We start from the raw sequence: 144179 nt of genomic DNA on the forward strand, positions 1-144179 counted from the left end.
ATTTAATTCATTCAATTTAATGAAAAAAACTGCATTCATTGAAGCATTTGCATCAATCTACAATCATTGATTCAATGAATCAAACCGTAGTCCTTGTTTTAATCGAACAAACCTATCCCTCTTTTTTCGTTAAAAAAACTGCATACATTCATTCAGTGAAAGAAGCTTCACTCCTCTACTCAATGAGTAGAGATACTCTCATTCTTTTAATGGCACAAGTTTCACGCATTCTATCGATCAATCTACACATGTTTACTACATGAATCAAACTGTCGTTATTAATTCAATGTTTAAGTTTAATTCATTTAATTTAATGAAACAAACTGCATTCATTGAATCATTTTCATGAAACTACAATCATTGATTCAATGAAGCAAACCTTATTCATTGTTTCAATCGAACAAACCTAACTCACTTATTTAGTGAATCCTACGACACTCGTACATTGAAGGAAACAGTTTGCTCAAGATACTTCAATGAGTAGAGGTACTTTTAACGCATTGATTCAATCAAACTAATTGCACACATTCAGTTCTGAAGCAATCTGCATTTGTCAATTCGATGAATACAGCTACTCTTTCTTTCAATCTCACAATTTCACATTGTCTCAATCAAACTGCACACATTCACTCCGTGCACCAAACTGCACGTGTTAATTCAATGAGGAGAGCTTCTCCCATTGAATCAATGTGTCAAGCTAAACGCTTCTTTTCAATGAAACAAAACTGCATACTTGAATCATTGAATCAAACTTTAATGATTGATTCAGTGAATTAAACGTTATTCAATGCTTCAATGAAACAAACTGAACAAGCTGATGAATTGTATGAAACTGCACAAGTTCATACAATGCAAAAGGCTGCACTAATCAATTCAATGAGCAGAGCGATTCTCATTCAGTCAACGTGTCAAGCTTAACGCTGTCATTCAATGAAACAAACTGCATTCATTGAATCATTGAATCAAACTACAATCATTGATTCTATGAAACAAACCTTATTCCTTGTTTCAATCGAAGAAAGCTATATCTCTTTTAGGAGAAATGAGGAAAAAAGCGGAAATAAGAGGACAAAATATGAGGAGTGAGTAAAAAAGAGGAAGAAAGGAAAAAGAGGAGAAAGGAGGAGGAAAGAGGAAAAATGAGGAAAAAAGAGGAGAAATAAGGAAAAAAGTGGAAAAAAGAGGAAAAAATAGGAAAAAAGAGGAGTAAAGAGGAAAAAAGATGCAAAAAGCGGAGAAAAGAGGAAAAAGGAGGGAAAAAAGAGGGAAAAAAGTGGAAGAAGGAGAAAAAAGAAGAAAAAAGAGGAGAAATGAGGAGAAAAGAGGGATAAAGACGATATAATAGGAGCAAGGAGGAGGAAAGAGGAAAAAGGTTGAAAAAGTGGAAAAAAGAGGAAAAAAGAGGTGAAAAGAGGAAAAATGACGAGGAATGAGGAAAAAAGTGGAAAAAAGTGGAGAAATGAGGAGAAAGAGGTAGATAGAGGAAAAAGGAGGAAACATAGGAGAAAGAAGGAGAAATGAGGAAAAAAGAGAAAAAAAGATGTAAAAGTCGAAAAAAGAGGAGAAAAGAGGAAAAAAGAGGAAAAATGAGGAGAAATGAGGAAAAAAGAGGAAAAAAGGAAAAAAGAGGAGACAGGAGGAGAAAAGAGGAAAAACGAGGTAAAACGAAGAAAAAAGAGGAAGAAAGTGGAAAATAGGGAAAAAGAGTAGAAAGGATGAAAAAAGAGGAGAAAAGTCGGAATAAGAGGAAAAAAGAGGAGAAAAGAGGAAAAAAGTGGCGAAATTAGGGAAAAAGAGGAAAAAAGAGGAGAAAGGAGCGATGAAGGGGAAAAAAGAAGAAACAAGTGGAGAAATGAGGAAAAAAGAGTCGAAATAAGGAACGAAGAGGAAAAAAGGGGGAGGAAAGAGGAAAAAAGAGGAAAAAGAGGAAAAAAGGAAAAAAGAGGAGAAAGGAGGAGGAAAGAGGAAAAAAGAGGAAAAAAGAGGAGAAATGAGGTAAAAAGTGGAAAAAAGGAAAAAATAGGAGAAATGAGGAAAAAAGAGGAAAAAAGTGGAGAAACAAACTGCATTCATTGAATCATTGAATCAAACTACAATCATTGATTCAATATATCAAATCTTATTCCTTGTTTCAATCGAAAAAAACTATCTCTATTTTTTAGTGAACTGTATACGTTCATTCAATGAAAGAGGCTTCACTTGTCTATTCAATGAGTAGAGCTACTCTCATTCTTTCAATGGCACAAGTTTCACGCATTGTATCTTTCAATCTATACATGTTCATTACATGAACCAAACTGTCGTTATTAATTCAATGTGTCAGTTTAATTGATTCAATTTAAACAAACTGCACTCCTTGAATCATTGAATCAAACTACAATCACTGATTCAATGAAGCAAACCTTATTCATTGTTTCAATCGAACAAACATAATTCACTTATTCAGTGAAAACTACTACACTCGTTCATTCAAGGAAACAGTTTGCTCATGATAATTCAATGAGTAGAGCTACTCTTAATGCATTGATTCAATCACACAAATTGCACAAATTTACTTCATGAAGCAATCTGTATTTGTCATTTCCATGAATACAGCTACTCATTCATTCAATGTCACAAGTTTCACGCATTGTCTAGATCAAACTACACACTGCATGAACCAAACTGCCCCTATTAATTCAATGTGTCTATTTAATTCATTCAATTTAATTTTAAAAAATGCATTCATTGAAGCATTTGCATCAATCTACAATCATTGATTCAATGAATCAAACCGTAGTCCTTGTTTTAATCGAACAAACCTATCCCTCTTTTTTCGTTAAAAAAAACTGCATACAGTGAAAGAAGCTTCACTCCTCTCCTCAATGAGTAGAGATACTCTCATTCTATCTATCAATCTACACATGTTCACTACATGAATCAAACTGTCGTTATTAATTCAATGTTTAAGTTTAATTCATTTAATTTAATGAAACAAACTGCATTCATTGAATCATTTGCATGAAACTACAATCATTGATTCAATGAAGCAAACCTTATTCATTGTTTCAATCGAACAAACCTAACTCACTTATTTAGTGAATCCTACTACACTCGTTCATTGAAGGAAACAGTTTGCTCATGATACTTCAATGAGTAGAGGTACTTTTAACGCATTGATTCAATCAAACTAATTGCACACATTTAGTTCTGAGGCAATCTGCATTCGTCAATTCCATGAATACAGCTACTCATTCTTTCAATCTCACAATTTCACATTGTCTCAATCAAACTGCACACATTCACTCCGTGCACCAAACTGCACGTGTTAATTCAATGAGTAGAGCTTCTCCCATTCAATCAATGTGTCAAGCTAAACGCTTCTTTTCAATGAAACAAAACTGCATACTTGAATCATTGAATCAAACTTTAATGATTGATTCAGTGAATTAAACGTTATTCAATGCTTCAATGAAACAAACTGCACACGTTCATACAATGCAAAAGGCTGCACTAATCAATTCAATGAGCAGAGCGATTCTCATTCAGTCAACGTGTCAAGCTTAACGCTGTCATTCAATGAAACAAACTGCATTCATTGAATCATTGAATCAAACTACAATCATTGATTCTATGAAACAAACCTTATTCCTTGTTTCAATCGAAGAAAGCTATATCTCTTTTAGGAGAAATGAGGAAAAAAGCGGAAATAATAGGACAAAATATGAGGAGTGAGGAAAAAAGAGGAAGAAAGGAAAAAGAGGAGAAAGGAGGAGGAAAGAGGAAAAATGAGGAAACAAGAGGGGAAATAAGGAAAAAAGTGGAGAAAAGAGGAAAAAATAGGAAAAAAGAGGAGTAAAGAGGTAAAAAGATGCAAAAAGAGGAGAAAAGAGGAAAAAGGAGGGAAAAAAGAGGGAAAAAAGTGGAAGAATGAGAAAAAAGAAGAAAAAAGAGGAGAAATGAGGAGAAAAGAGGGATACAGACGATAAAATAGGAGCAAGGAGGAGGAAAGAGGAAAAAGGTTGAAAAAGTGGAAAAAAGAGGAAAAAAGAGGTGAAAAGAGGGAAAATGACGAGGAATGAGGAAAAAAGTGGAAAAAAGTGGAGAAATGAGGAGAAAGAGGGAGAAAGAGGAAAAAGGAGGAAACATAGGAGAAAGAAGGAGAAATGAGGAAAAAAGAGAAAAAAAGATGTAAAAGTGGAAAAAAGAGGAGAAAAGAGGAAAAAAGAGGAAAATGAGGAGAAATGAGGAAAAAAGAGGAAAAAAGGAAAAAAGAGGAGACAGGAGGAGAAAAGAGGAAAAACGACGTAAAATGAAGAAAAAGAGGAAGAAAGAGGAAAATAGGGAAAAAGAGTAGAAAGGAGGAAAGAAGAGGAGAAAAGTCGGAATAAGAGGAAAAAAGAGGAGAAAAGAGGAAAAATGTGGCAAAATTAGGAAAAAAGAGGAAAAAAGAGGAGAAAGGAGGGATGAAGAGGAAAAAAGAAGAAACAAGTGGAGAAATGAGGAAAAAAGAGTCGAAATAAGGAACGAAGAGGAAAAAAGGGGGAGGAAAGAGGAAAAAAGAGGAAAAAGAGGAAAAAAGGAAAAAAGAGGAGAAAGGCGGAGGAAAGAGGAAAAAAGAGGAAAAAAGAAGAGGAATGAGGTAAAAAGTGGAAAAAAGAGGAAAAAAATAGGAGAAATGAGGAAAAAAGAGGAAAAAAGTGGAGAAACAAACTGCATTCATTGAATCATTGAATCAAACTACAATCATTCATTCAATATATCAAATCTTATTCCTTGTTTCAATCGAACAAAACTATCTCTATTTTTTAGTGAACTGTATACGTTCATTCAATGAAAGAGGCTTCACTTGTCTATTCAATGAGGAGAGCTACTCTCATTCTTTCAATGGCACAAGTTTCACGCATTTTATCTTTCAATCTATACATGTTCATTACATGAACCAAACTGTCGTTATTAATTCAATGTGTAAGTTTAATTGATTCAATTTAAACAAACTGCACTCCTTGAATCATTGAATCAAACTACAATCACTGATTCAATGAAGCAAACCTTATTCATTGTTTCAATCGAACAAACATAATTCACTTATTCAGTGAAAACTACTAGACTCGTTCATTCAAGGAAACAGTTTGCTCATGATAATTCAATGAGTAGAGGTACTCTTAACGCATTGATTCAATCACACAAATTGCACACATTTACTTCATGAAGCAATCTCGATTTGTCATTTCCATGAATAAAGCTACTCATTCATTCAATGTCACAGGTTTCACGCATTGTCTAGATCAAACTACACACTGCATGAACCAAACTGCCCCTATTAATTCAATGTGTCTATTTAATTCATTCAATTTAATGAAAAAAACTGCATTCATTGAAGCATTTGCATCAATCTACAATCATTGATTCAATGAATCAAACCGTAGTCCTTGTTTTAATCGAGCAAACCTATCCCTCTTTTTTCGTTAAAAAAACTGCATACATTCATTCAGTGAAAGAAGCTTCACTCCTCTACTCAATGAGTAGAGATAGTCTCATTCTTTTAATGGCACAAGTTTCACGCATTCTATCGATCAATCTACACATGTTTACTACATGAATCAAACTGTCGTTATTAATTCAATGTTTAAGTTTAATTCATTTAATTTAATGAAACAAACTGCATTCATTGAATCATTTTCATGAAACTACAATCATTGATTCAATCGAACAAACCTAACTCACTTATTTAGTGAATCCTACGACACTCGTACATTGAAGGAAACAGTTTGCTCAAGATACTTCAATGAGTAGAGGTACTTTTAACGCATTGATTCAATCAAACTAATTGCACACATTCAGTTCTGAAGCAATCTGCATTTGTCAATTCGATGAATACAGCTACTCTTTCTTTCAATCTCACAATTTCACATTGTCTCAATCAAACTGCACACATTCACTCCGTGCACCAAACTGCACGTGTTAATTCAATGAGTAGAGCTTCTCCCATTCAATCAATGTGTCAAGCTAAACGCTTCTTTTCAATGAAACAAAACTGCATACTTGAATCATTGAATCAAACTTTAATGATTGATTCAGTGAATTAAACGTTATTCAATGCTTCAATGAAACAAACTGAACAAGCTGATGAATTGTATGAAACTGCACAAGTTCATACAATGCAAAAGGCTGCACTAATCAATTCAATGAGCAGAGCGATTCTCATTCAGTCAACGTGTCAAGCTTAACGCTGTCATTCAATGAAACAAACTGCATTCATTGAATCATTGAATCAAACTACAATCATTGATTCTATGAAACAAACCTTATTCCTTGTTTCAATCGAAGAAAGCTATATCTCTTTTAGGAGAAATGAGGAAAAAAGCGGAAATAAGAGGACAAAATATGAGGAGTGAGTAAAAAAGAGGAAGAAAGGAAAAAGAGGAGAAAGGAGGAGGAAAGAGGAAAAATGAGGAAAAAAGAGGAGAAATAAGGAAAAAAGTGGAAAAAAGAGGAAAAAATAGGAAAAAAGAGGAGTAAAGAGGAAAAAAGATGCAAAAAGCGGAGAAAAGAGGAAAAAGGAGGGAAAAAAGAGGGAAAAAAGTGGAAGAAGGAGAAAAAAGAAGAAAAAAGAGGAGAAATGAGGAGAAAAGAGGGATAAAGACGATATAATAGGAGCAAGGAGGAGGAAAGAGGAAAAAGGTTGAAAAAGTGGAAAAAAGAGGAAAAAAGAGGTGAAAAGAGGAAAAATGACGAGGAATGAGGAAAAAAGTGGAAAAAAGTGGAGAAATGAGGAGAAAGAGGTAGATAGAGGAAAAAGGAGGAAACATAGGAGAAAGAAGGAGAAATGAGGAAAAAAGAGAAAAAAAGATGTAAAAGTCGAAAAAAGAGGAGAAAAGAGGAAAAAAGAGGAAAAATGAGGAGAAATGAGGAAAAAAGAGGAAAAAAGGAAAAAAGAGGAGACAGGAGGAGAAAAGAGGAAAAACGAGGTAAAAAGAAGAAAAAAGAGGAAGAAAGTGGAAAATAGGGAAAAAGAGTAGAAAGGATGAAAGAAGAGGAGAAAAGTCGGAATAAGAGGAAAAAAGAGGAGAAAAGAGGAAAAAAGTGGCGAAATTAGGGAAAAAGAGGAAAAAAGAGGAGAAAGGAGCGATGAAGGGGAAAAAAGAAGAAACAAGTGGAGAAATGAGGAAAAAAGAGTCGAAATAAGGAACGAAGAGGAAAAAAGGGGGAGGAAAGAGGAAAAAAGAGGAAAAAGAGGAAAAAAGGAAAAAAGAGGAGAAAGGAGGAGGAAAGAGGAAAAAAGAGGAAAAAAGAGGAGAAATGAGGTAAAAAGTGGAAAAAAGAGGAAAAAAGTGGAGAAACAAACTGCATTCATTGAATCATTGAATCAAACTACAATCATTCATTCAATATATCAAATCTTATTCCTTGTTTCAATCGAAAAAAACTATCTCTATTTTTTAGTGAACTGTATACGTTCATTCAATGAAAGAGGCTTCACTTGTCTATTCAATGAGTAGAGCTACTCTCATTCTTTCAATGGCACAAGTTTCACGCATTGTATCTTTCAATCTATACATGTTCATTACATGAACCAAACTGTCGTTATTAATTCAATGTGTAAGTTTAATTGATTCAATTTAAACAAACTGCACTCCTTGAATCATTGAATCAAACTACAATCACTGATTCAATGAAGCAAACCTTATTCATTGTTTCAATCGAACAAACATAATTCACTTATTCAGTGAAAACTACTACACTCGTTCATTCAAGGAAACAGTTTGCTCATGATAATTCAATGAGTAGAGCTACTCTTAATGCATTGATTCAATCACACAAATTGCACAAATTTACTTCATGAAGCAATCTGTATTTGTCATTTCCATGAATACAGCTACTCATTCATTCAATGTCACAAGTTTCACGCATTGTCTAGATCAAACTACACACTGCATGAACCAAACTGCCCCTATTAATTCAATGTGTCTATTTAATTCATTCAATTTAATTTTAAAAACTGCATTCATTGAAGCATTTGCATCAATCTACAATCATTGATTCAATGAATCAAACCGTAGTCCTTGTTTTAATCGAACAAACCTATCCCTCTTTTTTCGTTAAAAAAAACTGCATACAGTGAAAGAAGCTTCACTCCTCTCCTCAATGAGTAGAGATACTCTCATTCTATCTATCAATCTACACATGTTCACTACATGAATCAAACTGTCGTTATTAATTCAATGTTTAAGTTTAATTCATTTAATTTAATGAAACAAACTGCATTCATTGAATCATTTGCATGAAACTACAATCATTGATTCAATGAAGCAAACCTTATTCATTGTTTCAATCGAACAAACCTAACTCACTTATTTAGTGAATCCTACTACACTCGTTCATTGAAGGAAACAGTTTGCTCATGATACTTCAATGAGTAGAGGTACTTTTAACGCATTGATTCAATCAAACTAATTGCACACATTTAGTTCTGAGGCAATCTGCATTCGTCAATTCCATGAATACAGCTACTCATTCTTTCAATCTCACAATTTCACATTGTCTCAATCAAACTGCACACATTCACTCCGTGCACCAAACTGCACGTGTTAATTCAATGAGTAGAGCTTCTCCCATTCAATCAATGTGTCAAGCTAAACGCTTCTTTTCAATGAAACAAAACTGCATACTTGAATCATTGAATCAAACTTTAATGATTGATTCAGTGAATTAAACGTTATTCAATGCTTCAATGAAACAAACTGCACACGTTCATACAATGCAAAAGGCTGCACTAATCAATTCAATGAGCAGAGCGATTCTCATTCAGTCAACGTGTCAAGCTTAACGCTGTCATTCAATGAAACAAACTGCATTCATTGAATCATTGAATCAAACTACAATCATTGATTCTATGAAACAAACCTTATTCCTTGTTTCAATCGAAGAAAGCTATATCTCTTTTAGGAGAAATGAGGAAAAAAGCGGAAATAATAGGACAAAATATGAGGAGTGAGGAAAAAAGAGGAAGAAAGGAAAAAGAGGAGAAAGGAGGAGGAAAGAGGAAAAATGAGGAAACAAGAGGGGAAATAAGGAAAAAAGTGGAGAAAAGAGGAAAAAATAGGAAAAAAGAGGAGTAAAGAGGTAAAAAGATGCAAAAAGAGGAGAAAAGAGGAAAAAGGAGGGAAAAAAGAGGGAAAAAAGTGGAAGAATGAGAAAAAAGAAGAAAAAAGAGGAGAAATGAGGAGAAAAGAGGGATACAGACGATAAAATAGGAGCAAGGAGGAGGAAAGAGGAAAAAGGTTGAAAAAGTGGAAAAAAGAGGAAAAAAGAGGTGAAAAGAGGGAAAATGACGAGGAATGAGGAAAAAAGTGGAAAAAAGTGGAGAAATGAGGAGAAAGAGGGAGAAAGAGGAAAAAGGAGGAAACATAGGAGAAAGAAGGAGAAATGAGGAAAAAAGAGAAAAAAAGATGTAAAAGTGGAAAAAAGAGGAGAAAAGAGGAAAAAAGAGGAAAATGAGGAGAAATGAGGAAAAAAGAGGAAAAAAGGAAAAAAGAGGAGACAGGAGGAGAAAAGAGGAAAAACGACGTAAAATGAAGAAAAAGAGGAAGAAAGAGGAAAATAGGGAAAAAGAGTAGAAAGGAGGAAAGAAGAGGAGAAAAGTCGGAATAAGAGGAAAAAAGAGGAGAAAAGAGGAAAAATGTGGCAAAATTAGGAAAAAAGAGGAAAAAAGAGGAGAAAGGAGGGATGAAGAGGAAAAAAGAAGAAACAAGTGGAGAAATGAGGAAAAAAGAGTCGAAATAAGGAACGAAGAGGAAAAAAGGGGGAGGAAAGAGGAAAAAAGAGGAAAAAGAGGAAAAAAGGAAAAAAGAGGAGAAAGGCGGAGGAAAGAGGAAAAAAGAGGAAAAAAGAAGAGGAATGAGGTAAAAAGTGGAAAAAAGAGGAAAAAAATAGGAGAAATGAGGAAAAAAGAGGAAAAAAGTGGAGAAACAAACTGCATTCATTGAATCATTGAATCAAACTACAATCATTCATTCAATATATCAAATCTTATTCCTTGTTTCAATCGAACAAAACTATCTCTATTTTTTAGTGAACTGTATACGTTCATTCAATGAAAGAGGCTTCACTTGTCTATTCAATGAGGAGAGCTACTCTCATTCTTTCAATGGCACAAGTTTCACGCATTTTATCTTTCAATCTATACATGTTCATTACATGAACCAAACTGTCGTTATTAATTCAATGTGTAAGTTTAATTGATTCAATTTAAACAAACTGCACTCCTTGAATCATTGAATCAAACTAAAATCACTGATTCAATGAAGCAAACCTTATTCATTGTTTCAATCGAACAAACATAATTCACTTATTCAGTGAAAACTACTAGACTCGTTCATTCAAGGAAACAGTTTGCTCATGATAATTCAATGAGTAGAGGTACTCTTAACGCATTGATTCAATCACACAAATTGCACACATTTACTTCATGAAGCAATCTCGATTTGTCATTTCCATGAATAAAGCTACTCATTCATTCAATGTCACAGGTTTCACGCATTGTCTAGATCAAACTACACACTGCATGAACCAAACTGCCCCTATTAATTCAATGTGTCTATTTAATTCATTCAATTTAATGAAAAAAACTGCATTCATTGAAGCATTTGCATCAATCTACAATCATTGATTCAATGAATCAAACCGTAGTCCTTGTTTTAATCGAGCAAACCTATCCCTCTTTTTTCGTTAAAAAAACTGCATACATTCATTCAGTGAAAGAAGCTTCACTCCTCTACTCAATGAGTAGAGATAGTCTCATTCTTTTAATGGCACAAGTTTCACGCATTCTATCGATCAATCTACACATGTTTACTACATGAATCAAACTGTCGTTATTAATTCAATGTTTAAGTTTAATTCATTTAATTTAATGAAAAAAACTGCAATCATTGAATCATTTTCATGAAACTACAATCATTGATTCAATCGAACAAACCTAACTCACTTATTTAGTGAATCCTACGACACTCGTACATTGAAGGAAACAGTTTGCTCAAGATACTTCAATGAGTAGAGGTACTTTTAACGCATTGATTCAATCAAACAAATTGCACACATTCAGTTCTGAAGCAATCTGCATTTGTCAATTCGATGAATACAGCTACTCTTTCTTTCAATCTCACAATTTCACATTGTCTCAATCAAACTGCACACATTCACTCCGTGCACCAAACTGCACGTGTTAATTCAATGAGTAGAGCTTCTCCCATTCAATCAATGTGTCAAGCTAAACGCTTCTTTTCAATGAAACAAAACTGCATACTTGAATCATTGAATCAAACTTTAATGATTGATTCAGTGAATTAAACGTTATTCAATGCTTCAATGAAACAAACTGAACAAGCTGATGAATTGTATGAAACTGCACAAGTTCATACAATGCAAAAGGCTGCACTAATCAATTCAATGAGCAGAGCGATTCTCATTCAGTCAACGTGTCAAGCTTAACGCTGTCATTCAATGAAACAAACTGCATTCATTGAATCATTGAATCAAACTACAATCATTGATTCGATGAAACAAACCTTATTCCTTGTTTCAATCGAAGAAAGCTATATCTCTTTTAGGAGAAATGAGGAAAAAAGCGGAAATAAGAGGACAAAATATGAGGAGTGAGGAAAAAAGAGGAAGAAAGGAAAAAGAGGAGAAAGGAGGAGGAAAGAGGAAAAATGAGGAAAAAAGAGGAGAAATAAGGAAAAAAGTGGAAAAAAGAGGAAAAAATAGGAAAAAAGAGGAGTAAAGAGGAAAAAAGATGCAAAAAGCGGAGAAAAGAGGAAAAAGGAGGGAAAAAAGAGGGAAAAAAGTGGAAGAATGAGAAAAAAGAAGAAAATAGAGGAGAAATGAGGAGAAAAGAGGGATAAAGACGATATAATAGGAGCAAGGAGGAGGAAAGAGGAAAAAGGTTGAAAAAGTGGAAAAAAGAGGAAAAAAGAGGTGAAAAGAGGAAAAATTACGAGGAATGAGGAAAAAAGTGGAAAAAAAGTGGAGAAATGAGGAGAAAGAGGTAGATAGAGGAAAAAGGAGGAAACATAGGAGAAAGAAGGAGAAATGAGGAAAAAAGAGAAAAAAAGATGAAAAAGTGGAAAAAAGAGGAGAAAAGAGGAAAAAAGAGGAAAAATGAGGAGAAATGAGGAAAAAAGAGGAAAAAAGGAAAAAAAGAGGAGACAGGAGGAGAAAAGAGGAAAAACGAGGTAAAATGAAGAAAAAGAGGAAGAAAGAGGAAAATAGGGAAAAAGAGTAGAAAGGAGGAAAGAAGAGGAGAAAAGTCGGAATAAGAGGAAAAAAGAGGAGAAAAGAGGAAAAAAGTGGCGATATTAGGAAAAAAGAGGAAAAAAGAGGAGAAAGGAGGGATGAAGAGGAAAAAAGAAGAAACAAGTGGAGAAATGAGGAAAAAAGAGTCGAAATAAGGAACGAAGAGGAAAAAAGGGGGAGGAAAGAGGAATAAAGAGGAAAAAGAGGAAAAAAGGAAAAAAGAGGAGAAAGGCGGAGGAAAGAGGAAAAAAGAGGAAAAAAGAGGAGAAATGAGGTAAAAAGTGGAAAAAAGAGGAAAAAAGTGGAGAAACAAACTGCATTCATTGAATCATTGAATCAAACTACAATCATTCATTCAATATATCAAATCTTATTCCTTGTTTCAATCGAACAAAACTATCTCTATTTTTTAGTGAACTGTATACGTTCATTCAATGAAAGAGGCTTCACTTGTCTATTCAATGAGGAGAGCTACTCTCATTCTTTCAATGGCACAAGTTTCACGCATTTTATCTTTCAATCTATACATGTTCATTACATGAACCAAACTGTCGTTATTAATTCAATGTGTAAGTTTAATTGATTCAATTTAAACAAACTGCACTCCTTGAATCATTGAATCAAACTACAATCACTGATTCAATGAAGCAAACCTTATTCATTGTTTCAATCGAACAAACATAATTCACTTATTCAGTGAAAACTACTAGACTCGTTCATTCAAGGAAACAGTTTGCTCATGATAATTCAATGAGTAGAGGTACTCTTAACGCATTGATTCAATCACACAAATTGCACACATTTACTTCATGAAGCAATCTCGATTTGTCATTTCCATGAATAAAGGTACTCATTCATTCAATGTCACAGGTTTCACGCATTGTCTAGATCAAACTACACACTGCATGAACCAAACTGCCCCTATTAATTCAATGTGTCTGTTTAATTCATTCAATTTAATGAAAAAAACTGCATTCATTGAAGCATTTGCATCAATCTACAATCATTGATTCAATGAATCAAACCGTAGTCCTTGTTTTAATCGAACAAACCTATCCCTCTTTTTTCGTTAAAAAAACTGCATACATTCATTCAGTGAAAGAAGCTTCACTCCTCTACTCAATGAGTAGAGATACTCTCATTCTTTTAATGGCACAAGTTTCACGCATTCTATCGATCAATCTACACATGTTTACTACATGAATCAAACTGTCGTTATTAATTCAATGTTTAAGTTTAATTCATTTAATTTAATGAAACAAACTGCATTCATTGAATCATTTTCATGAAACTACAATCATTGATTCAATGAAGCAAACCTTATTCATTGTTTCAATCGAACAAACCTAACTCACTTATTTAGTGAATCCTACGACACTCGTACATTGAAGGAAACAGTTTGCTCAAGATACTTCAATGAGTAGAGGTACTTTTAACGCATTGATTCAATCAAACAAATTGCACACATTTAGTTCTGAAGCAATCTGCATTTGTCAATTCCATGAATACAGCTAGTCTTTCTTTCAATCTCACAATTTCACATTGTCTCAATCAAACTGCACACATTCACTCCGTGCACCAAACTGCACGTGTTAATTCAATGAGTAGAGCTTCTCCCATTCAATCAATGTATCAAGCTAAACGCTTCTTTTCAATGAAACAAAACTGCATACTTGAATCATTGAATCAAACTTTAATGATTGATTCAGTGAATTAAACGTTATTCAATGCTTCAATGAAACAAACTGAACAAGCTGATGAATTGTATGAAACTGCACAAGTTCATACAATGCAAAAGGCTGCACTAATCAATTCAATGAGCAGAGCGATTCTCATTCAGTCAACGTGTCAAGCTTAACGCTGTCATTCAATGAAACAAACTGCATTCATTGAATCATTGAATCAAACTACAATCATTGATTCGATGAAACAAACCTTATTCCTTGTTTCAATCGAAGAAAGCTATATCTCTTTTAGGAGAAATGAGGAAAAAAGCGGAAATAAGAGGACAAAATATGAGGAGTGAGGAAAAAAGAGGAAGAAAGGAAAAAGAGGAGAAAGGAGGAGGAAAGAGGAAAAATGAGGAAAAAAGAGGAGAAATAAGGAAAAAAGTGGAAAAAAGAGGAAAAAATAGGAAAAAAGAGGAGTAAAGAGGAAAAAAGATGCAAAAAGCGGAGAAAAGAGGAAAAAGGAGGGAAAAAAGAGGGAAAAAAGTGGAAGAATGAGAAAAAAGAAGAAAATAGAGGAGAAATGAGGAGAAAAGAGGGATAAAGACGATATAATAGGAGCAAGGAGGAGGAAAGAGGAAAAAGGTTGAAAAAGTGGAAAAAAGAGGAAAAAAGAGGTGAAAAGAGGAAAAATTACGAGGAATGAGGAAAAAAGTGGAAAAAAAGTGGAGAAATGAGGAGAAAGAGGTAGATAGAGGAAAAAGGAGGAAACATAGGAGAAAGAAGGAGAAATGAGGAAAAAAGAGAAAAAAAGATGAAAAAGTGGAAAAAAGAGGAGAAAAGAGGAAAAAAGAGGAAAAATGAGGAGAAATGAGGAAAAAAGAGGAAAAAAGGAAAAAAAGAGGAGACAGGAGGAGAAAAGAGGAAAAACGAGGTAAAATGAAGAAAAAGAGGAAGAAAGAGGAAAATAGGGAAAAAGAGTAGAAAGGAGGAAAGAAGAGGAGAAAAGTCGGAATAAGAGGAAAAAAGAGGAGAAAAGAGGAAAAAAGTGGCGATATTAGGAAAAAAGAGGAAAAAAGAGGAGAAAGGAGGGATGAAGAGGAAAAAAGAAGAAACAAGTGGAGAAATGAGGAAAAAAGAGTCGAAATAAGGAACGAAGAGGAAAAAAGGGGGAGGAAAGAGGAATAAAGAGGAAAAAGAGGAAAAAAGGAAAAAAGAGGAGAAAGGCGGAGGAAAGAGGAAAAAAGAGGAAAAAAGAGGAGAAATGAGGTAAAAAGTGGAAAAAAGAGGAAAAAAGTGGAGAAACAAACTGCATTCATTGAATCATTGAATCAAACTACAATCATTCATTCAATATATCAAATCTTATTCCTTGTTTCAATCGAACAAAACTATCTCTATTTTTTAGTGAACTGTATACGTTCATTCAATGAAAGAGGCTTCACTTGTCTATTCAATGAGGAGAGCTACTCTCATTCTTTCAATGGCACAAGTTTCACGCATTTTATCTTTCAATCTATACATGTTCATTACATGAACCAAACTGTCGTTATTAATTCAATGTGTAAGTTTAATTGATTCAATTTAAACAAACTGCACTCCTTGAATCATTGAATCAAACTACAATCACTGATTCAATGAAGCAAACCTTATTCATTGTTTCAATCGAACAAACATAATTCACTTATTCAGTGAAAACTACTAGACTCGTTCATTCAAGGAAACAGTTTGCTCATGATAATTCAATGAGTAGAGGTACTCTTAACGCATTGATTCAATCACACAAATTGCACACATTTACTTCATGAAGCAATCTCGATTTGTCATTTCCATGAATAAAGGTACTCATTCATTCAATGTCACAGGTTTCACGCATTGTCTAGATCAAACTACACACTGCATGAACCAAACTGCCCCTATTAATTCAATGTGTCTGTTTAATTCATTCAATTTAATGAAAAAAACTGCATTCATTGAAGCATTTGCATCAATCTACAATCATTGATTCAATGAATCAAACCGTAGTCCTTGTTTTAATCGAACAAACCTATCCCTCTTTTTTCGTTAAAAAAACTGCATACATTCATTCAGTGAAAGAAGCTTCACTCCTCTACTCAATGAGTAGAGATACTCTCATTCTTTTAATGGCACAAGTTTCACGCATTCTATCGATCAATCTACACATGTTTACTACATGAATCAAACTGTCGTTATTAATTCAATGTTTAAGTTTAATTCATTTAATTTAATGAAACAAACTGCATTCATTGAATCATTTTCATGAAACTACAATCATTGATTCAATGAAGCAAACCTTATTCATTGTTTCAATCGAACAAACCTAACTCACTTATTTAGTGAATCCTACGACACTCGTACATTGAAGGAAACAGTTTGCTCAAGATACTTCAATGAGTAGAGGTACTTTTAACGCATTGATTCAATCAAACAAATTGCACACATTTAGTTCTGAAGCAATCTGCATTTGTCAATTCCATGAATACAGCTAGTCTTTCTTTCAATCTCACAATTTCACATTGTCTCAATCAAACTGCACACATTCACTCCGTGCACCAAACTGCACGTGTTAATTCAATGAGTAGAGCTTCTCCCATTCAATCAATGTATCAAGCTAAACGCTTCTTTTCAATGAAACAAAACTGCATACTTGAATCATTGAATCAAACTTTAATGATTGATTCAGTGAATTAAACGTTATTCAAGGCTTAAATGAAACAAACTGAACAAGCTGATGAATTGTATGAAACTGCACAAATTCATACAATGCAAAGGGCTGCACTAATCAATTCAATGAGCAGAGCGATTCTCATTCAGTCAACGTGTCAAGCTTAACGCTGTCATTCAATGAAACAAACTGCATTCATTGAATCATTGAATCAAACTAGAATCATTGATTCTGTGAAAAAAACCTTATTCCTTGTTTCAATCGAAGGAAGCTATATCTCTTTTAGGAGAAGTGATGAAAAAAGCGGAAATAAGAGGACAAAATATGAGGAGTGAGTAAAAAAGAGGAAAAAAGGAAAACGAGGAGAAAGGAGGAGGAAAGAGGAAAAATGAGGAAAAAAGAGGAGAAATAAGAAAAGAAGCGGAAAAAATAGGAAAAAAGAGGAGTAAAGAGGAAAAAAGATGAAAAAACAGGAGAAAAAAGGAAAAAGGAGGGAAAAAAGAGGAGAAAGAGGAAAAAAGTGGAAGAATGAGAAAAAAGAAGAAAAAAGTGGAGAAATGAGGAGAAAAGAGGGATAAAGACGATAAAATAGGAGAAAGGAGGAGGAAAGAGGAAAAAGGTTGAAAAAGTGGAAAAAAGAGGAAAAAAGAGGTGAAAAGAGGAAAAATGACGAGGAATGAGGAAAAAAGTGGAAAAAAGTGGAGAAATGAGGAGAAAAGAGGAAAAAAGAGGAAAAATGAGGAGAAATGAGGAAAAAAGTGGAAAAAAGGAAAAAAGAGGAGTCAGGAGGAGAAAAGAGGCAAAACGAGGTAAAAAGAAGAAAAAAGAGGAAGAAAGAGGAAAATAGGGAAAAAGAGTAGAAAGGAGGAAAAAAGAGGAGAAAACAGGGAATAAGAGGAATAAAGAGGAGAAAAGAGGAAAAAAGTGGCGAAATTGAGAAAAAAGAGGAAAAAAGAGGAGAAAGGAGGGATGAAGAGGAAAAAAGAAGAAACAAGTGGAGAAATGAGGAAAAAAGAGGAAAAAAGAGTAGAAATAAGGAACGAAGAGGAAAAAAGGGGGAGGAAAGAGGAAAAAAGAGGAAAAAGAGGAAAAAAGGAAAAAAGAGGAGAAAGGAGGAGGAAAGAGGAAAAAAGAGGAAAAAGAGGAGAAATGAGGTAAAAAGTGGAAAAAAGGAAACACTAGGAGAAATGAGGAAAAAAGAGGAAAGAAGTGGAGAACCAAACTGCATTCATTGAATCATTGAATCAAACTACAATCATTGATTCAATATATCAAATCTTATTCCTTGTTTCAATCGAAAAAAACTATATCTATTTTTTAGTGAACTGTATACGTTCATTCAATGAAAGAGGCTTCACTTGTCTATTCAATGAGTCGAGCTACTCTCATTCTTTCAATGGCACAAGTTTCACGCATTTTATCTTTCAATCTATACATGTTCATTACATGAACCAAACTGTCGTTATTAATTCAATGTGTAAGTTTAATTGATTCAATTTAAACAAACTGCACTCCTTGAATCATTGAATCAAACTACAATCACTGATTCAATGAAGCAAACCTTATTCATTGTTTCAATCGAACAAACATAATTCACTTATTCAGTGAAAACTACTACACTCGTTCATTCAAGGAAACAGTTTGCTCATGATACTTCAATGAGTAGAGGTACTTTTAACGCACAGATTCAATCTCACAAATTGCACACATTTACTTCATGAAGCAATCTGCATTTGTCAATTCCATGAATACAGCTACTCATTCTTTCAATCTCACAATTTCACATTGTCTCAATCAAACTGCACACATTCACTCCGTGCACCAAACTGCACGTGTTAATTCAATGAGTAGAGCTTCTCCCATTCAATCAATGTGTCAAGCTAAACGCTTCTTTTCAATGAAACAAAACTGCATACTTGAATCATTGAATCAAACTTTAATGATTGATTCAGTGAATTAAACGTTATTCAATGCTTCAATGAAACAAACTGCACAATTTCATACAATGCAAAAGGCTGCACTAATCAATTCAATGAGCAGTGCGATTCTCATTCAGTCAACGTGTCAGGTTTAACGCTGTCATTCAATGAAACAAACTGCATTCATTGAATCATTGAATCAAACTACTATTATTAATTCTATGAATCAAACCTTATTCCTTGTTTCAATCGAAGAAAGCTATATCTCTTTTAGGAGAAATGAGGAAGAAAGCGGAAATAAGAGGACAAATTATGAGGAGTGAGGGAAAAAGAGGAAAAAAGGAAAAAGAGGAGAAAGGAGGAGGAAAGAGGAAAAATGAGGAAAAAAGATGAGAAATAAGGAAAAAAGTGGAGAAAGAGGAAAAAATAGGAAAAAAGAGGGGAAATGAGGAAAAACGAGGAGTAAAGAGGAAAAAAGATGAAAAAAGAGGAGAAAAGAGGAAAAAGGAGGGAAAAAAGAGGAGAAAAGAGGAAAAAAGTGGAAGAATGAGAAAAAAGAAGGAAAAAGTGGAGAAATGAGGAGAAAAGAGGGATAAAGACGATAAAATAGGAGAAAGGAGGAGGAAAGAGGAAAAAGGTTGAAAAAGTGGAAAAAAGAGGAAAAAAGAGGTGAAAAGAGGAACTATGACGAGGAAAAATGTGGAGAAATGAGGAGAAAGAGGGCTTAAGAAGAAAAAGGAGGAAATATAGGAGAAAGAAGGAGAAATGAGGATAAAAGAGAAAAAAGACGAAAAAGTGGAAAAAAGAGGAGAAAAGAGGAAAAAAGAGGAAAAATGTGGAGAAATGAGGAAAAAAGAGGAAAAAAGGAAAAAAGTGGAGACAGGAGTAGAAAAGATGAAAAACGAGGTAAAAAGAAGAAAAAAGAGAAAGAAGGAGGAAAATAGGGAAAAGGAAAAAAGAGGAGAAAGGAGGGATGAAGAGGACAAAAGAAGAAACAACTGGAGAAATGAGGAAAAAAGATGAAAAAAGAGTAGAAATAAGGAATGAAGAGGAAAAAAGGGGTGGAAAGAGGAAAAAAGAGGAAAAAGAGGAATAAAGGAAAAAAGAGGAGAAAGGAGGAGGAAAGAGGAAAAAAGAGGAAAAAAGAGGAGAAATGAGGTAAAAAGTGGAAAAAAGAGGAAAAAATAGGAGAAATGAGGAAAAAAGAGGAAAAAAGTGGAGAAACAAACTGCATTCATTGAATCATTGAATCAAACTACAATCATTGATTCAATATATCAAATCTTATTCCTTCTTTCAATCGAACAAAGCTATATCTTTTTTTTAGTTAACTCTATTCGTTCATTCAATGAAAGAGGCTTCACTTGTCTATTCAATGAGAAGAGCTAATATTCTTTCAATGGCACAAGTTTCACGCATTTTATCTTTCAATCTATACATGTTCATTACATGAACCAAACTGTCGTTATTAATTCACTGTGTAAGTTTAATTGATTCAATTTCAACAAACTGCACTCCTTGAATCATTGAATCAAACTACAATCACTGATTCAATGAAGCAAACCATATTCATTGTTTCAATCGAACAAACATAATTCACTTATTCAGTGAAAACTACTAGACTCGTTCATTCAAGGAAACAGTTTGCTCATGATAATTCAATGAGTAGAGGTACTCTTAACGCATTGATTCAATCACACAAATTGCACACATTTACTTCATGAAGCAATCTGAATTTGTCATTTCCATGAATACAGCTACTCATTCATTTAATGTCACAAGTTTCACGCATTGTCTCGATCAAACTACACACTGCATGAACCAAACTGCCCCTATTAATTCAATGTGTCTATTTAATTCATTCAATTTAATGAAAAAAACTGCATTCATTGAAGCATTTGCATCAATCTACAATCATTGATTCAATGAATCAAACCGTAGTCCTTGTTTTAATCGAACAAACCTATCCCTCTTTTTTCGTTAAAAAAACTGCATACATTCATTCAGTGAAAGAAGCTTCACTCCTCTAGTCAATGAGTAGAGATACTCTCATTCTTTTAATGGCACAAGTTTCACGCATTCTATCTATCAATCTACACATGTTCACTACATGAATCAAACTGTCGTTATTAATTCAATGTTTAAGTTTAATTCATTTAATTTAATGAAACAAACTGCATTCATTGAATCATTTGCATGAAACTACAATCATTGATTCAATGAAGCAAACCTTATTCATTGTTTCAATCGAACAAACCTAACTCACTTATTTAGTGAATCCTACTACACTCGTTCATGGAAGGAAACAGTTTGCTCATGATACTTCAATGAGTAGAGGTACTTTTAACGCATAGATTCAATCAAACAAATTGCACACATTTACTTCATGAAGCAATCTGCATTTGTCAATTCCATGAATACAGCTACTCATTCTTTCAATCTCACAATTTCACATTGTCTCAATCAAACTGCACACATTCACTCCGTGCACCAAACTGCACGTGTTAATTCAATGAGTAGAGCTTCTCCCATTCAATCAATGTGTCAAGCTAAACGCTTCTTTTCAATGAAACAAAACTGCATACTTGAATCATTGAATCAAACTTTAATGATTGATTCAGTGAATTAAACGTTATTCAATGCTTCAATGAAACAAACTGCACAAGTTCATACAATGCAAAAGGCTGCACTAATCAATTCAATGAGCAGAGCGATTCTCATTCAGTCAACGTGTCAAGTTTAACGCTGTCATTCAATGAAACAAACTGCATTCATTGAATCATTGAATCAAACTACTATTATTAATTCTATGAATCAAACCTTATTCCTTGTTTCAATCGAAGAAAGCTATATCTCTTTTAGGAGAAATGAGGAAGAAAGCGGAAATAAGAGGACAAATTATGAGGAGTGAGGGAAAAAGAGGAAAAAAGGAAAAAGAGGAGAAAGGAGGAGGAAAGAGGAAAAATGAGGAAAAAAGATGAGAAATAAGGAAAAAAGTGGAGAAAGAGGAAAAAATAGGAAAAAAAAGGGGAAATGAGGAAAAACGAGGAGTAAAGAGGAAAAAAGATGAAAAAAGAGGAGAAAAGAGGAAAAAGGAGGGAAAAAAGAGGAGAAAAGAGGAAAAAAGTGGAAGAATGAGAAAAAAGAAGGAAAAAGTGGAGAAATGAGGAGAAAAGAGGGATAAAGACGATAAAATAGGAGAAAGGAGGAGGAAAGAGGAAAAAGGTTGAAAAAGTGGAAAAAAGAGGAAAAAAGAGGTGAAAAGAGGAACTATGACGAGGAAAAATGTGGAAAAATGAGGAGAAAGAGGGCTAAAGAAGAAAAAGGAGGAAACATAGGAGAAAGAAGGAGAAATGAGGATAAAAGAGAAAAAAGACGAAAAAGTGGAAAAAAGAGGAGAAAAGAGGAAAAAAGAGGAAAAAAGTGGAGAAATGAGGAAAAAAGAGGAAAAAAGGAAAAAAGTGGAGACAGGAGGAGAAAAGAGGAAAAACGAGGTAAAAAGAAGAAAAAAGAGGAAGAAAGAGGAAAATAGGGAAAAGGAAAAAAGAGGAGAAAGGAGGGATGAAGAGGACAAAAGAAGAAACAACTGGAGAAATGAGGAAAAAAGAGGAAAAAAGAGTAGAAATAAGGAATGAAGAGGAAAAAAGGGGTGGAAAGAGGAAAAAAGAGGAAAAAGAGGAAAAAAGGAAAAAAGAGGAGAAAGGAGGAGGAAAGAGGAAAAAAGAGGAAAAAAGAGGAGAAATGAGGTAAAAAGTGGAAAAAAGAGGAAAAAATAGGAGAAATGAGGAAAAAAGAGGAAAAAAGTGGAGAAACAAACTGCATTCATTGAATCATTGAATCAAACTACAATCATTGATTCAATATATCAAATCTTATTCCTTCTTTCAATCGAACAAAGCTATATCTTTTTTTTAGTTAACTCTATTCGTTCATTCAATGAAAGAGGCTTCACTTGTCTATTCAATGAGAAGAGCTAATATTCTTTCAATGGCACAAGTTTCACGCATTTTATCTTTCAATCTATACATGTTCATTACATGAACCAAACTGTCGTTATTAATTCACTGTGTAAGTTTAATTGATTCAATTTCAACAAACTGCACTCCTTGAATCATTGAATCAAACTACAATCACTGATTCAATGAAGCAAACCATATTCATTGTTTCAATCGAACAAACATAATTCACTTATTCAGTGAAAACTACTAGACTCGTTCATTCAAGGAAACAGTTTGCTCATGATAATTCAATGAGTAGAGGTACTCTTAACGCATTGATTCAATCACACAAATTGCACACATTTACTTCATGAAGCAATCTGAATTTGTCATTTCCATGAATAAAGCTACTCATTCATTTAATGTCACAAGTTTCACGCATTGTCTCGATCAAACTACACACTGCATGAACCAAACTGCCCCATTAATCCAATGTCTCTATTTAATTCATACAATTTAATGAAAAAAACTGCATTCATTGAACCATTTGCATCAATCTACAATCATTGATTCAATGAATCAAACCGTAGTCCTTGTTTTAATCGAACAAACCTATCCCTCTTTTTTCGTTAAAAAAACTGCATTCATTCATTCAGTGAAAGAAGCTTCACTCCTCTACTCAATGAGTAGAGATACTCTCATTCTTTTAATGGCACAAGTTTCACGCATTCTATCTATCAATCTACACGTGTTCACTACATGAATCAAACTGTCGTTATTAATTCAATGTTTAAGTTTAATTCATTTAATTTAATGAAACAAACTGCATTCATTGAATCATTTGCATGAAACTACAATCATTGACTCAATGAAGCAAACCTTATTCATTGTTTCAATCGAACAAACCTAACTCACTTATTTAGTGAATCCTACTACACTCGTTCATTGAAGGAAACAGATTGCTCATGATACTTCAATGAGTAGAGGTACTTTTAACGCATTGATTCAATCAAACAAATTGCACACATTTAGTTCTGAAGCAATGTGCATTTGTCAATTCCATGAATACAGCTACTCATTCTTTCAATCTCACAATTTCACATTGTCTCAATCAAACTGCGCACATTCACTCCGTGCACCAAACTGCACGTGTTAATTCAATGAGTAGAGCTTCTCCCATTCAATCAATGTGTCAAGCTAAACGCTTCTTTTCAATGAAACAAAACTGCATACTTGAATCATTGAATCAAATTTTAATGATTGATTCAGTGAATTAAACGTTGTTCAATGCTTCAATGAAACAAACTGAACAAGCTGATGAATTGTATGAAACTGCACAAGTTCATACAATGCAAAAGGCTGCACTAATCAATTCAATGAGCAGAGCGATTCTCATTCAGTAACATGTCAAGCTTAACGCTGTTATTCAATGAAACAGACTGCATTCATTGAATCATTGAATCAAACTACAATCATTGATTCTATGAATCAAACCTTCAAACGAAGAAAGCTATATCTCTTTTAGGAGAAATGAGGAAAAAAGCGGAAATAAGAGGACAAAATATGAGGAGTGAGGAAAAAAGAGGAAAAAAGAAAAAAGTGGAGAAAGGAGGAGGAAAGAGGAAAAAGGTTGAAAAAGTGGAAAAAAGAGTAAAACAGAGGTGTAAAGAGGAAAAATGATGAGGAATGAGGATAAAAGTGGAAGACAGTGGAGAAATGAGGAGAAAAGAAGGGATAAAGAGGAAAAAGGAGGAAACATGGGAGAAAGAAGGAGAAATGAGGAAAAAAGAGAAAAAAAGATGAAAAAGTGGAAAATAGAGGAGAAATGAGGGAAAAAGAGGAAAAAAGGAAAAAAGAGGAGACAGCAGGAGAAAAGAGGAAAAACGAGGTAAAAAGAAGAAAAAAGAGGAAGAAAGAGGAAAATAGGGTAAAAGAGTAGAAAGGAGGTAAAAATAGGAGAAAAGAGGGAATAAGAGGAAAAAAGAGGAGAAAATAGGAAAAAAGTGGCAAAATTAGGAAAAAAGAGGAAAAAAGAGGAGAAAGGAGGGATGAAGAGGAAAAAAGAAGAAACAAGTGGAGAAATGAGGAAAAAAGAGTAGAAATAAGGAATGAAGAGGAAAAAAGGGGGAGGAAAAAGGAAAAAATGAGGAAAAAGTGGAAAAAAGGAAAAAAGAGGAGAAAGGAGGAGAAATGAGGAAAAAAGAGGAGAAATGAGGTAAAAAGTGGAAAAAAGAGGAAAAAATAGGAGAAATGAGGAAAAAAGAGGAAAAAAGTGGAGAAACAATCTGCATTCATTTAATCATTGAATCAAACTACAATCATTGATTCAATATATCAAATCTTATTCCTTGTTTCATTCGAACAAAACTATCTCTTTTTTTTAGTGAACTGTATACGTTCATTCAATGAAAGAGGCTTCACTTGTCTATTCAATGAGGAGAGCTACTCTCATTCTTTCAATGGCACAAGTTTCACGCATTTTATCTTTCAATCTATACATGTTCATTACATGAACCAAACTGTCGTTATTAATTCAATGTGTAAGTTTAATTGATTCAATTTAAACAAACTGCACTCCTTGAATCATTGAATCAAACTACAATCACTGATTCAATGAAGCAAACCTTATTCATTGTTTCAATCGAACAAACATAATTCACTTATTCAGTGAAAACTACTACACTCGTTCATTGAAGGAAACAGTTTGCTCATGATACTTCAATGAGTAGAGGTACTTCTAACGCATTGATTCAATCAAACAAATTGCACACATTTAGTTTTGAAGCAATCTGCATTTGTCAATTCCATGAATACAGCTACTCATTCTTTCAATCTCACAATTTCACATTGTCTCAATCAAACTGCACACATTCACTCCGTGCACCAAACTGCACGTGTTAATTCAATGAGTAGAGCTTCTCCCATTCAATCAATGTGTCAAGCTAAACGCTTCTTTTCAATGAAACAAAACTGCATACTTGAATCATTGAATCAAACTTTAATGATTGATTCAGTGAATTAAACGTTGTTCAATGCTTCAATGAAACAAACTGCACAAGTTCATACAATGCAAAAGGCTGCACTAATCAATTCAATGAGCAGAGCGATTCTCATTCAGTCAACGTGTCAAGTTTAACGCTGTCATTCAATGAAACAAACTGCATTCATTGAATCATTGAATCAAACTACTATTATTAATTCTATGAACCAAACCTTATTCCTTGTTTCAATCGAAGAAAGCTATATCTCTTTTCGGAGAAATGAGGAAGAAAGCGGAAATAAGAGGACAAATTATGAGGAGTGAGGGAAAAAGAGGAAAAAAGGAAAAAGAGGAGAAAGGAGGAGGAAAGAGGAAAAATGAGGAAAAAAGATGAGAAATAAGGAAAAAAGTGGAGAAAGTGGAAAAAATAGGAAAAAAGAGGGGAAATGAGGAAAAACGAGGAGTAAAGAGGAAAAAAGATGAAAAAAGAGGAGAAAAGAGGAAAAAGGAGGGAAAAAAGAGGAGAAAAGAGGAAAAAAGTGGAAGAATGAGAAAAAAGAAGGAAAAAGTGGAGAAATGAGGAGAAAAGAGGGATAAAGACGATAAAATAGGAGAAAGGAGGAGGAAAGAGGAAAGAGGTTGAAAATGTGGAAAAAAGACGAAAAAAGAGGTGAAAAGAGGAACTATGACGAGGAAAAATGTGGAGAAATGAGGAGAAAGAGGGCTAAAGAAGAAAAAGGAGGAAACATAGGAGAAAGAAGGAGAAATGAGGATAAAAGAGAAAAAAGACGAAAAAGTGGAAAAAAGAGGAGAAAAGAGGAAAAAAGAGGAAAAATGTGGAGAAATGAGGAAAAAAGAGGAAAAAAGGAAAAAAGTGGAGACAGGAGCAGAAAAGAGGAAAAACGAGGTAAAAAGAAGAAAAAAGAGGAAGAAAGAGGAAAATAGGGAAAAGGAAAAAAGAGGAGAAAGGAGGGATGAAGAGGACAAAAGAAGAAACAACTGGAGAAATGAGGAAAAAAGAGAAAAAAGAGTAGAAATAAGGAATGAAGAGGAAAAAAGGGGTGGAAAGAGGAAAAAAGAGGAAAAAGAGGAAAAAAGGAAAAAAGAGGAGAAAGGAGGAGGAAAGAGGAAAAAAGAGGAAAAAAGAGGAGAAATGAGGTAAAAAGTGGAAAAAAGAGGAAAAAATAGGAGAAATGAGGAAAAAAGTGGAGAAACAAATTGCATTCATTGAATCATTGAATCAAACTACAATCATTGATTCAATATATCAAATCTTATTCCTTCTTTCAATCGAACAAAGCTATATCTTTTTTTTAGTTAACTCTATTCGTTCATTCAATGAAAGAGGCTTCACTTGTCTATTCAATGAGAAGAGCTAATCTCATTCTTTCAATGGCACAAGTTTCACGCATTTTATCTTTCAATCTATACATGTTCATTACATGAACCAAACTGTCGTTATTAATTCACTGCGTAAGTTTAATTGATTCAATTTAAACAAACTGCACTCCTTGAATCATTGAATCAAACTACAATCACTGATTCAATGAAGCAAACCGTATTCATTGTATCAATCGAACAAACATAATTCACTTATTCAGTGAAAACTACTAGACTCGTTCATTCAAGGAAACAGTTTGCTCATGATAATTCAATGAGTAGAGGTACTCTTAACGCATTGATTCAATCACACAAATTGCACACATTTACTTCATGAAGCAATCTGAATTTGTCATTTCCATGAATACAGCTACTCATTCATTTAATGTCACAAGTTTCACGCATTGTCTCGTTCAAACTACACACTGCATGAACCAAACTGCCCCTATTAATTCAATGTGTCTATTTAATTCATTCAATTTAATGAAAAAAACTGCATTCATTGAACCATTTGCATCAATCTACAATCATTGATTCAATGAATCAAACCGTAGTCCTTGTTTTAATCGAACAAACCTATCCCTCTTTTTTCGTTAAAAAAACTGCATACATTCATTCAGTGAAAGAAGCTTCACTCCTCTAGTCAATGAGTAGAGATACTCTCATTCTTTTAATGGCACAAGTTTCACGCATTCTATCTATCAATCTACACATGTTCACTACATGAATCAAACTGTCGTTATTAATTCAATGTTTAAGTTTAATTCATTGAATTTAATGAAACAAACTGCATTCATTGAATCATTTGCATGAAACTACAATCATTGACTCAATGAAGCAAACCTTATTCATTGTTTCAATCGAACAAACCTAACTCACTTATTTAGTGAATCCTACTACACTCGTTCATTGAAGGAAACAGATTGCTCATGATACTTCAATGAGTAGAGGTACTTTTAACGCATTGATTCAATCAAACAAATTGCACACATTTAGTTCTGAAGCAATCTGCATTTGTCAATTCCATGAATACAGCTACTCATTCTTTCAATCTCACAATTTCACATTGTCTCAATCAAACTGCACACATTCACTCCGTGCACCAAACTGCACGTGTTAATTCAATGAGTAGAGCTTCTCCCATTCAATCAATGTGTCAAGCTAAACGCTTCTTTTCAATGAAACAAAACTGCATACTTGAATCATTGAATCAAATTTTAATGATTGATTCAGTGAATTAAACGTTGTTCAATGCTTCAATGAAACAAACTGAACAAGCTGATGAATTGTATGAAACTGCACAAGTTCATACAATGCAAAAGGCTGCACTAATCAATTCAATGAGCAGAGCGATTCTCATTCAGTCAACGTGTCAAGCTTAACGCTGTCATTCAATGAAACAAACTGCATTCATTGAATCATTGAATCAAACTACAATTATTGATTCTATGAATCAAACCTTATTCCTTGTTTCAATCGAAGAAAGCTATATCTCTTTTAGGAGAAATGAGGAAGAAAGCGGAAATAAGAGGACAAAATATGAGGAGTGAGGAAAAAAAATGGAAAAAAGGAAAAAGAGGAGAAAGGAGGAGGAAAGAGGAAAAACGATGAGAAACAAACTGCATTCATTGAATCATTGAATCAAACTACAATCACTGATTCAATGAAGCAAACCTTATTCATTGTTTCAATCGAACAAACTTATTCAGTGATAACTACTAGACTCGTTCATTCAAGGAAACAGTTTGCTCATGATAATTCAATGAGTAGAGGTACTCTTAACGCATTGATTCAATCACACAAATTGCAACTTCAATATATCAAATCTTATTCCTTGTTTCAATCGAACAAAACTATCTCTTTTTTTAGTGAACTGTATACGTTCATTCAATGAAAGAGGCTTCACTTGTCTATTCAATGAGTAGAGCTACTCTCATTCTTTCAATGGCACAAGTTTCACGCATTTTATCTTTCAATCTATACATGTTCATTACATGATCCAAACTGTCGTTATTAATTCACTGTGTAAGTTTAATTGATTCAATTTAAACAAACTGCACTCCTTGAATCATTGAATCAAACTACAATCACTGATTCAATGAAGCAAACCTTATTCATTGTTTCAATCGAACAAACTTATTCAGTGATAACTACTAGACTCGTTCATTCAAGGAAACAGTTTGCTCATGATAATTCAATGAGTAGAGGTACTCTTAACGCATTGATTCAATCACACAAATTGCACACATTTCCTTCATGAAGCAATCTGTATTTGTCATTTCCATGAATACAGCTACTCATTCATTCAATGTCACAAGTTTCACGCATTGTCTCGATCAAACTACACACTGCATGAACCAAACTGCCCCTATTAATTCAATGTGTCTATTTAATTCATTCAATTTAATGAAAAAAACTGCATTCATTGAAGCATTTGCATCAATCTACAATCATTGATTCAATGAATCAAACCGTAGTCCTTCTTTTAATCGAACAAACCTATCCCTCTTTTTTCGTTAAAAACACTGCATACATTCATTCAGTGAAAGAAGCTTCACTCCTCTACTCAATGAGTAGAGATACTCTTATTCTTTTAATGGCACAAGTTTCACGCATTCTATCTATCAATCTACACGCGTTCACTACATGAATCAAACTGTCGTTATTAATTCAATGTTTAAGTTTAATTCATTTAATTTAATGAAACAAACTGCATTCATTGAATCATTTGCATGAAACTACAATCATTGATTCAATGAAGCAAACCTTATTCATTGTTTCAATCGAACAAACCTAACTCACTTATTTAGTGAATCCTACTACACTCGTTCATTGAAGGAAACAGTTTGCTCATGATACTTCAATGAGTAGAGGTACTTTTAACGCATAGATTCAATCAAACAAATTGCACACATTTAGTTCTGAAGCAATCTGCATTTGTCAATTCCATGAATACAGCTACTCATTCATTCAATGTCACAAGTTTCACGCATTGTCTCGATCAAACTACACACTGCATGAACCAAACTGCCCCTATTAATTCAATGTGTCTATTTAATTCATTCAATTTAATGAAAAAAACTGCATTCATTGAAGCATTTGCATCAATCTACAATCATTGATTCAATGAATCAAACCGTAGTCTTTCTTTTAATCGAACAAACCTATCCCTCTTTTTTCGTTAAAAAAACTGCATACATTCATTCAGTGAAAGAAGCTTCACTCCTCTACTCAATGAGTAGAGATACTCTCATTCTTTTAATGGCACAAGTTTCACGCATTCTATCTATCAATCTACACATGTTCACTACATGAATCAAACTGTCGTTATTAATTCAATGTTTAAGTTTAATTCATTTAATTTAATGAAACAAACTGCATTCATTGAATCATTTGCATGAAACTACAATCATTGACTCAATGAAGCAAACCTTATTCATTGTTTCAATCGAACAAACCTAACTCACTTATTTAGTGAATCCTACTACACTCGTTCATTGAAGGAAACAGTTTGCTCATGATACTTCAATGAGTAGAGGTACTTTTAACGCATTGATTCAATCAAACAAATTGCACACATTTAGTTCTGAAGCAATCTGCATTTGTCAATTCCATGAATACAGCTACTCATTCTTTCAATCTCACAATTTCACATTGTCTCAATCAAACTGCGCACATTCACTCCGTGCACCAAACTGCACGTGTTAATTCAATGAGTAGAGCTTCTCCCATTCAATCAATGTGTCAAGCTAAACGCTTCTTTTCAATGAAACAAAACTGCATACTTGAATCATTGAATCAAATTTTAATGATTGATTCAGTGAATTAAACGTTGTTCAATGCTTCAATGAAACAAACTGAACAAGCTGATGAATTGTATGAAACTGCACAAGTTCATACAATGCAAAAGGCTGCACTAATCAATTCAATGAGCAGAGCGATTCTCATTCAGTAACATGTCAAGCTTAACGCTGTCATTCAATGAAACAGACTGCATTCATTGAATCATTGAATCAAACTACAATCATTGATTCTATGAATCAAACCTTCAAACGAAGAAAGCTATATCTCTTTTAGGAGAAATGAGGAAAAAAGCGGAAATAAGAGGACAAAATATGAGGAGTGAGGAAAAAAGAGGAAAAAAGAAAAAAGTGGAGAAAGGAGGAGGAAAGAGGAAAAAGGTTGAAAAAGTGGAAAAAAGAGTAAAACAGAGGTGTAAAGAGGAAAAATGATGAGGAATGAGGATAAAAGTGGAAGACAGTGGAGAAATGAGGAGAAAAGAAGGGATAAAGAGGAAAAAGGAGGAAACATGGGAGAAAGAAGGAGAAATGAGGAAAAAAGAGAAAAAAAGATGAAAAAGTGGAAAATAGAGGAGAAATGAGGGAAAAAGAGGAAAAAAGGAAAAAAGAGGAGACAGCAGGAGAAAAGAGGAAAAACGAGGTAAAAAGAAGAAAAAAGAGGAAGAAAGAGGAAAATAGGGAAAAAGAGTAGAAAGGAGGTAAAAAGAGGAGAAAAGAGGGAATAAGAGGAAAAAAGAGGAGAAAATAGGAAAAAAGTGGCAAAATTAGGAAAAAAGAGGAAAAAAGAGGAGAAAGGAGGGATGAAGAGGAAAAAAGAAGAAACAAGTGGAGAAATGAGGAAAAAAGACGAAAAAAGAGTAGAAATAAGGAATGAAGAGGAAAAAAGGGGGAGGAAAGAGGAAAAAAGAGGAAAAAGTGGAAAAAAGGAAAAAAGAGGAGAAAGGAGGAGAAATGAGGAAAAAAGAGGAGAAATGAGGTAAAAAGTGGAAAAAAGAGGAAAAAATAGGAGAAATGAGGAAAAAAGAGGAAAAAAGTGGAGAAACAAACTGCATTCATTTAATCATTGAATCAAACTACAATCATTGATTCAATATATCAAATCTTATTCCTTGTTTCATTCGAACAAAACTATCTCTTTTTTTTAGTGAACTGTATACGTTCATTCAATGAAAGAGGCTTCACTTGTCTATTCAATGAGTAGAGCTACTCTCATTCTTTCAATGGCACAAGTTTCACGCATTTTATCTTTCAATCTATACATGTTCATTACATGAACCAAACTGTCGTTATTAATTCACTGTGTAAGTTTAATTGATTCAATTTAAACACACTTGCACTCCTTGAATCATTGAATCAAACTACAATCACTGATTCAATGAAGCAATCCTTATTCATTGTTTCAATCGAACAAACATAATTCACTTATTCAGTGAAAACTACTACACTCGTTCATTGAAGGAAACAGTTTGCTCATGATACTTCAATGAGTAGAGGTACTTCTAACGCATTGATTCAATCAAACAAATTGCACACATTTAGTTTTGAAGCAATCTGCATTTGTCAATTCCATGAATACAGCTACTCATTCTTTCAATCTCACAATTTCACATTGTCTCAATCAAACTGCACACATTCACTCCGTGCACCAAACTGCACGTGTTAATTCAATGAGTAGAGCTTCTCCCATTCAATCAATGTGTCAAGCTAAACGCTTCTTTTCAATGAAACAAAACTGCATACTTGAATCATTGAATCAAACTTTAATGATTGATTCAGTGAATTAAACGTTATTCAATGCTTCAATGAAACAAACTGCACAAGTTCATACAATGCAAAAGGCTGCACTAATCAATTCAATGAGCAGAGCGATTCTCATTCAGTCAACGTGTCAAGCTTAACGCTGTCATTCAATGAAACAAACTGCATTCATTGAATCATTGAATCAAACTACAATTATTGATTCTATGAATCAAACCTTATTCCTTGTTTCAATCGAAGAAAGCTATATCTCTTTTAGGAGAAATGAGGAAGAAAGAGGAAATAAGAGGACAAAATATGAGGAGTGAGGAAAAAAGAGGAAAAAAGGAAAAAGAGGAGAAAGGAGGAGGAAAGAGGAAAAAATAGGAAAAAAGAGGAAAAAAGAGGAGAAACAAACTGCATTCATTGAATCATTGAATCAAACTACAATCATTGATTCAATGTATCAAATCTTATTCCTTGTTTCAATCGAACAAAACAATCTCTTTTTTTAGTGAACTGTATACGTTCATTCAATGAAAGAGGCTTCACTTGTCTGTTCAATGAGTAGAGCTACTCTCATTCTTTCAATGGCACAAGTTTCACGCATTTTATCTTTCAATCTATACATGTTCATTACATGAACCAAACTGTCGTTATTAATTCACTGTGTAAGTTTAATTGATTCAATTTAAACAAACTGCACTCCTTGAATCATTGAATCAAACTACAATCACTGATTCAATGAAGCAAACCTTATTCATTGTTTCAATCGAACAAACATAATTCACTTATTCAGTGAAAACTACTACACTCGTTCATTCAAGGAAACAGTTTGCTCATGATAATTCAATGAGTAGAGGTACTCTTCACGCATTGATTCCATCACACAAATTGCACACATTTACTTCATGAAGCAAACTGAATTTGTCATTTCCATGAATACAGCTACTCATTCATTTAATGTCACAAGTTCCACGCATTGTCTCGATCAAACTACACACTGCATGAACCAAACTGCCCCTATTAATTCAATGTGTCTCTTTAATTCATTCAATTTAATGAAAAAAACTGCATTCATTGAAGCATTTGCATCAATCTACAATCATTGATTCAATGAATCAAACCGTAGTCCTTGTTTTAATCGAACAAACCTATCCCTCTTTTTTCGTTAAAAACACTGCATACATTCATTCAGTGAAAGAAGCTTCACTCCTCTACTCAATGAGTAGAGATACTCTCATTCTTTTAATGGCACAAGTTTCACGCATTCTATCTATCAATCTACACACGTTCACTACATGAATCAAACTGTCGTTATTAATTCAATGTTTAAGTTTAATTCATTTAATTTAATGAAACAAACTGCATTCATTGAATCATTTGCATGAAACTACAATCATTGATTCAATGAAGCAAACCTTATTCATTGTTTCAATCGAACAAACCTAACTCACTTATTTCGTGAATCCTACTACACTCGTTCATTGAAGGAAACAGTTTGCTCATGATACTTCAATGAGTAGAGGTACTTTTAACGCATAGATTCAATCAAACAAATTGCACACATTTAGTTCTGAAGCAATCTGCATTTGTCAATTCCATGAATACAGCTACTCATTCTTTCAATCTCACAATTTCACATTGTCTCAATCAAACTGCACACATTCACTCCGTGCACCAAACTGCACGTGTTAATTCAATGAGTAGAGCTTCTCCCATTCAATCAATGTGTCAAGCTAAACGCTTCTTTTCAATGAAACAAAACTGCATACTTGAATCATTGAATCAAACTTTAATGATTGATTCAGTGAATTAAACGTTATTCAATGCTTCAATGAAACAAACTGCACAAGTTCATACAATGCAAAAGGCTGCACTAATCAATTCAATGAGCAGAGCGATTCTCATTCAGTCAACGTGTCAAGCTTAACGCTGTCATTCAATGAAACAAACTGCATTCATTGAATCATTGAATCAAACTACAATTATTGATTCTATGAATCAAACCTTATTCCTTGTTTCAATCGAAGAAAGCTATATCTCTTTCAGGAGAAATGAGGAAGAAAGCGGAAATAAGAGGACAAAATATGAGGAGTGAGGAAAAAAGAGGAAAAAAGGAAAAAGAGGAGAAAGGAGGAGGAAAGAGGAAAAATGAGGAAAAAAGAGGAGAAATAAGGAAAAAAGTGGAAAAAGAGGAAAAAATAGGAAAAAAGAGGGGAAATGAGGAAAAACGAGGAGGAAAGAGGAAAAAAGATGAAAAAAGAGGAGAAAAGAGGAAAAAGGAGGGAAAAAAGAGGAGAAAAGAGGAAAAAAGTGGAAGAATGACAAAAAAGAAGAAAAAAGTGGAGAAATGTGGAGAAAAGAGGGATAAAGACGATAAAATACGAGAAAGGAGGAGGAAAGAGGAAAAAGGTTGAAAAAGTGGAAAAAAGAGGAAAAAAGAGGTGAAAAGAGGAACTATGACGAGGAAAAAAGTGGAGAAATGAGGAGAAAGAGGGCTAAAGAAGAAAAAGGAGGAAACATAGGAGAAAGAAGGAGAAATGAGGAAAAAAGAGAAAAAAAGATGAAAAAGTGGAATTGGAGAAGAAATAAGGGAAAAAGAGGAAAACAGGAAAAAAGAGGAGACAGGAGGAGAAAAGAGGAAAAACGAGGTAAATAGAAGAAAAAAGAGGAAGAAAGAGGAAAATAGGGAAAAGGAAAAAAGAGGAGAAAGGAGGGATGAAGAGGAAAAAAGAGGAAACAAGTGAAGAAATGAGGAAAAAAGAGGAAAATGAGTAGAAATAAGGAATGAAGAGGAAAAAAGGGGGAGGAAAGAGGAAAAAAGAGGAAAAGAGGAAAAAAGGAAAAAAGAGGAGAATGGAGGAGGAAAGAGGAAAAAAGAGGAAAAAAGAGGAGAAATGAGGTAAAAAGTGGAAAAAAGAGGAAAAAATGGGAGAAATGAGGAAAAAAGAGGAAAAAAGTGGAGAAACAAACTGCATTCATTGAATCATTGAATCAAACTACAATCATTGATTCAATATATCAAATCTTATTCCTTGTTTCAATCGAACAAAACTATCTCCTCTATTTAGTGAACTGTATACGTTCATTCAATGAAAGAGGCTTCACTTGTCTATTCAATGAGTAGAGCTACTCTCATTCTTTCAATGGCACAAGTTTCACGCATTTTATCTTTCAATCTATACATGTTCATTACATGAACCAAACTGTCGTTATTAATTCAATGTGTAAGTTTAATTGATTCAATTTAAACAAACTGCACTCCTTGAATCATTGAATCAAACTACAATCACTGATTCAATGAAGCAAACCGTATTCATTGTTTCAATCGAACAAACATAATTCACTTATTCAGTGAAAACTACTAGACTCGTTCATTCAAGGAAACAGTTTGCTCATGATAATGCAATGAGTAGAGGTACTCTTAACGCATTGATTCAATCACACAAATTGCACACATTTACTTCATGAAGCAATCTGCATTTGTCAATTCCATGAATACAGCTACTCATTCTTTCAATCTCACAATTTCACATTGTCTCAATCAAACTGCACACATTCACTCCGTGCACCAAACTGCACGTGTTAATTCAATGAGTAGAGCTTCTCCCATTCAATCAATGTGTCAAGCTAAACGCTTCTTTTCAATGAAACAAAACTGCATACTTGAATCATTGAATCAATTTAATGATTGGTTCAGTGAATTAAACGGTATTCAATGCTTCAATGAAACAAACTGCACAACTTCATACAATGCAAAAGGCTGCACTAATCAATTCAATGAGCAGAGCGATTCTCATTCAGTCAACGTGTCAAGCTTAACGCTGTCATTCAATGAAACAAACTGCATTCATTGAATCATTGAATCAAACTACAATTATTGATTCTATGAATCAAACCTTATTCCTTGTTTCAATCGAAGAAAGCTATATCTCTTTTAGGAGAAATGAGGAAGAAAGCGGAAATAAGAGGACAAAATATGAGGAGTGAGGAAAAAAGAGGAAAAAAGGAAAAAGAGGAGAAAGGAGGAGGAAAGAGGAAAAATGAGGAAAAAAGAGGAGAAATAAGGAAAAAAGTGGAAAAAGAGGAAAAAATAGGAAAAAAGAGGGGAAATGAGGAAAAACGAGGAGTAAAGAGGAAAAAAGATGAAAACGAGGAGAAAAGAGGAAAAAGGAGGGAAAAAAGAGGAGAAAAGAGGAAAAAAGTGGAAGATTGAGAAAAAAGAAGAAAAAAGTGGAGAAATGAGGAGAAAAGAGGGATAAAGACGATAAAATAGGAGAAAGGAGGAGGAAAGAGGAAAAAGGTTGAAAAAGTGGAAAAAAGAGGAAAGAAGAGGTGAAAAGATGAACTATGACGAGGAAAAAAGTGGAGAAATGAGGAGAAAGAGGGCGAAAGTAGAAAAAGGAGGAAACATAGGAGAAAGAAGGAGAAATGAGGAAAAAAGAGAAAAAAGATGAAAAAGAGGAAAAATGTGAAGAAATGAGGAAAAAAGAGGAAAAAAGGAAAAAAGAGGAGACAGGAGGAGATAAGAGGAAAAACGAGGTAAAAAGAAGAAAAAAGAGGAAGAAAGAGGAAAATAGGGAAAAGGAAAAAAGAGGAGAAAGGAGGGATGAAGAGGAAAAAAGAAGAAACAAGTGGAGATATGAGGAAAAAAGAGTAAAAAAGAGTAGAAATAAGGAATGAAGAGGAAAAAAGGGGGAGGAAAGAGGAAAAAAGAGGAAAAAGAGGAAAAAAGGAAAAAAGAGGAGAAAGGAGGAGGAAAGAGGAAAAAAGAGGAAAAAAGAGGAGAAATGAGGTAAAAAGTGGAAAAAAGAGGAAAAAATAGGAGAAATGAGGAAAAAAGAGGAAAAAAGTGGAGAAACAAACTGCATTTATTGAATCATTGAATCAAACTACAATCATTGATTCAATATATCAAATCTTATTCCTTGTTTCAATCGAACAAAACTATCTCTTTTTTTTTAGTGAAATGTATACGTTCATTCAATGAAAGAGGCTTCACTTGTCTATTCAATGAGTAGAGCTACTCTCATTCTTTCAATGGCACAAGTTTCACGCATTTTATCTTTCAATCTATACATGTTCATTACATGAACCAAACTGTCGTTATTAATTCAATGTGTAAGTTTAATTGATTCAATTTAAACAAACTGCACTCCTTGAATCATTGAATCAAACTACAATCACTGATTCAATGAAGCAAACCGTATTCATTGTTTCAATCGAACAAACATAATTCACTTATTCAGTGAAAACTACTAGACTCGTTCATTCAAGGAAACAGTTTGCTCATGATAATTCAATGAGTAGAGGTACTTTTAACGCATTGATTCAATCAAACAAATTGCACACATTTAGTTCTGAAGCAATCTGCATTTGTCAATTCCATGAATACAGCTACTCATTCTTTCAATCTCACAATTTCACATTGTCTCAATCAAACTGCACACATTCACTCAGTGCACCAAATTGCACGTGTTAATTCAATGAGTGGAGCTTCTCCCATTCAATCAATGTGTCACGCTAAACGCTTCTTTTCAATGAAACAAAACTGCATACTTGAATCATTGAATAAACTTAATGATTGGTTCAGTGAATTAAACGGTATTCAATGCTTCAATGAAACAAACTGCACAAGTTCATACAATGCAAAAGGCTGCACTAATCAATTCAATGAGCAGAGCGATTCTCATTCAGTCAACGTGTCAAGCTTAACGCTGTCATTCAATGAAACAAACTGCATTCATTGAATCATTGAATCAAACTACAATTATTGATTCTATGAATCAAACCTTATTCCTTGTTTCAATCGAAGAAAGCTATATCTCTTTCAGGAGAAATGAGGAAGAAAGCGGAAATAAGAGGACAAAATATGAGGAGTGAGGAAAAAAGAGGAAAAAAGGAAAAAGAGGAGAAAGGAGGAGGAAAGAGGAAAAATGAGGAAAAAAGAGGAGAAATAAGGAAAAAAGTGGAAAAAGAGGAAAAAATAGGAAAAAAGAGGGGAAATGAGGAAAAACGAGGAGGAAAGAGGAAAAAAGATGAAAAAAGAGGAGAAAAGAGGAAAAAGGAGGGAAAAAAGAGGAGAAAAGAGGAAAAAAGTGGAAGATTGAGAAAAAAGAAGAAAAAAGTGGAGAAATGAGGAGAAAAGAGGGATAAAGACGATAAAATAGGAGAAAGGAGGAGGAAAGAGGAAAAAGGTTGAAAAAGTGGAGCAAAGAGGAAAAAAGAGGTGAAAAGAGGAACTATGACGAGGAAAAAAGTGGAGAAATGAGGAGAAAGAGGGCTAAAGAAGAAAAAGGAGGAAACATAGGAGAAAGAAGGAGAAATTAGGAAAAAAGAGAAAAAAGATGAAAAAGTGGAAAATAGAGGAGAAATGAGGGAAAAAGAGGAAAACAGGAAAAAAGAGGAGACAGGAGGAGAAAAGAGGAAAAACGAGGTAAATAGAAGAAAAAAGAGGAAGAAAGAGGAAAATAGGGAAAAAGAGTAGAAAGGAGGAAAAAAGAGGAGAAAAGAGGGAATAAGGGGAAAAAGAGGAGAAAAGAGGAAAAAAGTGACGAAATTAGGAAAAAAGAAGAAATAAGAGGAGAAAGGAGGGATGAGGAGGAAAAAAGAAGAAACAAGTGGAGAAATGAGGAAAAAAGAGGAAAATGAGTAGAAATAAGGAATGAAGAGGAAAAAAGGGGGAGGAAAGAGGAAAAAAGAGGAAAAAGAGGAAAAAAGGAAAAAAGAGGAGAATGGAGGAGGAAAGAGGAAAAAAGAGGAAAAAAGAGGTGAAATGAGGTAAAAAGTGGAAAAACGAGGAAAAAATGGGAGAAATGAGGAAAAAAGAGGAAAAAAGTGGAGAAACAAACTGCATTTATTGAATCATTGAATCAAACTACAATCATTGATTCAATATATCAAATCTTATTCCTTGTTTCAATCGAACAAAACTATCTCCTCTTTTTAGTGAACTGTATACGTTCATTCAATGAAAGAGGCTTCACTTGTCTATTCAATGAGTAGAGCTACTCTCATTCTTTCAATGGCACAAGTTTCACGCATTTTATCTTTCAATCTATACATGTTCATTACATGAACCAAACTGTCGTTATTAATTCAATGTGTAAGTTTAATTGATTCAATTTAAACAAACTGCACTCCTTGAATCATTGAATCAAACTACAATCACTGATTCAATGAAGCAAACCGTATTCATTGTTTCAATCGAACAAACATAATTCACTTATTCAGTGAAAACTACTAGACTCGTTCATTCAAGGAAACAGTTTGCTCATGATAATGCAATGAGTAGAGGTACTCTTAACGCATTGATTCAATCACACAAATTGCACACATTTACTTCATGAAGCAATCTGCATTTGTCAATTCCATGAATACAGCTACTCATTCTTTCAATCTCACAATTTCACATTGTCTCAATCAAACTGCACACATTCACTCCGTGCACCAAACTGCACGTGTTAATTCAATGAGTAGAGCTTCTCCCATTCAATCAATGTGTCAAGCTAAACGCTTCTTTTCAATGAAACAAAACTGCATACTTGAATCATTGAATCAATTTAATGATTGGTTCAGTGAATTAAACGGTATTCAATGCTTCAATGAAACAAACTGCACAACTTCATACAATGCAAAAGGCTGCACTAATCAATTCAATGAGCAGAGCGATTCTCATTCAGTCAACGTGTCAAGCTTAACGCTGTCATTCAATGAAACAAACTGCATTCATTGAATCATTGAATCAAACTACAATTATTGATTCTATGAATCAAACCTTATTCCTTGTTTCAATCGAAGAAAGCTATATCTCTTTTAGGAGAAATGAGGAAGAAAGCGGAAATAAGAGGACAAAATATGAGGAGTGAGGAAAAAAGAGGAAAAAAGGAAAAAGAGGAGAAAGGAGGAGGAAAGAGGAAAAATGAGGAAAAAAGAGGAGAAATAAGGAAAAAAGTGGAAAAAGAGGAAAAAATAGGAAAAAAGAGGGGAAATGAGGAAAAACGAGGAGTAAAGAGGAAAAAAGATGAAAACGAGGAGAAAAGAGGAAAAAGGAGGGAAAAAAGAGGAGAAAAGAGGAAAAAAGTGGAAGATTGAGAAAAAAGAAGAAAAAAGTGGAGAAATGAGGAGAAAAGAGGGATAAAGACGATAAAATAGGAGAAAGGAGGAGGAAAGAGGAAAAAGGTTGAAAAAGTGGAAAAAAGAGGAAAGAAGAGGTGAAAAGATGAACTATGACGAGGAAAAAAGTGGAGAAATGAGGAGAAAGAGGGCTAAAGTAGAAAAAGGAGGAAACAAAGGAGAAAGAAGGAGAAATGAGGAAAAAAGAGAAAAAAGATGAAAAAGAGGAAAAATGTGAAGAAATGAGGAAAAAAGAGGAAAAAAGGAAAAAAGAGGAGACAGGAGGAGATAAGAAAAAAACGAGGTAAAAAGAAGAAAAAAGAGGAAGAAAGAGGAAAATAGGGAAAAGGAAAAAAGAGGAGAAAGGAGGGATGAAGAGGAAAAAAGAAGAAACAAGTGGAGAAATGAGGAAAAAAGAGTAAAAAAGAGTAGAAATAAGGAATGAAGAGGAAAAAAGGGGGAGGAAAGAGGAAAAAAGAGGAAAAAGAGGAAAAAAGGAAAAAAGAGGAGAAAGGAGGAGGAAAGAGGAAAAAAGAGGAAAAAAGAGGAGAAATGAGGTAAAAAGTGGAAAAAAGAGGAAAAAATAGGAGAAATGAGGAAAAAAGAGGAAAAAAGTGGAGAAACAAACTGCATTCATTGAATCATTGAATCAAACTACAATCATTGATTCAATATATCAAATCTTATTCCTTGTTTCAATCGAACAAAACTATCTCTTTTTTTTTAGTGAAATGTATACGTTCATTCAATGAAAGAGGCTTCACTTGTCTATTCAATGAGTAGAGCTACTCTCATTCTTTCAATGGCACAAGTTTCACGCATTTTATCTTTCAATCTATACATGTTCATTACATGAACCAAACTGTCGTTATTAATTCAATGTGTAAGTTTAATTGATTCAATTTAAACAAACTGCACTCCTTGAATCATTGAATCAAACTACAATCACTGATTCAATGAAGCAAACCGTATTCATTGTTTCAATCGAACAAACATAATTCACTTATTCAGTGAAAACTACTAGACTCGTTCATTCAAGGAAACAGTTTGCTCATGATAATTCAATGAGTAGAGGTACTTTTAACGCATTGATTCAATCAAACAAATTGCACACATTAAGTTCTGAAGCAATCTGCATTTGTCAATTCCATGAATACAGCTACTCATTCTTTCAATCTCACAATTTCACATTGTCTCAATCAAACTGCACACATTCACTCAGTGCACCAAATTGCACGTGTTAATTCAATGAGTGGAGCTTCTCCCATTCAATCAATGTGTCACGCTAAACGCTTCTTTTCAATGAAACAAAACTGCATACTTGAATCATTGAATCAACTTAATGATTGGTTCAGTGAATTAAACGGTATTCAATGCTTCAATGAAACAAACTGCACAAGTTCATACAATGCAAAAGGCTGCACTAATCAATTCAATGAGCAGAGCGATTCTCATTCAGTCAACGTGTCAAGCTTAACGCTGTCATTCAATGAAACAAACTGCATTCATTGAATCATTGAATCAAACTACAATTATTGATTCTATGAATCAAACCTTATTCCTTGTTTCAATCGAAGAAAGCTATATCTCTTTCAGGAGAAATGAGGAAGAAAGCGGAAATAAGAGGACAAAATATGAGGAGTGAGGAAAAAAGAGGAAAAAAGGAAAAAGAGGAGAAAGGAGGAGGAAAGAGGAAAAATGAGGAAAAAAGAGGAGAAATAAGGAAAAAAGTGGAAAAAGAGGAAAAAATAGGAAAAAAGAGGGGAAATGAGGAAAAACGAGGAGGAAAGAGGAAAAAAGATGAAAAAAGAGGAGAAAAGAGGAAAAAGGAGGGAAAAAAGAGGAGAAAAGAGGAAAAAAGTGGAAGATTGAGAAAAAAGAAGAAAAAAGTGGAGAAATGAGGAGAAAAGAGGGATAAAGACGATAAAATAGGAGAAAGGAGGAGGAAAGAGGAAAAAGGTTGAAAAAGTGGAGCAAAGAGGAAAAAAGAGGTGAAAAGAGGAACTATGACGAGGAAAAAAGTGGAGAAATGAGGAGAAAGAGGGCTAAAGAAGAAAAAGGAGGAAACATAGGAGAAAGAAGGAGAAATTAGGAAAAAAGAGAAAAAAGATGAAAAAGTGGAAAATAGAGGAGAAATGAGGGAAAAAGAGGAAAACAGGAAAAAAGAGGAGACAGGAGGAGAAAAGAGGAAAAACGAGGTAAATAGAAGAAAAAAGAGGAAGAAAGAGGAAAATAGGGAAAAAGAGTAGAAAGGAGGAAAAAAGAGGAGAAAAGAGGGAATAAGGGGAAAAAGAGGAGAAAAGAGGAAAAAAGTGACGAAATTAGGAAAAAAGAAGAAAAAAGAGGAGAAAGGAGGGATGAGGAGGAAAAAAGAAGAAACAAGTGGAGAAATGAGGAAAAAAGAGGAAAATGAGTAGAAATAAGGAATGAAGAGGAAAAAAGGGGGAGGAAAGAGGAAAAAAGAGGAAAAGAGGAAAAAAGGAAAAAAGAGGAGAATGGAGGAGGAAAGAGGAAAAAAGAGGAAAAAAGAGGTGAAATGAGGTAAAAAGTGGAAAAACGAGGAAAAAATGGGAGAAATGAGGAAAAAAGAGGAAAAAAGTGGAGAAACAAACTGCATTTATTGAATCATTGAATCAAACTACAATCATTGATTCAATATATCAAATCTTATTCCTTGTTTCAATCGAACAAAACTATCTCCTCTTTTAAGTGAACTGTATACGTTCATTCAATGAAAGAGGCTTCACTTGTCTATTCAATGAGTAGAGCTACTCTCATTCTTTCAATGGCACAAGTTTCACGCATTTTATCTTTCAATCTATACATGTTCATTACATGAACCAAACTGTCGTTATTAATTCAATGTGTAAGTTTAATTGATTCAATTTAAACAAACTGCACTCCTTGAATCATTGAATCAAACTACAATCACTGATTCAATGAAGCAAACCGTATTCATTGTTTCAATCGAACAAACATAATTCACTTATTCAGTGAAAACTACTAGACTCGTTCATTCAAGGAAACAGTTTGCTCATGATAATGCAATGAGTAGAGGTACTCTTAACGCATTGATTCAATCACACAAATTGCACACATTTACTTCATGAAGCAATCTGCATTTGTCAATTCCATGAATACAGCTACTCATTCTTTCAATCTCACAATTTCACATTGTCTCAATCAAACTGCACACATTCACTCCGTGCACCAAACTGCACGTGTTAATTCAATGAGTAGAGCTTCTCCCATTCAATCAATGTGTCAAGCTAAACGCTTCTTTTCAATGAAACAAAACTGCATACTTGAATCATTGAATCAATTTAATGATTGGTTCAGTGAATTAAACGGTATTCAATGCTTCAATGAAACAAACTGCACAAGTTCATACAATGCAAAAGGCTGCACTAATCAATTCAATGAGCAGAGCGATTCTCATTCAGTCAACGTGTCAAGCTTAACGCTGTCATTCAATGAAACAAACTGCATTCATTGAATCATTGAATCAAACTATAATTATTGATTCTATGAATCAAACCTTATTCCTTGTTTCAATCGAAGAAAGCTATATCTCTTTTAGGAGAAATGAGGAAGAAAGCGGAAATAAGAGGACAAAATATGAGGAGTGAGGAAAAAAGAGGAAAAAAGGAAAAAGAGGAGAAAGGAGGAGGAAAGAGGAAAAATGAGGAAAAAAGAGGAGAAATAAGGAAAAACGTGGAAAAAGAGGAAAAAATAGGAAAAAAGAGGGGAAATGAGGAAAAACGAGGAGGAAAGAGGAAAAAAGATGAAAACGAGGAGAAAAGAGGAAAAAGGAGGGAAAAAAGAGGAGAAAAGAGGAAAAAAGTGGAAGATTGAGAAAAAAGAAGAAAAAAGTGGAGAAATGAGGAGAAAAGAGGGATAAAGACGATAAAATAGGAGAAAGGAGGAGGAAAGAGGAAAAAGGTTGAAAAAGTGGAAAAAAGAGGAAAGAAGAGGTGAAAAGATGAACTATGACGAGGAAAAAGGTGGAGAAATGAGGAGAAAGAGGGCTAAAGTAGAAAAAGGAGGAAACATAGGAGAAAGAAGGAGAAATGAGGAAAAAAGAGAAAAAAGATGAAAAAGTGGAAAAAAGAGGAGAAAGGAGGAAAAAAGAGGAAAAATTTGAAGAAATGAGGAAAAAAGAGGAAAAAAGGAAAAAAGAAGAGACAGGAGGAGATAAGAGGAAAAACGAGGTAAAAAGAAGAAAAAAGAGGAAGAAAGAGGAAAATAGGGAAAAGGAAAAAAGAGGAGAAAGGAGGGATGAAGAGGAAAAAAGAAGAAACAAGTGGAGAAATGAGGAAAAAAGAGTAAAAAAGAGTAGAAATAAGGAATGAAGAGGAAAAAAGGGGGAGGAAAGAGGAAAAAAGAGGAAAAAGAGGAAAAAAGGAAAAAAGAGGAGAAAGGAGGAGGAAAGCGGAAAAAAGAGGAAAAAAGAGGAGAAATGAGGTAAAAAGTGGAAAAAAGAGGAAAAAATAGGAGAAATGAGGAAAAAAGAGGAAAAAAGTGGAGAAACAAACTGCATTCATTGAATCATTGAATCAAACTACAATCATTGATTCAATATATCAAATCTTATTCCTTGTTTCAATCGAACAAAACTATCTCTTTTTTTTTAGTGAACTGTATACGTTCATTCAATGAAAGAGGCTTCACTTGTCTATTCAATGAGTAGAGCTACTCTCATTCTTTCAATGGCACAAGTTTCACGCATTTTATCTTTCAATCTATACATGTTCATTACATGAACCAAACTGTCGTTATTAATTCAATGTGTAAGTTTAATTGATTCAATTTAAACAAACTGCACTCCTTGAATCATTGAATCAAACTACAATCACTGATTCAATGAAGCAAACCGTATTCATTGTTTCAATCGAACATACATAATTCACTTATTCAGTGAAAACTACTACACTCGTTCATTGAAGGAAACAGTTTGCTCATGATAATTCAATGAGTAGAGGTACTTTTAACGCATTGATTCAATCAAACAAATTGCACACATTTAGTTCTGAAGCAATCTGCATTTGTCAATTCCATGAATACAGCTACTCATTCTTTCAATCTCACAATTTCACATTGTCTCAATCAAACTGCACACATTCACTCAGTGCACCAAATTGCACGTGTTAATTCAATGAGTGGAGCTTCTCCCATTCAATCAATGTGTCACGCTAAACGCTTCTTTTCAATGAAACAAAACTGCATACTTGAATCATTGAATCAACTTAATGATTGGTTCAGTGAATTAAACGGTATTCAATGCTTCAATGAAACAAACTGCACAAGTTCATACAATGCAAAAGGCTGCACTAATCAATTCAATGAGCAGAGCGATTCTCATTCAGTCAACGTGTCAAGCTTAACGCTGTCATTCAATGAAACAAACTGCATTCATTGAATCATTGAATCAAACTACAATTATTGATTCTATGAATCAAACCTTATTCCTTGTTTCAATCGAAGAAAGCTATATCTCTTTCAGGAGAAATGAGGAAGAAAGCGGAAATAAGAGGACAAAATATGAGGAGTGAGGAAAAAAGAGGAAAAAAGGAAAAAGAGGAGAAAGGAGGAGGAAAGTGGAAAAATGAGGAAAAAAGAGGAGAAATAAGGAAAAAAGTGGAAAAAGAGGAAAAAATAGGAAAAAAGAGGGGAAATGAGGAAAAACGAGGAGGAAAGAGGAAAAAAGATGAAAAAAGAGGAGAAAAGAGGAAAAAGGAGGGAAAAAAGAGGAGAAAAGAGGAAAAATGTGGAAGATTGAGAAAAAAGAAGAAAAAAGTGGAGAAATGAGGAGAAAAGAGGGATAAAGACGATAAAATAGGAGAAAGGAGGAGGAAAGAGGAAAAAGGTTGAAAAAGTGGAGCAAAGAGGAAAAAAGAGGTGAAAAGAGGAACTATGACGAGGAAAAAAGTGGAGAAATGAGGAGAAAGAGGGCTAAAGAAGAAAAAGGAGGAAACATAGGAGAAAGAGGGAGAAATTAGGAAAAAAGAGAAAAAAGATGAAAAAGTGGAAAATAGAGGAGAAATGAGGGAAAAAGAGGAAAACAGGAAAAAAGAGGAGACAGGAGGAGAAAAGAGGAAAAACGAGGTAAATAGAAGAAAAAAGAGGAAGAAAGAGGAAAGTAGGGAAAAAGAGTAGAAAGGAGGAAAAAAGAGGAGAAAAGAGGGAATAAGGGGAAAAAGAGGAGAAAAGAGGAAAAAAGTGACGAAATTAGGAAAAAAGAAGAAAAAAGAGGAGAAAGGAGGGATGAGGAGGAAAAAAGAAGAAACAAGTGGAGAAATGAGGAAAAAAGAGGAAAATGAGTAGAAATAAGGAATGAAGAGGAAAAAAGGGGGAGGAAAGAGGAAAAAAGAGGAAAAGAGGAAAAAAGGAAAAAAGAGGAGAATGGAGGAGGAAAGAGGAAAAAAGAGGAAAAAAGTGGAGAAACAAACTGCATTTATTGAATCATTGAATCAAACTACAATCATTGATTCAATATATCAAATCTTATTCCTTGTTTCAATCGAACAAAACTATCTCCTCTTTTTAGTGAACTGTATACGTTCATTCAATGAAAGAGGCTTCACTTGTCTATTCAATGAGTAGAGCTACTCTCATTCTTTCAATGGCACAAGTTTCACGCATTTTATCTTTCAATCTATACATGTTCATTACATGAACCAAACTGTCGTTATTAATTCAATGTGTAAGTTTAATTGATTCAATTTAAACAAACTGCACTCCTTGAATCATTGAATCAAACTACAATCACTGATTCAATGAAGCAAACCGTATTCATTGTTTCAATCGAACAAACATAATTCACTTATTCAGTGAAAACTACTAGACTCGTTCATTCAAGGAAACAGTTTGCTCATGATAATGCAATGAGTAGAGGTACTCTTAACGCATTGATTCAATCACACAAATTGCACACATTTACTTCATGAAGCAATCTGCATTTGTCAATTCCATGAATACAGCTACTCATTCTTTCAATCTCACAATTTCACATTGTCTCAATCAAACTGCACACATTCACTCCGTGCACCAAACTGCACGTGTTAATTCAATGAGTAGAGCTTCTCCCATTCAATCAATGTGTCAAGCTAAACGCTTCTTTTCAATGAAACAAAACTGCATACTTGAATCATTGAATCAATTTAATGATTGGTTCAGTGAATTAAACGGTATTCAATGCTTCAATGAAACAAACTGCACAACTTCATACAATGCAAAAGGCTGCACTAATCAATTCAATGAGCAGAGCGATTCTCATTCAGTCAACGTGTCAAGCTTAACGCTGTCATTCAATGAAACAAACTGCATTCATTGAATCATTGAATCAAACTACAATTATTGATTCTATGAATCAAACCTTATTCCTTGTTTCAATCGAAGAAAGCTATATCTCTTTTAGGAGAAATGAGGAAGAAAGCGGAAATAAGAGGACAAAATATGAGGAGTGAGGAAAAAAGAGGAAAAAAGGAAAAAGAGGAGAAAGGAGGAGGAAAGAGGAAAAATGAGGAAAAAAGAGGAGAAATAAGGAAAAAAGTGGAAAAAGAGGAAAAAATAGGAAAAAAGAGGGGAAATGAGGAAAAACGAGGAGGAAAGAGGAAAAAAGATGAAAACGAGGAGAAAAGAGGAAAAAGGAGGGAAAAAAGAGGAGAAAAGAGGAAAAAAGTGGAAGATTGAGAAAAAAGAAGAAAAAAGTGGAGAAATGAGGAGAAAAGAGGGATAAAGACGATAAAATAGGAGAAAGGAGGAGGAAAGAGGAAAAAGGTTGAAAAAGTGGAAAAAAGAGGAAAGAAGAGGTGAAAAGATGAACTATGACGAGGAAAAAGGTGGAGAAATGAGGAGAAAGAGGGCTAAAGTAGAAAAAGGAGGAAACATAGGAGAAAGAAGGAGAAATGAGGAAAAAAGAGAAAAAAGATGAAAAAGTGGAAAAAAGAGGAGAAAGGAGGAAAAAAGAGGAAAAATTTGAAGAAATGAGGAAAAAAGAGGAAAAAAGGAAAAAAGAGGAGACAGGAGGAGATAAGAGGAAAAACGAGGTAAAAAGAAGAAAAAAGAGGAAGAAAGAGGAAAATAGGGAAAAGGAAAAAAGAGGAGAAAGGAGGGATGAAGAGGAAAAAAGAAGAAACAAGTGGAGAAATGAGGAAAAAAGAGTAAAAAAGAGTAGAAATAAGGAATGAAGAGGAAAAAAGGGGGAGGAAAGAGGAAAAAAGAGGAAAAAGAGGAAAAAAGGAAAAAAGAGGAGAAAGGAGGAGGAAAGCGGAAAAAAGAGGAAAAAAGAGGAGAAATGAGGTAAAAAGTGGAAAAAAGAGGAAAAAATAGGAGAAATGAGGAAAAAAGAGGAAAAAAGTGGAGAAACAAACTGCATTCATTGAATCATTGAATCAAACTACAATCATTGATTCAATATATCAAATCTTATTCCTTGTTTCAATCGAACAAAACTATCTCTTTTTTTTTAGTGAACTGTATACGTTCATTCAATGAAAGAGGCTTCACTTGTCTATTCAATGAGTAGAGCTACTCTCATTCTTTCAATGGCACAAGTTTCACGCATTTTATCTTTCAATCTATACATGTTCATTACATGAACCAAACTGTCGTTATTAATTCAATGTGTAAGTTTAATTGATTCAATTTAAACAAACTGCACTCTTTGAATCATTGAATCAAACTACAATCACTGATTCAATGAAGCAAACCGTATTCATTGTTTCAATCGAACAAACATAATTCACTTATTCAGTGAAAACTACTAGACTCGTTCATTCAAGGAAACAGTTTGCTCATGATAATTCAATGAGTAGAGGTACTCTTAACGCATTGATTCAATCACACAAATTGCACACATTTACTTCATGAAGCAATCTGCATTTGTCAATTCCATGAATACAGCTACTCATTCTTTCAATCTCACAATTTCACATTGTCTCAATCAAACTGCACACATTCACTCAGTGCACCAAACTGCACGTGTTAATTCAATGAGTGGAGCTTCTCCCATTCAATCAATGTGTCAAGCTAAACGCTTCTTTTCAATGAAACAAAACTGCATACTTGAATCATTGAATCAACTTAATGATTGGTTCAGTGAATTAAACGGTATTCAATGCTTCAATGAAACAAACTGCACAACTTCATACAATGCAAAAGGCTGCACTAATCAATTCAATGAGCAGAGCGATTCTCATTCAGTCAACGTGTCAAGCTTAACGCTGTCATTCAATGAAACAAACTGCATTCATTGAATCATTGAATCAAACTACAATTATTGATTCTATGAATCAAACCTTATTCCTTGTTTCAATCGAAGAAAGCTATATCTCTTTTAGGAGAAATGAGGAAGAAAGCGGAAATAAGCGGACAAAATATGAGGAGTGAGGAAAAAAGAGGAAAAAAGGAAAAAGAGGAGAAAGGAGGAGGAAAGAGGAAAAATGAGGAAAAAAGAGGAGAAATAAGGAAAAAAGTGGAAAAAGAGGAAAAAATAGGAAAAAAGAGGGGAAATGAGGAAAAACGAGGAGGAAAGAGGAAAAAAGATGAAAAAAGAGGAGAAAAGAGGAAAAATGAGGGAAAAAAGAGGAGAAAAGAGGAAAAAAGTGGAAGAATGAGAAAAAAGAAGAAAAATGTGGAGAAATGAGGAGAAAAGAGGCATAAAGGCGATAAAATAGGAGAAAGGAGGAGGAAACAGGAAAAAGGTTGAAAAAGTGGAGCAAAGAGGAAAAAAGAGGTGAAAAGAGGAACTATGATGAGGAAAAAAGTGGAGAAATGAGGAGAAAGAGGGCTAAAGAAGAAAAAGGAGGAAACATAGGAGAAAGAAGGAGAAATGAGGAAAAAAGAGTAAAAATGAGTAGAAATAAGGAATGAAGAGGAAAAAAGGGGGAGGAAAGAGGAAAAAAGAGGAAAAAGAGGAAAAAAGGAAAAAAGAGGAGAAAGGAGGAGGAAAGAGGAAAAAAGAGGAAAAAAGAGGAGAAATGAGGTAAAAAGTGGAAAAAAGAGGAAAAAATAGGAGAAATGAGGAAAAAAGAGGAAAAAAGTGGAGAAACAAACTGCATTCATTGAATCAAACTACAATCATTGATTCAATATATCAAATCTTATTCCTTGTTTCAATCGAACAAAACTATCTCTTTTTTTTTAGTGAACTGTATACGTTCATTCAATGAAAGAGGCTTCACTTGTCTATTCACTGAGTAGAGCTACTCTCATTCTTTCAATGGCACAAGTTTCACGCATTTTATCTTTCAATCTATACATGTTCATTACATGAACCAAACTGTCGTTATTAATTCAATGTGTAAGTTTAATTGATTCAATTTAAACAAACTGCACTCCTTGAATCATTGAATCAAACTACAATCACTGATTCAATGAAGCAAACCGTATTCATTGTTTCAATCGAACAAACATAATTCACTTATTCAGTGAAAACTACTAGACTCGTTCATTCAAGGAAACAGTTTGCTCATGATAATTCAATGAGTAGAGGTACTCTTAACGCATTGATTCAATCACACAAATTGCACACATTTACTTCATGAAGCAATCTGCATTTGTCAATTCCATGAATACAGCTACTCATTCTTTCAATCTCACAATTTCATATTGTCTCAATCAAACTGCACACATTCACTCAGTGCACCAAACTGCACGTGTTAATTCAATGAGTGGAGCTTCTCCCATTCAATCAATGTGTCACGCTAAACGTTTCTTTTCAATGAAACAAAACTGCATACTTGAATCATTGAATCAACTTAATGATTGGTTCAGTGAATTAAACGGTATTCAATGCTTCAATGAAACAAACTGCACAAGTTCATACAATGCAAAAGGCTGCACTAATCAATTCAATGAGCAGAGCGATTCTCATTCAGTCAACGTGTCAAGCTTAACGCTGTCATTCAATGAAACAAACTGCATTCATTGAATCATTGAATCAAACTACAATTATTGATTCTATGAATCAAACCTTATTCCTTGTTTCAATCGAAGAAAGCTATATCTCTTTCAGGAGAAATGAGGAAGAAAGCGGAAATAAGAGGACAAAATATGAGGAGTGAGGAAAAAAGAGGAAAAAAGGAAAAAGAGGAGAAAGGAGGAGGAAAGAGGAAAAATGAGGAAAAAAGAGGAGAAATAAGGAAAAAAGTGGAAAAAGAGGAAAAAATAGGAAAAAAGAGGGGAAATGAGGAAAAACGAGGAGGAAAGAGGAAAAAAGATGAAAAAAGAGGAGAAAAGAGGAAAAAGGAGGGAAAAAAGAGGAGAAAAGAGGAAAAAAGTGGAAGAATGAGAAAAAAGAAGAAAAATGTGGAGAAATGAGGAGAAAAGAGGGATAAAGGCGATAAAATAGGAGAAAGGAGGAGGAAAGAGGAAAAAGGTTGAAAAAGTGGAGCAAAGAGGAAAAAAGAGGTGAAAAGAGGAACTATGACGAGGAAAAAAGTGGAGAAATGAGGAGAAAGAGGGCTAAAGAAGAAAAAGGAGGAAACATAGGAGAAAGAAGGAGAAATGAGGAAAAAAGAGAAAAAAGATGAAAAAGTTGAAAAAAGAGGAGAAATGAGGGAAAAAGAGGAAAACAGGAAAAAAGAGGAGACAGGAGGAGAAAAGAGGAAAAACGAGGTAAATAGAAGAAAAAAGAGGAAGAAAGAGGAAAATAGGGAAAAAGAGTAGAAAGGAGGAAAAAAGATGAGAAAAGAGGGAATAAGGGGAAAAAGAGGAGAAAAGAGGAATAAAGTGACGAAATTAGGAAAAAAGAAGAAAAAAGAGGAGAAAGGAGGGATGAGGAGGAAAAAAGAAGAAACAAGTGGAGAAATGAGGAAAAAAGAGGAAAATGAGTAGAAATAAGGAATGAAGAGGAAAAAAGGGGGAGGAAAGAGGAAAAAAGAGGAAAAGAGGGAAAAAGGAAAAAAGAGGAGAATGGAGGAGGAAAGAGGAAAAAAGAGGAAAAAAGAGGAGAAATGAGGTAAAAAGTGGAAAAAAGAGGAAAAAATGGGAGAAATGAGGAAAAAAGAGGAAAAAAGTGGAGAAACAAACTGCATTCATTGAATCATTGAATCAAACTACAATCATTGATTCAATATATCAAATCTTATTCCTTGTTTCAATCGAACAAAACTATCTCCTTTTTTTAGTGAACTCTATACGTTCATTCAATGAAAGAGGCTTCACTTTTCTATTCAATGAGTAGAGCTACTCTCATTCTTTCAATGGCACAAGTTTCACGCATTTTATCTTTCAATCTATACATGTTCATTACATGAACCAAACTGTCGTTATTAATTCAATGTGTAAGTTTAATTGATTCAATTTAAACAAACTGCACTCCTTGAATCATTGAATCAAACTACAATCACTGATTCAATGAAGCAAACCGTATTCATTGTTTCAATCGAACAAACATAATTCACTTATTCAGTGAAAACTACTAGACTCGTTCATTCAAGGAAACAGTTTGCTCATGATAATGCAATGAGTAGAGGTACTCTTAACGCATTGATTCAATCACACAAATTGCACACATTTACTTCATGAAGCAATCTGCATTTGTCAATTCCATGAATACAGCTACTCATTCTTTCAATCTCACAATTTCACATTGTCTCAATCAAACTGCACACATTCACTCCGTGCACCAAACTGCACGTGTTAATTCAATGAGTAGAGCTTCTCCCATTCAATCAATGTGTCAAGCTAAACGCTTCTTTTCAATGAAACAAAACTGCATACTTGAATCATTGAATCAATTTAATGATTGGTTCAGTGAATTAAACGGTATTCAATGCTTCAATGAAACAAACTGCACAACTTCATACAATGCAAAAGGCTGCACTAATCAATTCAATGAGCAGAGCGATTCTCATTCAGTCAACGTGTCAAGCTTAACGCTGTCATTCAATGAAACAAACTGCATTCATTGAATCATTGAATCAAACTACAATTATTGATTCTATGAATCAAACCTTATTCCTTGTTTCAATCGAAGAAAGCTATATCTCTTTTAGGAGAAATGAGGAAGAAAGCGGAAATAAGAGGACAAAATATGAGGAGTGAGGAAAAAAGAGGAAAAAAGGAAAAAGAGGAGAAAGGAGGAGGAAAGAGGAAAAATGAGGAAAAAAGAGGAGAAATAAGGAAAAAAGTGGAAAAAGAGGAAAAAATAGGAAAAAAGAGGGGAAATGAGGAAAAACGAGGAGGAAAGAGGAAAAAAGATGAAAAAAGAGGAGAAAAGAGGAAAAAGGAGGGAAAAAAGAGGAGAAAAGAGGAAAAAAGTGGAAGAATGAGAAAAAAGAAGAAAAATGTGGAGAAATGAGGAGAAAAGAGGCATAAAGGCGATAAAATAGGAGAAAGGAGGAGGAAAGAGGAAAAAGGTTGAAAAAGTGGAGCAAAGAGGAAAAAAGAGGTGAAAAGAGGAACTATGACGAGGAAAAAAGTGGAGAAATGAGGAGAAAGAGGGCTAAAGAAGAAAAAGGAGGAAACATAGGAGAAAGAAGGAGAAATGAGGAAAAAAGAGTAAAAAAGAGTAGAAATAAGGAATGAAGAGGAAAAAAGGGGGAGGAAAGAGGAAAAAAGAGGAAAAAGAGGAAAAAAGGAAAAAAGAGGAGAAAGGAGGAGGAAAGAGGAAAAAAGAGGAAAAAAGAGGAGAAATGAGGTAAAAAGTGGAAAAAAGAGGAAAAAATAGAAGAAATGAGGAAAAAAGAGGAAAAAAGTGGAGAAACAAACTGCATTCATTGAATCATTGAATCAAACTACAATCATTGATTCAATATATCAAATCTTATTCCTTGTTTCAATCGAACAAAACTATCTCTTTTTTTTTAGTGAACTGTATACGTTCATTCAATGAAAGAGGCTTCACTTGTCTATTCAATGAGTAGAGCTACTCTCATTCTTTCAATGGCACAAGTTTCACGCATTTTATCTTTCAATCTATACATGTTCATTACATGAACCAAACTGTCGTTATTAATTCAATGTGTAAGTTTAATTGATTCAATTTAAACAAACTGCACTCCTTGAATCATTGAATCAAACTACAATCACTGATTCAATGAAGCAAACCGTATTCATTGTTTCAATCGAACAAACATAATTCACTTATTCAGTGAAAACTACTAGACTCGTTCATTCAAGGAAACAGTTTGCTCATGATAATGCAATGAGTAGAGGTACTCTTAACGCATTGATTCAATCACACAAATTGCACACATTTACTTCATGAAGCAATCTGCATTTGTCAATTCCATGAATACAGCTACTCATTCTTTCAATCTCACAATTTCACATTGTCTCAATCAAACTGCACACATTCACTCCGTGCACCAAACTGCACGTGTTAATTCAATGAGTAGAGCTTCTCCCATTCAATCAATGTGTCAAGCTAAACGCTTCTTTTCAATGAAACAAAACTGCATACTTGAATCATTGAATCAATTTAATGATTGGTTCAGTGAATTAAACGGTATTCAATGCTTCAATGAAACAAACTGCACAACTTCATACAATGCAAAAGGCTGCACTAATCAATTCAATGAGCAGAGCGATTCTCATTCAGTCAACGTGTCAAGCTTAACGCTGTCATTCAATGAAACAAACTGCATTCATTGAATCATTGAATCAAACTACAATTATTGATTCTATGAATCAAACCTTATTCCTTGTTTCAATCGAAGAAAGCTATATCTCTTTTAGGAGAAATGAGGAAGAAAGCGGAAATAAGAGGACAAAATATGAGGAGTGAGGAAAAAAGAGGAAAAAAGGAAAAAGAGGAGAAAGGAGGAGGAAAGAGGAAAAATGAGGAAAAAAGAGGAGAAATAAGGAAAAAAGTGGAAAAAGAGGAAAAAATAGGAAAAAAGAGGGGAAATGAGGAAAAACGAGGAGGAAAGAGGAAAAAAGATGAAAAAAGAGGAGAAAAGAGGAAAAAGGAGGGAAAAAAGAGGAGAAAAGAGGAAAAAAGTGGAAGAATGAGAAAAAAGAAGAAAAATGTGGAGAAATGAGGAGAAAAGAGGCATAAAGGCGATAAAATAGGAGAAAGGAGGAGGAAAGAGGAAAAAGTTTGAAAAAGTGGAACAAAGAGGAAAAAAGAGGTGAAAAGAGGAACTATGACGAGGAACAAAGTGGAGAAATGAGGAGAAAGAGGGCTAAAGAAGAAAAAGGAGGAAACATAGGAGAAAGAAGGAGAAATGAGGAAAAAAGAGTAAAAAAGAGTAGAAATAAGGAATGAAGAGGAAAAAAGGGGGAGGAAAGAGGAAAAAAGAGGAAAAAGAGGAAAAAAGGAAAAAAGAGGAGAAAGGAGGAGGAAAGAGGAAAAAAGAGGAAAAAAGAGGAGAAATGAGGTAAAAAGTGGAAAAAAGAGGAAAAAATAGGAGAAATGAGGACAAAAGAGGAAAAAAGTGGAGAAACAAACTGCATTCATTGAATCATTGAATCAAACTACAATCATTGATTCAATATATCAAATCTTATTCCTTGTTTCAATCGAACAAAACTATCTTTTTTTTTTAGTGAACTGTATACGTTCATTCAATGAAAGAGGCTTCACTTGTCTATTCAATGAGTAGAGCTACTCTCATTCTTTCAATGGCACAAGTTTCACGCATTTTATCTTTCAATCTATACATGTTCATTACATGAACCAAACTGTCGTTATTAATTCAATGTGTAAGTTTAATTGATTCAATTTAAACAAACTGCACTCCTTGAATCATTGAATCAAACTACAATCACTGATTCAATGAAGCAAACCGTATTCATTGTTTCAATCGAACAAACATAATTCACTTATTCAGTGAAAACTACTAGACTCGTTCATTCAAGGAAACAGTTTGCTCATGATAATTCAATGAGTAGAGGTACTCTTAACGCATTGATTCAATCACACAAATTGCACACATTTACTTCATGAAGCAATCTGCATTTGTCAATTCCATGAATACAGCTACTCATTCTTTCAATCTCACAATTTCACATTGTCTCAATCAAACTGCACACATTCACTCAGTGCACCAAACTGCACGTGTTAATTCAATGAGTGGAGCTTCTCCCATTCAATCAATGTGTCAAGCTAAACGCTTCTTTTCAATGAAACAAAACTGCATACTTGAATCATTGAATCAACTTAATGATTGGTTCAGTGAATTAAACGGTATTCAATGCTTCAATGAAACAAACTGCACAAGTTCATACAATGCAAAAGGCTGCACTAATCAATTCAATGAGCAGAGCGATTCTCATTCAGTCAACGTGTCAAGCTTAACGCTGTCATTCAATGAAACAAACTGCATTCATTGAATCATTGAATCAAACTACAATTATTGATTCTATGAATCAAACCTTATTCCTTGTTTCAATCGAAGAAAGCTATATCTCTTTCAGGAGAAATGAGGAAGAAAGCGGAAAGAAGCGGACAAAATATGAGGAGTGAGGAAAAAAGAGGAAAAAAGGAAAAAGAGGAGAAAGGAGGAGGAAAGAGGAAAAATGAGGAAAAAAGAGGAGAAATAAGGAAAAAAGTGGAAAAAGAGAAAAAAATAGGAAAAAAGAGGGAAAATGAGGAAAAACGAGGAGGAAAGAGGAAAAAGGAGGGAAAAAAGAGGAGAAAAGAGGAAAAAAGTGGAAGAATGAGAAAAAAGAAGAAAAATGTGGAGAAATGAGGAGAAAAGAGGGATAAAGGCGATAAAATAGGATAAAGGAGGAGGAAAGAGGAAAAAGGTTGAAAAAGTGGAACAAAGAGGAAAAAAGAGGTGAAAAGAGGAACTATGACGAGGAACAAAGTGGAGAAATGAGGAGAAAGAGGGCTAAAGAAGAAAAAGGAGGAAACATAGGAGAAAGAAGGAGAAATGAGGAAAAAAGAGTAAAAAAGAGTAGAAATAAGGAATGAAGAGGAAAAAAGGGGGAGGAAAGAAGAAAAAAGAGGAAAAAGAGGAAAAAAGGAAAAAAGAGGAGAAAGGAGGAGGAAAGAGGAAAAAAGAGGAAAAAAGATGAGAAATGAGGTAAAAAGTGGAAAAAAGAGGAAAAAATAGGAGAAATGAGGAAAAAAGAGGAAAAAAGTGGAGAAACAAACTGCATTCATTGAATCATTGAATCAAACTACAATCATTGATTCAATATATCAAATCTTATTCCTTGTTTCAATCGAACAAAACTATCTCCTTTTTTTAGTGAACTCTATACGTTCATTCAATGAAAGAGGCTTCACTTGTCTATTCAATGAGTAGAGCTACTCTCATTCTTTCAATGGCACAAGTTTCACGCATTTTATCTTTCAATCTATACATGTTCATTACATGAACCAAACTGTCGTTATTAATTCAATGTGTAAGTTTAATTGATTCAATTTAAACAAACTGCACTCCTTGAATCATTGAATCAAACTACAATCACTGATTCAATGAAGCAAACCGTATTCATTGTTTCAATCGAACAAACATAATTCACTTATTCAGTGAAAACTACTAGACTCGTTCATTCAAGGAAACAGTTTGCTCATGATAATGCAATGAGTAGAGGTACTCTTAACGCATTGATTCAATCACACAAATTGCACACATTTACTTCATGAAGCAATCTGCATTTGTCAATTCCATGAATACAGCTACTCATTCTTTCAATCTCACAATTTCACATTGTCTCAATCAAACTGCACACATTCACTCCGTGCACCAAACTGCACGTGTTAATTCAATGAGTAGAGCTTCTCCCATTCAATCAATGTGTCAAGCTAAACGCTTCTTTTCAATGAAACAAAACTGCATACTTGAATCATTGAATCAATTTAATGATTGGTTCAGTGAATTAAACGGTATTCAATGCTTCAATGAAACAAACTGCACAACTTCATACAATGCAAAAGGCTGCACTAATCAATTCAATGAGCAGAGCGATTCTCATTCAGTCAACGTGTCAAGCTTAACGCTGTCATTCAATGAAACAAACTGCATTCATTGAATCATTGAATCAAACTACAATTATTGATTCTATGAATCAAACCTTATTCCTTGTTTCAATCGAAGAAAGCTATATCTCTTTTAGGAGAAATGAGGAAGAAAGCGGAAATAAGAGGACAAAATATGAGGAGTGAGGAAAAAAGAGGAAAAAAGGAAAAAGAGGAGAAAGGAGGAGGAAAGAGGACAAATGAGGAAAAAAGAGGAGAAATAAGGAAAAAAGTGGAAAAAGAGGAAAAAATAGGAAAAAAGAGGGGAAATGAGGAAAAACGAGGAGGAAAGAGGAAAAAAGATGAAAAAAGAGGAGAAAAGAGGAAAAAGGAGGGAAAAAAGAGGAGAAAAGAGGAAAAAAGTGGAAGAATGAGAAAAAAGAAGAAAAATGTGGAGAAATGAGGAGAAAAGAGGCATAAAGGCGATAAAATAGGAGAAAGGAGGAGGAAAGAGGAAAAAGGTTGAAAAAGTGGAGCAAAGAGGAAAAAAGAGGTGAAAAGAGGAACTATGACGAGGAAAAAAGTGGAGAAATGAGGAGAAAGAGGGCTAAAGAAGAAAAAGGAGGAAACATAGGAGAAAGAAGGAGAAATGAGGAAAAAAGAGTAAAAAAGAGTAGAAATAAGGAATGAAGAGGAAAAAAGGGGGAGGAAAGAGGAAAAAAGAGGAAAAAGAGGAAAAAAGGAAAAAAGAGGAGAAAGGAGGAGGAAAGAGGAAAAAAGAGGAAAAAAGAGGAGAAATGAGGTAAAAAGTGGAAAAAAGAGGAAAAAATAGGAGAAATGAGGAAAAAAGAGGAAAAAAGTGGAGAAACAAACTGCATTCATTGAATCATTGAATCAAACTACAATCATTGATTCAATATATCAAATCTTATTCCTTGTTTCAATCGAACAAAACTATCTCTTTTTTTTAGTGAACTGTATACGTTCATTCAATGAAAGAGGCTTCACTTGTCTATTCAATGAGTAGAGCTACTCTCATTCTTTCAATGGCACAAGTTTCACGCATTTTATCTTTCAATCTATACATGTTCATTACATGAACCAAACTGTCGTTATTAATTCAATGTGTAAGTTTAATTGATTCAATTTAAACAAACTGCACTCCTTGAATCATTGAATCAAACTACAATCACTGATTCAATGAAGCAAACCGTATTCATTGTTTCAATCGAACAAACATAATTCACTTATTCAGTGAAAACTACTAGACTCGTTCATTCAAGGAAACAGTTTGCTCATGATAATTCAATGAGTAGAGGTACTCTTAACGCATTGATTCAATCACACAAATTGCACACATTTACTTCATGAAGCAATCTGCATTTGTCAATTCCATGAATACAGCTACTCATTCTTTCAATCTCACAATTTCACATTGTCTCAATCAAACTGCACACATTCACTCAGTGCACCAAACTGCACGTGTTAATTCAATGAGTGGAGCTTCTCCCATTCAATCAATGTGTCACGCTAAACGCTTCTTTTCAATGAAACAAAACTGCATACTTGAATCATTGAATCAACTTAATGATTGGTTCAGTGAATTAAACGGTATTCAATGCTTCTATGAAACAAACTGCACAAGTTCATACAATGCAAAAGGCTGCACTAATCAATTCAATGAGCAGAGCGATTCTCATTCAGTCAACGTGTCAAGCTTAACGCTGTCATTCAATGAAACAAACTGCATTCATTGAATCATTGAATCAAACTACAATTATTGATTCTATGAATCAAACCTTATTCCTTGTTTCAATCGAAGAAAGCTATATCTCTTTCAGGAGAAATGAGGAAGAAAGCGGAAATAAGAGGACAAAATATGAGGAGTGAGGAAAAAAGAGGAAAAAAGGAAAAAGAGGAGAAAGGAGGAGGAAAGAGGAAAAATGAGGAAAAAAGAGGAGAAATAAGGAAAAAAGTGGAAAAAGAGGAAAAAATAGGAAAAAAGAGGGGAAATGAGGAAAAACGAGGAGGAAAGAGGAAAAAAGATGAAAAAAGAGGAGAAAAGAGGAAAAAGGAGGGAAAAAAGAGGAGAAAAGAGGAAAAAAGTGGAAGAATGAGAAAAAAGAAGAAAAATGTGGAGAAATGAGGAGAAAAGAGGGATAAAGGCGATAAAATAGGAGAAAGGAGGAGGAAAGAGGAAAAAGGTTGAAAAAGTGGAGCAAAGAGGAAAAAAGAGGTGAAAAGAGGAACTATGACGAGGAAAAAAGTGGAGAAATGAGGAGAAAGAGGGCTAAAGAAGAAAAAGGAGGAAACATAGGAGAAAGAAGGAGAAATGAGGAAAAAAGAGAAAAAAGATGAAAAAGTGGAAAATAGAGGAGAAATGAGGGAAAAAGAGGAAAACAGGAAAAAAGAGGAGACAGGAGGAGAAAAGAGGAAAAACGAGGTAAATAGAAGAAAAAAGAGGAAGAAAGAGGAAAATAGGGAAAAAGAGTAGAAAGGAGGAAAAAAGATGAGAAAAGAGGGAATAAGGGGAAAAAGAGGAGAAAAGAGGAAAAAAGTGACGAAATTAGGAAAAAAGAAGAAAAAAGAGGAGAAAGGAGGGATGAGGAGGAAAAAAGAAGAAACAAGTGGAGAAATGAGGAAAAAAGAGGAAAATGAGTAGAAATAAGGAATGAAGAGGAAAAAAGGGGGAGGAAAGAGGAAAAAAGAGGAAAAGAGGAAAAAAGGAAAAAAGAGGAGAATGGAGGAGGAAAGAGGAAAAAAGAGGAGAAATGAGGTAAAAAGTGGAAAAAAGAGGAAAAAATGGGAGAAATGAGGAAAAAAGAGGAAAAAAGTGGAGAAACAAACTGCATTCATTGAATCATTGAATCAAACTACAATCATTGATTCAATATATCAAATCTTATTCCTTGTTTCAATCGAACAAAACTATCTCCTTTTTTTAGTGAACTCTATACGTTCATTCAATGAAAGAGGCTTCACTTGTCTATTCAATGAGTAGAGCTACTCTCATTCTTTCAATGGCACAAGTTTCACGCATTTTATCTTTCAATCTATACATGTTCATTACATGAACCAAACTGTCGTTATTAATTCAATGTGTAAGTTTAATTGATTCAATTTAAACAAACTGCACTCCTTGAATCATTGAATCAAACTACAATCACTGATTCAATGAAGCAAACCGTATTCATTGTTTCAATCGAACAAACATAATTCACTTATTCAGTGAAAACTACTAGACTCGTTCATTCAAGGAAACAGTTTGCTCATGATAATGCAATGAGTAGAGGTACTCTTAACGCATTGATTCAATCACACAAATTGCACACATTTACTTCATGAAGCAATCTGCATTTGTCAATTCCATGAATACAGCTACTCATTCTTTCAATCTCACAATTTCACATTGTCTCAATCAAACTGCACACATTCACTCCGTGCACCAAACTGCACGTGTTAATTCAATGAGTAGAGCTTCTCCCATTCAATCAATGTGTCAAGCTAAACGCTTCTTTTCAATGAAACAAAACTGCATACTTGAATCATTGAATCAATTTAATGATTGGTTCAGTGAATTAAACGGTATTCAATGCTTCAATGAAACAAACTGCACAAGTTCATACAATGCAAAAGGCTGCACTAATCAATTCAATGAGCAGAGCGATTCTCATTCAGTCAACGTGTCAAGCTTAACGCTGTCATTCAATGAAACAAACTGCATTCATTGAATCATTGAATCAAACTACAATTATTGATTCTATGAATCAAACCTTATTCCTTGTTTCAATCGAAGAAAGCTATATCTCTTTTAGGAGAAATGAGGAAGAAAGCGGAAATAAGAGGACAAAATATGAGGAGTGAGGAAAAAAGAGGAAAAAAGGAAAAAGAGGAGAAAGGAGGAGGAAAGAGGAAAAATGAGGAAAAAAGAGGAGAAATAAGGAAAAAAGTGGAAAAAGAGGAAAAAATAGGAAAAAAGAGGGGAAATGAGGAAAAACGAGGAGGAAAGAGGAAAAAAGATGAAAAAAGAGGAGAAAAGAGGAAAAAGGAGGGAAAAAAGAGGAGAAAAGAGGAAAAAAGTGGAAGATTGAGAAAAAAGAAGAAAAAAGTGGAGAAATGAGGAGAAAAGAGGGATAAAGACGATAAAATAGGAGAAAGGAGGAGGAAAGAGGAAAAAGGTTGAAAAAGTGGAAAAAAGAGGAAAGAAGAGGTGAAAAGAGGAACTATGACGAGGAAAAAAGTGGAGAAATGAGGAGAAAGAGGGCTAAAGAAGAAAAAGGAGGAAACATAGGAGAAAGAAGGAGAAATGAGGAAAAAAGAGTAAAAAAGAGTAGAAATAAGGAATGAAGAGGAAAAAAGGGGGAGGAAAGAGGAAAAAAGAGGAAAAAGAAGAAAAAAGGAAAAAAGAGGAGTAAGGAGGAGGAAAGAGGAAAAAAGAGGAAAAAAGAGGAGAAATGAGGTAAAAAGTGGAAAAAAGAGGAAAAAATAGGAGAAATGAGGAAAAAAGAGGAAAAAAGTGGAGAAACAAACTGCATTCATTGAATCAAACTACAATCATTGATTCAATATATCAAATCTTATTCCTTGTTTCAATCGAACAAAACTATCTCTTTTTTTTTAGTGAACTGTATACGTTCATTCAATGAAAGAGGCTTCACTTGTCTATTCACTGAGTAGAGCTACTCTCATTCTTTCAATGGCACAAGTTTCACGCATTTGATCTTTCAATCTATACATGTTCATTACATGAACCAAACTGTCGTTATTAATTCAATGTGTAAGTTTAATTGATTCAATTTAAACAAACTGCACTCCTTGAATCATTGAATCAAACTACAATCACTGATTCAATGAAGCAAACCGTATTCATTGTTTCAATCGAACAAACATAATTCACTTATTCAGTGAAAACTACTAGACTCGTTCATTCAAGGAAACAGTTTGCTCATGATAATTCAATGAGTAGAGGTACTCTTAACGCATTGATTCAATCACACAAATTGCACACATTTACTTCATGAAGCAATCTGCATTTGTCAATTCCATGAATACAGCTACTCATTCTTTCAATCTCACAATTTCACATTGTCTCAATCAAACTGCACACATTCACTCAGTGCACCAAACTGCACGTGTTAATTCAATGAGTGGAGCTTCTCCCATTCAATCAATGTGTCACGCTAAACGCTTCTTTTCAATGAAACAAAACTGCATACTTGAATCATTGAATCAACTTAATGATTGGTTCAGTGAATTAAACGGTATTCAATGCTTCAATGAAACAAACTGCACAAGTTCATACAATGCAAAAGGCTGCACTAATCAATTCAATGAGCAGAGCGATTCTCATTCAGTCAACGTGTCAAGCTTAACGCTGTCATTCAATGAAACAAACTGCATTCATTGAATCATTGAATCAAACTACAATTATTGATTCTATGAATCAAACCTTATTCCTTGTTTCAATCGAAGAAAGCTATATCTCTTTCAGGAGAAATGAGGAAGAAAGCGGAAATAAGAGGACAAAATATGAGGAGTGAGGAAAAAAGAGGAAAAAAGGAAAAAGAGGAGAAAGGAGGAGGAAAGAGGAAAAATGAGGAAAAAAGAGGAGAAATAAGGAAAAAAGTGGAAAAAGAGGAAAAAATAGGAAAAAAGAGGGGAAATGAGGAAAAACGAGGAGGAAAGAGGAAAAAAGATGAAAAAAGAGGAGAAAAGAGGAAAAAGGAGGGAAAAAAGAGGAGAAAAGAGGAAAAAAGTGGAAGAATGAGAAAAAAGAAGAAAAATGTGGAGAAATGAGGAGAAAAGAGGCATAAAGGCGATAAAATAGGAGAAAGGAGGAGGAAAGAGGAAAAAGGTTGAAAAAGTGGAGCAAAGAGGAAAAAAGAGGTGAAAAGAGGAACTATGACGAGGAAAAAAGTGGAGAAATGAGGAGAAAGAGGGCTAAAGAAGAAAAAGGAGGAAACATAGGAGAAAGAAGGAGAAATGAGGAAAAAAGAGAAAAAAGATGAAAAAGTGGAAAATAGAGGAGAAATGAGGGAAAAAGAGGAAAACAGGAAAAAAGAGGAGACAGGAGGAGAAAAGAGGAAAAACGAGGTAAATAGAAGAAAAAAGAGGAAGAAAGAGGAAAATAGGGAAAAAGAGTAGAAAGGAGGAAAAAAGATGAGAAAAGAGGGAATAAGGGGAAAAAGAGGAGAAAAGAGGAAAAAAGTGACGAAATTAGGAAAAAAGAAAAAAAAGAGGAGAAAGGAGGGATGAGGAGGAAAAAAGAAGAAACAAGTGGAGAAATGAGGAAAAAAGAGGAAAATGAGTAGAAATAAGGAATGAAGAGGAAAAAAGGGGGAGGAAAGAGGAAAAAAGAGGAAAAGAGGAAAAAAGGAAAAAAAGAGGAGAATGGAGGAGGAAAGAGGAAAAAAGAGGAGAAATGAGGTAAAAAGTGGAAAAAAGAGGAAAAAATGGGAGAAATGAGGAAAAAAGAGGAAAAAAGTGGAGAAACAAACTGCATTCATTGAATCATTGAATCAAACTACAATCATTGATTCAATATATCAAATCTTATTCCTTGTTTCAATCGAACAAAACTATCTCCTTTTTTTAGTGAACTCTATACGTTCATTCAATGAAAGAGGCTTCACTTGTCTATTCAATGAGTAGAGCTACTCTCATTCTTTCAATGGCACAAGTTTCACGCATTTTATCTTTCAATCTATACATGTTCATTACATGAACCAAACTGTCGTTATTAATTCAATGTGTAAGTTTAATTGATTCAATTTAAACAAACTGCACTCCTTGAATCATTGAATCAAACTACAATCACTGATTCAATGAAGCAAACCGTATTCATTGTTTCAATCGAACAAACATAATTCACTTATTCAGTGAAAACTACTAGACTCGTTCATTCAAGGAAACAGTTTGCTCATGATAATGCAATGAGTAGAGGTACTCTTAACGCATTGATTCAATCACACAAATTGCACACATTTACTTCATGAAGCAATCTGCATTTGTCAATTCCATGAATACAGCTACTCATTCTTTCAATCTCACAATTTCACATTGTCTCAATCAAACTGCACACATTCACTCCGTGCACCAAACTGCACGTGTTAATTCAATGAGTAGAGCTTCTCCCATTCAATCAATGTGTCAAGCTAAACGCTTCTTTTCAATGAAACAAAACTGCATACTTGAATCATTGAATCAATTTAATGATTGGTTCAGTGAATTAAACGGTATTCAATGCTTCAATGAAACAAACTGCACAACTTCATACAATGCAAAAGGCTGCACTAATCAATTCAATGAGCAGAGCGATTCTCATTCAGTCAACGTGTCAAGCTTAACGCTGTCATTCAATGAAACAAACTGCATTCATTGAATCATTGAATCAAACTACAATTATTGATTCTATGAATCAAACCTTATTCCTTGTTTCAATCGAAGAAAGCTATATCTCTTTTAGGAGAAATGAGGAAGAAAGCGGAAATAAGAGGACAAAATATGAGGAGTGAGGAAAAAAGAGGAAAAAAGGAAAAAGAGGAGAAAGGAGGAGGAAAGAGGAAAAATGAGGAAAAAAGAGGAGAAATAAGGAAAAAAGTGGAAAAAGAGGAAAAAATAGGAAAAAAGAGGGGAAATGAGGAAAAACGAGGAGGAAAGAGGAAAAAAGATGAAAAAAGAGGAGAAAAGAGGAAAAAGGAGGGAAAAAAGAGGAGAAAAGAGGAAAAAAGTGGAAGAATGAGAAAAAAGAAGAAAAATGTGGAGAAATGAGGAGAAAAGAGGCATAAAGGCGATAAAATAGGAGAAAGGAGGAGGAAAGAGGAAAAAGGTTGAAAAAGTGGAGCAAAGAGGAAAAAAGAGGTGAAAAGAGGAACCATGACGAGGAAAAAAGTGGAGAAATGAGGAGAAAGAGGGCTAAAGAAGAAAAAGGAGGAAACATAGGAGAAAGAAGGAGAAATGAGGAAAAAAGAGTAAAAAAGAGTAGAAATAAGGAATGAAGAGGAAAAAAGGGGGAGGAAAGAGGAAAAAAGAGGAAAAAGAGGAAAAAAGGAAAAAAGAGGAGAAAGGAGGAGGAAAGAGGAAAAAAGAGGAAAAAAGAGGAGAAATGAGGTAAAAAGTGGAAAAAAGAGGAAAAAATAGGAGAAATGAGGAAAAAAGAGGAAAAAAGTGGAGAAACAAACTGCATTCATTGAATCATTGAATCAAACTACAATCATTGATTCAATATATCAAATCTTATTCCTTGTTTCAATCGAACAAAACTATCTCCTCTTTTTAGTGAACTGTATACGTTCATTCAATGAAAGAGGCTTCACTTGTCTATTCAATGAGTAGAGCTACTCTCATTCTTTCAATGGCACAAGTTTCACGCATTTTATCTTTCAATCTATACATGTTCATTACATGAACCAAACTGTCGTTATTAATTCAATGTGTAAGTTTAATTGATTCAATTTAAACAAACTGCACTCCTTGAATCATTGAATCAAACTACAATCACTGATTCAATGAAGCAAACCGTATTCATTGTTTCAATCGAACAAACATAATTCACTTATTCAGTGAAAACTACTAGACTCGTTCATTCAAGGAAACAGTTTGCTCATGATAATGCAATGAGTAGAGGTACTCTTAACGCATTGATTCAATCACACAAATTGCACACATTTACTTCATGAAGCAATCTGCATTTGTCAATTCCATGAATACAGCTACTCATTCTTTCAATCTCACAATTTCACATTGTCTCAATCAAACTGCACACATTCACTCAGTGCACCAAACTGCACGTGTTAATTCAATGAGTGGAGCTTCTCCCATTCAATCAATGTGTCACGCTAAACGCTTCTTTTCAATGAAACAAAACTGCATACTTGAATCATTGAATCAACTTAATGATTGGTTCAGTGAATTAAACGGTATTCAATGCTTCAATGAAACAAACTGCACAAGTTCATACAATGCAAAAGGCTGCACTAATCAATTCAATGAGCAGAGCGATTCTCATTCAGTCAACGTGTCAAGCTTAACGCTGTCATTCAATGAAACAAACTGCATTCATTGAATCATTGAATCAAACTACAATTATTGATTCTATGAATCAAACCTTATTCCTTGTTTCAATCGAAGAAAGCTATATCTCTTTCAGGAGAAATGAGGAAGAAAGCGGAAATAAGAGGACAAAATATGAGGAGTGAGGAAAAAAGAGGAAAAAAGGAAAAAGAGGAGAAAGGAGGAGGAAAGAGGAAAAATGAGGAAAAAAGAGGAGAAATAAGGAAAAAAGTGGAAAAAGAGGAAAAAATAGGAAAAAAGAGGGGAAATGAGGAAAAACGAGGAGGAAAGAGGAAAAAAGATGAAAAAAGAGGAGAAAAGAGGAAAAAGGAGGGAAAAAAGAGGAGAAAAGAGGAAAAAAGTGGAAGAATGAGAAAAAAGAAGAAAAATGTGGAGAAATGAGGAGAAAAGAGGCATAAAGGCGATAAAATAGGAGAAAGGAGGAGGAAAGAGGAAAAAGGTTGAAAAAGTGGAGCAAAGAGGAAAAAAGAGGTGAAAAGAGGAACTATGACGAGGAAAAAAGTGGAGAAATGAGGAGAAAGAGGGCTAAAGAAGAAAAAGGAGGAAACATAGGAGAAAGAAGGAGAAATGAGGAAAAAAGAGAAAAAAGATGAAAAAGTGGAAAATAGAGGAGAAATGAGGGAAAAAGAGGAAAACAGGAAAAAAGAGGAGACAGGAGGAGAAAAGAGGAAAAACGAGGTAAATAGAAGAAAAAAGAGGAAGAAAGAGGAAAATAGGGAAAAAGAGTAGAAAGGAGGAAAAAAGATGAGAAAAGAGGGAATAAGGGGAAAAAGAGGAGAAAAGAGGAAAAAAGTGACGAAATTAGGAAAAAAGAAGAAAAAAGAGGAGAAAGGAGGGATGAGGAGGAAAAAAGAAGAAACAAGTGGAGAAATGAGGAAAAAAGAGGAAAATGAGTAGAAATAAGGAATGAAGAGGAAAAAAGGGGGAGGAAAGAGGAAAAAAGAGGAAAAGAGGAAAAAAGGAAAAAAGAGGAGAATGGAGGAGGAAAGAGGAAAAAAGAGGAAAAAAGAGGAGAAATGAGGTAAAAAGTGGAAAAAAGAGGAAAAAATGGGAGAAATGAGGAAAAAAGAGGAAAAAAGTGGAGAAACAAACTGCATTCATTGAATCATTGAATCAAACTACAATCATTGATTCAATATATCAAATCTTATTCCTTGTTTCAATCGAACAAAACTATCTCCTTTTTTTAGTGAACTCTATACGTTCATTCAATGAAAGAGGCTTCACTTGTCTATTCAATGAGTAGAGCTACTCTCATTCTTTCAATGGCACAAGTTTCACACATTTTATCTTTCAATCTATACATGTTCATTACATGAACCAAACTGTCGTTATTAATTCAATGTGTAAGTTTAATTGATTCAATTTAAACAAACTGCACTCCTTGAATCATTGAATCAAACTACAATCACTGATTCAATGAAGCAAACCGTATTCATTGTTTCAATCGAACAAACATAATTCACTTATTCAGTGAAAACTACTAGACTCGTTCATTCAAGGAAACAGTTTACTCATGATAATGCAATGAGTAGAGGTACTCTTAACGCATTGATTCAATCACACAAATTGCACACATTTACTTCATGAAGCAATCTGCATTTGTCAATTCCATGAATACAGCTACTCATTCTTTCAATCTCACAATTTCACATTGTCTCAATCAAACTGCACACATTCACTCCGTGCACCAAACTGCACGTGTTAATTCAATGAGTAGAGCTTCTCCCATTCAATCAATGTGTCAAGCTAAACGCTTCTTTTCAATGAAACAAAACTGCATACTTGAATCATTGAATCAATTTAATGATTGGTTCAGTGAATTAAACGGTATTCAATGCTTCAATGAAACAAACTGCACAACTTCATACAATGCAAAAGGCTGCACTAATCAATTCAATGAGCAGAGCGATTCTCATTCAGTCAACGTGTCAAGCTTAACGCTGTCATTCAATGAAACAAACTGCATTCATTGAATCATTGAATCAAACTACAATTATTGATTCTATGAATCAAACCTTATTCCTTGTTTCAATCGAAGAAAGCTATATCTCTTTTAGGAGAAATGAGGAAGAAAGCGGAAATAAGAGGACAAAATATGAGGAGTGAGGAAAAAAGAGGAAAAAAGGAAAAAGAGGAGAAAGGAGGAGGAAAGAGGAAAAATGAGGAAAAAAGAGGAGAAATAAGGAAAAAAGTGGAAAAAGAGGAAAAAATAGGAAAAAAGAGGGGAAATGAGGAAAAACGAGGAGGAAAGAGGAAAAAAGATGAAAAAAGAGGAGAAAAGAGGAAAAAGGAGGGAAAAAAGAGGAGAAAAGAGGAAAAAAGTGGAAGAATGAGAAAAAAGAAGAAAAATGTGGAGAAATGAGGAGAAAAGAGGCATAAAGGCGATAAAATAGGAGAAAGGAGGAGGAAAGAGGAAAAAGGTTGAAAAAGTGGAACAAAGAGGAAAAAAGAGGTGAAAAGAGGAACTATGACGAGGAAAAAAGTGGAGAAATGAGGAGAAAGAGGGCTAAAGAAGAAAAAGGAGGAAACATAGGAGAAAGAAGGAGAAATGAGGAAAAAAGAGTAAAAAAGAGTAGAAATAAGGAATGAAGAGGAAAAAAGGGGGAGGAAAGAGGAAAAAAGAGGAAAAAGAGGAAAAAAGGAAAAAAGAGGAGAAAGGAGGAGGAAAGAGGAAAAAAGAGGAAAAAAGAGGAGAAATGAGGTAAAAAGTGGAAAAAAGAGGAAAAAATAGGAGAAATGAGGAAAAAAGAGGAAAAAAGTGGAGAAACAAACTGCATTCATTGAATCATTGAATCAAACTACAATCATTGATTCAATATATCAAATCTTATTCCTTGTTTCAATCGAACAAAACTATCTCTTTTTTTTTAGTGAACTGTATACGTTCATTCAATGAAAGAGGCTTCACTTGTCTATTCAATGAGTAGAGCTACTCTCATTCTTTCAATGGCACAAGTTTCACGCATTTTATCTTTCAATCTATACATGTTCATTACATGAACCAAACTGTCGTTATTAATTCAATGTGTAAGTTTAATTGATTCAATTTAAACAAACTGCACTCCTTGAATCATTGAATCAAACTACAATCACTGATTCAATGAAGCAAACCGTATTCATTGTTTCAATCGAACAAACATAATTCACTTATTCAGTGAAAACTACTAGACTCGTTCATTCAAGGAAACAGTTTGCTCATGATAATTCAATGAGTAGAGGTACTCTTAACGCATTGATTCAATCACACAAATTGCACACATTTACTTCATGAAGCAATCTGCATTTGTCAATTCCATGAATACAGCTACTCATTCTTTCAATCTCACAATTTCACATTGTCTCAATCAAACTGCACACATTCACTCAGTGCACCAAACTGCACGTGTTAATTCAATGAGTGGAGCTTCTCCCATTCAATCAATGTGTCACGCTAAACGCTTCTTTTCAATGAAACAAAACTGCATACTTGAATCATTGAATCAACTTAATGATTGGTTCAGTGAATTAAACGGTATTCAATGCTTCTATGAAACAAACTGCACAAGTTCATACAATGCAAAAGGCTGCACTAATCAATTCAATGAGCAGAGCGATTCTCATTCAGTCAACGTGTCAAGCTTAACGCTGTCATTCAATGAAACAAACTGCATTCATTGAATCATTGAATCAAACTACAATTATTGATTCTATGAATCAAACCTTATTCCTTGTTTCAATCGAAGAAAGCTATATCTCTTTCAGGAGAAATGAGGAAGAAAGCGGAAATAAGAGGACAAAATATGAGGAGTGAGGAAAAAAGAGGAAAAAAGGAAAAAGAGGAGAAAGGAGGAGGAAAGAGGAAAAATGAGGAAAAAAGAGGAGAAATAAGGAAAAAAGTGGAAAAAGAGGAAAAAATAGGAAAAAAGAGGGGAAATGAGGAAAAACGAGGAGGAAAGAGGAAAAAAGATGAAAAAAGAGGAGAAAAGAGGAAAAAGGAGGGAAAAACGAGGAGAAAAGAGGAAAAAAGTGGAAGAATGAGAAAAAAGAAGAAAAATGTGGAGAAATGAGGAGAAAAGAGGGATAAAGGCGATAAAATAGGAGAAAGGAGGAGGAAAGAGGAAAAAGGTTGAAAAAGTGGAGCAAAGAGGAAAAAAGAGGTGAAAAGAGGAACTATGACGAGGAAAAAAGTGGAGAAATGAGGAGAAAGAGGGCTAAAGAAGAAAAAGGAGGAAACATAGGAGAAAGAAGGAGAAATGAGGAAAAAAGAGAAAAAAGATGAAAAAGTGGAAAATAGAGGAGAAATGAGGGAAAAAGAGGAAAACAGGAAAAAAGAGGAGACAGGAGGAGAAAAGAGGAAAAACGAGGTAAATAGAAGAAAAAAGAGGAAGAAAGAGGAAAATAGGGAAAAAGAGTAGAAAGGAGGAAAAAAGAGGAGAAAAGAGGGAATAAGGGGAAAAAGAGGAGAAAAGAGGAAAAAAGTGACGAAATTAGGAAAAAAGAAGAAAAAAGAGGAGAAAGGAGGGATGAGGAGGAAAAAAGAAGAAACAAGTGGAGAAATGAGGAAAAAAGAGGAAAATGAGTAGAAATAAGGAATGAAGAGGAAAAAAGGGGGAGGAAAGAGGAAAAAAGAGGAAAAGAGGAAAAAAGGAAAAAAGAGGAGAATGGAGGAGGAAAGAGGAAAAAAGAGGAGAAATGAGGTAAAAAGTGGAAAAAAGAGGAAAAAATGGGAGAAATGAGGAAAAAAGAGGAAAAAAGTGGAGAAACAAACTGCATTCATTGAATCATTGAATCAAACTACAATCATTGATTCAATATATCAAATCTTATTCCTTGTTTCAATCGAACAAAACTATCTCCTTTTTTTAGTGAACTCTATACGTTCATTCAATGAAAGAGGCTTCACTTGTCTATTCAATGAGTAGAGCTACTCTCATTCTTTCAATGGCACAAGTTTCACGCATTTTATCTTTCAATCTATACATGTTCATTACATGAACCAAACTGTCGTTATTAATTCAATGTGTAAGTTTAATTGATTCAATTTAAACAAACTGCACTCCTTGAATCATTGAATCAAACTACAATCACTGATTCAATGAAGCAAACCGTATTCATTGTTTCAATCGAACAAACATAATTCACTTATTCAGTGAAAACTACTAGACTCGTTCATTCAAGGAAACAGTTTGCTCATGATAATTCAATGAGTAGAGGTACTCTTAACGCATTGATTCAATCACACAAATTGCACACATTTACTTCATGAAGCAATCTGCATTTGTCAATTCCATGAATACAGCTACTCATTCTTTCAATCTCACAATTTCACATTGTCTCAATCAAACTGCACACATTCACTCAGTGCACCAAACTGCACGTGTTAATTCAATGAGTGGAGCTTCTCCCATTCAATCAATGTGTCACGCTAAACGCTTCTTTTCAATGAAACAAAACTGCATACTTGAATCATTGAATCAACTTAATGATTGGTTCAGTGAATTAAACGGTATTCAATGCTTCAATGAAACAAACTGCACAAGTTCATACAATGCAAAAGGCTGCACTAATCAATTCAATGAGCAGAGCGATTCTCATTCAGTCAACGTGTCAAGCTTAACGCTGTCATTCAATGAAACAAACTGCATTCATTGAATCATTGAATCAAACTACAATTATTGATTCTATGAATCAAACCTTATTCCTTGTTTCAATCGAAGAAAGCTATATCTCTTTCAGGAGAAATGAGGAAGAAAGCGGAAATAAGAGGACAAAATATGAGGAGTGAGGAAAAAAGAGGAAAAAAGGAAAAAGAGGAGAAAGGAGGAGGAAAGAGGAAAAATGAGGAAAAAAGAGGAGAAATAAGGAAAAAAGTGGAAAAAGAGGAAAAAATAGGAAAAAAGAGGGGAAATGAGGAAAAACGAGGAGGAAAGAGGAAAAAAGATGAAAAAAGAGGAGAAAAGAGGAAAAAGGAGGGAAAAAAGAGGAGAAAAGAGGAAAAAAGTGGAAGAATGAGAAAAAAGAAGAAAAATGTGGAGAAATGAGGAGAAAAGAGGCATAAAGGCGATAAAATAGGAGAAAGGAGGAGGAAAGAGGAAAAAGGTTGAAAAAGTGGAGCAAAGAGGAAAAAAGAGGTGAAAAGAGGAACTATGACGAGGAAAAAAGTGGAGAAATGAGGAGAAAGAGGGCTAAAGAAGAAAAAGGAGGAAACATAGGAGAAAGAAGGAGAAATGAGGAAAAAAGAGAAAAAAGATGAAAAAGTGGAAAATAGAGGAGAAATGAGGGAAAAAGAGGAAAACAGGAAAAAAGAGGAGACAGGAGGAGAAAAGAGGAAAAACGAGGTAAATAGAAGAAAAAAGAGGAAGAAAGAGGAAAATAGGGAAAAAGAGTAGAAAGGAGGAAAAAAGATGAGAAAAGAGGGAATAAGGGGAAAAAGAGGAGAAAAGAGGAAAAAAGTGACGAAATTAGGAAAAAAGAAGAAAAAAGAGGAGAAAGGAGGGATGAGGAGGAAAAAAGAAGAAACAAGTGGAGAAATGAGGAAAAAAGAGGAAAATGAGTAGAAATAAGGAATGAAGAGGAAAAAAGGGGGAGGAAAGAGGAAAAAAGAGGAAAAGAGGAAAAAAGGAAAAAAGAGGAGAATGGAGGAGGAAAGAGGAAAAAAGAGGAAAAAAGAGGAGAAATGAGGTAAAAAGTGGAAAAAAGAGGAAAAAATGGGAGAAATGAGGAAAAAAGAGGAAAAAAGTGGAGAAACAAACTGCATTCATTGAATCATTGAATCAAACTACAATCATTGATTCAATATATCAAATCTTATTCCTTGTTTCAATCGAACAAAACTATCTCCTTTTTTTTGTGAACTCTATACGTTCATTCAATGAAAGAGGCTTCACTTGTCTATTCAATGAGTAGAGCTACTCTCATTCTTTCAATGGCACAAGTTTCACGCATTTTATCTTTCAATCTATACATGTTCATTACATGAACCAAACTGTCGTTATTAATTCAATGTGTAAGCATAATTGATTCAATTTAAACAAACTGCACTCCTTGAATCATTGAATCAAACTACAATCACTGATTCAATGAAGCAAACCGTATTCATTGTTTCAATCGAACAAACATAATTCACTTATTCAGTGAAAACTACTAGACTCGTTCATTCAAGGAAACAGTTTGCTCATGATAATGCAATGAGTAGAGGTACTCTTAACGCATTGATTCAATCACACAAATTGCACACATTTACTTCATGAAGCAATCTGCATTTGTCAATTCCATGAATACAGCTACTCATTCTTTCAATCTCACAATTTCACATTGTCTCAATCAAACTGCACACATTCACTCCGTGCACCAAACTGCACGTGTTAATTCAATGAGTAGAGCTTCTCCCATTCAATCAATGTGTCAAGCTAAACGCTTCTTTTCAATGAAACAAAACTGCATACTTGAATCATTGAATCAACTTAATGATTGGTTCAGTGAATTAAACGGTATTCAATGCTTCAATGAAACAAACTGCACAACTTCATACAATGCAAAAGGCTGCACTAATCAATTCAATGAGCAGAGCGATTCTCATTCAGTCAACGTGTCAAGCTTAACGCTGTCATTCAATGAAACAAACTGCATTCATTGAATCATTGAATCAAACTACAATTATTGATTCTATGAATCAAACCTTATTCCTTGTTTCAATCGAAGAAAGCTATATCTCTTTTAGGAGAAATGAGGAAGAAAGCGGAAATAAGAGGACAAAATATGAGGAGTGAGGAAAAAAGAGGAAAAAAGGAAAAAGAGGAGAAAGGAGGAGGAAAGAGGAAAAATGAGGAAAAAAGAGGAGAAATAAGGAAAAAAGTGGAAAAAGAGGAAAAAATAGGAAAAAAGAGGGGAAATGAGGAAAAACGAGGAGGAAAGAGGAAAAAAGATGAAAAAAGAGGAGAAAAGAGGAAAAAGGAGGGAAAAAAGAGGAGAAAAGAGGAAAAAAGTGGAAGAATGAGAAAAAAGAAGAAAAATGTGGAGAAATGAGGAGAAAAGAGGTATAAAGGCGATAAAATAGGAGAAAGGAGGAGGAAAGAGGAAAAAGGTTGAAAAAGTGGAGCAAAGAGGAAAAAAGAGGTGAAAAGAGGAACTATGACGGGGAAAAAAGTGGAGAAATGAGGAGAAAGAGGGCTAAAGAAGAAAAAGGAGGAAACATAGGAGAAAGAAGGAGAAATGAGGAAAAAAGAGTAAAAAAGAGTAGAAATAAGGAATGAAGAGGAAAAAAGGGGGAGGAAAGAGGAAAAAAGAGGAAAAAGAGGAAAAAAGGAAAAAAGAGGAGAAAGGAGGAGGAAAGAGGAAAAAAGAGGAAAAAAGAGGAGAAATGAGGTAAAAAGTGGAAAAAAGAGGAAAAAATAGGAGAAATGAGGAAAAAAGAGGAAAAAAGTGGAGAAACAAACTGCATTCATTGAATCATTGAATCAAACTACAATCATTGATTCAATATATCAAATCTTATTCCTTGTTTCAATCGAACAAAACTATCTCTTTTTTTTTAGTGAACTGTATACGTTCATTCAATGAAAGAGGCTTCACTTGTCTATTCAATGAGTAGAGCTACTCTCATTCTTTCAATGGCACAAGTTTCACACATTTTATCTTTCAATCTATACATGTTCATTACATGAACCAAACTGTCGTTATTAATTCAATGTGTAAGTTTAATTGATTCAATTTAAACAAACTGCACTCCTTGAATCATTGAATCAAACTACAATCACTGATTCAATGAAGCAAACCGTATTCATTGTTTCAATCGAACAAACATAATTCACTTATTCAGTGAAAACTACTAGACTCGTTCATTCAAGGAAACAGTTTGCTCATGATAATGCAATGAGTAGAGGTACTCTTAACGCATTGATTCAATCACACAAATTGCACACATTTACTTCATGAAGCAATCTGCATTTGTCAATTCCATGAATACAGCTACTCATTCTTTCAATCTCACAATTTCACATTGTCTCAATCAAACTGCACACATTCACTCCGTGCACCAAACTGCACGTGTTAATTCAATGAGTAGAGCTTCTCCCATTCAATCAATGTGTCAAGCTAAACGCTTCTTTTCAATGAAACAAAACTGCATACTTGAATCATTGAATCAACTTAATGATTGGTTCAGTGAATTAAACGGTATTCAATGCTTCAATGAAACAAACTGCACAACTTCATACAATGCAAAAGGCTGCACTAATCAATTCAATGAGCAGAGCGATTCTCATTCAGTCAACGTGTCAAGCTTAACGCTGTCATTCAATGAAACAAACTGCATTCATTGAATCATTGAATCAAACTACAATTATTGATTCTATGAATCAAACCTTATTCCTTGTTTCAATCGAAGAAAGCTATATCTCTTTCAGGAGAAATGAGGAAGAAAGCGGAAATAAGAGGACAAAATATGAGGAGTGAGGAAAAAAGAGGAAAAAAGGAAAAAGAGGAGAAAGGAGGAGGAAAGAGGAAAAATGAGGAAAAAAGAGGAGAAATAAGGAAAAAAGTGGAAAAAGAGGAAAAAATAGGAAAAAAGAGGGGAAATGAGGAAAAACGAGGAGGAAAGAGGAAAAAAGATGAAAAAAGAGGAGAAAAGAGGAAAAAGGAGGGAAAAAAGAGGAGAAAAGAGGAAAAAAGTGGAAGAATGAGAAAAAAGAAGAAAAATGTGGAGAAATGAGGAGAAAAGAGGGATAAAGGCGATAAAATAGGAGAAAGGAGGAGGAAAGAGGAAAAAGGTTGAAAAAGTGGAGCAAAGAGGAAAAAAGAGGTGAAAAGAGGAACTATGACGAGGAAAAAAGTGGAGAAATGAGGAGAAAGAGGGCTAAAGAAGAAAAAGGAGGAAACATAGGAGAAAGAAGGAGAAATGAGGAAAAAAGAGAAAAAAGATGAAAAAGTGGAAAATAGAGGAGAAATGAGGGAAAAAGAGGAAAACAGGAAAAAAGAGGAGACAGGAGGAGAAAAGAGGAAAAACGAGGTAAATAGAAGAAAAAAGAGGAAGAAAGAGGAAAATAGGGAAAAAGAGTAGAAAGGAGGAAAAAAGATGAGAAAAGAGGGAATAAGGGGAAAAAGAGGAGAAAAGAGGAAAAAAGTGACGAAATTAGGAAAAAAGAAGAAAAAAGAGGAGAAAGGAGGGATGAGGAGGAAAAAAGAAGAAACAAGTGGAGAAATGAGGAAAAAAGAGGAAAATGAGTAGAAATAAGGAATGAAGAGGAAAAAAGGGGGAGGAAAGAGGAAAAAAGAGGAAAAGAGGAAAAAAGGAAAAAAGAGGAGAATGGAGGAGGAAAGAGGAAAAAAGAGGAGAAATGAGGTAAAAAGTGGAAAAAAGAGGAAAAAATGGGAGAAATGAGGAAAAAAGAGGAAAAAAGTGGAGAAACAAACTGCATTCATTGAATCATTGAATCAAACTACAATCATTGATTCAATATATCAAATCTTATTCCTTGTTTCAATCGAACAAAACTATCTCTTTTTTTTTAGTGAACTGTATACGTTCATTCAATGAAAGAGGCTTCACTTGTCTATTCAATGAGTAGAGCTACTCTCATTCTTTCAATGGCACAAGTTTCACACATTTTATCTTTCAATCTATACATGTTCATTACATGAACCAAACTGTCGTTATTAATTCAATGTGTAAGTTTAATTGATTCAATTTAAACAAACTGCACTCCTTGAATCATTGAATCAAACTACAATCACTGATTCAATGAAGCAAACCGTATTCATTGTTTCAATCGAACAAACATAATTCACTTATTCAGTGAAAACTACTAGACTCGTTCATTCAAGGAAACAGTTTGCTCATGATAATGCAATGAGTAGAGGTACTCTTAACGCATTGATTCAATCACACAAATTGCACACATTTACTTCATGAAGCAATCTGCATTTGTCAATTCCATGAATACAGCTACTCATTCTTTCAATCTCACAATTTCACATTGTCTCAATCAAACTGCACACATTCACTCCGTGCACCAAACTGCACGTGTTAATTCAATGAGTAGAGCTTCTCCCATTCAATCAATGTGTCAAGCTAAACGCTTCTTTTCAATGAAACAAAACTGCATACTTGAATCATTGAATCAATTTAATGATTGGTTCAGTGAATTAAACGGTATTCAATGCTTCAATGAAACAAACTGCACAACTTCATACAATGCAAAAGGCTGCACTAATCAATTCAATGAGCAGAGCGATTCTCATTCAGTCAACATGTCAAGCGTAACGCTGTCATTCAATGAAACAAACTGCATTCATTGAATCATTGAATCAAACTACAATTATTGATTCTATGAATCAAACCTTATTCCTTGTTTCAATCGAAGAAAGCTATATCTCTTTTAGGAGAAATGAGGAAGAAAGCGGAAATAAGAGGACAAAATATGAGGAGTGAGGAAAAAAGAGGAAAAAAGGAAAAAGAGGAGAAAGGAGGAGGAAAGAGGAAAACTGAGGAAAAAAGAGGAGAAATAAGGAAAAAAGTGGAAAAAGAGGAAAAAAATAGGAAAAAAGAGGGGAAATGAGGAAAAACGAGGAGGAAAGAGGAAAAAAGATGAAAAAAGAGGAGAAAAGAGGAAAAAGGAGGGAAAAAAGAGGAGAAAAGAGGAAAAAAGTGGAAGAATGAGAAAAAAGAAGAAAAATGTGGAGAAATGAGGAGAAAAGAGGCATAAAGGCGATAAAATAGGAGAAAAGAGGAGGAAAGAGGAAAAAGGTTGAAAAAGTGGAGCAAAGAGGAAAAAAGAGGTGAAAAGAGGAACTATGACGAGGAAAAAAGTGGAGAAATGAGGAGAAAGAGGGCTAAAGAAGAAAAAGGAGGAAACATAGGAGAAAGAAGGAGAAATGAGGAAAAAAGAGAAAAAAGATGAAAAAGTGGAAAATAGAGGAGAAATGAGGGAAAAAGAGGAAAACAGGAAAAAAGAGGAGACAGGAGGAGAAAAGAGGAAAAACGAGGTAAATAGAAGAAAAAAGAGGAAGAAAGAGGAAAATAGGGAAAAAGAGTAGAAAGGAGGAAAAAAGAGGAGAAAAGAGGGAATAAGGGGAAAAAGAGGAGAAAAGAGGAAAAAAGTGACGAAATTAGGAAAAAAGAAGAAAAAAGAGGAGAAAGGAGGGATGAGGAGGAAAAAAGAAGAAACAAGTGGAGAAATGAGGAAAAAAGAGGAAAATGAGTAGAAATAAGGAATGAAGAGGAAAAAAGGGGGAGGAAAGAGGAAAAAAGAGGAAAAGAGGAAAAAAGGAAAAAAGAGGAGAATGGAGGAGGAAAGAGGAAAAAAGAGGAGAAATGAGGTAAAAAGTGGAAAAAAGAGGAAAAAATGGGAGAAATGAGGAAAAAAGAGGAAAAAAGTGGAAGAATGAGAAAAAAGAAGAAAAATGTGGAGAAATGAGGAGAAAAGAGGCATAAAGGCGATAAAATAGGAGAAAGGAGGAGGAAAGAGGAAAAAGGTTGAAAAAGTGGAGCAAAGAGGAAAAAAGAGGTGAAAAGAGGAACTATGACGAGGAAAAAAGTGGAGAAATGAGGAGAAAGAGGGCTAAAGAAGAAAAAGGAGGAAACATAGGAGAAAGAAGGAGAAATGAGGAAAAAAGAGTAAAAAAGAGTAGAAATAAGGAATGAAGAGGAAAAAAGGGGGAGGAAAGAGGAAAAAAGAGGAAAAAGAGGAAAAAAGGAAAAAAGAGGAGAAAGGAGGAGGAAAGAGGAAAAAAGAGGAAAAAAGAGGAGAAATGAGGTAAAAAGTGGAAAAAAGAGGAAAAAATAGGAGAAATGAGGAAAAAAGAGGAAAAAAGTGGAGAAACAAACTGCATTCATTGAATCATTGAATCAAACTACAATCATTGATTCAATATATCAAATCTTATTCCTTGTTTCAATCGAACAAAACTATCTCTTTTTTTTTAGTGAACTGTATACGTTCATTCAATGAAAGAGGCTTCACTTGTCTATTCAATGAGTAGAGCTACTCTCATTCTTTCAATGGCACAAGTTTCACGCATTTTATCTTTCAATCTATACATGTTCATTACATGAACCAAACTGTCGTTATTAATTCAATGTGTAAGTTTAATTGATTCAATTTAAACAAACTGCACTCCTTGAATCATTGAATCAAACTACAATCACTGATTCAATGAAGCAAACCGTATTCATTGTTTCAATCGAACAAACATAATTCACTTATTCAGTGAAAACTACTAGACTCGTTCATTCAAGGAAACAGTTTGCTCATGATAATGCAATGAGTAGAGGTACTCTTAACGCATTGATTCAATCACACAAATTGCACACATTTACTTCATGAAGCAATCTGCATTTGTCAATTCCATGAATACAGCTACTCATTCTTTCAATCTCACAATTTCACATTGTCTCAATCAAACTGCACACATTCACTCCGTGCACCAAACTGCACGTGTTAATTCAATGAGTGGAGCTTCTCCCATTCAATCAATGTGTCACGCTAAACGCTTCTTTTCAATGAAACAAAACTGCATACTTGAATCATTGAATCAACTTAATGATTGGTTCAGTGAATTAAACGGTATTCAATGCTTCAATGAAACAAACTGCACAAGTTCATACAATGCAAAAGGCTGCACTAATCAATTCAATGAGCAGAGCGATTCTCATTCAGTCAACGTGTCAAGCTTAACGCTGTCATTCAATGAAACAAACTGCATTCATTGAATCATTGAATCAAACTACAATTATTGATTCTATGAATCAAACCTTATTCCTTGTTTCAATCGAAGAAAGCTATATCTCTTTCAGGAGAAATGAGGAAGAAAGCGGAAATAAGAGGACAAAATATGAGGAGTGAGGAAAAAAGAGGAAAAAAGGAAAAAGAGGAGAAAGGAGGAGGAAAGAGGAAAAATGAGGAAAAAAGAGGAGAAATAAGGAAAAAAGTGGTAAAAGAGGAAAAAATAGGAAAAAAGAGGGGAAATGAGGAAAAACGAGGAGGAAAGAGGAAAAAAGATGAAAAAAGAGGAGAAAAGAGGAAAAAGGAGGGAAAAAAGAGGAGAAAAGAGGAAAAAAGTGGAAGAATGAGAAAAAAGAAGAAAAATGTGGAGAAATGAGGAGAAAAGAGGGATAAAGGCGATAAAATAGGAGAAAGGAGGAGGAAAGAGGAAAAAGGTTGAAAAAGTGGAGCAAAGAGGGAAAAAGAGGTGAAAAGAGGAACTATGACGAGGAAAAAAGTGGAGAAATGAGGAGAAAGAGGGCTAAAGAAGAAAAAGGAGGAAACATAGGAGAAAGAAGGAGAAATGAGGAAAAAAGAGAAAAAAGATGAAAAAGTGGAAAATAGAGGAGAAATGAGGGAAAAAGAGGAAAACAGGAAAAAAGAGGAGACAGGAGGAGAAAAGAGGAAAAACGAGGTAAATAGAAGAAAAAAGAGGAAGAAAGAGGAAAATAGGGAAAAAGAGTAGAAAGGAGGAAAAAAGAGGAGAAAAGAGGGAATAAGGGGAAAAAGAGGAGAAAAGAGGAAAAAAGTGACGAAATTAGGAAAAAAGAAGAAAAAAGAGGAGAAAGGAGGGATGAGGAGGAAAAAAGAAGAAACAAGTGGAGAAATGAGGAAAAAAGAGGAAAATGAGTAGAAATAAGGAATGAAGAGGAAAAAAGGGGGAGGAAAGAGGAAAAAAGAGGAAAAGAGGAAAAAAGGAAAAAAGAGGAGAATGGAGGTGGAAAGAGGAAAAAAGAGGAAAAAAGAGGAGAAATGAGGTAAAAAGTGGAAAAAAGAGGAAAAAATGGGAGAAATGAGGAAAAAAGAGGAAAAAAGTGGAGAAACAAACTGCATTCATTGAATCATTGAATCAAACTACAATCATTGATTCAATATATCAAATCTTATTCCTTGTTTCAATCGAACAAAACTATCTCCTTTTTTTAGTGAACTCTATACGTTCATTCAATGAAAGAGGCTTCACTTGTCTATTCAATGAGTAGAGCTACTCTCATTCTTTCAATGGCACAAGTTTCACGCATTTTATCTTTCATTCTATACATGTTCATTACATGAACCAAACTGTCGTTATTAATTCAATGTGTAAGTTTAATTGATTCAATTTAAACAAACTGCACTCCTTGAATCATTGAATCAAACTACAATCACTGATTCAATGAAGCAAACCGTATTCATTGTTTCAATCGAACAAACATAATTCACTTATTCAGTGAAAACTACTAGACTCGTTCATTCAAGGAAACAGTTTGCTCATGATAATGCAATGAGTAGAGGTACTCTTAACGCATTGATTCAATCACACAAATTGCACACATTTACTTCATGAAGCAATCTGCATTTGTCAATTCCATGAATACAGCTACTCATTCTTTCAATCTCACAATTTCACATTGTCTCAATCAAACTGCACACATTCACTCCGTGCACCAAACTGCACGTGTTAATTCAATGAGTAGAGCTTCTCCCATTCAATCAATGTGTCAAGCTAAACGCTTCTTTTCAATGAAACAAAACTGCATACTTGAATCATTGAATCAATTTAATGATTGGTTCAGTGAATTAAACGGTATTCAATGCTTCAATGAAACAAACTGCACAACTTCATACAATGCAAAAGGCTGCACTAATCAATTCAATGAGCAGAGCGATTCTCATTCAGTCAACGTGTCAAGCTTAACGCTGTCATTCAATGAAACAAACTGCATTCATTGAATCATTGAATCAAACTACAATTATTGATTCTATGAATCAAACCTTATTCCTTGTTTCAATCGAAGAAAGCTATATCTCTTTTAGGAGAAATGAGGAAGAAAGCGGAAATAAGAGGACAAAATATGAGGAGTGAGAAAAAAAGAGGAAAAAAGGAAAAAGAGGAGAAAGGAGAGGAAAGAGGAAAAATGAGGAAAAAAGAGGAGAAATAAGGAAAAAAGTGGAAAAAGAGGAAAAAATAGGAAAAAAGAGGGGAAATGAGGAAAAACGAGGAGGAAAGAGGAAAAAAGATGAAAAAAGAGGAGAAAAGAGGAAAAAGGAGGGAAAAAAGAGGAGAAAAGAGGAAAAAAGTGGAAGAATGAGAAAAAAGAAGAAAAATGTGGAGAAATGAGGAGAAAAGAGGCATAAAGGCGATAAAATAGGAGAAAGGAGGAGGAAAGAGGAAAAAGGTTGAAAAAGTGGAGCAAAGAGGAAAAAAGAGGTGAAAAGAGGAACTATGACGAGGAAAAAAGTGGAGAAATGAGGAGAAAGAGGGCTAAAGAAGAAAAAGGAGGAAACATAGGAGAAAGAAGGAGAAATGAGGAAAAAAGAGTAAAAAAGAGTAGAAATAAGGAATGAAGAGGAAAAAAGGGGGAGGAAAGAGGAAAAAAGAGGAAAAAGAGGAAAAAAGGAAAAAAGAGGAGAAAGGAGGAGGAAAGAGGAAAAAAGAGGAAAAAAGAGGAGAAATGAGGTAAAAAGTGGAAAAAAGAGGAAAAAATAGGAGAAATGAGGAAAAAAGAGGAAAAAAGTGGAGAAACAAACTGCATTCATTGAATCATTGAATCAAACTACAATCATTGATTCAATATATCAAATCTTATTCCTTGTTTCAATCGAACAAAACTATCTCTTTTTTTTTAGTGAACTGTATACGTTCATTCAATGAAAGAGGCTTCACTTGTGTATTCAATGAGTAGAGCTACTCTCATTCTTTCAATGGCACAAGTTTCACGCATTTTATCTTTCAATCTATACATGTTCATTACATGAACCAAACTGTCGTTATTAATTCAATGTGTAAGTTTAATTGATTCAATTTAAACAAACTGCACTCCTTGAATCATTGAATCAAACTACAATCACTGATTCAATGAAGCAAACCGTATTCATTGTTTCAATCGAACAAACATAATTCACTTATTCAGTGAAAACTACTAGACTCGTTCATTCAAGGAAACAGTTTGCTCATGATAATGCAATGAGTAGAGGTACTCTTAACGCATTGATTCAATCACACAAATTGCACACATTTACTTCATGAAGCAATCTGCATTTGTCAATTCCATGAATACAGCTACTCATTCTTTCAATCTCACAATTTCACATTGTCTCAATCAAACTGCACACATTCACTCCGTGCACCAAACTGCACGTGTTAATTCAATGAGTAGAGCTTCTCCCATTCAATCAATGTGTCAAGCTAAACGCTTCTTTTCAATGAAACAAAACTGCATACTTGAATCATTGAATCAATTTAATGATTGGTTCAGTGAATTAAACGGTATTCAATGCTTCAATGAAACAAACTGCACAACTTCATACAATGCAAAAGGCTGCACTAATCAATTCAATGAGCAGAGCGATTCTCATTCAGTCAACGTGTCAAGCTTAACGCTGTCATTCAATGAAACAAACTGCATTCATTGAATCAAACTACAATTATTGATTCTATGAATCAAACCTTATTCCTTGTTTCAATCGAAGAAAGCTATATCTCTTTCAGGAGAAATGAGGAAGAAAGCGGAAATAAGAGGACAAAATATGAGGAGTGAGGAAAAAAGAGGAAAAAAGGAAAAAGAGGAGAAAGGAGGAGGAAAGAGGAAAAATGAGGAAAAAAGAGGAGAAATAAGGAAAAAAGTGGAAAAAGAGGAAAAAATAGGAAAAAAGAGGGGAAATGAGGAAAAACGAGGAGGAAAGAGGAAAAAAGATGAAAAAAGAGGAGAAAAGAGGAAAAAGGAGGGAAAAAGAGGAGAAAAGAGGAAAAAAGTGGAAGATTGAGAAAAAAGAAGAAAAAAGTGGAGAAATGAGGAGAAAAGAGGGATAAAGACGATAAAATAGGAGAAAGGAGGAGGAAAGAGGAAAAAGGTTGAAAAAGTGGAAAAAAGAGGAAAGAAGAGGTGAAAAGATGAACTATGACGAGGAAAAAAGTGGAGAAATGAGGAGAAAGAGGGCTAAAGTAGAAAAAGGAGAAAACATAGGAGAAAGAAGGAGAAATGAGGAAAAAAGAGAAAAAAGATGAAAAAGTGGAAAAAAGAGGAGAAAGGAGGAAAAAAGAGGAAAAATGTGAAGAAATGAGGAAAAAAGAGGAAAAAAGGAAAAAAGAGGAGACAGGAGGAGATAAGAGGAAAAACGAGGTAAAAAGAAGAAAAAAGAGGAAGAAAGAGGAAAATAGGGAAAAGGAAAAAAGAGGAGAAAGGAGGGATGATGAGGAAAAAAGAAGAAACAAGTGGAGAAATGAGGAAAAAAGAGTGAAAAAGAGTAGAAATAAGGAATGAAGAGGAAAAAAGGGGGAGGAAAGAGGAAAAAAGAGGAAAAAGAGGAAAAAAGGAAAAAAGAGGAGAAAGGAGGAGGAAAGAGGAAAAAAGAGGAAAAAAGAGGAGAAATGAGGTAAAAAGTGGAAAAAAGAGGAAAAAATAGGAGAAATGAGGAAAAAAGAGGAAAAAAGTGGAGAAACAAACTGCATTCATTGAATCATTGAATCAAACTACAATCATTGATTCAATATATCAAATCTTATTCCTTGTTTCAATCGAACGAAACTATCTCTTTTTTTTTAGTGAACTGTATACGTTCATTCAATGAAAGAGGCTTCACTTGTCTATTCAATGAGTAGAGCTACTCTCATTCTTTCAATGGCACAAGTTTCACGCATTTTATCTTTCAATCTATACATGTTCATTACATGAACCAAACTGTCGTTATTAATTCAATGTGTAAGTTTAATTGATTCAATTTAAACAAACTGCACTCCTTGAATCATTGAATCAAACTACAATCACTGATTCAATGAAGCAAACAGTATTCATTGTTTCAATCGAACAAACATAATTCACTTATTCAGTGAAAACTACTAGACTCGTTCATTCAAGGAAACAGTTTGCTCATGACAATTCAATGAGTAGAGGTACTCTTAACGCATTGATTCAATCACACAAATTGCACACATTTACTTCATGAAGCAATCTGCATTTGTCAATTCCATGAATACAGCTACTCATTCTTTCAATCTCACAATTTCACATTGTCTCAATCAAACTGCACACATTCACTCAGTGCACCAAACTGCACGTGTTAATTCAATGAGTGGAGCTTCTCCCATTCAATCAATGTGTCACGCTAAACGCTTCTTTTCAATGAAACAAAACTGCATACTTGAATCATTGAATCAACTTAATGATTGGTTCAGTGAATTAAACGGTGAATTAAACAGTGAATTAAATGCTTCAATGAAACAAACTGCACAAGTTCATACAATGCAAAAGGCTGCACTAATCAATTCAATGAGCAGAGCGATTCTCATTCAGTCAACGTGTCAAGCTTAACGCTGTCATTCAATGAAACAAACTGCATTCATTGAATCATTGAATCAAACTACAATTATTGATTCTATGAATCAAACCTTATTCCTTGTTTCAATCGAAGAAAGCTATATCTCTTTCAGGAGAAATGAGGAAGAAAGCGGAAATAAGAGGACAAAATATGAGGAGTGAGGAAAAAAGAGGAAAAAAGGAAAAAGAGGAGAAAGGAGGAGGAAAGAGGAAAAATGAGGAAAAAAGAGGAGAAATAAGGAAAAAAGTGGAAAAAGAGGAAAAAATAGGAAAAAAGAGGGGAAATGAGGAAAAACGAGGAGGAAAGAGGAAAAAAGATGAAAAAAGAGGAGAAAAGATGAAAAAGGAGGGAAAAAAGAGGAGAAAAGAGGAAAAAAGTGGAAGAATGAGAAAAAAGAAGAAAAATGTGGAGAAATGAGGAGAAAAGAGGGATAAAGGCGATAAAATAGGAGAAAGGAGGAGGAAAGAGGAAAAAGGTTGAAAAAGTGGAGCAAAGAGGAAAAAAGAGGTGAAAAGAGGAACTATGACGAGGAAAAAAGTGGAGAAATGAGGAGAAAGAGGGCTAAAGAAGAAAAAGGAGGAAACATAGGAGAAAGAAGGAGAAATGAGGAAAAAACAGAAAAAAGATGAAAAAGTGGAAAATAGAGGAGAAATGAGGGAAAAAGAGGAAAACAGGAAAAAAGAGGAGACAGGAGGAGAAAAGAGGAAAAACGAGGTAAATAGAAGAAAAAAGAGGAAGAAAGAGGAAAATAGGGAAAAAGAGTAGAAAGGAGGAAAAAAGAGGAGAAAAGAGGGAATAAGGGGAAAAAGAGGAGAAAAGAGGAAAAAAGTGACGAAATTAGGAAAAAAGAAGAAAAAAGAGGAGAAAGGAGGGATGAGGAGGAAAAAAGAAGAAACAAGTGGAGAAATGAGGAAAAAAGAGGAAAATGAGTAGAAATAAGGAATGAAGAGGAAAAAAGGGGGAGGAAAGAGGAAAAAAGAGGAAAAGAGGAAAAAAGGAAAAAAAGAGGAGAATGGAGGAGGAAAGAGTAAAAAAGAGGAAAAAAGAGGAGAAATGAGGTAAAAAGTGGAAAAAAGAGGAAAAAATAGGAGAAATGAGGAAAAAAGAGGAAAAAAGTGGAGAAACAAACTGCATTCATTGAATCATTGAGTCAAACTACAATCATTGATTCAATATATCAAATCGTATTCCTTGTTTCAATCGAACAAAACTATCTCCTTTTTTTAGTGAACTGTATACGTTCATTCAATGAAAGAGGCTTCACTTGTGTATTCAATGAGTAGAGCTACTCTCATTCTTTCAATGGCACAAGTTTCACGCATTTTATCTTTCAATCTATACATGTTCATTACATGAACCAAACTGTCGTTATTAATTCAATGTGTAAGTTTAATTGATTCAATTTAAACAAACTGCACTCCTTGAATCATTGAATCAAACTACAATCACTGATTCAATGAAGCAAACCGTATTCATTGTTTCAATCGAACAAACATAATTCACTTATTCAGTGAAAACTACTAGACTCGTTCATTCAAGGAAACAGTTTGCTCATGATAATGCAATGAGTAGAGGTACTCTTAACGCATTGATTCAATCACACAAATTGCACACATTTACTTCATGAAGCAATCTGCATTTGTCAATTCCATGAATACAGCTACTCATTCTTTCAATCTCACAATTTCACATTGTCTCAATCAAACTGCACACATTCACTCCGTGCACCAAACTGCACGTGTTAATTCAATGAGTAGAGCTTCTCCCATTCAATCAATGTGTCAAGCTAAACGCTTCTTTTCAATGAAACAAAACTGCATACTTGAATCATTGAATCAATTTAATGATTGGTTCAGTGAATTAAACGGTATTCAATGCTTCAATGAAACAAACTGCACAACTTCATACAATGCAAAAGGCTGCACTAATCAATTCAATGAGCAGAGCGATTCTCATTCAGTCAACGTGTCAAGCTTAACGCTGTCATTCAATGAAACAAACTGCATTCATTGAATCATTGAATCAAACTACAATTATTGATTCTATGAATCAAACCTTATTCCTTGTTTCAATCGAAGAAAGCTATATCTCTTTCAGGAGAAATGAGGAAGAAAGCGGAAATAAGAGGACAAAATATGAGGAGTGAGGAAAAAAGAGGAAAAAAGGAAAAAGAGGAGAAAGGAGGAGGAAAGAGGAAAAATGAGGAAAAAAGAGGAGAAATAAGGAAAAAAGTGGAAAAAGAGGAAAAAATAGGAAAAAAGAGGGGAAATGAGGAAAAACGAGGAGGAAAGAGGAAAAAAGATGAAAAAAGAGGAGAAAAGAGGAAAAAGGAGGGAAAAAAGAGGAGAAAAGAGGAAAAAAGTGGAAGATTGAGAAAAAAGAAGAAAAAAGTGGAGAAATGAGGAGAAAAGAGGGATAAAGACGATAAAATAGGAGAAAGGAGGAGGAAAGAGGAAAAAGGTTGAAAAAGTGGAAAAAAGAGGAAAGAAGAGGTGAAAAGATGAACTATGACGAGGAAAAAAGTGGAGAAATGAGGAGAAAGAGGGCTAAAGTAGAAAAAGGAGAAAACATAGGAGAAAGAAGGAGAAATGAGGAAAAAAGAGAAAAAAGATGAAAAAGTGGAAAAAAGAGGAGAAAGGAGGAAAAAAGAGGAAAAATGTGAAGAAATGAGGAAAAAAGAGGAAAAAAGGAAAAAAGAGGAGACAGGAGGAGATAAGAGGAAAAACGAGGTAAAAAGAAGAAAAAAGAGGAAGAAAGAGGAAAATAGGGAAAAGGAAAAAAGAGGAGAAAGGAGGGATGATGAGGAAAAAAGAAGAAACAAGTGGAGAAATGAGGAAAAAAGAGTGAAAAAGAGTAGAAATAAGGAATGAAGAGGAAAAAAGGGGGAGGAAAGAGGAAAAAAGAGGAAAAAGAGGAAAAAAGGAAAAAAGAGGAGAAAGGAGGAGGAAAGAGGAAAAAAGAGGAAAAAAGAGGAGAAATGAGGTAAAAAGTGGAAAAAAGAGGAAAAAATAGGAGAAATGAGGAAAAAAGAGGAAAAAAGTGGAGAAACAAACTGCATTCATTGAATCATTGAATCAAACTACAATCATTGATTCAATATATCAAATCTTATTCCTTGTTTCAATCGAACGAAACTATCTCTTTTTTTTTAGTGAACTGTATACGTTCATTCAATGAAAGAGGCTTCACTTGTCTATTCAATGAGTAGAGCTACTCTCATTCTTTCAATGGCACAAGTTTCACGCATTTTATCTTTCAATCTATACATGTTCATTACATGAACCAAACTGTCGTTATTAATTCAATGTGTAAGTTTAATTGATTCAATTTAAACAAACTGCACTCCTTGAATCATTGAATCAAACTACAATCACTGATTCAATGAAGCAAACAGTATTCATTGTTTCAATCGAACAAACATAATTCACTTATTCAGTGAAAACTACTAGACTCGTTCATTCAAGGAAACAGTTTGCTCATGACAATTCAATGAGTAGAGGTACTCTTAACGCATTGATTCAATCACACAAATTGCACACATTTACTTCATGAAGCAATCTGCATTTGTCAATTCCATGAATACAGCTACTCATTCTTTCAATCTCACAATTTCACATTGTCTCAATCAAACTGCACACATTCACTCAGTGCACCAAACTGCACGTGTTAATTCAATGAGTGGAGCTTCTCCCATTCAATCAATGTGTCACGCTAAACGCTTCTTTTCAATGAAACAAAACTGCATACTTGAATCATTGAATCAACTTAATGATTGGTTCAGTGAATTAAACGGTATTCAATGCTTCAATGAAACAAACTGCACAAGTTCATACAATGCAAAAGGCTGCACTAATCAATTCAATGAGCAGAGCGATTCTCATTCAGTCAACGTGTCAAGCTTAACGCTGTCATTCAATGAAACAAACTGCATTCATTGAATCATTGAATCAAACTACAATTACTGATTCTATGAATCAAACCTTATTCCTTGTTTCAATCGAAGAAAGCTATATCTCTTTTAGGAGAAATGAGGAAGAAAGCGGAAATAAGAGGACAAAATATGAGGAGTGAGGAAAAAAGAGGAAAAAAGGAAAAAGAGGAGAAAGGAGGAGGAAAGAGGAAAAATGAGGAAAAAAGAGGAGAAATAAGGAAAAAAGTGGAAAAAGAGGAAAAAATAGGAAAAAAGAGGGGAAATGAGGAAAAACGAGGAGGAAAGAGGAAAAAAGATGAAAAAAGAGGAGAAAAGATGAAAAAGGAGGGAAAAAAGAGGAGAAAAGAGGAAAAAAGTGGAAGAATGAGAAAAAAGAAGAAAAATGTGGAGAAATGAGGAGAAAAGAGGGATAAAGGCGATAAAATAGGAGAAAGGAGGAGGAAAGAGGAAAAAGGTTGAAAAAGTGGAGCAAAGAGGGAAAAAGAGGTGAAAAGAGGAACTATGACGAGGAAAAAAGTGGAGAAATGAGGAGAAAGAGGGCTAAAGAAGAAAAAGGAGGAAACATAGGAGAAAGAAGGAGAAATGAGGAAAAAAGAGAAAAAAGATGAAAAAGTGGAAAATAGAGGAGAAATGAGGGAAAAAGAGGAAAACAGGAAAAAAGAGGAGACAGGAGGAGAAAAGAGGAAAAACGAGGTAAATAGAAGAAAAAAGAGGAAGAAAGAGGAAAATAGGGAAAAAGAGTAGAAAGGAGGAAAAAAGAGGAGAAAAGAGGGAATAAGGGGAAAAAGAGGAGAAAAGAGGAAAAAAGAGACGAAATTAGGAAAAAAGAAGAAAAAAGAGGAGAAAGGAGGGATGAGGAGGAAAAAAGAAGAAACAAGTGGAGAAATGAGGAAAAAAGAGGAAAATGAGTAGAAATAAGGAATGAAGAGGAAAAAAGGGGGAGGAAAGAGGAAAAAAGAGGAAAAGAGGAAAAAAGGAAAAAAGAGGAGAATGGAGGAGGAAAGAGGAAAAAAGAGGAAAAAAGAGGAGAAATGAGGTAAAAAGTGGAAGAAAGAGGAAAAAATAGGAGAAATGAGGAAAAAAGAGGAAAAAAAGTGGAGAAACAAACTGCATTCATTGAATCATTGAATCAAACTACAATCATTGATTCAATATATCAAATCTTATTCCTTGTTTCAATCGAACAAAACTATCTCCTTTTTTTAGTGAACTGTATACGTTCATTCAATGAAAGAGGCTTCACTTGTCTATTCAATGAGTAGAGCTACTCTCATTCTTTCAATGGCACAAGTTTCACGCATTTTATCTTTCAATCTATACATGTTCATTACATGAACCAAACTGTCGTTATTAATTCAATGTGTAAGTTTAATTGATTCAATTTAAACAAACTGCACTCCTTGAATCATTGAATCAAACTACAATCACTGATTCAATGAAGCAAACCGTATTCATTGTTTCAATCGAACAAACATAATTCACTTATTCAGTGAAAACTACTAGACTCGTTCATTCAACGAAACAGTTTGCTCATGATAATGCAATGAGTAGAGGTACTCTTAACGCATTGATTCAATCACACAAATTGCACACATTTACTTCATGAAGCAATCTGCATTTGTCAATTCCATGAATACAGCTACTCATTCTTTCAATCTCACAATTTCACATTGTCTCAATCAAACTGCACACATTCACTCCGTGCACCAAACTGCACGTGTTAATTCAATGAGTAGAGCTTCTCCCATTCAATCAATGTGTCAAGCTAAACGCTTCTTTTCAATGAAACAAAACTGCATACTTGAATCATTGAATCAATTTAATGATTGGTTCAGTGAATTAAACGGTATTCAATGCTTCAATGAAACAAACTGCACAACTTCATACAATGCAAAAGGCTGCACTAATCAATTCAATGAGCAGAGCGATTCTCATTCAGTCAACGTGTCAAGCTTAACGCTGTCATTCAATGAAACAAACTGCATTCATTGAATCATTGAATCAAACTACAATTATTGATTCTATGAATCAAACCTTATTCCTTGTTTCAATCGAAGAAAGCTATATTTCTTTTAGGAGAAATGAGGAAGAAAGCGGAAATAAGAGGACAAAATATGAGGAGTGAGGAAAAAAGAGGAAAAAAGGAAAAAGAGGAGGAAGGAGGAGGAAAGAGGAAAAATGAGGAAAAAAGAGGAGAAATAAGGAAAAAAGTGGAAAAAGAGGAAAAAATAGGAAAAAAGAGGGGAAATGTGGAAAAACGAGGAGTAAAGAGGAAAAAAGATGAAAACGAGGAGAAAAGAGGAAAAAGGAGGGAAAAAAGAGGAGAAAAGAGGAAAAAAGTGGAAGATTGAGAAAAAAGAAGAAAAAAGTGGAGAAATGAGGAGAAAAGAGGGATAAAGACGATAAAATAGGAGAAAGGAGGAGGAAAGAGGAAAAAGGTTGAAAAAGTGGAAAAAAGAGGAAAGAAGAGGTGAAAAGATGAACTATGACGAGGAAAAAAGTGGAGAAATGAGGAGAAAGAGGGCTAAAGTAGAAAAAGGAGGAAACATAGGAGAAAGAAGGAGAAATGAGGAAAAAAGAGAAAAAAGATGAAAAAGTGGAAAAAAGAGGAGAAAGGAGGAAAAAAGAGGAAAAATGTGAAGAAATGAGGAAAAAAGAGGAAAAAAGGAAAAAAGAGGAGACAGGAGGAGATAAGAGGAAAAACGAGGTAAAAAGAAGAAAAAAGAGGAAGAAAGAGGAAAATAGGGAAAAGGAAAAAAGAGGAGAAAGGAGGGATGAAGAGGAAAAAAGAAGAAACAAGTGGAGAAATGAGGAAAAAAGAGTGAAAAAGAGTAGAAATAAGGAATGAAGAGGAAAAAAGGGGGAGGAAAGAGGAAAAAAGAGGAAAAAGAGGAAAAAAGGAAAAAAGAGGAGAAAGGAGGAGGAAAGAGGAAAAAAGAGGAAAAAAGAGGAGAAATGAGGTAAAAAGTGGAAAAAAGAGGAAAAAATAGGAGAAATGAGGAAAAAAGAGGAAAAAAGTGGAGAAACAAACTGCATTCATTGAATCATTGAATCAAACTACAATCATTGATTCAATATATCAAATCTTATTCCTTGTTTCAATCGAACAAAACTATCTCTTTTTTTTTAGTGAACTGTATACGTTCATTCAATGAAAGAGGCTTCACTTGTCTATTCAATGAGTAGAGCTACTCTCATTCTTTCAATGGCACAAGTTTCACGCATTTTATCTTTCAATCTATACATGTTTATTACATGAACCAAACTGTCGTTATTAATTCAATGTGTAAGTTTAATTGATTCAATTTAAACAAACTGCACTCCTTGAATCATTGAATCAAACTACAATCACTGATTCAATGAAGCAAACAGTATTCATTGTTTCAATCGAACAAACATAATTCACTTATTCAGTGAAAACTACTAGACTCGTTCATTCAAGGAAACAGTTTGCTCATGACAATTCAATGAGTAGAGGTACTCTTAACGCATTGATTCAATCACACAAATTGCACACATTTACTTCATGACGCAATCTGCATTTGTCAATTCCATGAATACAGCTACTCATTCTTTCAATCTCACAATTTCACATTGTCTCAATCAAACTGCACACATTCACTCAGTGCACCAAACTGCACGTGTTAATTCAATGAGTGGAGCTTCTCCCATTCAATCAATGTGTCAAGCTAAACGCTTCTTTTCAATGAAACAAAACTGCATACTTGAATCATTGAATCAACTTAATGATTGGTTCAGTGAATTAAACGGTATTCAATGCTTCAATGAAACAAACTGCACAAGTTCATACAATGCAAAAGGCTGCACTAATCAATTCAGTGAGCAGAGCAATTCTCATTCAGTCAACGTGTCAAGCTTAACGCTGTCATTCAATGAAACAAACTGCATTCATTGAATCATTGAATCAAACTACAATTATTGATTCTATGAATCAAACCTTATTCCTTGTTTCAATCGAAGAAAGCTATATCTCTTTCAGGAGAAATGAGGAAGAAAGTGGAAATAAGAGGACAAAATATGAGGAGTGAGGAAAAAAGAGGAAAAAAGGAAAAAGAGGAGAAAGGAGGAGGAAAGAGGAAAAATGAGGAAAAAAGAGGAGAAATAAGGAAAAAAGTGGAAAAAGAGGAAAAAATAGGAAAAAAGAGGGGAAATGAGGAAAAACGAGGAGGAAAGAGGAAAAAAGATGAAAAAAGTGGAGAAAAGAGGAAAAAGGAGGGAAAAAAGAGGAGAAAAGAGGAAAAAAGTGGAAGAATGAGAAAAAAGAAGAAAAATGTGGAGAAATGAGGAGAAAAGAGGGATAAAGGCGATAAAATAGGAGAAAGGAGGAGGAAAGAGGAAAAAGGTTGAAAAAGTGGAGCAAAGAGGGAAAAAGAGGTGAAAAGAGGAACTATGACGAGGAAAAAAGTGGAGAAATGAGGAGAAAGAGGGCTAAAGAAGAAAAAGGAGGAAACATAGGAGAAAGAAGGAGAAATGAGGAAAAAAGAGAAAAAAGATGAAAAAGTGGAAAATAGAGGAGAAATGAGGGAAAAAGAGGAAAACAGGAAAAAAGAGGAGACAGGAGGAGAAAAGAGGAAAAACGAGGTAAATAGAAGAAAAAAGAGGAAGAAAGAGGAAAATAGGGAAAAAGAGTAGAAAGGAGGAAAAAAGAGGAGAAAAGAGGGAATAAGGGGAAAAAGAGGAGAAAAGAGGAAAAAAGTGACGAAATTAGGAAAAAAGAAGAAAAAAGAGGAGAAAGGAGGGATGAGGAGGAAAAAAGAAGAAACAAGTGGAGAAATGAGGAAAAAAGAGGAAAATGAGTAGAAATAAGGAATGAAGAGGAAAAAAGGGGGAGGAAAGAGGAAAAAAGAGGAAAAGAGGAAAAAAGGAAAAAAGAGGAGAATGGAGGAGGAAAGAGGAAAAAAGAGGAAAAAAGAGGAGAAATGAGGTAAAAAGTGGAAAAAAGAGGAAAAAATAGGAGAAATGAGGAAAAAAGAGGAAAAAAGTGGAGAAACAAACTGCATTCATTGAATCATTGAATCAAACTACAATCATTGATTCAATATATCAAATCTTATTCCTTGTTTCAATCGAACAAAACTATCTCCTTTTTTTAGTGAACTGTATACGTTCATTCAATGAAAGAGGCTTCACTTGTCTATTCAATGAGTAGAGCTACTCTCATTCTTTCAATGGCACAAGTTTCACGCATTTTATTATTCAATCTATACATGTTCATTACATGAACCAAACTGTCGTTATTAATTCAATGTGTAAGTTTAATTGATTCAATTTAAACAAACTGCACTCCTTGAATCATTGAATCAAACTACAATCACTGATTCAATGAAGCAAACCGTATTCATTGTTTCAATCGAACAAACATAATTCACTTATTCAGTGAAAACTACTAGACTCGTTCATTCAAGGAAACAGTTTGCTCATGATAATTCAATGAGTAGAGGTACTCTTAACGCATTGATTCAATCACACAAATTGCACACATTTACTTCATGAAGCAATCTGCATTTGTCAATTCCATGAATACAGCTACTCATTCTTTCAATCTCACAATTTCACATTGTCTCAATCAAACTGCACACATTCACTCCTTGCACCAAACTGCACGTGTTAATTCAATGAGTAGAGCTTCTCCCATTCAATCAATGTGTCAAGCTAAACGCTTCTTTTCAATGAAACAAAACTGCATACTTGAATCATTGAATCAATTTAATGATTGGTTCAGTGAATTAAACGGTATTCAATGCTTCAATGAAACAAACTGCACAACTTCATACAATGCAAAAGGCTGCACTAATCAATTCAATGAGCAGAGCGATTCTCATTCAGTCAACGTGTCAAGCTTAACGCTGTCATTCAATGAAACAAACTGCATTCATTGAATCATTGAATCAAACTACAATTATTGATTCTATGAATCAAACCTTATTCCTTGTTTCAATCGAAGAAAGCTATATCTCTTTTAGGAGAAATGAGGAAGAAAGCGGAAATAAGAGGACAAAATATGAGGAGTGAGGAAAAAAGAGGAAAAAAGGAAAAAGAGGAGAAAGGAGGAGGAAAGAGGAAAAATGAGGAAAAAAGAGGAGAAATAAGGAAAAAAGTGGAAAAAGAGGAAAAAATAGGAAAAAAGAGGGGAAATGAGGAAAAACGAGGAGGAAAGATGAAAAAGGATGAAAAAAGAGGAGAAAAGAGGAAAAAGGAGGGAAAAAAGAGGAGAAAAGAGGAAAAAAGTGGAAGAATGAGAAAAAAGAAGAAAAATGTGGAGAAATGAGGAGAAAAGAGGCATAAAGACGATAAAATAGGAGAAAGGAGGAGGAAAGAGGAAAAAGGTTGAAAAAGTGGAGCAAAGAGGAAAAAAGAGGTGAAAAGAGGAACTATGACGAGGAAAAAAGTGGAGAAATGAGGAGAAAGAGGGCTAAAGAAGAAAAAGGAGGAAACATAGGAGAAAGAAGGAGAAATGAGGAAAAAAGAGTAAAAAAGAGTAGAAATAAGGAATGAAGAGGAAAAAGGGGGAGGAAAGAGGAAAAAAGAGGAAAAAGAGGAAAAAAGGAAAAAAGAGGAGAAAAGAGGAGGAAAGAGGAAAAAAGAGGAAAAAAGAGGAGAAATGAGGTAAAAAGTGGAAAAAAGAGGAAAAAATAGGAGAAATGAGGAAAAAAGAGGAAAAAAGTGGAGAAACAAACTGCATTCATTGAATCATTGAATCAAACTACAATCACTGATTCAATGAAGCAAACCGTATTCATTGTTTCAATCGAACAAACATAATTCACTTATTCAGTGAAAACTACTAGACTCGTTCATTCAAGGAAACAGTTTGCTCATGATAATTCAATGAGTAGAGGTACTCTTAACGCATTGATTCAATCACACAAATTGCACACATTTACTTCATGAAGCAATCTGCATTTGTCAATTCCATGAATACAGCTACTCATTCTTTCAATCTCACAATTTCACATTGTCTCAATCAAACTGCACACATTCACTCAGTGCACCAAACTGCACGTGTTAATTCAATGAGTGGAGCTTCTCCCATTCAATCAATGTGTCACGCTAAACGCTTCTTTTCAATGAAACAAAACTGCATACTTGAATCATTGAATCAACTTAATGATTGGTTCAGTGAATTAAACGGTATTCAATGCTTCAATGAAACAAACTGCACAACTTCATACAATGCAAAAGGCTGCACTAATCAATTCAATGAGCAGAGCGATTCTCATTCAGTCAACGTGTCAAGCTTAACGCTGTCATTCAATGAAACAAACTGCATTCATTGAATCATTGAATCAAACTACAATTATTGATTCTATGAATCAAACCTTATTCCTTGTTTCAATCGAAGAAAGCTATATCTCTTTCAGGAGAAATGAGGAAGAAAGCGGAAATAAGAGGACAAAATATGAGGAGTGAGGAAAAAAGAGGAAAAAAGGAAAAAGAGGAGAAAGGAGGAGGAAAGAGGAAAAATGAGGAAAAAAGAGGAGAAATAAGGAAAAAAGTGGAAAAAGAGGAAAAAATAGGAAAAAAGAGGGGAAATGAGGAAAAACGAGGAGGAAAGAGGAAAAAAGATGAAAAAAGAGGAGAAAAGAGGAAAAAGGAGGGAAAAAAGAGGAGAAAAGAGGAAAAAAGTGGAAGAATGAGAAAAAAGAAGAAAAATGTGGAGAAATGAGGAGAAAAGAGGGATAAAGGCGATAAAATAGGAGAAAGGAGGAGGAAAGAGGAAAAAGGTTGAAAAAGTGGAGCAAAGAGGAAAAAAGAGGTGAAAAGAGGAACTATGACGAGGAAAAAAGTTTTGAAATGAGGAGAAAGAGGGCTAAAGAAGAAAAAGGAGGAAACATAGGAGAAAGAAGGAGAAATGAGGAAAAAAGAGAAAAAAGATGAAAAAGTGGAAAATAGAGGAGAAATGAGGGAAAAAGAGGAAAACAGGAAAAAAGAGGAGACAGGAGGAGAAAAGAGGAAAAACGAGGTAAATAGAAGAAAAAAGAGGAAGAAAGAGGAAAATAGGGAAAAAGAGTAGAAAGGAGGAAAAAAGAGGAGAAAAGAGGGAATAAGGGGAAAAAGAGAAGAAAAGAGGAAAAAAGTGACGAAATTAGGAAAAAAGAAGAAAAAAGAGGAGAAAGGAGGGATGAGGAGGAAAATAGAAGAAACAAGTGGAGAAATGAGGAAAAAAAGAGTAAAAAAGAGTAGAAATAAGGAATGAAGAGGAAAAAAGGGGGAGGAAAGAGGAAAAAAGAGGAAAAAGAGGAAAAAAGGAAAAAAGAGGAGAAAGGAGGAGGAAAGAGGAAAAAAGAGGAAAAAAGAGGAGAAATGAGGTAAAAAGTGGAAAAAAGAGGAAAAAATAGGAGAAATGAGGAAAAAAGAGGAAAAAAGTGGAGAAACAAACTGCATTCATTGAATCATTGAATCAAACTACAATCATTGATTCAATATATCAAATCTTATTCCTTGTTTCAATCGAACAAAACTATCTCCTTTTTTTAGTGAACTGTATACGTTCATTCAATGAAAGAGGCTTCACTTGTCTATTCAATGAGTAGAGCTACTCTCATTCTTTCAATGGCACAAGTTTCACGCATTTTATCTTTCAATCTATACATGTTCATTACATGAACCAAACTGTCGTTATTAATTCAATGTGTAAGTTTAATTGATTCAATTTAAACAAACTGCACTCCTTGAATCATTGAATCAAACTACAATCACTGATTCAATGAAGCAAACCGTATTCATTGTTTCAATCGAACAAACATAATTCACTTATTCAGTGAAAACTACTAGACTCGTTCATTCAAGGAAACAGTTTGCTCATGATAATGTAATGAGTAGAGGTACTCTTAACGCATTGATTCAATCACACAAATTGCACACATTTACTTCATGAAGCAATCTGCATTTGTCAATTCCATGAATACAGCTACTCATTCTTTCAATCTCACAATTTCACATTGTCTCAATCAAACTGCACACATTCACTCCGTGCACCAAACTGCACGTGTTAATTCAATGAGTAGAGCTTCTCCCATTCAATCAATGTGTCAAGCTAAACGCTTCTTTTCAATGAAACAAAACTGCATACTTGAATCATTGAATCAATTTAATGATTGGTTCAGTGAATTAAACGGTATTCAATGCTTCAATGAAACAAACTGCACAACTTCATACAATGCAAAAGGCTGCACTAATCAATTCAATGAGCAGAGCGATTCTCATTCAGTCAACGTGTCAAGCTTAACGCTGTCATTCAATGAAACAAACTGCATTCATTGAATCATTGAATCAAACTACAATTATTGATTCTATGAATCAAACCTTATTCCTTGTTTCAATCGAAGAAAGCTATATCTCTTTTAGGAGAAATGAGGAAGAAAGCCGAAATAAGAGGACAAAATATGAGGAGTGAGGAAAAAAGAGGAAAAAAGGAAAAAGAGGAGAAAGGAGGAGGAAAGAGGAAAAATGAGGAAAAAAGAGGAGAAATAAGGAAAAAAGTGGAAAAAGAGGAAAAAACAGGAAAAAAGAGGGGAAATGAGGAAAAACGAGGAGGAAAGAGGAAAAAAGATGAAAAACGAGGAGAAAAGAGGAAAAAGGAGGGAAAAAGAGGAGAAAAGAGGAAAAAAGTGGAAGATTGAGAAAAAAGAAGAAAAAAGTGGAGAAATGAGGAGAAAAGAGGGATAAAGACGATAAAATAGGAGAAAGGAGGAGGAAAGAGGAAAAAGGTTGAAAAAGTGGAAAAAAGAGGAAAGAAGAGGTGAAAAGATGAACTATGACGAGGAAAAAAGTGGAGAAATGAGGAGAAAGAGGGCTAAAGTAGAAAAAGGAGGAAACATAGGAGAAAGAAGGAGAAATGAGGAAAAAAGAGAAAAAAGATGAAAAAGTGGAAAAAAGAGGAGAAAGGAGGAAAAAAGAGGAAAAATGTGAAGAAATGAGGAAAAAAGAGGAAAAAAGGAAAAAAGAGGAGACAGGAGGAGATAAGAGGAAAAACGAGGTAAAAAGAAGAAAAAAGAGGAAGAAAGAGGAAAATAGGGAAAAGGAAAAAAGAGGAGAAAGGACGGATGAAGAGGAAAAAAGAAGAAACAAGTGGAGAAATGAGGAAAAAAGAGTAAAAAAGAGTAGAAATAAGGAATGAAGAGGAAAAAAGGGGGAGGAAAGAGGAAAAAAGAGGAAAAAGAGGAAAAAATGAAAAAAGAGGAGAAAGGAGGAGGAAAGAGGAAAAAAGAGGAAAAAAGAGGAGAAATGAGGTAAAAAGTGGAAAAAAGAGGAAAAAATAGGAGAAATGAGGAAAAAAGAGGAAAAAAGTGGAGAAACAAACTGCATTCATTGAATCATTGAATCAAACTACAATCATTGATTCAATATATCAAATCTTATTCCTTGTTTCAATCGAACGAAACTATCTCTTTTTTTTTAGTGAACTCTATACGTTCATTCAATGAAAGAGGCTTCACTTGTCTATTCAATGAGTAGAGCTACTCTCATTCTTTCAATGGCACAAGTTTCACGCATTTTATCTTTCAATCTATACATGTTCATTACATGAACCAAACTGTCGTTATTAATTCAATGTGTAAGTTTAATTGATTCAATTTAAACAAACTGCACTCCTTGAATCATTGAATCAAACTACAATCACTGATTCAATGAAGCAAACCGTATTCATTGTTTCAATCGAATAAACATAATTCACTTATTCAGTGAAAACTACTAGACTCGTTCATTCAAGGAAACAGTTTGCTCATGACAATTCAATGAGTAGAGGTACTCTTAACGCATTGATTCAATCACACAAATTGCACACATTTACTTCATGAAGCAATCTGCATTTGTCAATTCCATGAATACAGCTACTCATTCTTTCAATCTCACAATTTCACATTGTCTCAATCAAACTGCACACATTCACTCCGTGCACCAAACTGCACGTGTTAATTCAATGAGTGGAGCTTCTCCCATTCAATCAATGTGTCAAGCTAAACGCTTCTTTTCAATGAAACAAAACTGCATACTTGAATCATTGAATCAACTTAATGATTGGTTCAGTGAATTAAACGGTATTCAATGCTTCAATGAAACAAACTGCACAAGTTCATACAATGCAAAAGGCTGCACTAATCAATTCAATGAGCAGAGCGATTCTCATTCAGTCAACGTGTCAAGCTTAACGCTGTCATTCAATGAAACAAACTGCATTCATTGAATCATTGAATCAAACTACAATTATTGATTCTATGAATCAAACCTTATTCCTTGTTTCAATCGAAGAAAGCTATATCTCTTTCAGGAGAAATGAGGAAGAAAGCGGAAATAAGAGGACAAAATATGAGGAGTGAGGAAAAAAGAGGAAAAAAGGAAAAAGAGGAGAAAGGAGGAGGAAAGAGGAAAAATGAGGAAAAAAGAGGAGAAATAAGGAAAAAAAGTGGAAAAAGAGGAAAAAATAGGAAAAAAGAGGGGAAATGAGGAAAAACGAGGAGGAAAGAGGAAAAAAGATGAAAAAAGAGGAGAAAAGAGGAAAAAGGAGGGAAAAAAGAGGAGAAAAGAGGAAAAAAGTGGAAGAATGAGAAAAAAGAAGAAAAATGTGGAGAAATGAGGAGAAAAGAGGGATAAAGGCGATAAAATAGGAGAAAGGAGGAGGAAAGAGGAAAAAGGTTGAAAAAGTGGAGCAAAGAGGAAAAAAGAGGTGAAAAGAGGAACTATGACGAGGAAAAAAGTGGAGAAATGAGGAGAAAGAGGGCTAAAGAAGAAAAAGGAGGAAACATAGGAGAAAGAAGGAGAAATGAGGAAAAAAGAGAAAAAAGATGAAAAAGTGGAAAATAGAGGAGAAATGAGGGAAAAAGAGGAAAACAGGAAAAAAGAGGAGACAGGAGGAGAAAAGAGGAAAAACGAGGTAAATAGAAGAAAAAAGAGGAAGAAAGAGGAAAATAGGGAAAAAGAGTAGAAAGGAGGAAAAAAGAGGAGAAAAGAGGGAATAAGGGGAAAAAGAGGAGAAAAGAGGAAAAAAGTGACGAAATTAGGAAAAAAGAAGAAAAAAGAGGAGAAAGGAGGGATGAGGAGGAAAAAAGAAGAAACAAGTGGAGAAATGAGGAAAAAAGAGGAAAATGAGTAGAAATAAGGAATGAAGAGGAAAAAAGGGGGAGGAAAGAGGAAAAAAGAGGAAAAGAGGAAACAAGGAAAAAAGAGGAGAATGGAGGAGGAAAGAGGAAAAAAGAGGAAAAAAGAGGAGAAATGAGGTAAAAAGTGGAAAAAAGAGGAAAAAATAGGAGAAATGAGGAAAAAAGAGGAAAAAAGTGGAGAAACAAACTGCATTCATTGAATCATTGAATCAAACTACAATCATTGATTCAATATATCAAATCTTATTCCTTGTTTCAATCGAACAAAACTATCTTTTTTTTTTAGTGAACTGTATACGTTCATTCAATGAAAGAGGCTTCACTTGTCTATTCAATGAGTAGAGCTACTCTCATTCTTTCAATGGCACAAGTTTCACGCATTTTATCTTTCAATCTATACATGTTCATTACATGAACCAAACTGTCGTTATTAATTCAATGTGTAAGTTTAATTGATTCAATTTAAACAAACTGCACTCCTTGAATCATTGAATCAAACTACAATCACTGATTCAATGAAGCAAACCGTATTCATTGTTTCAATCGAACAAACATAATTCACTTATTCAGTGAAAACTACTAGACTCGTTCATTCAAGGAAACAGTTTGCTCATGATAATGCAATGAGTAGAGGTACTCTTAACGCATTGATTCAATCACACAAATTGCACACATTTACTTCATGAAGCAATCTGCATTTGTCAATTCCATGAATACAGCTAGTCATGGAATGAGTAGTCATTCTTTCAATCTCACAATTTCACATTGTCTCAATCAAACTGCACACATTCACTCCGTGCACCAAACTGCACGTGTTAATTCAATGAGTAGAGCTTCTCCCATTCAATCAATGTGTCAAGCTAAACGCTTCTTTTCAATGAAACAAAACTGCATACTTGAATCATTGAATCAATTTAATGATTGGTTCAGTGAATTAAACGGTATTCAATGCTTCAATGAAACAAACTGCACAACTTCATACAATGCAAAAGGCTGCACTAATCAATTCAATGAGCAGAGCGATTCTCATTCAGTCAACGTGTCAAGCTTAACGCTGTCATTCAATGAAACAAACTGCATTCATTGAATCATTGAATCAAACTACAATTATTGATTCTATGAATCAAACCTTATTCCTTGTTTCAATCGAAGAAAGCTATATCTCTTTTAGGAGAAATGAGGAAGAAAGCGGAAATAAGAGGACAAAATATGAGGAGTGAGGAAAAAAGAGGAAAAAAGGAAAAAGAGGAGAAAGGAGGAGGAAAGAGGAAAAATGAGGAAAAAAGAGGAGAAATAAGGAAAAAAGTGGAAAAAGAGGAAAAAATAGGAAAAAAGAGGGGAAATGAGGAAAAACGAGGAGTAAAGAGGAAAAAAGATGAAAACGAGGAGAAAAGAGGAAAAAGGAGGGAAAAAAGAGGAGAAAAGAGGAAAAAAGTGGAAGATTGAGAAAAAAGAAGAAAAAAGTGGAGAAATGAGGAGAAAAGAGGGATAAAGACGATAAAATAGGAGAAAGGAGGAGGAAAGAGGAAAAAGGTTGAAAAAGTGGAAAAAAGAGGAAAGAAGAGGTGAAAAGATGAACTATGACGAGGAAAAAAGTGGAGAAATGAGGAGAAAGAGGGCTAAAGTAGAAAAAGGAGGAAACATAGGAGAAAGAAGGAGAAATGAGGAAAAAAGAGAAAAAAGATGAAAAAGTGGAAAAAAGAGGAGAAAGGAGGAAAAAAGAGGAAAAATGTGAAGAAATGAGGAAAAAAGAGGAAAAAAGGAAAAAAGAGGAGACAGGAGGAGATAAGAGGAAAAACGAGGTAAAAAGAAGAAAAAAGAGGAAGAAAGAGGAAAATAGGGAAAAGGAAAAAAGAGGAGAAAGGAGGGATGAAGAGGAAAAAAGAAGAAACAAGTGGAGAAATGAGGAAAAAAGAGTAAAAAAGAGTAGAAATAAGGAATGAAGAGGAAAAAAGGGGGAGGAAAGAGGAAAAAAGAGGAAAAAGAGGAAAAAAGGAAAAAAGAGGAGAAAGGAGGAGGAAAGAGGAAAAAAGAGGAAAAAAGAGGAGAAATGAGGTAAAAAGTGGAAAAAAGAGGAAAAAATAGGAGAAATGAGGAAAAAAGAGGAAAAAAGGGGAGAAACAAACTGCATTCATTGAATCAAACTACAATCATTGATTCAATATATCAAATCTTATTCCTTTTTTCAATCGAATGAAACTATCTCTTTTTTTTTAGTGAACTGTATACGTTCATTCAATGAAAGAGGCTTCACTTGTCTATTCAATGAGTAGAGCTACTCTCATTCTTTCAATGGCACAAGTTTCACGCATTTTATCTTTCAATCTATACATGTTCATTACATGAACCAAACTGTCGTTATTAATTCAATGTGTAAGTTTAATTGATTCAATTTAAACAAACTGCACTCCTTGAATCATTGAATCAAACTACAATCACTGATTCAATGAAGCAAACCGTATTCATTGTTTCAATCGAACAAACATAATTCACTTATTCAGTGAAAACTACTAGACTCGTTCATTCAAGGAAACAGTTTGCTCATGACAATTCAATGAGTAGAGGTACTCTTAACGCATTGATTCAATCACACAAATTGCACACATTTACTTCATGAAGCAATCTGCATTTGTCAATTCCATGAATACAGCTACTCATTCTTTCAATCTCACAATTTCACATTGTCTCAATCAAACTGCACACATTCACTCCGTGCACCAAACTGCACGTGTTAATTCAATGAGTGGAGCTTCTCCCATTCAATCAATGTGTCAAGCTAAACGCTTCTTTTCAATGAAACAAAACTGCATACTTGAATCATTGAATCAACTTAATGATTGGTTCAGTGAATTAAACGGTATTCAATGCTTCAATGAAACAAACTGCACAACTTCATACAATGCAAAAGGCTGCACTAATCAATTCAATGAGCAGAGCGATTCTCATTCAGTCAACGTGTCAAGCTTAACGCTGTCATTCAATGAAACAAACTGCATTCATTGAATCATTGAATCAAACTACAATTATTGATTCTATGAATCTAACCTTATTCCTTGTTTCAATCGAAGAAAGCTATATCTCTTTCAGGAGAAATGAGGAAGAAAGCGGAAATAAGAGGACAAAATATGAGGAGTGAGGAAAAAAGAGGAAAAAAGGAAAAAGAGGAGAAAGGAGGAGGAAAGAGGAAAAATGAGGAAAAAAGAGGAGAAATAAGGAAAAAAGTGGAAAAAGAGGAAAAAATAGGAAAAAAGAGGGGAAATGAGGAAAAACGAGGAGGAAAGAGGAAAAAAGATGAAAAAAGAGGAGAAAAGAGGAAAAAGGAGGGAAAAAAAAGGAGAAAAGAGGAAAAAAGTGGAAGAATGAGAAAAAAGAAGAAAAATGTGGAGAAATGAGGAGAAAAGAGGGATAAAGGCGATAAAATAGGAGAAAGGAGGAGGAAAGAGGAAAAAGGTTGAAAAAGTGGAGCAAAGAGGAAAAAAGAGGTGAAAAGAGGAACTATGACGAGGAAAAAAGTGGAGAAATGAGGAGAAAGAGGGCTAAAGAAGAAAAAGGAGGAAACATAGGAGAAAGAAGGAGAAATGAGGAAAAAAGAGTAAAAAAGAGTAGAAATAAGGAATGAAGAGGAAAAAGGGGGAGGAAAGAGGAAAAAAGAGGAAAAAGAGGAAAAAAGGAAAAAAGAGGAGAAAGGAGGAGGAAAGAGGAAAAAAGAGGAAAAAAGAGGAGAAATGAGGAAAAAAGAGGAAAAAAGTGGAAAAAATAGGAGAAATGAGGAAAAAAGTGGAGAAACAAACTGCATTCATTGAATCATTGAATCAAACTACAATCATTGATTCAATATATCAAATCTTATTCCTTGTTTCAATCGAACAAAACTATCTCTTTTTTTTTAGTGAACTGCATACGTTCATTCAATGAAAGAGGCTTCACTTGTCTATTCAATGAGTAGAGCTACTCTCATTCTTTCAATGGCACAAGTTTCACGCATTTTATCTTTCAATCTATACATGTTCATTACATGAACCAAACTGTCGTTATTAATTCAATGTGTAAGTTTAATTGATTCAATTTAAACAACCTGCACTCCTTGAATCATTGAATCAAACTACAATCACTGATTCAATGAAGCAAACCGTATTCATTGTTTCAATCGAACAAACATAATTCACTTATTCAGTGAAAACTACTAGACTCGTTCATTCAAGGAAACAGTTTGCTCATGATAATTCAATGAGTAGAGGTACTTTTAACGCATTGATTCAATCAAACAAATTGCACACATTTAGTTCTGAAGCAATCTGCATTTGTCAATTCCATGAATACAGCTACTCATTCTTTCAATCTCACAATTTCACATTGTCTCAATCAAACTGCACACATTCACTCAGTGCACCAAATTGCACGTGTTAATTCAATGAGTGGAGCTTCTCCCATTCAATCAATGTGTCACGCTAAACGCTTCTTTTCAATGAAACAAAACTGCATACTTGAATCATTGAATCAACTTAATGATTGGTTCAGTGAATTAAACGGTATTCAATGCTTCAATGAAACAAACTGCACAAGTTCATACAATGCAAAAGGCTGCACTAATCAATTCAATGAGCAGAGCGATTCTCATTCAGTCAACGTGTCAAGCTTAACGCTGTCATTCAATGAAACAAACTGCATTCATTGAATCATTGAATCAAACTACAATTATTGATTCTATGAATCAAACATTATTCCTTGTTTCAATCGAAGAAAGCTATATCTCTTTCAGGAGAAATGAGGAAGAAAGCGGAAATAAGAGGACAAAATATGAGGAGTGAGGAAAAAAGAGGAAAAAAGGAAAAAGAGGAGAAAGGAGGAGGAAAGAGGAAAAATGAGGAAAAACGAGGAGAAATAAGGAAAAAAGTGGAAAAAGAGGAAAAAATAGGAAAAAAGAGGGGAAATGAGGAAAAACGAGGAGGAAAGAGGAAAAAAGATGAAAAAAAGAGGAGAAAAGAGGAAAAAGGAGGGAAAAAGAGGAGAAAAGAGGAAAAAAGTGGAAGAATGAGAAAAAAGAAGAAAAATGTGGAGAAATGAGGAGAAAAGAGGGATAAAGACGATAAAATAGGAGAAAGGAGGAGGAAAGAGGAAAAGGGTTGAAAAAGTGGAGCAAAGAGGAAAAAAGAGGTGAAAAGAGGAACTATGACGAGGAAAAAAGTGGAGAAATGAGGAGAAAGAGGGCTAAAGAAGAAAAAGGAGGAAACATAGGAGAAAGAAGGAGAAATGAGGAAAAAAGAGAAAAAAGATGAAAAAGTGGAAAATAGAGGAGAAATGAGGGAAAAAGAGGAAAACAGGAAAAAAGAGGAGACAGGAGGAGAAAAGAGGAAAAACGAGGTAAATAGAAGAAAAAAGAGGAAGAAAGAGGAAAATAGGGAAAAAGAGTAGAAAGGAGGAAAAAAGAGGAGAAAAGAGGGAATAAGGGGAAAAAGAGGAGAAAAGAGGAAAAAAGTGACGAAATTAGGAAAAAAGAAGAAAAAAGAGGAGAAAGGAGGGATGAGGAGGAAAAAAGAAGAAACAAGTGGAGAAATGAGGAAAAAAGAGGAAAATGAGTAGAAATAAGGAATGAAGAGGAAAAAAGTGGGAGGAAAGAGGAAAAAAGAGGAAAAGAGGAAAAAAGGAAAAAAGAGGAGAATGGAGGAGGAAAGAGGAAAAAAGCGGAAAAAAGAGGAGAAATGAGGTAAAAAGTGGAAAAAAGAGGAAAAAATAAGAGAAATGAGGAAAAAAGAGGAAAAAAGTGGAGAAACAAACTGCATTCATTGAATCATTGAATCAAACTACAATCATTGATTCAATATATCAAATCTTATTCCTTGTTTCAATCGAACAAAACTATCTCCTTTTTTTAGTGAACTGTATACGTTCATTCAATGAAAGAGGCTTCACTTGTCTATTCAATGAGTAGAGCTACTCTCATTCTTTCAATGGCACAAGTTTCACGCATTTTATCTTTCAATCTATACATGTTCATTACATGAACCAAACTGTCGTTATTAATTCAATGTGTAAGTTTAATTGATTCAATTTAAACAAACTGCACTCCTTGAATCATTGAATCAAACTACAATCACTGATTCAATGAAGCAAACCGTATTCATTGTTTCAATCGAACAAACATAATTCACTTATTCAGTGAAAACTACTAGACTCGTTCATTCAAGGAAACAGTTTGCTCATGATAATGCAATGAGTAGAGGTACTCTTAACGCATTGATTCAATCACACAAATTGCACACATTTACTTCATGAAGCAATCTGCATTTGTCAATTCCATGAATACAGCTACTCATTCTTTCAATCTCACAATTTCACATTGTCTCAATCAAACTGCACATATTCACTCCGTGCACCAAACTGCACGTGTTAATTCAATGAGTAGAGCTTCTCCCATTCAATCAATGTGTCAAGCTAAACGCTTCTTTTCAATGAAACAAAACTGCATACTTGAATCATTGAATCAATTTAATTATTGGTTCAGTGAATTAAACGGTATTCAATGCTTCAATGAAACAAACTGCACAACTTCATACAATGCAAAAGGCTGCACTAATCAATTCAATGAGCAGAGCGATTCTCATTCAGTCAACGTGTCAAGCTTAACGCTGTCATTCAATGAAACAATCTGCATTCATTGAATCATTGAATCAAACTACAATTATTGATTCTATGAATCAAACCTTATTCCTTGTTTCAATCGAAGAAAGCTATATCTCTTTTAGGAGAAATGAGGAAGAAAGCGGAAATAAGAGGACAAAATATGAGGAGTGAGGAAAAAAGAGGAAAAAAGGAAAAAGAGGAGAAAGGAGGAGGAAAGAGGAAAAATGAGGAAAAAAAGAGGAGAAATAAGGAAAAAAGTGGAAAAAGAGGAAAAAATAGGAAAAAAGAGGGGAAATGAGGAAAAACGAGGAGTAAAGAGGAAAAAAGATGAAAACGAGGAGAAAAGAGGAAAAAGGAGGGAAAAAAGAGGAGAAAAGAGGGAAAAAGTGGAAGATTGAGAAAAAAGAAGGAAAAAGTGGAGAAATGAGGAGAAAAGAGGGATAAAGACGACAAAATAGGAGAAAGGAGGAGGAAAGAGGAAAAAGGTTGAAAAAGTGGAAAAAAGAGGAAAGAAGAGGTGAAAAGATGAACTGTGACGAGGAAAAAAGTGGAGAAATGAGGAGAAAGAGGGCTAAAGTAGAAAAAGGAGGAAACATAGGAGAAAGAAGGAGAAATGAGGAAAAAAGAGAAAAAAGATGAAAAAGTGGAAAAAAGAGGAGAAAGGAGGAAAAAAGAGGAAAAATGTGAAGAAATGAGGAAAAAAGAGGAAAAAAGGAAAAAAGAGGAGACAGGAGGAGATAGGAGGAAAAACGAGGTAAAAAGAAGAAAAAAGAGGAAGAAAGAGGAAAATAGGGAAAAGGAAAAAAGAGGAGAAAGGAGGGATGAAGAGGAAAAAAGAAGAAACAAGTGGAGAAATGAGGAAAAAAGAGTAAAAAAGAGTAGAAATAAGGAATGAAGAGGAAAAAAGGGGGAGGAAAGAGGAAAAAAGAGGAAAAAGAGGAAAAAAGGAAAAAAGAGGAGAAAGGAGGAGGAAAGAGGAAAAAAGAGGAAAAAAGAGGAGAAATGAGGTAAAAAGTGGAAAAAAGAGGAAAAAATAGGAGAAATGAGGAAAAAAGAGGAAAAAAGGGGAGAAACAAACTGCATTCATTGAATCAAACTACAATCATTGATTCAATATATCAAATCTTATTCCTTGTTTCAATCGAACGAAACTATCTCTTTTTTTTTAGTGAACTGTATACGTTCATTCAATGAAAGAGGCTTCACTTGTCTATTCAATGAGTAGAGCTACTCTCATTCTTTCAATGGCACAAGTTTCACGCATTTTATCTTTCAATCTATACATGTTCATTACATGAACCAAACTGTCGTTATTAATTCAATGTGTAAGTTTAATTGATTCAATTTAAACAAACTGCACTCCTTGAATCATTGAATCAAACTACAATCACTGATTCAATGAAGCAAACCGTATTCATTGTTTCAATCGAACAAACATAATTCACTTATTCAGTGAAAACTACTAGACTCGTTCATTCAAGGAAACAGTTTGCTCATGACAATTCAATGAGTAGAGGTACTCTTAACGCATTGATTCAATCACACAAATTGCACACATTTACTTCATGAAGCAATCTGCATTTGTCAATTCCATGAATACAGCTACTCATTCTTTCAATCTCACAATTTCACATTGTCTCAATCAAACTGCACACATTCACTCAGTGCACCAAACTGCACGTGTTAATTCAATGAGTGGAGCTTCTCCCATTCAATCAATGTGTCAAGCTAAACGCTTCTTTTCAATGAAACAAAACTGCATACTTGAATCATTGAATCAACTTAATGATTGGTTCAGTGAATTAAACGGTATTCAATGCTTCAATGAAACAAACTGCACAAGTTCATACAATGCAAAAGGCTGCACTAATCAATTCAATGAGCAGAGCAATTCTCATTCAGTCAACGTGTCAAGCTTAACGCTGTCATTCAATGAAACAAACTGCATTCATTGAATCATTGAATCAAACTACAATTATTGATTCTATGAATCAAACCTTATTCCTTGTTTCAATCGAAGAAAGCTATATCTCTTTCAGGAGAAATGAGGAAGAAAGCGGAAATAAGAGGACAAAATATGAGGAGTGAGGAAAAAAGAGGAAAAAAGGAAAAAGAGGAGAAAGGAGGAGGAAAGAGGAAAAATGAGGAAAAAAGAGGAGAAATAAGGAAAAAAGTGGAAAAAGAGGAAAAAATAGGAAAAAAGAGGGGAAATGAGGAAAAACGAGGAGGAAAGAGGAAAAAAGATGAAAAAAGAGGAGAAAAGAGGAAAAAGGAGGGAAAAAAGAGGAGAAAAGAGGAAAAAAGTGGAAGAATGAGAAAAAAGAAGAAAAATGTGGAGAAATGAGGAGAAAAGAGGGATAAAGGCGATAAAATAGGAGAAAGGAGGAGGAAAGAGGAAAAAGGTTGAAAAAGTGGAGCAAAGAGGAAAAAAGAGGTGAAAAGAGGAACTATGACGAGGAAAAAAGTGGAGAAATGAGGAGAAAGAGGGCTAAAGAAGAAAAAGGAGGAAACATAGGAGAAAGAAGGAGAAATGAGGAAAAAAGAGTAAAAAAGAGTAGAAATAAGGAATGAAGAGGAAAAAGGGGGAGGAAAGAGGAAAAAAGAGGAAAAAGAGGAAAAAAGGAAAAAAGAGGAGAAAGGAGGAGGAAAGAGGAAAAAAGAGGAAAAAAGAGGAGAAATGAGGTAAAAAGTGGAAAAAAGAGGAAAAAATAGGAGAAATGAGGAAAAAAGAGGAAAAAAGTGGAGAAACAAACTGCATTCATTGAATCATTGAATCAAACTACAATCATTGATTCAATATATCAAATCTTATTCCTTGTTTCATTCGAACAAAACTATCTCTTTTTTTAAGTGAACTGTATACGTTCATTCAATGAAAGAGGCTTCACTTGTCTATTCAATGAGTAGAGCTACTCTCATTCTTTCAATGGCACAAGTTTCACGCATTTTATCTTTCAATCTATACATGTTCATTACATGAACCAAACTGTCGTTATTAATTCAATGTTTAAGTTTAATTCATTTAATTTAATGAAACAAACTGCATTCATTGAATCATTTGCATGAAACTACAATCATTGATTCAATGAAGCAAACCTTATTCATTGTTTCAATCGAACAAACCTATCTCACTTATTTAGTGAATCCTACTACACTCGTTCATTGAAGGAAACAGTTTGCTCATGATGCTTCAATGAGTAGAGGTACTTTTAACGCATTGATTCAATCAAACAAATTGCACACATTTAGTTCTGAAGCAATCTGCATTTGTCAATTCCATGAATACAGCTACTCATTCTTTCAATCTCACAATTTCACATTGTCTCAATCAAACTGCACACATTCACTCCGTGCTCCAAACTGCACGTGTTAATTCAATGAGTAGAGCTTCTCCCATTCAATCAATGTGTCAAGCTAAACGCTTCTTTTCAATGAAACAAAATTGCATACTTGAATCATTGAATCAAACTTTAATGATTGATTCAGTGAATTAAACGTTATTCAATGCTTCAATGAAACAAACTGCACAAGTTCATACAATGCAAAAGGCTGCACTAATCAATTCAATGAGCAGAGCGATTCTCATTCAGTCAACGTGTCAAGCTTAACGCTGTCATTCAATGAAACAAACTGCATTCATTGAATCATTGAATCAAACTACAATCACTGATTCAATGAAGCAAACCTTATTCATTGTTTCAATCGAACAAACTTATTCAGTGAAAACTACTAGACTCATTCATTCAAGGAAACAGTTTGCTCATGATAATTCAATGAGTAGAGGTACTCTTAACGCATTGATTCAATCACACAAATTACACACATTTACTTCATGAAGCAATCTGTATTTGTCATTTCCATGAATACAGCTACTCATTCATTCAATGTCACAAGTTTCACGCATTGTCTCGATCAATCTACACACTGCATGAACCAAACTGCCCCTATTAATTCAATGTGTCTATTTAATTCATTCAATTTAATGAAAAAAAACTGCATTCATTGAAGCATTTGCATCAATCTACAATCATTGATTCAATGAATCAAACCGTAGTCCTTGTTTTAATCGAACCTATCCCTCTTTTTTCGTTAAAAACACTGCATACATTCATTCAGTCAAAGAAGCTTCACTCCTCTACTCAATGAGTAGAGATACTCTCATTCTTTTAATGGCACAAGTTTCACGCATTCTATCTATCAATCTACACATGTTCACTACATGAATCAAACTGTCGTTATTAATTCAATGTTTAAGTTTAATTCATTTAATTTAATGAAACAAACTGCATTCATTGAATCATTTGCATGAAACTACAATCATTGATTCAATGAAGCAAACCTTATTCATTGTTTCAGTCGAACAAACCTAACTCACTTATTTCGTGAATCCTACTACACTCGTTCATTGAAGGAAACAGTTTGCTGATGATACTTCAATGAGTAGAGGTACTTTTAACGCATAGATTCAATCAAACAAATTGCACACATTTAGTTCTGAAGCAATCTGCATTTGTCAATTCCATGAATACAGCTACTCATTCTTTCAATCTTCACATTGTCTCAATCAAACTGCACACATTCACTCAGTGCACCAAACTGCACGTGTTAATTCAATGAGTAGAGCTTCTCCCATTCAATCAATGTGTCAAGCTAAACGCTTCTTTTCAATGAAACAAAACTGCATACTTGAATCATTGAATCAAACTTTAATGATTGATTCAGTGAATTAAACGTTATTCAATGCTTCAATGAAACAAACTGCACAAGTTCATACAATGCAAAAGGCTGCACTAATCAATTCAATGAGCAGAGCGATTCTCATTCAGTCAACGTGTCAAGCTTAACGCTGTCATTCAATGAAACAAACTGCATTCATTGAATCATTGAATCAAACTACAATTATTGATTCTATGAATCAAACCTTATTCCTTGTTTCAATCGAAGAAAGCTATATCTCTTTTAGGAGAAATGAGGAAGAAAGCGGAAATAAGAGGACAAAATAGTGAGGAAAAGAGTGAGGAAAAAAGAGGAAAAAAGGAAAAAGAGGAGAAAGGAGGAGGAAAGAGGAAAAATGAGGAAAAAAGAGGAGAAATAAGGAAAAAAGTGGAAAAAGAGGAAAAAATAGGAAAAAAGAGGGGAAATGAGGAAAAACGAGGAGGAAAGAGGAAAAAAGATGAAAAAAGAGGAGAAAAGAGGAAAAAGGAGGGAAAAAAGAGGAGAAAAGAGGAAAAAAGTGGAAGAATGAGAAAAAAGAAGAAAAATGTGGAGAAATGAGGAGAAAAGAGGCATAAAGGCGATAAAATAGGAGAAAGGAGGAGGAAAGAGGAAAAAGGTTGAAAAAGTGGAAAAAAGAGGAAAGAAGAGGTGAAAAGATGAACTATGACGAGGAAAAAAGTGGAGAAATGAGGAGAAAGAGGGCTAAAGTAGAAAAAGGAGGAAACATAGGAGAAAGAAGGAGAAATGAGGAAAAAAGAGAAAAAAGATGAAAAAGTGGAAAAAAGAGGAGAAAGGAGGAAAAAAGAGGAAAAATGTGAAGAAATGAGGAAAAAAGAGGAAAAAAGGAAAAAAGAGGAGACAGGAGGAGATAAGAGGAAAAACGAGGTAAAAAGAAGAAAAAAGAGGAAGAAAGAGGAAAATAGGGAAAAGGAAAAAAGAGGAGAAAGGAGGGATGAAGAGGAAAAAAGAAGAAACAAGTGGAGAAATGAGGAAAAAAGAGTAAAAAAGAGTAGAAATAAGGAATGAAGAGGAAAAAAGGGGGAGGAAAGAGGAAAAAAGAGGAAAAAGAGGAAAAAAGGAAAAAAGAGGAGAAAGGAGGAGGAAAGAGGAAAAATGAGGAAAAAAGAGGAGAAATAAGGAAAAAAGTGGAAAAAGAGGAAAAAATAGGAAAAAAGAGGGGAAATGAGGAAAAACGAGGAGGAAAGAGGAAAAAAGATGAAAAAAGAGGAGAAAAGAGGAAAAAGGAGGGAAAAAGAGGAGAAAAGAGGAAAAAAGTGGAAGAATGAGAAAAAAGAAGAAAAAAGTGGAGAAATGAGGAGAAAAGAGGGATAAAGACGATAAAATAGGAGAAAGGAGGAGGAAAGAGGAAAAAGGTTGAAAAAGTTGAAAAAAGAGGAGAAAAGAGGAACTATGACGAGTAAAAAAGTGGAGAAATGAGGAGAAAGAGGGCTAAAGAAGAAAAAGGAGGAAACATAGGAGAAAGAAGGAGAAATGAGGAAAAAAGAGAAAAAAGATGAAAAAGTGGAAAAAAGAGGAGAAAAGAGGACAAAAGAGGAAAAAAGGAAAAAAGAGGAGACAGGAGGAGAATAGAGGAAAAACGAGGTAAAAAGAAGAAAAAGCAGGAAGAAAGAGGAAAATAGGGAAAAGGAAAAAAGAGGAAAAAAGAGGAGAAAGGAGGGATGAAGAGGAAAAAAGAAGAAACAAGTGGAGAAATGAGGAAAAAAGAGGAAAAAAGAGTAGAAATAAGGAATGAAGAGGAAAAAAGGGGGAGGAAAGAGGAAAAAAGAGGAAAAAGAGGAAAAAAGGAAAAAAGAGGAGAAAGGAGGAGGAAAGAGGAAAAAAGAGGAAAAAAGAGGAGAAATGAGGTAAAAAGTGGAAAAAAGAGGAAAAAATAGGAGAAATGAGGAAAAAAAGAGGAAAAAAGTGGAGAAATAAGGAATGAAGAGGAAAAAAGGGGGAGGAAAGAGGAAAAATGAGGAAAAAGGGCAAAAAAGGAAAAAAGAGGAGAAAGGAGGAGGAAAGAGGAAAAAAGAGGTGAAATGAGGTAAAAAGTGGAAAAAAGAGGAAAAATGAGGAGAAATGAGGAAAAAAGAGGAAAAAAGGAAAAAAGAGGAGACAGGAGGAGAAAAGAGGAAAAACGTGGTAAAAAGAAGAAAAAAGAGGAAGAAAGAGGAAAATAGGGAAAAAGAGTAGAAAGGATGAAAAAAGAGAAGAAAATTCGGAATAAGAGGAATAAAGAGGAGAAAAGAGGAAAAAAGTGGCAAAATTAGGAAAAAAGATGAAAAAAGAGGAGAAAGGAGGGATGAAGAGGAAAAAAGAAGAAACAAGAGGAGAAATGAGGAAAAAAGATTAGAAATAAGGAACGAAGAGGAAAAAAGGGGGAGGAAAGAGGAAAAAAAGAGGAAAAAGAGGAAAAAAGGAAAAAAGAGGAGAAAGGAGGAGGAAAGAGGAAAGAAGAGGAAAAAAGAGGAGAAATGAGGTAAAAAGTGGAAAAAAGAGGAAAAAATAGGAGAAATGAGGAAAAAAGAGGAAAAAAGGGGAGAAACAAACTGCATTCATTGAATCATTGAATCAAACTACAATCATTCATTCAATATATCAAATCTTATTTCTTGTTTGAATCGAACGAAACTATCTCTTTTTTTTAGTGAACTGTATACGTTCATTCAATGAAAGAGGCTTCACTTGTCTATTCAATGAGTAGAGCTACTCTCATTCTTTCAATGGCACAAGTTTCACGCATTTTATCTTTCAATCTATACATGTTCATTACATGAACCAAACTGTCGTTATTAATTCAATGTGTAAGTTTAATTGATTCAATTTTAACAAACTGCACTCCTTGAATCATTGAATCAAACTACAATCACTGATTCAATGAAGCAAACCGTATTCATTGTTTCAATCGAACATACATAATTCACTTATTCAGTGAAAACTACTAGACTCGTTCATTCAAGGAAACAGTTTGCTCATGACAATTCAATGAGTAGAGGTACTCTTAACGCATTGATTCAATCACACAAATTGCACACATTTACTTCATGAAGCAATCTGCATTTGTCAATTCCATGAATACAGCTACTCATTCTTTCAATCTCACAATTTCACATTGTCTCAATCAAACTGCACACATTCACTCAGTGCACCAAACTGCACGTGTTAATTCAATGAGGAGAGCTTCTCCCATTCAATCAATGTGTCAAGCTAAACGCTTCTTTTCAATGAAACAAAACTGCATACTTGAATCATTGAATCAAACTTTAATGATTGATTCAGTGAATTAAACGTTATTCAATGCTTCAATGAAACAAACTGCACAAGTTCATACAATGCAAAAGGCTGAACTAATCAATTCAATGAGCAGAGCGATTCTCATTCAGTCAACGTGTCAAGCTTAACGCTGTCATTCAATGAAACAAACTGCATTCATTGAATCATTGAATCAAACTACAATCACTGATTCAATGAAGCAAACCTTATTCATTGTTTCAATCGAACAAACTTATTCAGTGAAAACTACTAGACTCATTCATTCAAGGAAACAGTTTGCTCATGATAATTCAATGAGTAGAGGTACTCTTAACGCATTGATTCAATCACACAAATTACACACATTTACTTCATGAAGCAATCTGTATTTGTCATTTCCATGAATACAGCTACTCATTCATTCAATGTCACAAGTTCACGCATTGTCTCGATCAATCTACACACTGCATGAACCAAACTGCCCCTATTAATTCAATGTGTCTATTTAATTCATTCAATTTAATGAAAAAAAACTGCATTCATTGAAGCATTTGCATCAATCTACAATCATTGATTCAATGAATCAAACCGTAGTCCTTGTTTTAATCGAACCTATCCCTCTTTTTTCGTTAAAAACACTGCATACATTCATTCAGTCAAAGAAGCTTCACTCCTCTACTCAATGAGTAGAGATACTCTCATTCTTTTAATGGCACAAGTTTCACGCATTCTATCTATCAATCTACACATGTTCACTACATGAATCAAACTGTCGTTATTAATTCAATGTTTAAGTTTAATTCATTTAATTTAATGAAACAAACTGCATTCATTGAATCATTTGCATGAAACTACAATCATTGATTCAATGAAGCAAACCTTATTCATTGTTTCAATCGAACAAACCTAACTCACTTATTTCGTGAATCCTACTACACTCGTTCATTGAAGGAAACAGTTTGCTCATGATACTTCAATGAGTAGAGGTACTTTTAACGCATAGATTCAATCAAACAAATTGCACACATTTAGTTCTGAAGCAATCTGCATTTGTCAATTCCATGAATACAGCTACTCATTCTTTCAATCTTCACATTGTCTCAATCAAACAGCACACATTCACTCCGTGCACCAAACTGCACGTGTTAATTCAATGAGTAGAGCTTCTCCCATTCAATCAATGTGTCAAGCTAAACGCTTCTTTTCAATGAAACAAAACTGCATACTTGAATCATTGAATCAAACTTTAATGATTGATTCAGTGAATTAAACGTTATTCAATGCTTCAATGAAACAAACTGCACAAGTTCATACAATGCAAAAGGCTGCACTAATCAATTCAATGAGCAGAGCGATTCTCATTCAGTCAACGTGTCAAGCTTAACGCTGTCATTCAATGAAACAAACTGCATTCATTGAATCATTGAATCAAACTACAATTATTGATTCTATGAATCAAACCTTATTCCTTGTTTCAATCGAAGAAAGCTATAGCTCTTTTAGGAGAAATGAGGAAGAAAGCGGAAATAAGAGGACAAAATATGAGGAGTGAGGAAAAAAGAGGAAAAAAGGAAAAAGAGGAGAAAGGAGGAGGAAAGAGGAAAAATGAGGAAAAAAGAGGAGAAATAAGGAAAAAAGTGGAAAAAGAGGAAAAAATAGGAAAAAAGAGGGGAAATGAGGAAAAACGAGGAGTAAAGAGGAAAAAAAATGAAAAAAGAGGAGAAAAGAGGAAAAAGGAGGGAAAAAAGAGGAGAAAAGAGGAAAAAAGTGGAAGAATGAGAAAAAAGAAGAAAAAAGTGGAGAAATGAGGAGAAAAGAGGGATAAAGACGATAAAATAGGAGAAAGGAGGAGGAAAGAGGAAAAAGGTTGAAAAAGTGGAAAAAAGAGGAGAAAAGAGGAACTATGACGAGTAAAAAAGTGGAGAAATGAGGAGAAAGAGGGCTAAAGAAGAAAAAGGAGGAAACATAGGAGAAAGAAGGAGAAATGAGGAAAAAAGAGAAAAAAGATGAAAAAGTGGAAAAAAGAGGAGAAAAGAGGACAAAAGAGGAAAAAAGGAAAAAAGAGGAGACAGGAGGAGAATAGAGGAAAAACGAGGTAAAAAGAAGAAAAAGCAGGAAGAAAGAGGAAAATAGGGAAAAGGAAAAAAGAGGAAAAAAGAGGAGAAAGGAGGGATGAAGAGGAAAAAGAAGAAACAAGTGGAGAAATGAGGAAAAAAGAGGAAAAAAGAGTAGAAATAAGGAATGAAGAGGAAAAAAGGGGGAGGAAAGAGGAAAAAAGAGGAAAAAGAGGAAAAAAGGAAAAAAGAGGAGAAAGGAGGAGGAAAGAGGAAAAAAGAGGAAAAAAGAGGAGAAATGAGGTAAAAAGTGGAAAAAAGAGGAAAAAATAGGAGAAATGAGGAAAAAAAGAGGAAAAAAGTGGAGAAATAAGGAATGAAGAGGAAAAAAGGGGGAGGAAAGAGGAAAAATGAGGAAAAAGGGCAAAAAAGGAAAAAAGAGGAGAAAGGAGGAGGAAAGAGGAAAAAAGAGGTGAAATGAGGTAAAAAGTGGAAAAAAGAGGAAAAATGAGGAGAAATGAGGAAAAAAGAGGAAAAAAGGAAAAAAGAGGAGACAGGAGGAGAAAAGAGGAATAACGAGGTAAAAAGAAGAAAAAAGAAGAAGAAAGAGGAAAATAGGGAAAAAGAGTAGAAAGGATGAAAAAAGAGAAGAAAAGTCGGAATAAGAGGAATAAAGAGGAGAAAAGAGGAAAAAAGTGGCAAAATTAGGAAAAAAGATGAAAAAAGAGGAGAAAGGAGGGATGAAGAGGAAAAACGAAGAAACAAGTGGAGAAATGAGGAAAAAAGAAGAGAAATAAGGAACGAAGAGGAAAAAAGGGGGAGGAAAGAGGAAAAAAGAGGAAACAGAGGAAAAAAGGAAAAAAGAGGAGAAAGGAGGAGGAAAGAGGAAAAAAGAGGAAAAAAGAGGAGAAATGAGGTAAAAAGTGGAAAAAAGAGGAAAAAATAGGAGAAATGAGGAAAAAAGAGGAAAAAAGGGGAGAAACAAACTGCATTCATTGAATCATTGAATCAAACTACAATCATTCATTCAATATATCAAATCTTATTCCTTGTTTCATTCGAACAAAACTACTTCTTTTTTTTAGTGAACTGTATACGTTCATTCAATGAAAGAGGCTTCACTTGTCTATTCAATGAGTAGAGCTACTCTCATTCTTTCAATGGCACAAGTTTCACGCATTTTATCTTTCAATCTATACATGTTCATTACATGAACCAAACTGTCGTTATTAATTCAATGTGTAAGTTTAATTGATTCAATTTAAACAAACTGCACTCCTTGAATCATTGAATCAAACTACAATCACTGATTCAATGAAGCAAACCGTATTCATTGTTTCAATCGAACAAACATAATTCACTTATTCAGTGAAAACTACTAGACTCGTTCATTCAAGGAAACAGTTTGCTCATGACAATTCAATGAGTAGAGGTACTCTTAACGCATTGATTCAATCACACAAATTGCACACATTTACTTCATGAAGCAATCTGCATTTGTCAATTCCATGAATACAGCTACTCATTCTTTCAATCTCACAATTTCACATTGTCTCAATCAAACTGCACACATTCACTCAGTGCACCAAACTGCACGTGTTAATTCAATGAGTGGAGCTTCTCCCATTCAATCAATGTGTCAAGCTAAACGCTTCTTTTCAATGAAACAAAACTGCATACTTGAATCATTGAATCAACTTAATGATTGGTTCAGTGAATTAAACGGTATTCAATGCTTCAATGAAACAAACTGCACAAGTTCATACAATGCAAAAGGCTGCACTAATCAATTCAATGAGCAGAGCGATTCTCATTCAGTCAACGTGTCAAGCTTAACGCTGTCATTCAATGAAACAAACTGCATTCATTGAATCATTGAATCAAACTACAATTATTGATTCTATGAATCAAACCTTATTCCTTGTTTCAATCGAAGAAAGCTATATCTCTTTCAGGAGAAATGAGGAAGAAAGCGGAAATAAGAGGACAAAATATGAGGAGTGAGGAAAAAAGAGGAAAAAAGGAAAAAGAGGAGAAAGGAGGAGGAAAGAGGAAAAATGAGGAAAAAAGAGGAGAAATAAGGAAAAAAGTGGAAAAAAGAGGAAAAAAGAGGGGAAATGAGGAAAAACGAGGAGTAAAGAGGAAAAAAGATGAAAAAAGAGGAGAAAAGAGGAAAAAGGAGGGAAAAAAGAGGAGAAAAGAGGAAAAAAGTGGAAGAATGAGAAAAAAGAAGAAAAAAGTGGAGAAATGAGGAGAAAAGAGGGTTAAAGACGATAAAATATGAGAAAGGAGGAGGAAAGAGGAAAAAGGTTGAAAAAGTGGAAAAACGAGGAAAGAAGAAATGAAAAGAGGAACTATGACGAGGAAAAAAGTGGAGAAATGAGGAGAAAGCGGGCTAAAGAAGAAAAAGGAGGAAACACAGGAGAAAGAAGGAGAAAAGAGGAAAAAAGAGGAAAAATGTGGAGAAATGAGGAAAAAAGAGAAAAAAAGGAAAAAAGAGGAGACAGGAGGAGAAAAGAGGAAAAACGAGGTAAAAAGAAGAAAAAAGAGGAAGAAAGAGGAAAATAGGGAAAAGGAAAAAAGAGGAGAAAGGAGGGATGAAGAGGAAAAAAGAAGAAACAAGTGGAGAAATGAGGAAAAAAGAGTAAAAAAGAGTAGAAATAAGGAATGAAGAGGAAAAAAGGGGGAGGAAAGAGGAAAAAAGAGGAAAAAGAGGAAAAAAGGAAAAAAGAGGAGAAAGGAGGAGGAAAGAGGAAAAAAGAGGAAAAAAGAGGAGAAATGAGGTAAAAAGTGGAAAAAAGAGGAAAAAATAGGAGAAATGAGGAAAAAAGAGGAAAAAAGTGGAGAAACAAACTGCATTCATTGAATCATTGAATCAAACTACAATCATTGATTCAATATATCAAATCTTATTCCTTGTTTCAATCGAACAAAACTATCTCTTTTTTTTAGTGAACTGTATACGTTCATTCAATGAAAGAGGCTTCACTTGTCTATTCAATGAGTAGAGCTACTCTCATTCTTTCAATGGCACAAGTTTCACGCATTTTATCTTTCAATCTATACATGTTCATTACATGAACCAAACTGTCGTTATTAATTCACTGTGTAAGTTTAATTGATTCAATTTAAACAAACTGCACTCCTTGAATCATTGAATCAAACTACAATCACTGATTCAATGAAGCAAACCTTATTCATTGTTTCAATCGAACAAACATAATTCACTTATTCAGTGAAAACTACTAGACTCGTTCATTCAAGGAAACAGTTTGCTCATGATAATTCAATGAGTAGAGGTACTCTTAACGCATTGATTCAATCACACAAATTGCACACATTTACTTCATGAACCAATCTGTATTTGTCATTTCCATGAATACAGCTACTCATTCATTCAATGTCACAAGTTTCACGCATTGTCTCGATCAAACTACACACTGCATGAACCAAACTGCCCCTATTAATTCAATGTGTCTATTTAATTCATTCAATTTAATGAAAAAAACTGCATTCATTGAAGCATTTGCATCAATCTACAATCATTGATTCAATGAATCAAACCGTAGTCCTTGTTTTAATCGAACAAACCTATCCCTCTTTTTTCGTTAAAAACACTGCATACATTCATTCAGTGAAAGAAGCTTCACTCCTCTACTCAATGAGTAGAGATACTCTCATTCTTTTAATGGCACAAGTTTCACGCATTCTATCTATCAATCTACACATGTTCACTACATGAATCAAACTGTCGTTATTAATTCAATGTTTAAGTTTAATTCATTTAATTTAATGAAACAAACTGCATTCATTGAATCATTTGCATGAAACTACAATCATTGATTCAATGAAGCAAACATTATTCATTGTTTCAGTCGAACAAACCTAACTCACTTATTTAGTGAATCCTACTACACTCGTTCATTGGAGGAAACAGTTAGCTCATGATACTTCAATGAGTAGAGGTACTTTTAACGCATAGATTCAATCAAACAAATTGCACACATTTAGTTCTGAAGCAATCTGCATTTGTCAATTCCATGAATACAGCTACTCATTCTTTCAATCTCACAATTTCACATTGTCTCAAACAAACTGCACACATTCACTCCGTGCACCAAACTGCACGTGTTAATTCAATGTGTAGAGCTTCTCCCATTCAATCAATGTGTCAAGCTAAACGCTTCTTTTCAATGAAACAAAACTGCATACTTGAATCATTGAATCAAACTTTAATGACTGATTCAGTGAATTAAACGTTATTCAATGCTTCAATGAAACAAACTGCACAAGTTCACACAATGCAAAAGGCTGCACTAATCAATTCAATGAGCAGAGCGATTCTCATTCAGTCAACGTGTCAAGCTTAACGCTGTCATTCAATGAAACAAACTGCATTCATTGAATCATTGAATCAAACTACAATTATTGATTCTATGAATCAAACCTTATTCCTTGTTTCAATCGAAGAAAGCTATATCTCTTTTAGGAGAAATGAGGAAGAAAGCGGAAATAAGAGGACAAAATATGAGGAGTGAGGAAAAAAGAGGAAAAAAGGAAAAAGAGGAGAAAGGAGGAGGAAAGAGGAAAAATGAGGAAAAAAGAGGAGAAATAAGGAAAAAAGTGGAAAAAAGAGGAAAAAAGAGGAAAAAAGAGGGGAAATGAGGAAAAACGAGGAGTAAAGAGGAAAAAAGATGAAAAAAGTGGAGAAATGAGGAGAAAAGAGGGTTAAAGACGATAAAATAGGAGAAAGGAGGAGGAAAGAGGAAAAAGGTTGAAAAAGTGTAAAAAAGAGGAAAGAAGAGGTGAAAAGAGGAACTATGACAAGGAAAAAAGTGGAGAAATGAGGAGAAAGAGGGCTAAAGAAGAAAAAGGAGGAAACAAAGGAGAAAGAAGGAGAAATGAGGAAAAAAGAGAAAAAAGATGAAAAAGTGGAAAAAAGAGGAGAAAAGAGGAAAAAAGAGGAAAAAATAGGAGAAATGAGGAAAAAAGAGGAAAAAAGTGGAGAAACAAACTGCATTCATTGAATCATTGAATCAAACTACAATCATTGATTCAATATATCAAATCTTATTCCTTGTTTCAATCGAACAAAACTATCTCTTTTTTTTAGTGAACTGTATACGTTCATTCAATGAAAGAGGCTTCACTTGTCTATTCAATGAGTAGAGCTACTCTCATTCTTTCAATGGCACAAGTTTCACGCATTTTATCTTTCAATCTATACATGTTCATTACATGAACCAAACTGTCGTTATTAATTCACTGTGTAAGTTTAATTGATTCAATTTAAACAAACTGCACTCCTTGAATCATTGAATCAAACTACAATCACTGATTCAATGAAGCAAACCTTATTCATTGTTTCAATCGAACAAACATAATTCACTTATTCAGTGAAAACTACTAGACTCGTTCATTCAAGGAAACAGTTTGCTCATGATAATTCAATGAGTAGAGGTACTCTTAACGCATTGATTCAATCACACAAATTGCACACATTTACTTCATGAACCAATCTGTATTTGTCATTTCCATGAATACAGCTACTCATTCATTCAATGTCACAAGTTTCACGCATTGTCTCGATCAAACTACACACTGCATGAACCAAACTGCCCCTATTAATTCAATGTGTCTATTTAATTCATTCAATTTAATGAAAAAAACTGCATTCATTGAAGCATTTGCATCAATCTACAATCATTGATTCAATGAATCAAACCGTAGTCCTTGTTTTAATCGAACAAACCTATCCCTCTTTTTTCGTTAAAAACACTGCATACATTCATTCAGTGAAAGAAGCTTCACTCCTCTACTCAATGAGTAGAGATACTCTCATTCTTTTAATGGCACAAGTTTCACGCATTCTATCTATCAATCTACACATGTTCACTACATGAATCAAACTGTCGTTATTAATTCAATGTTTAAGTTTAATTCATTTAATTTAATGAAACAAACTGCATTCATTGAATCATTTGCATGAAACTACAATCATTGATTCAATGAAGCAAACATTATTCATTGTTTCAGTCGAACAAACCTAACTCACTTATTTAGTGAATCCTACTACACTCGTTCATTGGAGGAAACAGTTAGCTCATGATACTTCAATGAGTAGAGGTACTTTTAACGCATAGATTCAATCAAACAAATTGCACACATTTAGTTCTGAAGCAATCTGCATTTGTCAATTCCATGAATACAGCTACTCATTCTTTCAATCTCACAATTTCACATTGTCTCAAACAAACTGCACACATTCACTCCGTGCACCAAACTGCACGTGTTAATTCAATGTGTAGAGCTTCTCCCATTCAATCAATGTGTCAAGCTAAACGCTTCTTTTCAATGAAACAAAACTGCATACTTGAATCATTGAATCAAACTTTAATGACTGATTCAGTGAATTAAACGTTATTCAATGCTTCAATGAAACAAACTGCACAAGTTCACACAATGCAAAAGGCTGCACTAATCAATTCAATGAGCAGAGCGATTCTCATTCAGTCAACGTGTCAAGCTTAACGCTGTCATTCAATGAAACAAACTGCATTCATTGAATCATTGAATCAAACTACAATTATTGATTCTATGAATCAAACCTTATTCCTTGTTTCAATCGAAGAAAGCTATATCTCTTTTAGGAGAAATGAGGAAGAAAGCGGAAATAAGAGGACAAAATATGAGGAGTGAGGAAAAAAGAGGAAAAAAGGAAAAATAGGAGAAAGGAGGAGGAAAGAGGAAAAATGAGGAAAAAAGAGGAGAAATAAGGAAAAAAGTGGAAAAAAGAGGAAAAAAGAGGAAAAAAGAGGGGAAATGAGGAAAAACGAGGAGTAAAGAGGAAAAAAGATGAAAAAAGTGGAGAAATGAGGAGAAAAGAGGGTTAAAGACGATAAAATAGGAGAAAGGAGGAGGAAAGAGGAAAAAGGTTGAAAAAGTGTAAAAAAGAGGAAAGAAGAGGTGAAAAGAGGAACTATGACAAGGAAAAAAGTGGAGAAATGAGGAGAAAGAGGGCTAAAGAAGAAAAAGGAGGAAACAAAGGAGAAAGAAGGAGAAATGAGGAAAAAAGAGAAAAAAGATGAAAAAGTGGAAAAAAGAGGAGAAAAGAGGAAAAAAGAGGAAAAATGTGGAGAAATGAGGAAAAAAGAGGAAAAAAGGAAAAAAGAGGAGACAGGAGGAGAAAAGAGGAAAAACGAGGTAAAAAGAAGAAAAAAGAGGAAGAAAGAGGAAAATAGGGAAAAGGAAAAAAGAGGAGAAAGGAGGGATGAAGAGGAATAAAGAAGAAACAAGTGGAGAAATGAGGAAAAAAGAGGAAAAAAGAGTAGAAATAAGGAATGAAGAGGAAAAAAGGGGGAGGAAAGAGGAAAAAAGAGGAAAAAGAGGAAAAAAGGAAAAAAAGAGGAGAAAGGAGGAGGAAAGAGGAAAAAAGAGGAAAAAAGAGGAGAAATGAGGTAAAAAGTGGAAAAAAGAGGAAAAAATAGGAGAAATGAGGAAAAAAGAGGAAAAAAGTGGAGAAACAATCATTGAATCAAATTACAATCATTGATTCAATATATCAAATCTTATTCCTTGTTTCATTCGAACAAAACTATCTCTTTTTTTTAGTGAACTGTATACGTTCATTCAATGAAAGAGGCTTCACTTGTCTATTCAATGAGTAGAGCTACTCTCATTCTTTCAATGGCACAAGTTTCACGCATTTTATCTTTCAATCTATACATGTTCATTACATGAACCAAACTGTCGTTATTAATTCACTGTGTAAGTTTAATTGATTCAATTTAAACAAACTGCACTCCTTGAATCATTGAATCAAACTACAATCACTGATTCAATGAAGCAAACCTTATTCATTGTTTCAATCGAACAAACATAATTCACTTATTCAGTGAAAACTACTAGACTCGTTCATTCAAGGAAACAGTTTGCTCATGATAATTCAATGAGTAGAGGTACTCTTAACGCATTGATTCAATCACACAAATTGCACACATTTACTTCATGAAGCAATCTGTATTTGTCATTTCCATGAATACAGCTACTCATTCATTCAATGTCACAAGTTTCACGCATTGTCTCGATCAAACTACACACTGCATGAACCAAACTGCACCTAGTAATTCAATGTGTCTATTTAATTCATTCAATTTAATGAAAAAAACTGCATTCATTGAAGCATTTGCATCAATCTACAATCATTGATTCAATGACTCAAACCGTAGTCCTTGTTTTAATCGAACAAACCTATCCCTGTTTTTCGTTAAAAACACTGCATACATTCATTCAGTGAAAGAAGCTTCACTCCTCTACTCAATGAGTAGAGATACTCTCATTCTTTTAATGGCACAAGTTTCACGCATTCTATCTATCAATCTACACATGTTCACTACATGAATCAAACTGTCGTTATTGATTCAATGTTTAAGTTTAATTCATTTAATTTAATGAAACAAACTTCATTCATTGAATCATTTGCATGAAACTACAATCATTGATTCAATGAAGCAAACCGTATTCATTGTTTCAATCGAACAAACCTAACTCACTTATTTCGTGAGTCCTACTACAGTCGTTCATTGAAGGAAACAATTTGCTCATGATACTTCAATGAGTAGAGGTACTTTTAACGCATAGATTCAATCAAACAAATTGCACACATTTAGTTCTGAAGCAATCTGCATTTGTCAATTCCATGAATACAGCTACTCATTCTTTCAATCTCACAATTTCACATTGTCTCAATCAAACTGCACACATTCACTCCGTACACCAAACTGCACGTGTTAATTCAATGAGTAGAGCTTCTCCCATTCAATCAATGTGTCAAGCTAAACGCTTCTTTTCAATGAAACAAAACTGCATACTTGAATCATTGAATCAAACTTTAATGATTGATTCAGTGAATTAAACGTTATTCAATGCTTCAATGAAACAAACTGCACAACTTCATACAATGCAAAAGGCTGCACTAATCAATTCAATGAGCAGAGCGATTCTCATTCAGTCAACGTGTCAAGCTTAACGCTGTCATTCAATGAAACAAACTGCATTCATTGAATCATAGAATCAAACTACAATTATTGATTCTATGAATCAAACCTTATTCCTTGTTTCAATCGAAGAAAGCTATATCTCTTTTAGGAGAAATGAGGAAGAAAGCGGAAATAAGAGGACAAAATATGAGGAGTGAGGAAAAAAGAGGAAAAAGGGAAAAAGAGGAGAAAGGAGGAGGAAAGATGAAAAATGAGGAAAAAAGAGGAGAAATAAGGAAAAAAGTGGAAAAAGCGGAAAAAATAGGAAATGAGGAAAAACGAGGAGTAAAGAGGAAAAAAGATGAAAAAAGAGGAGAAAAGAGGAAAAAGGAGGGAAAAAAGAGGAGAAAAGAGGAAAAAAGTGGAAGAATGAGAAAAAAGAAGAAAAAAGTGGAGAAATGAGGAGAAAAGAGGGATAAAGACGATAAAATAGGAGAAAGGAGGAGGAAAGAGGAAAAAGGTTGAAAAAGTGGAAAAAAGAGGAAAAAAGAGGTGAAAAGAGGAACTATGACGAGGAAAAAAGTGGAGAAATGAGGAGAAAGAGGGCTAAAGAAGAAAAAGGAGGAAACATAGGAGAAAGAAGGAGAAATGAGGAAAAAAGAGAAAAAAGATGAAAAAGTGGAAAAAAGAGGAGAAAAGAGGAAAAAAGAGGAAAAATGTGGAGAAATGAGGAAAAAAGAGGAAAAAAGGAAAAAAGAGGAGACAGGAGGAGAAAAGAGGAAAAACGAGGTAAAAAGAAGAAAAAAGAGGAAGAAAGAGGAAAATAGGGAAAAGGAAAAAAGAGGAAAAAAGAGGAGTAAGGAGGGATGAAGAGGAAAAAAGAAGAAACAAGTGGAGAAATGAGGAAAAAAGAGGAAAAAAGAGTAGAAATAAGGAATGAAGAGGAAAAAAGGGGGAGGAAAGAGGAAAAAAGAGGAAAAAGAGGAAAAAAGGAAAAAAGAGGAGAAAGGAGGAGGAAAGAGGAAAAAAGAGGAAAAAAGAGGAGAAATGAGGTAAAAAGTGGAAAAAAGAGGAAAAAATAGGAGAAATGAGGAAAAAAGAGGAAAAAAGTGGAGAAACAAACTGCATTCATTGAATCATTGAATCAAACTACAATCATTGATTCAATATATCAAATCTTATTCCTTGTTTCAATCGAACAAAACTATCTCTTTTTTTAGTGAACTGTATACGTTCATTCAATGAAAGAGGCTTCACTTGTCTATTCAATGAGTAGAGCTACTCTCATTCTTTCAATGGCACAAGTTTCACGCATTTTATCTTTCAATCTATACATGTTCATTACATGAACCAAACTGTCGTTATTAATTCAATGTGTAAGTTTAATTGATTCAATTTAAACAAACTGCACTCCTTGAATCATTGAATCAAACTACAATCACTGATTCAATGAAGCAAACCGTATTCATTGTTTCAATCGAACAAACATAATTCACTTATTCAGTGAAAACTACTAGACTCGTTCATTCAAGGAAACAGTTTGCTCATGACAATTCAATGAGTAGAGGTACTCTTAACGCATTGATTCAATCACACAAATTGCACACATTTACTTCATGAACCAATCTGTATTTGTCATTTCCATGAATACAGCTACTCATTCATTCAATGTCACAAGTTTCACGCATTGTCTCGATCAAACTACACACTGCATGAACCAAACTGCCCCTATTAATTCAATGTGTCTATTTAATTCATTCAATTTAATGAAAAAAACTGCATTCATTGAAGCATTTGCATCAATCTACAATCATTGATTCAATGAATCAAACCGTAGTCCTTGTTTTAATCGAACAAACCTATCCCTCTTTTTTCGTTAAAAACACTGCATACATTCATTCAGTGAAAGAAGCTTCACTCCTCTACTCAATGAGTAGAGATACTCTCATTCTTTTAATGGCACAAGTTTCACGCATTCTATCTATCAATCTACACATGTTCACTACATGAATCAAACTGTCGTTATTAATTCAATGTTTAAGTTTAATTCATTTAATTTAATGAAACAAACTGCATTCATTGAATCATTTGCATGAAACTACAATCATTGATTCAATGAAGCAAACATTATTCATTGTTTCAGTCGAACAAACCTAACTCACTTATTTAGTGAATCCTACTACACTCGTTCATTGGAGGAAACAGTTAGCTCATGATACTTCAATGAGTAGAGGTACTTTTAACGCATAGATTCAATCAAACAAATTGCACACATTTAGTTCTGAAGCAATCTGCATTTGTCAATTCCATGAATACAGCTACTCATTCTTTCAATCTCACAATTTCACATTGTCTCAAACAAACTGCACACATTCACTCCGTGCACCAAACTGCACGTGTTAATTCAATGTGTAGAGCTTCTCCCATTCAATCAATGTGTCAAGCTAAACGCTTCTTTTCAATGAAACAAAACTGCATACTTGAATCATTGAATCAAACTTTAATGACTGATTCAGTGAATTAAACGTTATTCAATGCTTCAATGAAACAAACTGCACAAGTTCACACAATGCAAAAGGCTGCACTAATCAATTCAATGAGCAGAGCGATTCTCATTCAGTCAACGTGTCAAGCTTAACGCTGTCATTCAATGAAACAAACTGCATTCATTGAATCATTGAATCAAACTACAATTATTGATTCTATGAATCAAACCTTATTCCTTGTTTCAATCGAAGAAAGCTATATCTCTTTTAGGAGAAATGAGGAAGAAAGCGGAAATAAGAGGACAAAATATGAGGAGTGAGGAAAAAAGAGGAAAAAAGGAAAAAGAGGAGAAAGGAGGAGGAAAGAGGAAAAATGAGGAAAAAAGAGGAGAAATAAGGAAAAAAGTGGAAAAAAGAGGAAAAAAGAGGAAAAAAGAGGGGAAATGAGGAAAAACGAGGAGTAAAGAGGAAAAAAGATGAAAAAAGTGGAGAAATGAGGAGAAAAGAGGGTTAAAGACGATAAAATAGGAGAAAGGAGGAGGAAAGAGGAAAAAGGTTGAAAAAGTGTAAAAAAGAGGAAAGAAGAGGTGAAAAGAGGAACTATGACAAGGAAAAAAGTGGAGAAATGAGGAGAAAGAGGGCTAAAGAAGAAAAAGGAGGAAACAAAGGAGAAAGAAGGAGAAATGAGGAAAAAAGAGAAAAAAGATGAAAAAGTGGAAAAAAGAGGAGAAAAGAGGAAAAAAGAGGAAAAAATAGGAGAAATGAGGAAAAAAGAGGAAAAAAGTGGAGAAACAAACTGCATTCATTGAATCATTGAATCAAACTACAATCATTGATTCAATATATCAAATCTTATTCCTTGTTTCAATCGAACAAAACTATCTCTTTTTTTTAGTGAACTGTATACGTTCATTCAATGAAAGAGGCTTCACTTGTCTATTCAATGAGTAGAGCTACTCTCATTCTTTCAATGGCACAAGTTTCACGCATTTTATCTTTCAATCTATACATGTTCATTACATGAACCAAACTGTCGTTATTAATTCACTGTGTAAGTTTAATTGATTCAATTTAAACAAACTGCACTCCTTGAATCATTGAATCAAACTACAATCACTGATTCAATGAAGCAAACCTTATTCATTGTTTCAATCGAACAAACATAATTCACTTATTCAGTGAAAACTACTAGACTCGTTCATTCAAGGAAACAGTTTGCTCATGATAATTCAATGAGTAGAGGTACTCTTAACGCATTGATTCAATCACACAAATTGCACACATTTACTTCATGAACCAATCTGTATTTGTCATTTCCATGAATACAGCTACTCATTCATTCAATGTCACAAGTTTCACGCATTGTCTCGATCAAACTACACACTGCATGAACCAAACTGCCCCTATTAATTCAATGTGTCTATTTAATTCATTCAATTTAATGAAAAAAACTGCATTCATTGAAGCATTTGCATCAATCTACAATCATTGATTCAATGAATCAAACCGTAGTCCTTGTTTTAATCGAACAAACCTATCCCTCTTTTTTCGTTAAAAACACTGCATACATTCATTCAGTGAAAGAAGCTTCACTCCTCTACTCAATGAGTAGAGATACTCTCATTCTTTTAATGGCACAAGTTTCACGCATTCTATCTATCAATCTACACATGTTCACTACATGAATCAAACTGTCGTTATTAATTCAATGTTTAAGTTTAATTCATTTAATTTAATGAAACAAACTGCATTCATTGAATCATTTGCATGAAACTACAATCATTGATTCAATGAAGCAAACATTATTCATTGTTTCAGTCGAACAAACCTAACTCACTTATTTAGTGAATCCTACTACACTCGTTCATTGGAGGAAACAGTTAGCTCATGATACTTCAATGAGTAGAGGTACTTTTAACGCATAGATTCAATCAAACAAATTGCACACATTTAGTTCTGAAGCAATCTGCATTTGTCAATTCCATGAATACAGCTACTCATTCTTTCAATCTCACAATTTCACATTGTCTCAAACAAACTGCACACATTCACTCCGTGCACCAAACTGCACGTGTTAATTCAATGTGTAGAGCTTCTCCCATTCAATCAATGTGTCAAGCTAAACGCTTCTTTTCAATGAAACAAAACTGCATACTTGAATCATTGAATCAAACTTTAATGACTGATTCAGTGAATTAAACGTTATTCAATGCTTCAATGAAACAAACTGCACAAGTTCACACAATGCAAAAGGCTGCACTAATCAATTCAATGAGCAGAGCGATTCTCATTCAGTCAACGTGTCAAGCTTAACGCTGTCATTCAATGAAACAAACTGCATTCATTGAATCATTGAATCAAACTACAATTATTGATTCTATGAATCAAACCTTATTCCTTGTTTCAATCGAAGAAAGCTATATCTCTTTTAGGAGAAATGAGGAAGAAAGCGGAAATAAGAGGACAAAATATGAGGAGTGAGGAAAAAAGAGGAAAAAAGGAAAAATAGGAGAAAGGAGGAGGAAAGAGGAAAAATGAGGAAAAAAGAGGAGAAATAAGGAAAAAAGTGGAAAAAAGAGGAAAAAAGAGGAAAAAAGAGGGGAAATGAGGAAAAACGAGGAGTAAAGAGGAAAAAAGATGAAAAAAGTGGAGAAATGAGGAGAAAAGAGGGTTAAAGACGATAAAATAGGAGAAAGGAGGAGGAAAGAGGAAAAAGGTTGAAAAAGTGTAAAAAAGAGGAAAGAAGAGGTGAAAAGAGGAACTATGACAAGGAAAAAAGTGGAGAAATGAGGAGAAAGAGGGCTAAAGAAGAAAAAGGAGGAAACAAAGGAGAAAGAAGGAGAAATGAGGAAAAAAGAGAAAAAAGATGAAAAAGTGGAAAAAAGAGGAGAAAAGAGGAAAAAAGAGGAAAAATGTGGAGAAATGAGGAAAAAAGAGGAAAAAAGGAAAAAAGAGGAGACAGGAGGAGAAAAGAGGAAAAACGAGGTAAAAAGAAGAAAAAAGAGGAAGAAAGAGGAAAATAGGGAAAAGGAAAAAAGAGGAGAAAGGAGGGATGAAGAGGAATAAAGAAGAAACAAGTGGAGAAATGAGGAAAAAAGAGGAAAAAAGAGTAGAAATAAGGAATGAAGAGGAAAAAAGGGGGAGGAAAGAGGAAAAAAGAGGAAAAAGAGGAAAAAAGGAAAAAAAGAGGAGAAAGGAGGAGGAAAGAGGAAAAAAGAGGAAAAAAGAGGAGAAATGAGGTAAAAAGTGGAAAAAAGAGGAAAAAATAGGAGAAATGAGGAAAAAAGAGGAAAAAAGTGGAGAAACAATCATTGAATCAAATTACAATCATTGATTCAATATATCAAATCTTATTCCTTGTTTCATTCGAACAAAACTATCTCTTTTTTTTAGTGAACTGTATACGTTCATTCAATGAAAGAGGCTTCACTTGTCTATTCAATGAGTAGAGCTACTCTCATTCTTTCAATGGCACAAGTTTCACGCATTTTATCTTTCAATCTATACATGTTCATTACATGAACCAAACTGTCGTTATTAATTCACTGTGTAAGTTTAATTGATTCAATTTAAACAAACTGCACTCCTTGAATCATTGAATCAAACTACAATCACTGATTCAATGAAGCAAACCTTATTCATTGTTTCAATCGAACAAACATAATTCACTTATTCAGTGAAAACTACTAGACTCGTTCATTCAAGGAAACAGTTTGCTCATGATAATTCAATGAGTAGAGGTACTCTTAACGCATTGATTCAATCACACAAATTGCACACATTTACTTCATGAAGCAATCTGTATTTGTCATTTCCATGAATACAGCTACTCATTCATTCAATGTCACAAGTTTCACGCATTGTCTCGATCAAACTACACACTGCATGAACCAAACTGCACCTAGTAATTCAATGTGTCTATTTAATTCATTCAATTTAATGAAAAAAACTGCATTCATTGAAGCATTTGCATCAATCTACAATCATTGATTCAATGACTCAAACCGTAGTCCTTGTTTTAATCGAACAAACCTATCCCTGTTTTTCGTTAAAAACACTGCATACATTCATTCAGTGAAAGAAGCTTCACTCCTCTACTCAATGAGTAGAGATACTCTCATTCTTTTAATGGCACAAGTTTCACGCATTCTATCTATCAATCTACACATGTTCACTACATGAATCAAACTGTCGTTATTGATTCAATGTTTAAGTTTAATTCATTTAATTTAATGAAACAAACTTCATTCATTGAATCATTTGCATGAAACTACAATCATTGATTCAATGAAGCAAACCGTATTCATTGTTTCAATCGAACAAACCTAACTCACTTATTTCGTGAGTCCTACTACAGTCGTTCATTGAAGGAAACAATTTGCTCATGATACTTCAATGAGTAGAGGTACTTTTAACGCATAGATTCAATCAAACAAATTGCACACATTTAGTTCTGAAGCAATCTGCATTTGTCAATTCCATGAATACAGCTACTCATTCTTTCAATCTCACAATTTCACATTGTCTCAATCAAACTGCACACATTCACTCCGTACACCAAACTGCACGTGTTAATTCAATGAGTAGAGCTTCTCCCATTCAATCAATGTGTCAAGCTAAACGCTTCTTTTCAATGAAACAAAACTGCATACTTGAATCATTGAATCAAACTTTAATGATTGATTCAGTGAATTAAACGTTATTCAATGCTTCAATGAAACAAACTGCACAACTTCATACAATGCAAAAGGCTGCACTAATCAATTCAATGAGCAGAGCGATTCTCATTCAGTCAACGTGTCAAGCTTAACGCTGTCATTCAATGAAACAAACTGCATTCATTGAATCATAGAATCAAACTACAATTATTGATTCTATGAATCAAACCTTATTCCTTGTTTCAATCGAAGAAAGCTATATCTCTTTTAGGAGAAATGAGGAAGAAAGCGGAAATAAGAGGACAAAATATGAGGAGTGAGGAAAAAAGAGGAAAAAGGGAAAAAGAGGAGAAAGGAGGAGGAAAGATGAAAAATGAGGAAAAAAGAGGAGAAATAAGGAAAAAAGTGGAAAAAGCGGAAAAAATAGGAAATGAGGAAAAACGAGGAGTAAAGAGGAAAAAAGATGAAAAAAGAGGAGAAAAGAGGAAAAAGGAGGGAAAAAAGAGGAGAAAAGAGGAAAAAAGTGGAAGAATGAGAAAAAAGAAGAAAAAAGTGGAGAAATGAGGAGAAAAGAGGGATAAAGACGATAAAATAGGAGAAAGGAGGAGGAAAGAGGAAAAAGGTTGAAAAAGTGGAAAAAAGAGGAAAAAAGAGGTGAAAAGAGGAACTATGACGAGGAAAAAAGTGGAGAAATGAGGAGAAAGAGGGCTAAAGAAGAAAAAGGAGGAAACATAGGAGAAAGAAGGAGAAATGAGGAAAAAAGAGAAAAAAGATGAAAAAGTGGAAAAAAGAGGAGAAAAGAGGAAAAAAGAGGAAAAATGTGGAGAAATGAGGAAAAAAGAGGAAAAAAGGAAAAAAGAGGAGACAGGAGGAGAAAAGAGGAAAAACGAGGTAAAAAGAAGAAAAAAGAGGAAGAAAGAGGAAAATAGGGAAAAGGAAAAAAGAGGAAAAAAGAGGAGTAAGGAGGGATGAAGAGGAAAAAAGAAGAAACAAGTGGAGAAATGAGGAAAAAAGAGGAAAAAAGAGTAGAAATAAGGAATGAAGAGGAAAAAAGGGGGAGGAAAGAGGAAAAAAGAGGAAAAAGAGGAAAAAAGGAAAAAAGAGGAGAAAGGAGGAGGAAAGAGGAAAAAAGAGGAAAAAAGAGGAGAAATGAGGTAAAAAGTGGAAAAAAGTGGAAAAAATAGGAGAAATGAGGAAAAAAGAGGAAAAAAGTGGAGAAACAAACTGCATTCATTGAATCATTGAATCAAACTACAATCATTGATTCAATATATCAAATCTTATTCCTTGTTTCAATCGAACAAAACTATCTCTTTTTTTTAGTTAACTGTATACGTTCATTCAATGAAAGAGGCTTCATTTGTCTATTCAATGAGTACAGCTACTCTCATTCTTTCAATGGCACAAGTTTCACGCATTTTATCTTTCAATCTATACATGTTCATTACATGAACCAAACTGTCGTTATTAATTCACTGTGTAAGTTTAATTGATTCTATTTAAACAAACTGCACTCCTTGAATCATTGAATCAAACTATAATCACTGATTCAATGAAGCAAACCTTATTCATTGTTTCAATCGAACAAGCCTAACTCACTTATTTAGTGAATCCTACTACACTCGTTCATTGAAGGAAACAGTTTGCTCATGATACTTCAATGAGTAGAGGTACTTTTAACGCATTGATTCAATCAAACAAATTGCACACATTTAGTTCTGAAGCAATCTGAGGGAAAAAAGAGGAGAAAAGAGGGAAAAAGTGGAAGATTGAGAAAAAAGAAGGAAAAAGTGGAGAAATGAGGAGAAAAGAGGGATAAAGACGATAAAATAGGAGAAAGGAGGAGGAAAGAGGAAAAAGGTTGAAAAAGTGGAAAAAAGAGGAAAGAAGAGGTGAAAAGATGAACTATGACGAGGAAAAAAGTGGAGAAATGAGGAGAAAGAGGGCTAAAGTAGAAAAAGGAGGAAACATAGGAGAAAGAAGGAGAAATGAGGAAAAAAGAGAAAAAAGATGAAAAAGTGGAAAAAAGAGGAGAAAGGAGGAAAAAAGAGGAAAAATGTGAAGAAATGAGGAAAAAAGAGGAAAAAAGGAAAAAAGAGGAGACAGGAGGAGATAAGAGGAAAAACGAGGTAAAAAGAAGAAAAAAGAGGAAGAAAGAGGAAAATAGGGAAAAGGAAAAAAGAGGAGAAAGGAGGGATGAAGAGGAAAAAAGAAGAAACAAGTGGAGAAATGAGGAAAAAAGAGTAAAAAAGAGTAGAAATAAGGAATGAAGAGGAAAAAAGGGGGAGGAAAGAGGAAAAAAGAGGAAAAAGAGGAAAAAAGGAAAAAAGAGGAGAAAGGAGGAGGAAAGAGGAAAAAAGAGGAAAAAAGAGGAGAAATGAGGTAAAAAGTGGAAAAAAGAGGAAAAAATAGGAGAAATGAGGAAAAAAGAGGAAAAAAGGGGAGAAACAAACTGCATTCATTGAATCAAACTACAATCATTGATTCAATATATCAAATCTTATTCCTTGTTTCAATCGAACGAAACTATATCTTTTTTTTTAGTGAACTGTATACGTTCATTCAATGAAAGAGGCTTCACTTGTCTATTCAATGAGTAGAGCTACTCTCATTCTTTCAATGGCACAAGTTTCACGCATTTTATCTTTCAATCTATACATGTTCATTACATGAACCAAACTGTCGTTATTAATTCAATGTTTAAGTTTAATTCATTTAATTTAATGAAACAAACTGCATTCATTGAATCATTTGCATGAAACTACAATCATTGATTCAATGAAGCAAACCTTATTCAATGTTTCAATCGAACAAACCTATCTCACTTATTTAGTGAATCCTACTACACTCGTTCATTGAAGGAAACAGTTTGCTCATGATGCTTCAATGAGTAGAGGTACTTTTAACGCATTGATTCAATCAAACAAATTGCACACATTTAGTTCTGAAGCAATCTGCATTTGTCAATTCCATGAATACAGCTACTCATTCTTTCAATCTCACAATTTCACATTGTCTCAATCAAACTGCACACATTCACTCCGTGCTCCAAACTGCACGTGTTAATTCAATGAGTAGAGCTTCTCCCATTCAATCAATGTGTCAAGCTAAACGCTTCTTTTCAATGAAACAAAATTGCATACTTGAATCATTGAATCAAACTTTAATGATTGATTCAGTGAATTAAACGTTATTCAATGCTTCAATGAAACAAACTGCACAAGTTCATACAATGCAAAAGGCTGCACTAATCAATTCAATGAGCAGAGCGATTCTCATTCAGTCAACGTGTCAAGCTTAACGCTGTCATTCAATGAAACAAACTGCATTCATTGAATCATTGAATCAAACTACAATCACTGATTCAATGAAGCAAACCTTATTCATTGTTTCAATCGAACAAACTTATTCAGTGAAAACTACTAGACTCATTCATTCAAGGAAACAGTTTGCTCATGATAATTCAATGAGTAGAGGTACTCTTAACGCATTGATTCAATCACACAAATTACACACATTTACTTCATGAAGCAATCTGTATTTGTCATTTCCATGAATACAGCTACTCATTCATTCAATGTCACAAGTTTCACGCATTGTCTCGATCAATCTACACACTGCATGAACCAAACTGCCCCTATTAATTCAATGTGTCTATTTAATTCATTCAATTTAATGAAAAAAAACTGCATTCATTGAAGCATTTGCATCAATCTACAATCATTGATTCAATGAATCAAACCGTAGTCCTTGTTTTAATCGAACCTATCCCTCTTTTTTCGTTAAAAACACTGCATACATTCATTCAGTCAAAGAAGCTTCACTCCTCTACTCAATGAGTAGAGATACTCTCATTCTTTTAATGGCACAAGTTTCACGCATTCTATCTATCAATCTACACATGTTCACTACATGAATCAAACTGTCGTTATTAATTCAATGTTTAAGTTTAATTCATTTAATTTAATGAAACAAACTGCATTCATTGAATCATTTGCATGAAACTACAATCATTGATTCAATGAAGCAAACCTTATTCATTGTTTCAGTCGAACAAACCTAACTCACTTATTTCGTGAATCCTACTACACTCGTTCATTGAAGGAAACAGTTTGCTGATGATACTTCAATGAGTAGAGGTACTTTTAACGCATAGATTCAATCAAACAAATTGCACACATTTAGTTCTGAAGCAATCTGCATTTGTCAATTCCATGAATACAGCTACTCATTCTTTCAATCTTCACATTGTCTCAATCAAACTGCACACATTCACTCCGTGCACCAAACTGCACGTGTTAATTCAATGAGTAGAGCTTCTCCCATTCAATCAATGTGTCAAGCTAAACGCTTCTTTTCAATGAAACAAAACTGCATACTTGAATCATTGAATCAAACTTTAATGATTGATTCAGTGAATTAAACGTTATTCAATGCTTCAATGAAACAAACTGCACAAGTTCATACAATGCAAAAGGCTGCACTAATCAATTCAATGAGCAGAGCGATTCTCATTCAGTCAACGTGTCAAGCTTAACGCTGTCATTCAATGAAACAAACTGCATTCATTGAATCATTGAATCAAACTACAATTATTGATTCTATGAATCAAACCTTATTCCTTGTTTCAATCGAAGAAAGCTATATCTCTTTTAGGAGAAATGAGGAAGAAAGCGGAAATAAGAGGACAAAATATGAGGAGTGAGGAAAAAAGAGGAAAAAAGGAAAAAGAGGAGAAAGGAGGAGGAAAGAGGAAAAATGAGGAAAAAAGAGGAGAAATAAGGAAAAAAGTGGAAAAAGAGGAAAAAATAGGAAAAAAGAGGGGAAATGAGGAAAAACGAGGAGGAAAGAGGAAAAAAGATGAAAAAAGAGGAGAAAAGAGGAAAAAGGAGGGAAAAAAGAGGAGAAAAGAGGAAAAAAGTGGAAGAATGAGAAAAAAGAAGAAAAATGTGGAGAAATGAGGAGAAAAGAGGCATAAAGGCGATAAAATAGGAGAAAGGAGGAGGAAAGAGGAAAAAGGTTGAAAAAGTGGAAAAAAGAGGAAAGAAGAGGTGAAAAGATGAACTATGACGAGGAAAAAAGTGGAGAAATGAGGAGAAAGAGGGCTAAAGTAGAAAAAGGAGGAAACATAGGAGAAAGAAGGAGAAATGAGGAAAAAAGAGAAAAAAGATGAAAAAGTGGAAAAAAGAGGAGAAAGGAGGAAAAAAGAGGAAAAATGTGAAGAAATGAGGAAAAAAGAGGAAAAAAGGAAAAAAGAGGAGACAGGAGGAGATAAGAGGAAAAACGAGGTAAAAAGAAGAAAAAAGAGGAAGAAAGAGGAAAATAGGGAAAAGGAAAAAAGAGGAGAAAGGAGGGATGAAGAGGAAAAAAGAAGAAACAAGTGGAGAAATGAGGAAAAAAGAGTAAAAAAGAGTAGAAATAAGGAATGAAGAGGAAAAAAGGGGGAGGAAAGAGGAAAAAAGAGGAAAAAGAGGAAAAAAGGAAAAAAGAGGAGAAAGGAGGAGGAAAGAGGAAAAAAGAGGAAAAAAGAGGAGAAATGAGGTAAAAAGTGGAAAAAAGAGGAAAAAATAGGAGAAATGAGGAAAAAAGAGGAAAAAAGGGGAGAAACAAACTGCATTCATTGAATCAAAGTACAATCATTGATTCAATATATCAAATCTTATTCCTTGTTTCAATCGAACGAAACTACCTCTTTTTTTTTAGTGAACTGTATACGTTCATTCAATGAAAGAGGCTTCACTTGTCTATTCAATGAGTAGAGCTACTCTCATTCTTTCAATGGCACAAGTTTCACGCATTTTATCTTTCAATCTATACATGTTCATTACATGAACCAAACTGTCGTTATTAATTCAATGTGTAAGTTTAATTGATTCAATTTAAACAAACTGCACTCCTTGAATCATTGAATCAAACTACAATCACTGATTCAATGAAGCAAACCGTATTCATTGTTTCAATCGAACAAACATAATTCACTTATTCAGTGAAAACTACTAGACTCGTTCATTCAAGGAAACAGTTTGCTCATGACAATTCAATGAGTAGAGGTACTCTTAACGCATTGATTCAATCACACAAATTGCACACATTTACTTCATGAAGCAATCTGCATTTGTCAATTCCATGAATACAGCTACTCATTCTTTCAATCTCACAATTTCACATTGTCTCAATCAAACTGCACACATTCACTCAGTGCACCAAACTGCACGTGTTAATTCAATGAGTGGAGCTTCTCCCATTCAATCAATGTGTCAAGCTAAACGCTTCTTTTCAATGAAACAAAACTGCATACTTGAATCATTGAATCAACTTAATGATTGGTTCAGTGAATTAAACGGTATTCAATGCTTCAATGAAACAAACTGCACAAGTTCATACAATGCAAAAGGCTGCACTAATCAATTCAATGAGCAGAGCGATTCTCATTCAGTCAACGTGTCAAGCTTAACGCTGTCATTCAATGAAACAAACTGCATTCATTGAATCATTGAATCAAACTACAATTATTGATTCTATGAATCAAACCTTATTCCTTGTTTCAATCGAAGAAAGCTATATCTCTTTTAGGAGAAATGAGGAAGAAAGCGGAAATAAGAGGACAAAATATGAGGAGTGAGGAAAAAAGAGGAAAAAAGGAAAAAGAGGAGAAAGGAGGAGGAAAGAGGAAAAATGAGGAAAAAAGAGGAGAAATAAGGAAAAAAGTGGAAAAAAGAGGAAAAAAGAGGAAAAAAGAGGGGAAATGAGGAAAAACGAGGAGTAAAGAGGAAAAAAGATGAAAAAAGTGGAGAAATGAGGAGAAAAGAGGGTTAAAGACGATAAAATAGGAGAAAGGAGGAGGAAAGAGGAAAAAGGTTGAAAAAGTGTAAAAAAGAGGAAAGAAGAGGTGAAAAGAGGAACTATGACAAGGAAAAAAGTGGAGAAATGAGGAGAAAGAGGGCTAAAGAAGAAAAAGGAGGAAACAAAGGAGAAAGAAGGAGAAATGAGGAAAAAAGAGAAAAAAGATGAAAAAGTGGAAAAAAGAGGAGAAAAGAGGAAAAAAGAGGAAAAATGTGGAGAAATGAGGAAAAAAGAGGAAAAAAGGAAAAAAGAGGAGACAGGAGGAGAAAAGAGGAAAAACGAGGTAAAAAGAAGAAAAAAGAGGAAGAAAGAGGAAAATAGGGAAAAGGAAAAAAGAGGAGAAAGGAGGGATGAAGAGGAAAAAAGAAGAAACAAGTGGAGAAATGAGGAAAAAAGAGGAAAAAAGAGTAGAAATAAGGAATGAAGAGGAAAAAAGGGGGAGGAAAGAGGAAAAAAGAGGAAAAAGAGGAAAAAAGGAAAAAAAGAGGAGAAAGGAGGAGGAAAGAGGAAAAAAGAGGAAAAAAGAGGAGAAATGAGGTAAAAAGTGGAAAAAAGAGGAAAAAATAGGAGAAATGAGGAAAAAAGAGGAAAAAAGTGGAGAAACAATCATTGAATCAAATTACAATCATTGATTCAATATATCAAATCTTATTCCTTGTTTCATTCGAACAAAACTATCTTTTTTTTTAGTGAACTGTATACGTTCATTCAATGAAAGAGGCTTCACTTGTCTATTCAATGAGTAGAGCTACTCTCATTCTTTCAATGGCACAAGTTTCACACATTTTATCTTTCAATCTATACATGTTCATTACATGAACCAAACTGTCGTTATTCATTCACTGTGTAAGTTTAATTGATTCAATTTAAACAAACTGCACTCCTTGAATCATTGAATCAAACTACAATCACTGATTCAATGAAGCAAACCTTATTCATTGTTTCAATCGAACAAACTTATTCAGTGAAAACTACTAGACTCGTTCATTCAAGGAAACAGTTTGCTCATGATAATTCAATGAGTAGAGGTACTCTTAACGCATTGATTCAATCACACAAATTGCACACATTTACTTCATGAAGCAATCTGTATTTGTCATTTCCATGAATACAGCTACTCATTCATTCAATGTCACAAGTTTCACGCATTGTCTCGATCAAACTACACACTGCATGAACCAAACTGCCCCTATTAATTCAATGTGTCTATTTAATTCATTCAATTTAATGAAAAAAACTGCATTCATTGAAGCATTTGCATCAATCTACAATCATTGATTCAATGAATCAAACCGTAGTCCTTGTTTTAATCGAACAAACCTATCCCTCTTTTTTCGTTAAAAACACTGCATACATTCATTCAGTCAAAGAAGCTTCACTCCTCTACTCAATGAGTAGAGATACTCTCATTCTTTTAATGGCACAAGTTTCACGCATTCTATCTATCAATCTACACATGTTCACTACATGAATCAAACTGTCGTTATTAATTCAATGTTTAAGTTTAATTCATTTAATTTAATGAAACAAACTGCATTCATTGAATCATTTGCATGAAACTACAATCATTGATTCAATGAAGCAAACCTTATTCATTGTTTCAGTCGAACAAACCTAACTCACTTATTTAGTGAATCCTACTACACTCGTTCATTGGAGGAAACAGTTAGCTCATGATACTTCAATGAGTAGAGGTACTTTTAACGCATAGATTCAATCAAACAAATTGCACACATTTAGTTCTGAAGCAATCTGCTTCAGAAAAAGAGGAAAAAATAGGAAAAAAGAGGGGAAATGAGGAAAAACGAGGAGTAAAGAGGAAA

This window comes from Chiloscyllium punctatum, chromosome 48 (assembly GCF_047496795.1).
Source record: "Chiloscyllium punctatum isolate Juve2018m chromosome 48, sChiPun1.3, whole genome shotgun sequence".
Taxonomy (NCBI): Eukaryota; Metazoa; Chordata; class Chondrichthyes; order Orectolobiformes; family Hemiscylliidae; genus Chiloscyllium; species Chiloscyllium punctatum.